The sequence below is a fragment of the Rhinoderma darwinii genome (genome assembly GCF_050947455.1).
Source record: "Rhinoderma darwinii isolate aRhiDar2 chromosome 2 unlocalized genomic scaffold, aRhiDar2.hap1 SUPER_2_unloc_55, whole genome shotgun sequence".
NCBI classification, from domain to species: Eukaryota; Metazoa; Chordata; class Amphibia; order Anura; family Rhinodermatidae; genus Rhinoderma; species Rhinoderma darwinii.
Window position 1 is genome coordinate 1,132,230 of NW_027461724.1, and position 106,782 is coordinate 1,239,011.

The 106,782-nt window shown below is 45.1% G+C and overlaps 19 non-coding genes and 9 pseudogenes across 19 annotated transcripts; all 28 read left to right on the forward strand.

Annotated features, from left to right (window-relative positions):
* The first annotated feature begins 3,625 nt into the window (after nt 1-3,625).
* On the forward strand, nt 3,626-3,849 carry LOC142679632 (U2 spliceosomal RNA; annotated as a pseudogene).
* Nucleotides 3,850-4,976: 1,127 nt separating this feature from the next.
* LOC142679529 (U2 spliceosomal RNA) lies at nt 4,977-5,167 on the forward strand. Its single transcript, XR_012852765.1, has one exon. It is a non-coding gene; the product is annotated as a U2 spliceosomal RNA (small nuclear RNA).
* A 6,594-nt stretch (nt 5,168-11,761) lies between these two features.
* LOC142679700 (U2 spliceosomal RNA) lies at nt 11,762-11,965 on the forward strand (annotated as a pseudogene).
* Nucleotides 11,966-23,346: 11,381 nt separating this feature from the next.
* LOC142679612 (U2 spliceosomal RNA) lies at nt 23,347-23,532 on the forward strand. The gene has a single exon (XR_012852832.1). It is a non-coding gene; the product is annotated as a U2 spliceosomal RNA (small nuclear RNA).
* A 1,265-nt stretch (nt 23,533-24,797) lies between these two features.
* On the forward strand, nt 24,798-24,988 carry LOC142679457 (U2 spliceosomal RNA). The gene has a single exon (XR_012852705.1). It is a non-coding gene; the product is annotated as a U2 spliceosomal RNA (small nuclear RNA).
* A 1,118-nt stretch (nt 24,989-26,106) lies between these two features.
* Nucleotides 26,107-26,297, forward strand: LOC142679584 (U2 spliceosomal RNA). Its single transcript, XR_012852811.1, has one exon. It is a non-coding gene; the product is annotated as a U2 spliceosomal RNA (small nuclear RNA).
* A 1,129-nt stretch (nt 26,298-27,426) lies between these two features.
* Nucleotides 27,427-27,617, forward strand: LOC142679531 (U2 spliceosomal RNA). The gene has a single exon (XR_012852766.1). It is a non-coding gene; the product is annotated as a U2 spliceosomal RNA (small nuclear RNA).
* A 1,148-nt stretch (nt 27,618-28,765) lies between these two features.
* Nucleotides 28,766-28,956, forward strand: LOC142679458 (U2 spliceosomal RNA). Its single transcript, XR_012852706.1, has one exon. It is a non-coding gene; the product is annotated as a U2 spliceosomal RNA (small nuclear RNA).
* A 1,115-nt stretch (nt 28,957-30,071) lies between these two features.
* LOC142679556 (U2 spliceosomal RNA) lies at nt 30,072-30,262 on the forward strand. Its single transcript, XR_012852788.1, has one exon. It is a non-coding gene; the product is annotated as a U2 spliceosomal RNA (small nuclear RNA).
* Nucleotides 30,263-31,384: 1,122 nt separating this feature from the next.
* LOC142679557 (U2 spliceosomal RNA) lies at nt 31,385-31,575 on the forward strand. Its single transcript, XR_012852789.1, has one exon. It is a non-coding gene; the product is annotated as a U2 spliceosomal RNA (small nuclear RNA).
* Nucleotides 31,576-32,700: 1,125 nt separating this feature from the next.
* Nucleotides 32,701-32,891, forward strand: LOC142679558 (U2 spliceosomal RNA). The gene has a single exon (XR_012852790.1). It is a non-coding gene; the product is annotated as a U2 spliceosomal RNA (small nuclear RNA).
* Nucleotides 32,892-34,016: 1,125 nt separating this feature from the next.
* Nucleotides 34,017-34,207, forward strand: LOC142679459 (U2 spliceosomal RNA). Its single transcript, XR_012852707.1, has one exon. It is a non-coding gene; the product is annotated as a U2 spliceosomal RNA (small nuclear RNA).
* A 1,132-nt stretch (nt 34,208-35,339) lies between these two features.
* On the forward strand, nt 35,340-35,530 carry LOC142679460 (U2 spliceosomal RNA). The gene has a single exon (XR_012852708.1). It is a non-coding gene; the product is annotated as a U2 spliceosomal RNA (small nuclear RNA).
* A 1,126-nt stretch (nt 35,531-36,656) lies between these two features.
* On the forward strand, nt 36,657-36,849 carry LOC142679578 (U2 spliceosomal RNA). The gene has a single exon (XR_012852806.1). It is a non-coding gene; the product is annotated as a U2 spliceosomal RNA (small nuclear RNA).
* A 1,121-nt stretch (nt 36,850-37,970) lies between these two features.
* LOC142679462 (U2 spliceosomal RNA) lies at nt 37,971-38,161 on the forward strand. Its single transcript, XR_012852709.1, has one exon. It is a non-coding gene; the product is annotated as a U2 spliceosomal RNA (small nuclear RNA).
* A 1,132-nt stretch (nt 38,162-39,293) lies between these two features.
* LOC142679463 (U2 spliceosomal RNA) lies at nt 39,294-39,484 on the forward strand. The gene has a single exon (XR_012852710.1). It is a non-coding gene; the product is annotated as a U2 spliceosomal RNA (small nuclear RNA).
* A 1,130-nt stretch (nt 39,485-40,614) lies between these two features.
* On the forward strand, nt 40,615-40,805 carry LOC142679465 (U2 spliceosomal RNA). Its single transcript, XR_012852711.1, has one exon. It is a non-coding gene; the product is annotated as a U2 spliceosomal RNA (small nuclear RNA).
* A 1,264-nt stretch (nt 40,806-42,069) lies between these two features.
* Nucleotides 42,070-42,139, forward strand: LOC142679730 (U2 spliceosomal RNA; annotated as a pseudogene).
* Nucleotides 42,140-42,921: 782 nt separating this feature from the next.
* Nucleotides 42,922-43,100, forward strand: LOC142679627 (U2 spliceosomal RNA; annotated as a pseudogene).
* Nucleotides 43,101-44,364: 1,264 nt separating this feature from the next.
* LOC142679727 (U2 spliceosomal RNA) lies at nt 44,365-44,475 on the forward strand (annotated as a pseudogene).
* Nucleotides 44,476-45,845: 1,370 nt separating this feature from the next.
* LOC142679698 (U2 spliceosomal RNA) lies at nt 45,846-46,058 on the forward strand (annotated as a pseudogene).
* Nucleotides 46,059-52,651: 6,593 nt separating this feature from the next.
* On the forward strand, nt 52,652-52,848 carry LOC142679676 (U2 spliceosomal RNA). The gene has a single exon (XR_012852859.1). It is a non-coding gene; the product is annotated as a U2 spliceosomal RNA (small nuclear RNA).
* A 6,570-nt stretch (nt 52,849-59,418) lies between these two features.
* On the forward strand, nt 59,419-59,639 carry LOC142679635 (U2 spliceosomal RNA; annotated as a pseudogene).
* Nucleotides 59,640-66,240: 6,601 nt separating this feature from the next.
* LOC142679645 (U2 spliceosomal RNA) lies at nt 66,241-66,428 on the forward strand. Its single transcript, XR_012852844.1, has one exon. It is a non-coding gene; the product is annotated as a U2 spliceosomal RNA (small nuclear RNA).
* A 6,554-nt stretch (nt 66,429-72,982) lies between these two features.
* On the forward strand, nt 72,983-73,211 carry LOC142679717 (U2 spliceosomal RNA; annotated as a pseudogene).
* Nucleotides 73,212-87,290: 14,079 nt separating this feature from the next.
* LOC142679605 (U2 spliceosomal RNA) lies at nt 87,291-87,478 on the forward strand. Its single transcript, XR_012852828.1, has one exon. It is a non-coding gene; the product is annotated as a U2 spliceosomal RNA (small nuclear RNA).
* Nucleotides 87,479-93,913: 6,435 nt separating this feature from the next.
* Nucleotides 93,914-94,134, forward strand: LOC142679667 (U2 spliceosomal RNA; annotated as a pseudogene).
* Nucleotides 94,135-100,296: 6,162 nt separating this feature from the next.
* On the forward strand, nt 100,297-100,479 carry LOC142679662 (U2 spliceosomal RNA). The gene has a single exon (XR_012852853.1). It is a non-coding gene; the product is annotated as a U2 spliceosomal RNA (small nuclear RNA).
* The last annotated feature ends 6,303 nt before the right edge of the window (nt 100,480-106,782 follow it).

Below are 106,782 nucleotides of genomic sequence, written 5' to 3' on the forward strand. Positions count from 1 at the left end.
CCTGCCTCGTCCCTCTTTTCAGTTGAGTCGGATGAGGGCGGGGCCATGAGTTCAAGTGAGGTTTCGGGTATTGCTGGTGGAGGAGCAATCTGATTTTAAGTACGCCTATTATTTATTATTTTAAAATCAGAATTTTGCTTTAACTCTCCACGATGTCTGAGCTCATGGGAATCTCCCTCAACGTGAGGGGCGCCAAGTCAAAAGTGAGAAGGGTTGCTCTCTTCAATTTTTTATCTTGCCTGGCAGCCTCTGTATTTTTCCTGCAGGAGTGCGGCATTCCCCATACAATGAGATATGAAAATTACAAAAAGGATTGGAAGTATGGTCCATCCGTCTGGTCTGGATCCAACGAGTCCAGATCAGCAGGGGTCGCCATTCTTTTTAAGGGAAACGTTTTAATTGATTTTATTCAAGAAATCTTACCAGGACGTATTTTAATGGTTAAAGCTTTTATTGATGGTGTAAAGTGGCAGTTTTAAAATTTTTACGGATCACCAGAAAAGAACGAAAGAGCGAGGATGCTGGAGATTTTACCGCTTTTTATCAACACATCTGAGCCTTTTATCCTCGCAGGTGATTTTAATTGTATCCTGAGAGGAGAACGCCGGCTTACCAACAGTACGAGTAGGAACTATGACAAGACCTCTGGACTGCTCAAGGATATCGTGACTGATTTTAAATTAAAAGACATATACAAAGAATGTAACAGGAGCAGTCCAGAGGAAGCCGGCGTTACCTGGAGCAACGCCACCTGTAGCTCCAGGATTGATTTTATCTTTTGTTCTGAAAATTTACTGCCTTTTAATTGTGAAGTTTTAACCAATGTGTTTTCAGATCACAGGCTTTTATCTTTTAAAGTAAAGCATGATCTTAATAATATTGTATGTAAAAAGTCCTGGAAGATGAATGTTTCCCTTTTAGACGATCCACAGGTTTTAGCAGATTTTATTGAATTTTACCAAGAAAGCAGGCGGGTAAGAGACACACGTACTCCCATCAGTGCATGGTGGGAGAAAATGAAAAAGAAAATAAAAGATTTTTTTATTAAGAAAAGCGTGGCGAAAGCCAAAGAGAAATACGCTTTTTTTAAAATTCTCAATACCCGTCTGCAGACCCTGTACAAAATGCAAGATCATGACATAGACGTTAAAGATGACATCACCAATTTGAAAAAGGAGATAGCCCAGTGCCTGGAGCAGAAAGGTAAAGAGATTATATTCCGTTCAAAAATACAACATGTGGAGGAGAACGAGACCTGCTCCAGGTACTTTTTTAAGAAAATAAATAACAAAAAGGCAATTATCAAAAATATAGAAGGGGTGTCAGATGTACAGGGTCTTTTAAGTAAAGTTCATGAGTTTTACACTGATCTTTTTAATGTTAAGACTGTGGATCATAATTTTATGCGTGACTCACTGAAGGAGATTACTACTGTTTTAGACCCTGTCTCCCAGAATTTTTTATTACAGGAGCTGACGGAGCAGGAGGTTTTAGAAACTGTTAAGAGTTTTAAAACAGGGAAAGTTCCTGGACCGGACGGTATACCCAGTGAGTTTTATGTAAAATTTTATGACATTTTAAAAGAGGATCTTTTTAACCTTTTTTCTGATGTTTTTAATTCCAAGATGCTGCCTAAGTCCTGGCGGAAGGGTGAGGTCTCCCTGCTGTATAAGACGGGTGACATCGCAGTTTTAAAGAATTGGAGACCAATAACCCTTCTAAATAGCGACTATAAAATTATGGCTAAAATATGTGCAAATAGATTAAAAGCCATAATACCCCACATTATACACTCTGACCAGGTGTGTGGGGTGCCAGGCCGCAGCATCTGGGATAATTTAAACCTAATAAAAGACGTGATTGAGGACACGAGGTCTAGAAAAGTTAAATTAGCCATTTTATCTATAGACTTTGAGAAGGCGTTCGACCGTGTCTCTCATTTTTATCTTTTTAAGGTTTTAGAACGTATGGGTATACCTGAAGGATTTTTATTATCTATTAAAGCCTTTTACAGAGAATGCACCAGCAAAATTTTAGTGAATGGTTTTAAGACACAGGACGTATTTTTAAACTCTGGGGTGAAGCAGGGGTGTCCCTTGTCCCCACTGCTTTTTATATGTGCATTGGAGCCTCTGTTATGCGCAATTCGCCGCGATAAGTGTATCCGTGGAGTCCCCCTGCCCGGGGGAGGCGGCGTAGAGGCCAAAGCAGTGGGGTACATGGATGATGTGGCGGTTTTATGTAGGGACGCCCTGTCGCTTCAGAGAACCCTTAGGCAAATCGAGTTTTATTGCTGTGCTTCCGGTTTTAAAGTAAACTTCAGCAAGAGTCATATTTTAAACATAGGAAGCATGGCTCTTAGAGATATACCGGTTCCTGTGTCTGATAATATTAAAATTTTAGGTGTCTCCTTCAGTGGGTACGACAATGGTTTTATCAGTTGGGACATGGTGGCGCAGAAGGTAAATCAAAAAATATGCATGTGGAACATGAGGAAGCTTACCATGGAGGGAAAAATTTTAATAATTAAAATGATAATTTTACCTTTGCTTTTATACTTAAGCATGGTTTTCCCTCCTCCCACGGTTTTATTAAGAAAAATTACTAAAGCTTGTTTTACCTTCTTTTGGAGTTCCAGAATGGAGAAACTTAAACGTGAGACGGTAATGAAAATCAAACCAAAGGGTGGCAAAGACTTTCCAGATTTTAATAGGTTTCTTTTAATCAAGTACTTTTGTTTCTGTCTTAATTCTCTTTTTAAACAACATCATTGGTCTTATTTTCTACGTTTTAATACTGGGTTTTTTATGCGAAGGATGGGGTGGTTTGAAATTGTTTTAACCTCACCTTATGCTTTTAATCTACCAGCAAATTACGTGATTTTAGAGAAAATAGTGGCCTTGTTTAATTTTAAAGGGAAAAATTTTAATGACATGATAAACAGTAAGAAACTTATAAAAGACATAAGAGGAAATGAAGTCGTCACTAATATTGAAAATTTTAATAATGAACGCTGTGCTTTTATCTTCAAAATGGTTAATGTGTTTTATCTTTTTAATACACAGATGGACCTGGCCTGGAGCTGCGTTCATCAATGTCTTCCATGCCGGGCATTCCAATTCAGGAGAGGATTCGCGAGGTCTGCCATCTGTCCGAGGGAAGGCTGCCAGGCTGAGGAGACCGTGCGTCATATTTTTTGGACTTGCGATTTTACTAAACATATTTGGATAAAGATATTCCCTCTAATGAAAAAGATGGCAGACCTAAAGGACTTGACTTACGAAATGATTTTATATGGACTCTTTGGATGCCCAACCGCGAACCAAAAGACTATTGCATGGAAGACGATGAACTGCGTAAAAGAAGCTCTGTGGAAGGCCAGGAACATCCTGATTTTTAAGCACGATGTTTTATCTGTTGACGATGTTTTAGGTCTTTGTTTTAGCGAGATGTACATTTATTATTTATTAGATAAAAAAAGAAATGCCACCCTTTCAAATAAATGGTTTGTAAAAGAATGGAACTCCAATATATAAGAATTTGCCACCATGTCCCCTTTTATGTGTTTTTATGTAAATTGATTTTATTACTGTAATTCATTGTAAAAAGCTGTAATTCATTGTAAATATTTTTTGAATTTTAAGTAATAAATCATTGACACCCCCGCGAGGGGGTAGCCAACTTAAAAAAAAAAAATCTGTTCTTATCAGTTTAATATCTGATACGTCCCCTATCTGGGGACCATATATTAAATGGATTTTTAGAACAGGGAGATGGAAATAGAGCTTGCTCTGTCCACTCCACGCATTGACCTGGTATTGCAGTATTTCCAGGACCGGTGCACCCTTTCCTTATGTGTTTACTAAAATCAGATTCCAAAAGTGCTTTTTGTGTTTGCCATTGTTTTTGTCTTTCGGATGGGATCTCCCCTTTTAATCCCATTATTTCAACACCTGTTGGACAATGCATTTGTACAGTCATGTGTGATAATGAGCTAATTTATTAAATGCAATTAATTAATACATTGCCACCTCTTGTTTTGTGTCGTCTGTGTTTCTGTGTTTCCGGCATTTCACATTGGAACAGCTCATTCACCTTCCTTGTCTTCTCTCCGCCCTCCATCCTAGGTAGGTTAAAGAGCTGCACCTGAGCCAGCCACTGATTGATGCAGCACCATAGTCAAATAGTGGAGTGGAGTAGGGGAACAGCAAACAGCCATTAAAGCAGCCAGCCCGCCCGCCCGCCCGTCACAATGGACCTACCTGTGTACACTAGATGGATGTGATGGAATGTACTGTGGTCCCTACATTTCAAGAAGAAGTAAGAATTTCAGTTGCAACAAACCCTTGCTTGCCTACAAAGAGAGCAGCAATTTGGATTTGTTACTATGTTACCTGGAAGAATAACAAACTGTGCAAGGATGGAGGTTGTAGGAGCAAGGAGAACAAGTTGTCTGTAAAGTTGGTGGATGCCTATTTTCCATTTTGCAGTCCCATGTCTCCCTCTTGTGGCCTCCTGGAGGCAACTAGCTGTGCAAAAAAAAGACAGCCTGGGGGCCGGCTGTTGCAGTGTTGCCCTCTCAGGCAACACTGAGTGACTGACTGAGCCGCACCGTCTTATATAAAGTTCAGACGGAACTTTGCACGTGTCATAGTGGAGACCTCAGGAGCCAGAGCCAGCTTTCTGACATCATAATGGGGCCTCAGAGATAAAAGCCTGGGCCCAGGCAGTGTTGGTCAGTGCTGCTCAGCAGGCAGCACTGGACTGGATTAAAGCTGATACAAGGTGTGAAAGGAGAAGGGGTGGCAGTGGGCATGCACTTACTGCTGCTGCTGCTGCTGCTGCTGCTGCCAGTGTTTGCACGGCAGGAGGGCATTTGGGCGTTGCCAGGAAGGCGTTTTTATGTTGATTCCTCCTCTTTCAGCACTGCATTGTGGTGCAAGCAAAAGAAGCAAAACGCGCGGCACGTTCGGGTTATCGCTTCTCGGCCTTTTGGCTAAGATCAAGTGTAGTATCTGTTCTTATCAGTTTAATATCTGATACGTCCCCTATCTGGGGACCATATATTAAATGGATTTTTAGAACAGGGAGACGGAAATAGAGCTTGCTCTGTCCACTCCACGCATTGACCTGGTATTGCAGTATTTCCAGGACCGGTGCACCCTTTCCTTATGTGTTTACTAAAATCAGATTCCAAAAGTGCTTTTTGTGTTTGCCATTGTTTTTGTCTTTCGGATGGGATCTCCCCTTTTAATCCCATTATTTCAACACCTGTTGGACAATGCATTTGTACAGTCATGTGTGATAATGAGCTAATTTATTAAATGCAATTAATTAATACATTGCCACCTCTTGTTTTGTGTCGTCTGTGTTTCTGTGTTTCCGGCATTTCACATTGGAACAGCTCATTCACCTTCCTTGTCTTCTCTCCGCCCTCCCTCCTAGGTAGGTTAAGGAGCTGCACCTGAGCCAGCCACTGATTGATGCAGCACCATAGTCAAATAGTGGAGTGAAGTAGGGGAACAGCAAACAGCCATTAAAGCAGCCAGCCCGCCTGGCCGCCCGTCACAATGGACCTACCTGTGTACACTAGATGGATGTGATGGAATGTACTGTGGTCCCTACATTTCAAGAAGAAGTAAGAATTGCAGTTGCAACAAACCCTTGCTTGCCTACAAAGAGAGCAGCAATTTGGATTTGTTACTATGTTACCTGGAAGAATAACAAACTGTGCAAGGATGGAGGTTGTAGGAGCAAGGAGAACAAGTTGTCTGTAAAGTTGGTGGATGCCTATTTTCCATTTTGCAGTCCCTTGTCTCCCTCTTGTGGCCTCCTGGAGGCAACTAGCTGTGCAAAAAAAAGACAGCCTGGGGGCCGGCTGTTGCAGTGTTGCCCTCTCAGGCAACACTGAGTGACTGACTGAGCCGCACCGTCTTATATAAAGTTCAGACGGAACTTTGCACGTGTCATAGTGGAGACCTCAGGAGCCAGAGCCAGCTTTCTGACATCATAATGGGGCCTCAGAGATAAAAGCCTGGGCCCAGGCAGTGTTGGTCAGTGCTGCTCAGCAGGCAGCACTGGACTGGATTAAAGCTGATACAAGGTGTGAAAGGAGAAGGGGTGGCAGTGGGCATGCACTTACTGCTGCTGCTGCTGCTGCCAGTGTTTGCACGGCAGGAGGGCATTTGGGCGTTGCCAGGAAGGCGTTTTTATGTCGATTCCTCCTCTTTCAGCACTGCATTGTGGTGCAAGCAAAAGAAGCAAATCCTGTCTTGCTTCCTCTCCGGCCTTTATTCACCTCCCGCTTAGTAGCTGTGAGTGTGTGTGAGCCTGCAGGGCCCCATGGAATTGCCTAGGAGTAGGCTGAATCGCTGCAAGGGGTGAACAGCAGTATTGGGCAGGCTCGGTCAACGCGCGGCCCGTTCGGGTTATCGCTTCTCGGCCTTTTGGCTAAGACCAAGTGTATTTATACAGGAGGTTTTTAGTCAGAAGGTGCTCAGGTACCCTCTCTCTCGGCCTCGGGGGATCGTCCAGGTTCGCCTGGACTTCACCCCCGTGCTGCTATTTGGGAGAGAGGCTTAGTCCTGAGCAACGAGTTGCGATCCCCCCCCCAGCCCTTTGGTGTGTCTCCGGACCCCATAGGGAGCAGCGCAAGCTGCGCGGTTCGACCCGGCTAGGCGATGGCGGGCGAACCAGATGCGGTGCCGGTATATGCCCGGCTGAAAAACTCTGCAAGATTCGTCTTGACAGAGGGTGGAGGCGGTCCACGTGGGATTAAGTTTTTGGTACTTGATATCCTTGAGAAACTACTGGCAGTCCGCAAGCATGAGATTATGGCGATCCAGGACTACCCGAAGCGTGGAGTTTTTGATGTTACATTTATGGGAGAAGGAATCCTCCGTGATGCCATGGAAAAAGCTGAGAGGGAGAAAGCTCAACTCACGTCTTCGGGCGTCAAGGTAATCGAACATGCATTTGAAGTTACCAAACTCGTAGTGATTAAAATGTACTCCCCATACGTAAAGGATCAGGAAGTGGCGGCGTTCTTAGCTGCTTACTTCAGAAACGTTAAACTGTTGGGGAGAGTAATGAACGAGTGCGGAGTGTGGACTGTCAAGTGGAAATTTATTGTGACGCTGATAAAGGACCCCTCCACCCAAAATACGAGATTACCACCGGCTCGTTTTAAAATAGGGAATGTGAATGGCGACCTCTACTTTTCAGGGATGCCAAACTTCTGCAGGACCTGCGGTACCTATGGGCACACCAGTTTTAGCTGCGATGTCACCTGTAGGAACTGTGGAAGTAAAAATCACACCATGAGAGAATGCACAGAAGAAAAGCGATGTAATTTTTGTCAAAAAACTGGTCACCTGTATTTTTCCTGCCCTCATAGGTACCGAGGAGAAGAAGAAGAAGAGCAACCCGAAGCGCCCCCACGTGCTCCGCCAGCAGACCAGGCCCGTCCCCAAGGAGAGGAACAGACCAGCACTCAGATAGAGGAGCGAGGTACCTGGGCTTCCAAGGTGCGAAGTACGGGAGCCAAAGCAGGTACCTCGAGGCCAGCAACCCCAGAGGAAAAAAGGGAGCCCAGTGCAAAGGAAAAGCGGCAGTCAAAGCGGAAGGCCGATATGGAGCAGGCCGGGAAAAAATCGGAGGCGCCCCAGAAGGCTGGTAGCCAGGGGGATGCTGGGCCTGCTCCAAAGCCTGGGTCTCTAACGTCCGACTCGGATGAGGATGATGAGGTACCGGTGGGTCCCCGTAAAAAGGGAAGACAAGGCCGAGTCGGTAGGAGGGAGTCAGGGGAGGAGCAGATGGATATATCAGTGAAGAAAGATGCGGCTCCTCCTAGGACCCCCTCCTCGCCGCGACTGGTGAGGAGGGCGGGCACTGCTCCCTCCGAGAATACTGACACCCCGCCTTGTGCACAACCTCCCCCTCCAGAAAGGCCATCACAGCCCCAGGGGGGAGTGGCGGGGCCCTGGGGGGACCCACCAGACATGGACCTCAGTAGAGCGCCATATGAGACCCAGGTAAGGCTGAATGAGTTTGGGCTCCCTGTGTACGAGGCCGGGGTTGTTGGCAATACCCTCTCTGAAGGTAGTTCCTCTCCCGCGTCATCCCTTCAGACGCTAAGCTTGGATGGGGGCGGGTATACGAGTTCAAGTGAGATATCTGGTGTTGCTGGTGGAGAGACAGTCTGATTTTAATTACCAATATTATTTATAATTTTAAAATCAAGACAATTTTTTCTCCCTATAGTTACAATGTCTGAGATAAAGGGAATCTCCCTCAACGTGAGGGGCGCAAAGACAAAAGTGAGAAGGGTTGCTCTTTTCAATTATTTATCTTGCCTGGCAGCCTCTGTTTTTTTCCTGCAGGAGTGCGGTATCCCCCACACAATGTCTTACCAAAAATACAAAGAGGATTGGAAGTGTGGTCCATCCATCTGGTCTGGATCTAACGAGTCCAGATCAGCAGGGGTCGCCATTCTTTTTAAGGGAAACGTTTTAGTTGATTTTATTCAAGAAATTTTACCAGGACGTATCTTAATGGTTAAAGCTTTTATTGATGGCACAAAATGGCAGTTTTTAAATTTTTACGGATCACCAGAAAAAAATGAAAGAGCGAGGATGTTAGAGATTTTACCACTTTTTATCAATACATCTGAGCCTTTCATCCTCGCAGGTGATTTTAACTGTGTTATGAGAGGAGAGCGCCGGCTGACCAACAGTACGAGCAGAAATTATGATAAGACCTCTGGAATGCTCAAGGATATCGTGAATGATTTTAATTTAAGTGATGTTTATAAAGAAAGTAACAGAAATAGTCCAAAGGAAGCCGGCGTCACCTGGAGCAATGCCACCTGTAGCTCCAGGATTGATTTTATTTTTTGTCCTAAAAATTTACTGCCTTTTAGTTGTGATGTTTTAACCAATGTTTTTTCTGATCATAGGCTTTTATCGTTTTTAATAAAGCATGATCTTAACAACTCGGTTGGTAAAAAGTCCTGGAAGTTTAACGTTTCCCTTTTAGACGATCCACAGGTTTTAGCAGATTTTATTGAATTTTACAGAATGAACAGGCGGGTGAGAGATGTGCGTACTCCCATCAAGGCTTGGTGGGAGAAGATGAAAACAAAAATCAAAGACTTTTTTATTAAAAAGAGCGTGGCGAAAGCCAAGGAGAAAAAAGAGTTTTTTAATACCCTCAACACCCGCCTGCAGACCCTGTACAAAATGAGAGAACATGGAATAGAGGTAAAATCCGACATCATCAGTTTAAAGAAAGAGATAGCCCAGTGCCTGGAGCAGAGAGGTAAAGAGATCATTTTCCGTTCAAAAATGCAACATGTAGAAGAGAACGAGACCTGCTCCAGGTACTTTTTTAAGAAAATCAATAATAAAAAGGCTGTCATTAGAAACATTGATGGGGTGTCGGATGTACAGGGTCTTTTAAGTAAAGTTCATGAGTTTTACACTGACCTTTTTAATGTTAAAACTGTGGATCGTGATTTTATGCGTGACTCACTGAAGGAGATTACTACTGTTTTAGATCCTGTCTCGCAGCAATTTTTATTACAGGAGCTGACGGAGAAGGAGATTTTAGAAACAGTAAAGAGCTTTAAAGCAGGTAAAGTTCCTGGTCCGGATGGGATACCCAGTGAGTTTTATGTAAAATTTTATGACATTTTAAAAGAGGACCTTTTTAGCCTTTTTTCTGATGTTTTTAATTCCAAGATGCTGCCTAAGTCCTGGCAGAAGGGTGAGGTCTCCCTAATATATAAGAAAGGTGACATTGCGGCTTTGGAAAACTGGAGACCAATAACCCTTCTTAACTGCGACTACAAAATTATGGCAAAAATATGTGCAAACCGTCTGAAAGCCATAGTACCCCACATCATACACCCTAACCAGGTGTGTGGGGTGCCAGGCCGCAGCATCTGGGATAATCTAAATCTTATTAAGGACGTAATTGAGAACACGAGGTCTAGAAGATGTAAACTTGCAATTTTATCCATAGACTTTGAAAAGGCGTTTGACCGTGTTTCTCATTTTTATCTTTTTAAGGTTTTAGAGCGGATGGGTATTCCTGAAGGATTTTTATTATCACTTAAAGCCTTTTATAAAAACTGCACTAGCAAAATTTTAGTAAATGGTTTTAAGACACAGGAGGTAATTTTAAACTCGGGGGTGAAGCAGGGGTGTCCCTTGTCCCCACTGCTTTTTATTTGCGCGTTGGAGCCTTTACTGTGTGCGATTCGCCGCGACAAATTAATTTGTGGAGCTCCCCTTCCGGGGGGAGGCGGCATAGAGGCCAAAGCAGTGGGGTACATGGACGATGTTGCGGTTTTATGCAGGGACACCGTGTCGCTTCAGAGAGCCCTCAGACAAATAGAGTTTTATTGCTGTGCTTCCGGTTTTAAGGTGAATTTCAGAAAAATTAACATTTTAAACATAGGAAGCATGGTTTTTAGAGATATACCGGTACCTGTGTCAGATTCTGTTACTATTTTAGGTATCTCCTTCAGTGAGTGCGACAATGGTTTTATAAGTTGGGACATGGTGGCGCAGAAGGTAAACAAAAAAATATGTATGTGGAATATGAGGAAACTAACCATGGAGGGAAAGGTTTTAATTATCAAAATGGTCATTTTACCCCTTCTTTTATACGTAAGCATGGTGTTTCCTCCCCCAACTGTTTTATTACGTAAAATAATAAAAACGTGTTTTACCTTCTTTTGGAGTTCCAGAATGGAGAAATTGAGACGAGAAACTGTCATGAAATCCAAACCAAAGGGTGGCAAAGATTTTCCTGATTTTAATAGGTTCCTTTTAATAAAGTTCTTTAGTTATTGTTTTAATTCCCTTTTTAAAGAACATCACTGGTCTTATTTCCTACGTTTTAACACTGGTTTTTTTATGAGGAGGCTGGGGTGGTTTGATATTAATTTAACTTCCCCCTATGCTTTTAATTTACCAGCCAACTATGAAATTTTAGAGAAAATAGTGACCTTGTTCAATTTAAGAGGGAAAAGTGTGTCAGAACTTAAAAACAGCAAAAAATTAATAAAGGACCTAAGAGACAAAGAACTAGTCTGCAGTATTGAACATTTTAGTGAAGAACGTTGTGCTTTTATTTGGAAGTTTATTAATGTGTTTTATCTTTTTAACACACAGATGGACCTGGCCTGGAGCTGCGTTCATCAATGTCTTCCATGCAGGGCATTCCAACACAGACGAGGATTTGCGAGGTCTGCCATCTGCCCGAGGGAAGGCTGCCAGGCGGAAGAGACGGTTCGACACATTTTTTGGACTTGCAACTTTGCACAGGAATTTTGGATAAAAATATTCCCTTTGTTGGTGAAGATGGCGGACCTGAAGGACTTAAGCTATGATAACATTTTATATGGACTTTTTGGATGCCCTACCCCGGATCAAAAAAGTATAGCATGGAAGACGATGAACTGCGCAAAAGAAGCTCTTTGGAAGGCCAGGAACATCCTGATTTTTAAGCATGATGTTTTAGCAATTGATGACGTTTTAGCACTTTGTTTTAGTGATATGTATATGTACTATTTATTAGATAAAAAAAGGAATGCCACCCTTTCAAGAAAATGGTTTGTGAGAGACTGGAACTCCAATATCTAATGTTTCACCACCATGTCCCTTTTATGGATTTTAATGTAAATTGAATTTTTCTTGTTGTTTTTATTCAATGTAAAAAGTGGAAATTATTGTAAATTGTACTTTTTTATAATAAATCATTGACACCCCAGCGAGGGGGTAGCCAACTGAAAAAAAAAAAAAAATCTGTTCTTATCAGTTTAATATCTGATACGTCCCCTATCTGGGGACCATATATTAAATGGATTTTTAGAACAGGGAGATGGAAATAGAGCTTGCTCTGTCCACTCCACGCATTGACCTGGTATTGCAGTATTTCCAGGACCGGTGCACCCTTTCCTTATGTGTTTACTAAAATCAGATTCCAAAAGTGCTTTTTGTGTTTGCCATTGTTTTTGTCTTTCGGATGGGATCTCCCCTTTTAATCCCATTATTTCAACACCTGTTGGACAATGCATTTGTACAGTCATGTGTGATAATGAGCTAATTTATTAAATGCAATTAATTAATACATTGCCACCTCTTGTTTTGTGTCGTCTGTGTTTCTGTGTTTCCGGCATTTCACATTGGAACAGCTCATTCACCTTCCTTGTCTTCTCTCCGCCCTCCCTCCTAGGTAGGTTAAAGAGCTGCACCTGAGCCAGCCACTGATTGATGCAGCACCATAGTCAAATAGTGGAGTGGAGTAGGGGAACAGCAAACAGCCATTAAAGCAGCCAGCCCGCCCGCCCGCCCGCCCGTCACAATGGACCTACCTGTGTACACTAGATGGATGTGATGGAATGTACTGTGGTCCCTACATTTCAAGAAGAAGTAAGAATTGCAGTTGCAACAAACCCTTGCTTGCCTACAAAGAGAGCAGCAATTTGGATTTGTTACTATGTTACCTGGAAGAATAACAAACTGTGCAAGGATGGAGGTTGTAGGAGCAAGGAGAACAAGTTGTCTGTAAAGTTGGTGGATGCCTATTTTCCATTTTGCAGTCCCTTGTCTCCCTCTTGTGGCCTCCTGGAGGCAACTAGCTGTGCAAAAAAAAGACAGCCTGGGGGCCGGCTGTTGCAGTGTTGCCCTCTCAGGCAACACTGAGTGACTGACTGAGGCGCACCGTCTTATATAAAGTTCAGACGGAACTTTGCACGTGTCATAGTGGAGACCTCAGGAGCCAGAGCCAGCTTTCTGACATCATAATGGGGCCTCAGAGATAAAAGCCTGGGCCCAGGCAGTGTTGGTCAGTGCTGCTCAGCAGGCAGCACTGGACTGGATTAAAGCTGATACAAGGTGTGAAAGGAGAAGGGGTGGCAGTGGGCATGCACTTACTGCTGCTGCTGCTGCTGCTGCTGCTGCCAGTGTTTGCACGGCAGGAGGGCATTTGGGCGTTGCCAGGAAGGCGTTTTTATGTCGATTCCTCCTCTTTCAGCACTGCATTGTGGTGCAAGCAAAAGAAGCAAATCCTGTCTTGCTTCCTCTCCGGCCTTTATTCACCTCCCGCTTAGTAGCTGTGAGTGTGTGTGAGCCTGCAGGGCCCCATGGAATTGCCTAGGAGTAGGCTGAATCGCTGCAAGGGGTGAACAGCAGTATTGGGCAGGCTCAGTCAACGCGCGGCCCGTTCGGGTTATCGCTTCTCGGCCTTTTGGCTAAGCTCAAGTGGTTTAGCTGGGAGGTCCGTCTGAGTGTTCGCCCTTGGCCTTGTGGCATCGCTGGTCCGCCAGCTTAAGCCACCTGCTGCTTTAGGGGGTGATCCAGGAGACAGGGAAGGCGATCGGAGGACGAGGAGGATTATGGCTGGACCGCCTAATGCACCAAATACAGTTCGGCTGTTTATCGCAGAGGAGAAGAGGACGTCGTATGGAATTTTGCATGTGCAACAGAAGGTGTTGGAAGGAATTCTGGGAATGGCACACGAATCGATCTTCTGTCTTCAGTCCTTTCCCCAGCAAGGATTCTTTGATGCAAGTTTTTCCACCGTGAGTGAAATGAGGACCTGCTACCTCCGGAGTCAGGAGAACCTTTCCCATCCAGAGCTGCAGGGAATTGATTTTGTCCCTTGTGAGACCAAGAAAAAGAGGATCCCGGTGGTAATCCACATGTACAATCCTTTTGTTGAGGATGAGGAGATCCAGGCATTTTTGGGTCGTTATTGTGCCTATGTCTCTGGTGTGGAGAAAAGGAAGAACATTCTTGGGACTTTTAATGGTATGAGGAGGGTTTGGGTGGAGCTGCGTCCAGACCCAAATGGGCATGATGGTCTGTGCCACCCTCCCCAGAATTTTGCTATTGGGAAGAACAGAGGTTTCCTTCACTACCCTGGCCAGCCGGATTTTTGTAGGGTGTGCTACGCCTTTGGCCACACCCGGGAGAATTGTACCACTGGACAGGTATGCAGAAACTGTTACAAGCCTGGACATGAGACTGCCAATTGCGAGGAGGCACGTAAGTGTCACTTCTGCGGATCTGTGGAACACCTGGCCAGGCGGTGCCCTAAGGTGTATGGAGAGGTACAGAGGTCCTATGCCGGGGTCGTGAGAGGTGAGATTGCTGCCTCCGGTCCAACAGCGCCGCCTGTGATGGAGCCGGAGGTTCATGAGGCGGCTGTTGTGGAGGATGTTCCTGTTGCGGTGATGACGGAAGCTGTTGCAGTTCCGGACCTGTTGGTCGCTGAAGGGGAGGAGGCTCAAGCTCCATCTGAGTCCTCTGGAGATCCGGGGGAGATGCAGGTTGATAAATCCTCTCTGAAGCGCAAGGAACCAGAGAGCGTAGTTTCAACGCCATTGAGTGAGCGCATTGAGGAATTTTCCAGTCCGGGTGGGGGAGGGGGAGATTCATCGGCTGCGGTGGACTCTGACTCTTCTACCTCTTCTTTTGGGGCTGGCTACCTTGAGAGCGGTACTGTTACCAAGTTGGCGAAAACCATTCACTTCACAAGAGGTGTAGTGGGGAATAAGAAGGAGAATGTGGCTCGTACTGCTGCGGATGGGACTCCGACGAAACATAGAGGAAGGGGTGCTTTAAAGAAGTCGTGAGGCCCTGTGTTTGAATTGTTTTGACTTTCATTTATAAATAATGCATTTTGTTATAGGTTCCTTAAATGTCCGGAGTATCAGGACTGCAACAAGAAGAGCTGCAACTTTTGATTTTCTGTCAAATTATCATTTTGATGTTTTATGTTTGCAGGAGTGTTGTTTGCTGGAGGAACCTATAAATGCTACCTGGGCCTTGGGTCCTGCAATTTGGTCAGGATCCCAGGAAAGAAACGGGGGGGTGGGAATATTATTTAAAAGTAATGATTTTGTTGTGAAGAAGGTAATTCACATAGTTCAGGGGAGGGTTTTATTAGTTAATTTTGAGTATAGAGGTGCCTCTTATAAAGTTATTAATGTCTATGCTCCGACTGGACGGAGAGAAAGAGCGGAGATGTTTGAGAAATTATATTTTTTCTTGGGGGGGAGGGAAAATTGTTTCCTTCTGGGAGACTTTAATTGTACAGTGAATGCAGGGGATAGGAGTAATGTTGGAGGGGGAGGTGATAGTGGGGTGGATAGTACTGGGAAACAATTAAATGAAATTGTGAGTTTATTTGAACTTAAGGATTGTTTTCGTGAAAAAAATGATGGTTCTTTTGGTTATACGTATTTTAGTAATACTGGAAATATATCGTCACGAATTGATTTTATTTTTTGTTCTAGGTCATTAACTGTTATGGACTTTAAAAGGAGGAGGATGCCGTTCACGGATCATGCGTGGATCGAATGTGTGGTTAAAAGTAACAGTACGTATGAATTTGGTAGGGGTGTATGGAAATTAAATGTGACATTGTTGGATGATGAATGTGTTCGGGAGCAATATAGGAGATTGTTTGGGATGTGGCAATCAAAGAAAGGGGAGTTTTTTAGTGTGATTGACTGGTGGGAATGGGTTAAAAGGGAAACAAAAAGGTTTTTTGTAAAAAAAGGGTGTGAAAGAGGAAGGAAGGAAATGGAGGAGTATGAGAGATGGCAAAAAAGATTGGAGTATTTGTATGAACTTAGACGGGTGGGTATGAATGTTGAAGGTGAGATTGAAGAAGCGCGTGATTATGTTAAAAGATGTTTGGAGGAAAAAGGTAAGAAAATTATTGCACAAGCTAGAGTGGAAGTAAGGGAAAAAGATGAGAAATGCACAAAGTTTTTCTTTAAAAAAGCTTTTAATAAAAAAACTGGAATGGTGAGTGTGTTGAGAGAGGATGGTGTAGAAGTGTTTGGTAAAAATGAGATTCTGGATGAAGTATGGAAGTTTTATACGGATTTGTTTACTGAGAAGAAGCGTGATTGTTCATTAGAGAGTGAATGTTTGGGGTATGTGGATAAACAGTTGGATGAGATTGATCAGAGTTTTTTGAGTGAGGACATAAGGAAGAGTGAAGTAGAGGATGCAATGAATGGTATGAAGAAGGGGAAAGTAGCAGGGAGTGATGGTTTGCCTGTAGAATTTTATTGTGTATTTTGGGATATGATTGGTGATTATATATGGGAAGTTTGTAAGGAAGTTTTGGAGAGAGGTAGGTTGTCAAAAAGTATGAGTGAAAGTGTGACTGTTCTTTTGTTTAAGAAGGGGGAGAAAAAGAGTTTAAAAAATTGGAGGCCGATAGCGCTCTTAAATTGCGATTACAAGATTATATCTAAGATTATTGCTAATAGGTTGAGAAGTGTGATTGACTGTATGGTTGGTGAAGAACAAATGTGTGCAGTGCCTGACAGGAGGATTTCTGAATGTTTGCTAGGTTTGAGAGATGTGTTGTGGGACTGTAAGGATAGGAAACAAGGTGTGGCTGTGATTACGGTTGATTTTGAGAAGGCGTATGATAGAGTTGTGCATGATTTTATGTTCAAGATTTTGAGGAAAATGGGTGTACCGGAGAGAATGGTTGGATGGATTCAGTGTTTATACAGAGATATAGGGAGTAGAATCCAGGTGAATGGTTTTCTGAGCGAGAAGGTGAGGATTATGTCAGGAGTTCGTCAAGGGTGTCCATTGTCACCAATTTTATTTGTTTGTGTGATTGAACCGTTGTTGGGTATGTTTAGGCGGGACAAGGTAATGCGGGGTGTAGAAATCCCTGGCAGTAAGGGGAGAGATGTGCGTGTGATTGGTTATATGGATGATGTCACGGTTGTGTGTAAATGTATGGCTGCTGTTAAGCGGGCTAAGTTGCTGATTGAATGTTTTTGTATGATGAGTGGGTTTAAGTTGAATGTGGATAAAAGTGGTTGTAAGTTTTTTGATGAATGGAAGGAAAATGACTTGTGTGGATGGCCAGTGAGACAAGGTGGGGTGGAAGTTCTGGGGGTGATTTTTGACAATGATTTGTATGGGAAAGAGAGTTGGGGGAGAGTTTTAGAACGGGTGAAAAATAAAACAAATTTTTGGTCTTTAACCCCTTAAGGACGCAGCCTAGTTTTGGCCTTAAGGCTCAGAGCCCATTTTTCAAATCTGACATATTTCACTTTATGTGGTAATAACGTCGGAATGCTTAAACCTACCCAAGCGATTCTGAGATTGTTTTCTCGTGACACATTGGGCTTCATGTTCGTGGTAAAATTTGGTCGATATATTCAGTGTTTATTGGTGAAAAATTGCAAAATGTAGAGAAAATTTTGAAAAAATTGCATTTTTCTGAATTTAAATGCATCTGCTTGTAAAACAGACGGTTATACCACCCAAAATAGTTACTAGTTCACATTTCCCATATGTCTACTTTAGATTGGCATCGTTTTTTGAACATTTTTTTATTTTTCTTGGACGTTACAAGGCTTAGAACATAAACAGCAATTTCTCATATTTTTAAGAAAATTTCAAAAGCCTTTTTTTTAAGGTACCTCTTGAGTTCTGAAGTGGCTTTGTGGGGCCTATGTATTAGAAACCCTGATAAAACACCCCATTTTAAAAACTAGACCCCTCAAAGTATTCAAAACAGCAGTTAGAAAGTTTTTTAACCCTTCAGGCATTTCACAGGAATTAAAGCAAAGTGGAGGTGAAATTTGCAAATTTCATTTTTCTTGCTGAATTTCAATTTTATTCATTTTTTTTTCTGTAACACAGAAGGTTTTACCAGAGAAACACTACTAAATATGTATTCTCCAGATTCTGCAGTTTTTAGAAATGTCCCACATGTGGCCCTACTGCGCTCGTGGACTAAAACACAAGCCCTAGAAGCAAAGAAGCACCTAGTGCATTTTGAGGCCCCTTTTTTATTAGAATATATTTTAGGCAGCATGCCAGGTTTGAAGAGGTGTTGAGGTGTCAAAACAGTAGGAATCCCCCAATAGTGACCCCATTTTGGAAACTACACCCCTCAAGGAATTCATTTAGGGTTGTTGTTACCATTTTGACCGCACAGTTTTTTCACAGCACGTATTTGAATTGGGCTCTGAAATGAAAAAAATGTCATTTTTTCAAATAAAATGTCATTTGTGATCAAAATTTCTTATTTTCACAAGGAACAAAATACCCCATTTTGTTGCCCAATTTGTCCTTAGTGTGGCAATACCCCATTTGTGGTGATAAACTGCCGTTTGGGCCCATGGGAGGGCTCAGAAGGAAAGGAGCGCTATATGTTTGTTGGAGTCCAGATTTTGTTGGATTGGTTTTCGGGTGCCATGTCGCATTTGCAGAGCCTCAGAGGTATCAAAGCAATGGAAACCCACCAAAAGTGACCCCATTTTGGAAACTACACCCCTCAAGGAATTCATTTATGGTTGTTGTTAGCATTTTGACCACACAGTTTTTTCACAGCACCTATTTCAATTGGGCTGTGACATTAAAAAAATGACATTTTTTCCAATAAGATGTAATTTTTTACCAAAATTTCTTATTTTCACAGGGAACAAAATACTCAATTTTGTTGCCCAATTTCTCCTGAGTGCATCAATACCCCATTTGTGGCAATAAACTGCCGTTTGGGCCCATGGGAGGCCTCAGAAGGGAAGGAGCGCTGTGTGTTCTTTGGAGTACAGATTTTGCTGGTTTGGTTTTCGGGTGCCATGTCGCATTTGCAGAGCCCCAGAGGTATCAAAGCAATGGAAACCCACCAGAAGTGACCCCATTTTGGAAACTACACCCCTCAAGGAATTCATTTATGGGTAATGTGACCATTTAGACTCCATAGTTTCTTCACAGAACTAATTTGAATTGGGCTGGGAATTAAAAAAATATATATTTTTTCCAATAATATGTCATTTTAGCTCAAAAATTCTTATTTTCACAAGAAATAAAATACTCCATTCTGTTGCCCAATTTGTCCTGAGTGCGGCAATACCCCATTTGTGGTGATAAACTGCCGTTTGGGCCCATGGGAGGGCTCAGAAGGAAAGGAGCGCTGTGTGTTCTTTGGAGTCCAGATTTTGCTGGATTGGTTTTCGGGTGCCATGTCGCATTTGCAGAGCCCCAGAGGTATCAAAGCAATAGAAACCAACCACAAATGACCCCATTTTGGAAACTACACCCCTCAAGGAATTCATTTATGGGTGTTGTGACCATTTTGACCCCATAGTTTTTTCACAGAACTTATTTGAATTGGGCTGGGAATGAAAACAAAATTATTTTTTTCAAATAATATGTAGTTTTGGCTGAAAATTTCTTATTTTCACAAGAAACAAAATACCCCATTCTGTTGCGCAATTTGTTCTGAGGGCCGCAATACCCCATTTGTTGTGATAAACTGCCATTTGGGCCCATGGGAGGGCTCAGAAGGAAAGGACCACCATTTGGCCTACTGGGGATTTTCTAGTGCGAAGTCATGTATGCAGAAGCCCCTGAGGTACCAGAACAGTTGAAACCCCCAAGAAGTGACCCCGTTTTAAAAACTACACCCTTAAGGCATTCATCTAGAGGTGTAGTGGCCATTTTGACCGGAGACCTACACCCCATAAACTGTAATGTGGGTTCTCCCGGGTATGGCAATACCCTACATGTGGCTGTTATCAGCTGCCTGGACACACAGCAGGGATCAGAGGGGAAAGACGAGGGGGGATAAGCTGTGTGGAGTGCATCAGGGTAAGTAAAATTGGGGTAAATTATAAACCAAGGGATGTATGATAAATTTTAAAACACTTTCATACAGAGCTCTGGTTATTCGGGACACGTGTCACATTGATATATTGTGTCCTCCCTTACCCCCTCTTATAGCAGACTTTGCACCTCTTTTGACTTTTTCCCTTCTTGCCAGTTTGGGGAACTTCTCCTGGAAAGTGTTGCCCTGGTACGATGCGTGTGGGCTCGCTTCCAGAAGTACTGGGTGCCCCCCCCTTCTTGGTCCCTAAAGATTAGGTTCTTGATAATCACCTCTTGAAATTCCAGGAAAGTTCCCGTCTGGCCTGCACATCGACGTAGCATGTACGCATTGTACAATGCCATCTGTATGATGTGCCCGGCCAGCTTCTTATACCACACCGCATGGCGCTGTAGGGCTTCAGGGCTTGATCTTACAAGTCCATCCCTCTCATGTACCTATTGTAGTCCAGGATGCAGTCTGGTTTGGGGGTGGCCTTTCCTTCATATATCCTAAACCTGTAGGTATACTCTGATGCACTCTCACAGCTTATACATCTTCACGCCATACCTTGCCCTCTTACCCGGCAGGTACTCGCGGAATTGAACCCTCCCTTTAAAATGTACCAGGGACTCATCAATAGAAATACACTTCTCAGGGGTGTATGCTTGGGAAAACCGGGCACTGGAACGGTCTAATAGGGGTCTCCGTTTATACAAACGGTCAAAACTGGGGTCATCTCGGGGTGGGCACGGCTCATTATCAGTATAATGTAAGAAGCGAAGTATTGCCTCATTTATTTATTTTTTTAGGTTCCAGTTCAGTTCTGAAGTTGCTTTGAGGGGCCCATATATTAGAAACCCCTATCAAACACCCCATTTTAGAAACTAGACCCCTCAAAGTATCCACAACAGCATTTAGAAAGTTTATGAACCCTTTAGGTGTTTCACGGGAATTTAGAGCAAAGTAGAGGTGAAATTTACATTTTTTTTTTTGTCAGAAAATCCTCTTTATACCATTTTTTTTATAACACAAAAGGATTTATCAGAGAAACGCAACTTAATACTTATTGCCCAGATTCTGCAGTTTTGAGAAATATCCCACATGTGGCCCTCGGGCGGTAATGGACTGAAGCATCGGCCTCCGAAGCAAAGGAGCACCTAGCGGATTTTGTGCCCTCTTTTTTATTAGGCACCATGTCCGGTTTGAAGAGGTCTTGTGGTGCCAAAACATTGGGAACCCCCCAAAAGTGACCCCAATTTGGAAACTAGACCCCTTGAGGAATCCATTGTAGTTTTCTTGGGGTGCATGCGGCTTTTTGATCAGTTTTTATTCTATTTTTAGGTGGCGTGGTGACTAAAAAACAGCAATTGTACGATTGTTTTTTTTTTCGTTTTTTTTTACAGCGTTCACCGTGCGCTATAAATGACATATTCACTTTATTCTGCGGGGCGATACGATTACGGCGATACCAGATGTTTATAGTTTTTTTTTATGTCTTATGGCGTTTGCACAATAAAATAAGTTTTGTAAACAATCATTCACTTTTGGTGTTACCTTATTCTAAGAGGCATAAAGTTTTTATTTTTCAATCAATAAAGCCGTGCGAGGACTTATTTTTTGCGTAACGAACTGTAGTTTCGATCAGTACCATTTTTAGGTACATGCGACTTTTTGATCTCTTTTTATTCCATTTTTTGGGAGGTGAAGTGACCAAAGAATTGTGATTGTGGTTCGGTTTATTATTTATTTTTTTTACGGCGTTCACCGTGCGGGATAAATAATGAAATAATTTTGTAGTTCAGGCCGTTACGGACGCGGCGATACCAATTATGTATAGTTTATTTGTTTTTTTATATATTTTTATTAATAATAAAGGACTGATAAGGGAAAAAGGGGGATTTTTACTTTTAATACTTTTAAATCTTTTATTTTCTTATTTTTACACAACTTTTTTTAACTTTTTTTTTACTTTATTACTTTGTCCCACTAGGGGACATGAGGGCAGGAGGCCCTGATCGCTATTCTAATACACTGCACTACATGCGTAGTGCAGTGTATTAGAACTGTCAGCTACTCACTGACAGCAAGCATAGTGGGTCCTGATGTTGTCAGGACCCACTAGGCTTCCGTCTATGGCATCGCCGGACGCCATTGTTTGGTGTCCGGTTGCCATAGTCACCATCGCCGGCCGCTATCGCGTAGCAGGCCGGCGATGGCAGCTTAACCCCTAAAAAGCCGCGATCTCTATAGAACGCGGCTTTTAAGGGGTTAATCAGCGGGGACACAGCGATCGGTCCCCGCTGTAGGAGCTGTGACAGCTGCTGAACAAGACAGCAGCGTCACAGCTCCTGTATGTGTCGGGAGGACGGCCGAAACGGCCGTTACTCCCGAGACGTACTATTACGGCATGGAGCGCGAACGATACAGCTGCCATGACGTAATAGTACGTCAAGGAGCGGGAAGGGGTTAAGGACTTTATCGATTGATGGGAGAGTTTTGGTGATTAAATCTGTGATTATTCCAATTTTGTTGTATATTAATTATGTTTTTCCTCCGCCTGACAGATGTCTGGCGAGAATCATCCGAGTAATTTTTTTGTTCCTTTGGAACTCAAAGATGGAGAAATTGAAGCGAGAGAAAGTGGTGAAGAGAAGAGTGAATGGTGGAAAAGGTCTGATGAATATTGAATGTTTTCTGGCGGTGAAGTATGTAAGTTTTTGTATGTCGATCAGTAAGAAGGAAAGTGTGTATGGTTGTATGGTGAAGTATTTGGCTGGAAGGGTGTTACTGAGATATAAATTAATGGTAAGGGATTTGAGGGAGCCAACAAGTTTTGGTACTCCATGGTTTTATATGAGGATTGATAGGTGCATTAGGAGGAACCACTTAGAGAATGTGACAGTGAATGATTGGTGTGAGAGCAAGAAAGTGATGAAAGTTTTGGAGTCAAGAGAGATGGTTGAATGTGTGGCTGGTTTGACTGAGAATGAGAGTAAAGCAGTGTGGAAGAATGTGCAAAGTAAAGAGTTAGTAAACAGGCAAAAGGATCTTGCTTGGATGACTGTGCATAGGTGTTTACCTACGCGCGAGTTTCAACGGAGAAGAAGGTTGGTAAACAGTGAGAACTGCCCCAGGGCAGGATGTGGTAGGTGTGAGAATTATGTTCATTTACTGTGGGAGTGTGAGTATGCTAAGAATGTATGGAAAGGGATGGGTAAATTGATTAAAGGTATAACTGGGGTTGAATTATTGACGTTTAATATGATGATGTTTGGGTTGTGTGGTGTGAATAGAGAGAAAGCTAGGTTGTTGTGGTTGATTGTAAATTGCGTAAAAGAAGTGTTGTGGGATGTCAGGAATATCTTAGTTTTTAAGCAAAAGGACGTTGAAGTGTATGAGTGTTTGGGCATGATCCGTGGACGTTTATTTCTGTATATGTTATGTGACCGAAAAAGACTTGGCAGTGATGCCGAAGGAGTCTGGAAATACAAAAAATGGCGGTCATGGCTTATTAATTGAATTTAATGTGTTTTTTTTCTTTTCTTATAAGAATGGGTTTTTTTTGTTTTTTTGGGGAGGATACAATGTATTTGTGTTTTGTATTTTTGAATATTTCTCTTTTAAAATGATGGATGTATCTTTGAATATTTTGTTTTTGTACTTTTCATGACAAATGTATGAAATGTAATCTGACTTTATTTTCAATAAAAATTAAAAAAAAAAAAATCTGTTCTTATCAGTTTAATATCTGATACGTCCCCTATCTGGGGACCATATATTAAATGGATTTTTAGAACAGGGAGATGGAAATAGAGCTTGCTCTGTCCACTCCACGCATTGACCTGGTATTGCAGTATTTCCAGGACCGGTGCACCCTTTCCTTATGTGTTTACTAAAATCAGATTCCAAAAGTGCTTTTTGTGTTTGCCATTGTTTTTGTCTTTCGGATGGGATCTCCCCTTTTAATCCCATTATTTCAACACCTGTTGGACAATGCATTTGTACAGTCATGTGTGATAATGAGCTAATTTATTAAATGCAATTAATTAATACATTGCCACCTCTTGTTTTGTGTCATCTGTGTTTCTGTGTTTCCGGCATTTCACATTGGAACAGCTCATTCACCTTCCTTGTCTTCTCTCCGCCCTCCCTCCTAGGTAGGTTAAAGAGCTGCACCTGAGCCAGCCACTGATTGATGCAGCACCATAGTCAAATAGTGGAGTGGAGTAGGGGAACAGCAAACAGCCATTAAAGCAGCCAGCCCGCCCGCCCGCCCGTCACAATGGACCTACCTGTGTACACTAGATGGATGTGATGGAATGTACTGTGGTCCCTACATTTCAAGAAGAAGTAAGAATTGCAGTTGCAACAAACCCTTGCTTGCCTACAAAGAGAGCAGCAATTTGGATTTGTTACTATGTTACCTGGAAGAATAACAAACTGTGCAAGGATGGAGGTTGTAGGAGCAAGGAGAACAAGTTGTCTGTAAAGTTTGTGGATGCCTATTTTCCATTTTGCAGTCCCTTGTCTCCCTCTTGTGGCCTCCTGGAGGCAACTAGCTGTGCAAAAAAAAGACAGCCTGGGGGCCGGCTGTTGCAGTGTTGCCCTCTCAGGCAACACTGAGTGACTGACTGAGCCGCACCGTCTTATATAAAGTTCAGACGGAACTTTGCACGTGTCATAGTGGAGACCTCAGGAGCCAGAGCCAGCTTTCTGACATCATAATGGGGCCTCAGAGATAAAAGCCTGGGCCCAGGCAGTGTTGGTCAGTGCTGCTCAGCAGGCAGCACTGGACTGGATTAAAGCTGATACAAGGTGTGAAAGGAGAAGGGGTGGCAGTGGGCATGCACTTACTGCTGCTGCTGCTGCTGCTGCCAGTGTTTGCACGGCAGGAGGGCATTTGGGCGTTGCCAGGAAGGCGTTTTTATGTCGATTCCTCCTCTTTCAGCACTGCATTGTGGTGCAAGCAAAAGAAGCAAATCCTGTCTTGCTTCCTCTCCGGCCTTTATTCACCTCCCGCTTAGTAGCTGTGAGTGTGTGTGAGCCTGCAGGGCCCCATGGAATTGCCTAGGAGTAGGCTGAATCGCTGCAAGGGTGAACAGCAGTATTGGGCAGGCTTGGTCAACGCGCGGCCCGTTCGGGTTATCGCTTCTCGGCCTTTTGGCTAAGATCAAGTGTAGTATCTGTTCTTATCAGTTTAATATCTGATACGTCCCCTATCTGGGGACCATATATTAAATGGATTTTTAGAACAGGGAGATGGAAATAGAGCTTGCTCTGTCCACTCCACGCATTGACCTGGTATTGCAGTATTTCCAGGACCGGTGCACCCTTTCCTTATGTGTTTACTAAAATCAGATTCCAAAAGTGCTTTTTGTGTTTGCCATTGTTTTTGTCTTTCGGATGGGATCTCCCCTTTTAATCCCATTATTTCAACACCTGTTGGACAATGCATTTGTACAGTCATGTGTGATAATGAGCTAATTTATTAAATGCAATTAATTAATACATTGCCACCTCTTGTTTTGTGTCGTCTGTGTTTCTGTGTTTCCGGCATTTCACATTGGAACAGCTCATTCACCTTCCTTGTCTTCTCTCCGCCCTCCCTCCTAGGTAGGTTAAAGAGCTGCACCTGAGCCAGCCACTGATTGATGCAGCACCATAGTCAAATAGTGGAGTGGAGTAGGGGAACAGCAAACAGCCATTAAAGCAGCCAGCCCGCCCGCCCGCCCGTCACAATGGACCTACCTGTGTACACTAGATGGATGTGATGGAATGTACTGTGGTCCCTACATTTCAAGAAGAAGTAAGAATTGCAGTTGCAACAAACCCTTGCTTGCCTACAAAGAGAGCAGCAATTTGGATTTGTTACTATGTTACCTGGAAGAATAACAAACTGTGCAAGGATGGAGGTTGTAGGAGCAAGGAGAACAAGTTGTCTGTAAAGTTTGTGGATGCCTATTTTCCATTTTGCAGTCCCTTGTCTCCCTCTTGTGGCCTCCTGGAGGCAACTAGCTGTGCAAAAAAAAGACAGCCTGGGGGCCGGCTGTTGCAGTGTTGCCCTCTCAGGCAACACTGAGTGACTGACTGAGCCGCACCGTCTTATATAAAGTTCAGACGGAACTTTGCACGTGTCATAGTGGAGACCTCAGGAGCCAGAGCCAGCTTTCTGACATCATAATGGGGCCTCAGAGATAAAAGCCTGGGCCCAGGCAGTGTTGGTCAGTGCTGCTCAGCAGGCAGCACTGGACTGGATTAAAGCTGATACAAGGTGTGAAAGGAGAAGGGGTGGCAGTGGGCATGCACTTACTGCTGCTGCTGCTGCTGCCAGTGTTTGCACGGCAGGAGGGCATTTGGGCGTTGCCAGGAAGGCGTTTTTATGTCGATTCCTCCTCTTTTAGCACTGCATTGTGGTGCAAGCAAAAGAAGCAAAACGCGCGGCACGTTCGGGTTATCGCTTCTCGGCCTTTTGGCTAAGATCAAGTGTAGTATCTGTTCTTAGCAGTTTAATATCTGATACGTCCCCTATCTGGGGACCATATATTAAATGGATTTTTAGAACAGGGAGATGGAAATAGAGCTTGCTCTGTCCACTCCACGCATTGACCTGGTATTGCAGTATTTACAGGACCGATGCACCCTTTCCTTATGTGTTTACTAAAATCAGATTCCAAAAGTGCTTTTTGTGTTTGCCATTGTTTTTGTCTTTCGGATGGGATCTCCCCTTTTAATCCCATTATTTCAACACCTGTTGGACAATGCATTTGTACAGTCATGTGTGATAATGAGCTAATTTATTAAATGCAATTAATTAATACATTGCCACCTCTTGTTTTGTGTCGTCTGTGTTTCTGTGTTTCCGGCATTTCACATTGGAACAGCTCATTCACCTTCCTTGTCTTCTCTCCGCCCTCCCTCCTAGGTAGGTTAAAGAGCTGCACCTGAGCCAGCCACTGATTGATGCAGCACCATAGTCAAATAGTGGAGTGGAGTAGGGGAACAGCAAACAGCCATTAAAGCAGCCAGCCCGCCAGCCCGCCCGCCCGCCCGTCACAATGGACCTACCTGTGTACACTAGATGGATTTGATGGAATGTACTGTGGTCCCTACATTTCAAGAAGAAGTAAGAATTGCAGTTGCAACAAACCCTTGCTTGCCTACAAAGAGAGCAGCAATTTGGATTTGTTACTATGTTACCTGGAAGAATAACAAACTGTGCAAGGATGGAGGTTGTAGGAGCAAGGAGAACAAGTTGTCTGTAAAGTTGGTGGATGCCTATTTTCCATTTTGCAGTCCCTTGTCTCCCTCTTGTGGCCTCCTGGAGGCAACTAGCTGTGCAAAAAAAAGACAGCCTGGGGGCCGGCTGTTGCAGTGTTGCCCTCTCAGGCAACACTGAGTGACTGACTGAGCCGCACCGTCTTATATAAAGTTCAGACGGAACTTTGCACGTGTCATAGTGGAGACCTCAGGAGCCAGAGCCAGCTTTCTGACATCATAATGGGGCCTCAGAGATAAAAGCCTGGGCCCAGGCAGTGTTGGTCAGTGCTGCTCAGCAGGCAGCACTGGACTGGATTAAAGCTGATACAAGGTGTGAAAGGAGAAGGGGTGGCAGTGGGCATGCACTTACTGCTGCTGCTGCTGCTGCTGCCAGTGTTTGCACGGCAGGAGGGCATTTGGGCGTTGCCAGGAAGGCGTTTTTATGTTGATTCCTCCTCTTTCAGCACTGCATTGTGGTGCAAGCAAAAGAAGCAAAACGCGCGGCACGTTCGGGTTATCGCTTCTCGGCCTTTTGGCTAAGATCAAGTGTAGTATCTGTTCTTATCAGTTTAATATCTGATACGTCCCCTATCTGGGGACCATATATTAAATGGATTTTTAGAACAGGGAGATGGAAATAGAGCTTGCTCTGTCCATTCCACGCATTGACCTGGTATTGCAGTATTTCCAGGACCGGTGCACCCTTTCCTTATGTGTTTACTAAAATCAGATTCCAAAAGTGCTTTTTGTGTTTGCCATTGTTTTTGTCTTTCGGATGGGATCTCCCCTTTTAATCCCATTATTTCAACACCTGTTGGACAATGCATTTGTACAGTCATGTGTGATAATGAGCTAATTTATTAAATGCAATTAATTAATACATTGCCACCTCTTGTTTTGTGTCGTCTGTGTTTCTGTGTTTCCGGCATTTCACATTGGAACAGCTCATTCACCTTCCTTGTCTTCTCTCCGCCCTCCCTCCTAGGTAGGTTAAAGAGCTGCACCTGAGCCAGCCACTGATTGATGCAGCACCATAGTCAAATAGTGGAGTGGAGTAGGGGAACAGCAAACAGCCATTAAAGCAGCCAGCCCGCCCACCCGCCCGCCCGTCACAATGGACCTACCTGTGTACACTAGATGGATGTGATGGAATGTACTGTGGTCCCTACATTTCAAGAAGAAGTAAGAATTGCAGTTGCAACAAACCCTTGCTTGCCTACAAAGAGAGCAGCAATTTGGATTTGTTACTATGTTACCTGGAAGAATAACAAACTGTGCAAGGATGGAGGTTGTAGGAGCAAGGAGAACAAGTTGTCTGTAAAGTTGGTGGATGCCTATTTTCCATTTTGCTGTCCCTTGTCTCCCTCTTGTGGCCTCCTGGAGGCAACTAGCTGTGCAAAAAAAAGACAGCCTGGGGGCCGGCTGTTGCAGTGTTGCCCTCTCAGGCAACACTGAGTGACTGAGTGACTGACTGAGCCACACCGTCTTATATAAAGTTCAGACGGAACTTTGCACGTGTCATAGTGGAGACCTCAGGAGCCAGAGCCAGCTTTCTGACATCATAATGGGGCCTCAGAGATAAAAGCCTGGGCCCAGGCAGTGTTGGTCAGTGCTGCTCAGCAGGCAGCACTGGACTGGATTAAAGCTGATACAAGGTGTGAAAGGAGAAGGGGTGGCAGTGGGCATGCACTTACTGCTGCTGCTGCTGCTGCTGCTGCTGCTGCTGCTGCCAGTGTTTGCACGGCAGGAGGGCATTTGGGCGTTGCCAGGAAGGCGTTTTTATGTCGATTCCTCCTCTTTCAGCACTGCATTGTGGTGCAAGCAAAAGAAGCAAAACGCGCGGCACGTTCGGGTTATCGCTTCTCGGCCTTTTGGCTAAGATCAAGTGTAGTATCTGTTCTTATCAGTTTAATATCTGATACGTCCCCTATCTGGGGACCATATATTAAATGGATTTTTAGAACAGGGAGATGGAAATAGAGCTTGCTCTGTCCACTCCACGCATTGACCTGGTATTGCAGTATTTCCAGGACCGGTGCACCCTTTCCTTATGTGTTTACTAAAATCAGATTCCAAAAGTGCTTTTTGTGTTTGCCATTGTTTTTGTCTTTCGGATGGGATCTCCCCTTTTAATCCCATTATTTCAACACCTGTTGGACAATGCATTTGTACAGTCATGTGTGATAATGAGCTAATTTATTAAATGCAATTAATTAATACATTGCCACCTCTTGTTTTGTGTCGTCTGTGTTTCTGTGTTTCCGGCATTTCACATTGGAACAGCTCATTCACCTTCCTTGTCTTCTCTCCGCCCTCCCTCCTAGGTAGGTTAAAGAGCTGCACCTGAGCCAGCCACTGATTGATGCAGCACCATAGTCAAATAGTGGAGTGGAGTAGGGGAACAGCAAACAGCCATTAAAGCAGCCAGCCCGCCCGCCCGCCCGTCACAATGGACCTACCTGTGTACACTAGATGGATGTGATGGAATGTACTGTGGTCCCTACATTTCAAGAAGAAGTAAGAATTGCAGTTGCAACAAACCCTTGCTTGCCTACAAAGAGAGCAGCAATTTGGATTTGTTACTATGTTACCTGGAAGAATAACAAACTGTGCAAGGATGGAGGTTGTAGGAGCAAGGAGAACAAGTTGTCTGTAAAGTTGGTGGATGCCTATTTTCCATTTTGCAGTCCCTTGTCTCCCTCTTGTGGCCTCCTGGAGGCAACTAGCTGTGCAAAAAAAAGACAGCCTGGGGGCCGGCTGTTGCAGTGTTGCCCTCTCAGGCAACACTGAGTGACTGACTGAGCCGCACCGTCTTATATAAAGTTCAGACGGAACTTTGCACGTGTCATAGTGGAGACCTCAGGAGCCAGAGCCAGCTTTCTGACATCATAATGGGGCCTCAGAGATAAAAGCCTGGGCCCAGGCAGTGTTGGTCAGTGCTGCTCAGCAGGCAGCACTGGACTGGATTAAAGCTGATACAAGGTGTGAAAGGAGAAGGGGTGGCAGTGGGCATGCACTTACTGCTGCTGCTGCTGCCAGTGTTTGCACGGCAGGAGGGCATTTGGGCGTTGCCAGGAAGGCGTTTTTATGTCGATTCCTCCTCTTTCAGCACTGCATTGTGGTGCAAGCAAAAGAAGCAAAACGCGTGGCACGTTCGGGTTATCGCTTCTCGGCCTTTTGGCTAAGATCAAGTGTAGTATCTGTTCTTATCAGTTTAATATCTGATACGTCCCCTATCTGGGGACCATATATTAAATGGATTTTTAGAACAGGAAGATGGAAATAGAGCTTGCTCTGTCCACTCCACGCATTGACCTGGTATTGCAGTATTTCCAGGACCGGTGCACCCTTTCCTTATGTGTTTACTAAAATCAGATTCCAAAAGTGCTTTTTGTGTTTGCCATTGTTTTTGTCTTTCGGATGGGATCTCCCCTTTTAATCCCATTATTTCAACACCTGTTGGACAATGCATTTGTACAGTCATGTGTGATAATGAGCTAATTTATTAAATGCAATTAATTAATACATTGCCACCTCTTGTTTTGTGTCGTCTGTGTTTCTGTGTTTCCGGCATTTCACATTGGAACAGCTCATTCACCTTCCTTGTCTTCTCTCCGCCCTCCCTCCTAGGTAGGTTAAAGAGCTGCACCTGAGCCAGCCACTGATTGATGCAGCACCATAGTCAAATAGTGGAGTGGAGTAGGGGAACAGCAAACAGCCATTAAAGCAGCCAGCCCGCCCGCCCGCCCGCCCGTCACAATGGACCTACCTGTGTACACTAGATGGATGTGATGGAATGTACTGTGGTCCCTACATTTCAAGAAGAAGTAAGAATTGCAGTTGCAACAAACCCTTGCTTGCCTACAAAGAGAGCAGCAATTTGGATTTGTTACTATGTTACCTGGAAGAATAACAAACTGTGCAAGGATGGAGGTTGTAGGAGCAAGGAGAACAAGTTGTCTGTAAAGTTGGTGGATGCCTATTTTCCATTTTGCAGTCCCTTGTCTCCCTCTTGTGGCCTCCTGGAGGCAACTAGCTGTGCAAAAAAAAGACAGCCTGGGGGCCGGCTGTTGCAGTGTTGCCCTCTCAGGCAACACTGAGTGACTGACTGAGCCGCACCGTCTTATATAAAGTTCAGACGGAACTTTGCACGTGTCATAGTGGAGACCTCAGGAGCCAGAGCCAGCTTTCTGACATCATAATGGGGCCTCAGAGATAAAAGCCTGGGCCCAGGCAGTGTTGGTCAGTGCTGCTCAGCAGGCAGCACTGGACTGGATTAAAGCTGATACAAGGTGTGAAAGGAGAAGGGGTGGCAGTGGGCATGCACTTACTGCTGCTGCTGCTGCTGCCAGTGTTTGCACGGCAGGAGGGCATTTGGGCGTTGCCAGGAAGGCGTTTTTATGTCGATTCCTCCTCTTTCAGCACTGCATTGTGGTGCAAGCAAAAGAAGCAAAACGCGTGGCACGTTCGGGTTATCGCTTCTCGGCCTTTTGGCTAAGATCAAGTGTAGTATCTGTTCTTATCAGTTTAATATCTGATACGTCCCCTATCTGGGGACCATATATTAAATGGATTTTTAGAACAGGAAGATGGAAATAGAGCTTGCTCTGTCCACTCCACGCATTGACCTGGTATTGCAGTATTTCCAGGACCGGTGCACCCTTTCCTTATGTGTTTACTAAAATCAGATTCCAAAAGTGCTTTTTGTGTTTGCCATTGTTTTTGTCTTTCGGATGGGATCTCCCCTTTTAATCCCATTATTTCAACACCTGTTGGACAATGCATTTGTACAGTCATGTGTGATAATGAGCTAATTTATTAAATGCAATTAATTAATACATTGCCACCTCTTGTTTTGTGTCGTCTGTGTTTCTGTGTTTCCGGCATTTCACATTGGAACAGCTCATTCACCTTCCTTGTCTTCTCTCCGCCCTCCCTCCTAGGTAGGTTAAAGAGCTGCACCTGAGCCAGCCACTGATTGATGCAGCACCATAGTCAAATAGTGGAGTGGAGTAGGGGAACAACAAACAGCCATTAAAGCAGCCAGCCCGCCCGCCCGCCCGCCCGTCACAATGGACCTACCTGTGTACACTAGATGGATGTGATGGAATGTACTGTGGTCCCTACATTTCAAGAAGAAGTAAGAATTGCAGTTGCAACAAACCCTTGCTTGCCTACAAAGAGAGCAGCAATTTGGATTTGTTACTATGTTACCTGGAAGAATAACAAACTGTGCAAGGATGGAGGTTGTAGGAGCAAGGAGAACAAGTTGTCTGTAAAGTTGGTGGATGCCTATTTTCCATTTTGCAGTCCCTTGTCTCCCTCTTGTGGCCTCCTGGAGGCAACTAGCTGTGCAAAAAAAAGACAGCCTGGGGGCCGGCTGTTGCAGTGTTGCCCTCTCAAGCAACACTGAGTGACTGACTGAGCCGCACCGTCTTATATAAAGTTCAGACGGAACATTGCACGAGTCATAGTGGAGACCTCAGGAACCAGAGCCAGCTTTCTGACATCATAATGGGGCCTCAGAGATAAAAGCCTGGGCCCAGGCAGTGTTGGTCAGTGCTGCTCAGCAGGCAGCACTGGACTGGATTAAAGCTGATACAAGGTGTGAAAGGAGAAGGGGTGGCAGTGGGCATGCACTTACTGCTGCTGCTGCTGCTGCTGCCAGTGTTTGCATGGCAGGAGGGCATTTGGGCGTTGCCAGGAAGGCGTTTTTATGTCGATTCCTCCTCTTTCAGCACTGCATTGTGGTGCAAGCAAAAGAAGCAAAACGCGTGGCACGTTCGGGTTATCGCTTCTCGGCCTTTTGGCTAAGATCAAGTGTAGTATCTGTTCTTATCAGTTTAATATCTGATACGTCCCCTATCTGGGGACCATATATTAAATGGATTTTTAGAACAGGAAGATGGAAATAGAGCTTGCTCTGTCCACTCCACGCATTGACCTGGTATTGCAGTATTTCCAGGACCGGTGCACCCTTTCCTTATGTGTTTACTAAAATCAGATTCCAAAAGTGCTTTTTGTGTTTGCCATTGTTTTTGTCTTTCGGATGGGATCTCCCCTTTTAATCCCATTATTTCAACACCTGTTGGACAATGCATTTGTACAGTCATGTGTGATAATGAGCTAATTTATTAAATGCAATTAATTAATACATTGCCACCTCTTGTTTTGTGTCGTCTGTGTTTCTGTGTTTCCGGCATTTCACATTGGAACAGCTCATTCACCTTCCTTGTCTTCTCTCCGCCCTCCCTCCTAGGTAGGTTAAAGAGCTGCACCTGAGCCAGCCACTGATTGATGCAGCACCATAGTCAAATAGTGGAGTGGAGTAGGGGAACAGCAAACAGCCATTAAAGCAGCCAGCCCGCCCGCCCGCCCGCCCGTCACAATGGACCTACCTGTGTACACTAGATGGATGTGATGGAATGTACTGTGGTCCCTACATTTCAAGAAGAAGTAAGAATTGCAGTTGCAACAAACCCTTGCTTGCCTACAAAGAGAGCAGCAATTTGGATTTGTTACTATGTTACCTGGAAGAATAACAAACTGTGCAAGGATGGAGGTTGTAGGAGCAAGGAGAACAAGTTGTCTGTAAAGTTGGTGGATGCCTATTTTCCATTTTGCAGTCCCTTGTCTCCCTCTTGTGGCCTCCTGGAGGCAACTAGCTGTGCAAAAAAAAGACAGCCTGGGGGCCGGCTGTTGCAGTGTTGCCCTCTCAGGCAACACTGAGTGACTGACTGAGCCGCACCGTCTTATATAAAGTTCAGACGGAACTTTGCACGTGTCATAGTGGAGACCTCAGGAGCCAGAGCCAGCTTTCTGACATCATAATGGGGCCTCAGAGATAAAAGCCTGGGCCCAGGCAGTGTTGGTCAGTGCTGCTCAGCAGGCAGCACTGGACTGGATTAAAGCTGATACAAGGTGTGAAAGGAGAAGGGGTGGCAGTGGGCATGCACTTACTGCTGCTGCTGCTGGTGCTGCCAGTGTTTGCACGGCAGGAGGGCATTTGGGCGTTGCCAGGAAGGCGTTTTTATGTCGATTCCTCCTCTTTCAGCACTGCATTGTGGTGCAAGCAAAAGAAGCAAAACGTGCGGCACGTTCGGGTTATCGCTTCTCGGCCTTTTGGCTAAGATCAAGTGTAGTATCTGTTCTTATCAGTTTAATATCTGATACGTCCCCTATCTGGGGACCATATATTAAATGGATTTTTAGAACAGGGAGATGGAAATAGAGCTTGCTCTGTCCACTCCACGCATTGACCTGGTATTGCAGTATTTCCAGGACCGGTGCACCCTTTCCTTATGTGTTTACTAAAATCAGATTCCAAAAGTGCTTTTTGTGTTTGCCATTGTTTTTGTCTTTCGGATGGGATCTCCCCTTTTAATCCCATTATTTCAACACCTGTTGGACAATGCATTTGTACAGTCATGTGTGATAATGAGCTAATTTATTAAATGCAATTAATTAATACATTGCCACCTCTTGTTTTGTGTCGTCTGTGTTTCTGTGTTTCCGGCATTTCACATTGGAACAGCTCATTCACCTTCCTTGTCTTCTCTCCGCCCTCCCTCCTAGGTAGGTTAAAGAGCTGCACCTGAGCCAGCCACTGATTGATGCAGCACCATAGTCAAATAGTGGAGTGGAGTAGGGGAACAGCAAACAGCCATTAAAGCAGCCAGCCCGCCCGCCCGCCCGCCCGCCCGTCACAATGGACCTACCTGTGTACACTAGATGGATGTGATGGAATGTACTGTGGTCCCTACATTTCAAGAAGAAGTAAGAATTGCAGTTGCAACAAACCCTTGCTTGCCTACAAAGAGAGCAGCAATTTGGATTTGTTACTATGTTACCTGGAAGAATAACAAACTGTGCAAGGATGGAGGTTGTAGGAGCAAGGAGAACAAGTTGTCTGTAAAGTTGGTGGATGCCTATTTTCCATTTTGCAGTCCCTTGTCTCCCTCTTGTGGCCTCCTGGAGGCAACTAGCTGTGCAAAAAAAAGACAGCCTGGGGGCCGGCTGTTGCAGTGTTGCCCTCTCAGGCAACACTGAGTGACTGACTGAGCCGCACCGTCTTATATAAAGTTCAAACGGAACTTTGCACGTGTCATAGTGGAGACCTCAGGAGCCAGAGCCAGCTTTCTGACATCATAATGGGGCCTCAGAGATAAAAGCCTGGGCCCAGGCAGTGTTGGTCAGTGCTGCTCAGCAGGCAGCACTGGACTGGATTAAAGCTGATACAAGGTGTGAAAGGAGAAGGGGTGGCAGTGGGCATGCACTTACTGCTGCTGCTGCTGCTGCTGCTGCCAGTGTTTGCACGGCAGGAGGGCATTTGGGCGTTGCCAGGAAGGCGTTTTTATGTCGATTCCTCCTCTTTCAGCACTGCATTGTGGTGCAAGCAAAAGAAGCAAAACGCGCGGCACGTTCGGGTTATCGCTTCTCGGCCTTTTGGCTAAGATCAAGTGTAGTATCTGTTCTTATCAGTTTAATATCTGATACGTCCCCTATCTGGGGACCATATATTAAATGGATTTTTAGAACAGGGAGATGGAAATAGAGCTTGCTCTGTCCACTCCACGCATTGACCTGGTATTGCAGTATTTCCAGGACCGGTGCACCCTTTCCTTATGTGTTTACTAAAATCAGATTCCAAAAGTGCTTTTTGTGTTTGCCATTGTTTTTGTCTTTCGGATGGGATCTCCCCTTTTAATCCCATTATTTCAACACCTGTTGGACAATGCATTTGTACAGTCATGTGTGATAATGAGCTAATTTATTAAATGCAATTAATTAATACATTGCCACCTCTTGTTTTGTGTCGTCTGTGTTTCTGTGTTTCCGGCATTTCACATTGGAACAGCTCATTCACCTTCCTTGTCTTCTCTCCGCCCTCCCTCCTAGGTAGGTTAAAGAGCTGCACCTGAGCCAGCCACTGATTGATGCAGCACCATAGTCAAATAGTGGAGTGGAGTAGGGGAACAGCAAACAGCCATTAAAGCAGCCAGCCCGCCCGCCCGCCCGCCCGCCCGTCACAATGGACCTACCTTTGTACACTAGATGGATGTGATGGAATGTACTGTGGTCCCTACATTTCAAGAAGAAGTAAGAATTGCAGTTGCAACAAACCCTTGCTTGCCTACAAAGAGAGCAGCAATTTGGATTTGTTACTATGTTACCTGGAAGAATAACAAACTGTGCAAGGATGGAGGTTGTAGGAGCAAGGAGAACAAGTTGTCTGTAAAGTTGGTGGATGCCTATTTTCCATTTTGCAGTCCCTTGTCTCCCTCTTGTGGCCTCCTGGAGGCAACTAGCAGTGCAAAAAAAAGACAGCCTGGGGGCCGGCTGTTGCAGTGTTGCCCTCTCAGGCAACACTGAGTGACTGACTGAGCCGCACCGTCTTATATAAAGTTCAGATGGAACTTTGCACGTGTCATAGTGGAGACCTCAGGAGCCAGAGCCAGCTTTCTGACATCATAATGGGGCCTCAGAGATAAAAGCCTGGGCCCAGGCAGTGTTGTTCAGTGCTGCTCAGCAGGCAGCACTGGACTGGATTAAAGCTGATACAAGGTGTGAAAGGAGAAGGGGTGGCAGTGGGCATGCACTTACTGCTGCTGCTGCTGCTGCCAGTGTTTGCACGGCAGGAGGGCATTTGGGCGTTGCCAGGAAGGCGTTTTTATGTTGATTCCTCCTCTTTCAGCACTGCATTGTGGTGCAAGCAAAAGAAGCAAAACGCGCGGCACGTTCGGGTTATCGCTTCTCGGCCTTTTGGCTAAGATCAAGTGTAGTATCTGTTCTTATCAGTTTAATATCTGATATGTCCCCCCTATCTGGGGACCATATATTAAATGGATTTTTAGAACAGGGAGATGGAAATAGAGCTTGCTCTGTCCACTCCACGCATTGACCTGGTATTGCAGTATTTCCAGGACCGGTGCACCCTTTCCTTATGTGTTTACTAAAATCAGATTCCAAAAGTGCTTTTTGTGTTTGCCATTGTTTTTGTCTTTCGGATGGGATCTCCCCTTTTAATCCCATTATTTCAACACCTGTTGGACAATGCATTTGTACAGTCATGTGTGATAATGAGCTAATTTATTAAATGCAATTAATTAATACATTGCCACCTCTTGTTTTGTGTCGTCTGTGTTTCTGTGTTTCCGGCATTTCACATTGGAACAGCTCATTCACCTTCCTTGTCTTCTCTCCGCCCTCCCTCCTAGGTAGGTTAAAGAGCTGCACCTGAGCCAGCCACTGATTGATGCAGCACCATAGTCAAATAGTGGAGTGGAGTAGGGGAACAGCAAACAGCCATTAAAGCAGCCAGCCCGCCCGCCCGCCCGTCACAATGGACCTACCTGTGTACACTAGATGGATGTGATGGAATGTACTGTGGTCCCTACATTTCAAGAAGAAGTAAGAATTGCAGTTGCAACAAACCCTTGCTTGCCTACAAAGAGAGCAGCAATTTGGATTTGTTACTATGTTACCTGGAAGAATAACAAACTGTGCAAGGATGGAGGTTGTAGGAGCAAGGAGAACAAGTTGTCTGTAAAGTTGGTGGATGCCTATTTTCCATTTTGCAGTCCCTTGTCTCCCTCTTGTGGCCTCCTGGAGGCAACTAGCTGTGCAAAAAAAAGACAGCCTGGGGGCCGGCTGTTGCAGTGTTGCCCTCTCAGGCAACACTGAGTGACTGACTGAGCCGCACCGTCTTATATAAAGTTCAGACGGAACTTTGCACGTGTCATAGTGGAGACCTCAGGAGCCAGAGCCAGCTTTCTGACATCATAATGGGGCCTCAGAGATAAAAGCCTGGGCCCAGGCAGTGTTGGTCAGTGCTGCTCAGCAGGCAGCACTGGACTGGATTAAAGCTGATACAAGGTGTGAAAGGAGAAGGGGTGGCAGTGGGCATGCACTTACTGCTGCTGCTGCTGGTGCTGCCAGTGTTTGCACGGCAGGAGGGCATTTGGGCGTTGCCAGGAAGGCGTTTTTATGTCGATTCCTCCTCTTTCAGCACTGCATTGTGGTGCAAGCAAAAGAAGCAAAACGTGCGGCACGTTCGGGTTATCGCTTCTCGGCCTTTTGGCTAAGATCAAGTGTAGTATCTGTTCTTATCAGTTTAATATCTGATACGTCCCCTATCTGGGGACCATATATTAAATGGATTTTTAGAACAGGGAGATGGAAATAGAGCTTGCTCTGTCCACTCCACGCATTGACCTGGTATTGCAGTATTTCCAGGACCGGTGCACCCTTTCCTTATGTGTTTACTAAAATCAGATTCCAAAAGTGCTTTTTGTGTTTGCCATTGTTTTTGTCTTTCGGATGGGATCTCCCCTTTTAATCCCATTATTTCAACACCTGTTGGACAATGCATTTGTACAGTCATGTGTGATAATGAGCTAATTTATTAAATGCAATTAATTAATACATTGCCACCTCTTGTTTTGTGTCGTCTGTGTTTCTGTGTTTCCGGCATTTCACATTGGAACAGCTCATTCACCTTCCTTGTCTTCTCTCCGCCCTCCCTCCTAGGTAGGTTAAAGAGCTGCACCTGAGCCAGCCACTGATTGATGCAGCACCATAGTCAAATAGTGGAGTGGAGTAGGGGAACAGCAAACAGCCATTAAAGCAGCCAGCCCGCCCGCCCGCCCGCCCGCCCGTCACAATGGACCTACCTGTGTACACTAGATGGATGTGATGGAATGTACTGTGGTCCCTACATTTCAAGAAGAAGTAAGAATTGCAGTTGCAACAAACCCTTGCTTGCCTACAAAGAGAGCAGCAATTTGGATTTGTTACTATGTTACCTGGAAGAATAACAAACTGTGCAAGGATGGAGGTTGTAGGAGCAAGGAGAACAAGTTGTCTGTAAAGTTGGTGGATGCCTATTTTCCATTTTGCAGTCCCTTGTCTCCCTCTTGTGGCCTCCTGGAGGCAACTAGCTGTGCAAAAAAAAGACAGCCTGGGGGCCGGCTGTTGCAGTGTTGCCCTCTCAGGCAACACTGAGTGACTGACTGAGCCGCACCGTCTTATATAAAGTTCAAACGGAACTTTGCACGTGTCATAGTGGAGACCTCAGGAGCCAGAGCCAGCTTTCTGACATCATAATGGGGCCTCAGAGATAAAAGCCTGGGCCCAGGCAGTGTTGGTCAGTGCTGCTCAGCAGGCAGCACTGGACTGGATTAAAGCTGATACAAGGTGTGAAAGGAGAAGGGGTGGCAGTGGGCATGCACTTACTGCTGCTGCTGCTGCTGCTGCTGCCAGTGTTTGCACGGCAGGAGGGCATTTGGGCGTTGCCAGGAAGGCGTTTTTATGTCGATTCCTCCTCTTTCAGCACTGCATTGTGGTGCAAGCAAAAGAAGCAAAACTCGCGGCACGTTCGGGTTATCGCTTCTCGGCCTTTTGGCTAAGATCAAGTGTAGTATCTGTTCTTATCAGTTTAATATCTGATACGTCCCCTATCTGGGGACCATATATTAAATGGATTTTTAGAACAGGGAGATGGAAATAGAGCTTGCTCTGTCCACTCCACGCATTGACCTGGTATTGCAGTATTTCCAGGACCGGTGCACCCTTTCCTTATGTGTTTACTAAAATCAGATTCCAAAAGTGCTTTTTGTGTTTGCCATTGTTTTTGTCTTTCGGATGGGATCTCCCCTTTTAATCCCATTATTTCAACACCTGTTGGACAATGCATTTGTACAGTCATGTGTGATAATGAGCTAATTTATTAAATGCAATTAATTAATACATTGCCACCTCTTGTTTTGTGTCGTCTGTGTTTCTGTGTTTCCGGCATTTCACATTGGAACAGCTCATTCACCTTCCTTGTCTTCTCTCCGCCCTCCCTCCTAGGTAGGTTAAAGAGCTGCACCTGAGCCAGCCACTGATTGATGCAGCACCATAGTCAAATAGTGGAGTGGAGTAGGGGAACAGCAAACAGCCATTAAAGCAGCCAGCCCGCCCGCCCGCCCGCCCGCCCGCCCGTCACAATGGACCTACCTTTGTACACTAGATGGATGTGATGGAATGTACTGTGGTCCCTACATTTCAAGAAGAAGTAAGAATTGCAGTTGCAACAAACCCTTGCTTGCCTACAAAGAGAGCAGCAATTTGGATTTGTTACTATGTTACCTGGAAGAATAACAAACTGTGCAAGGATGGAGGTTGTAGGAGCAAGGAGAACAAGTTGTCTGTAAAGTTGGTGGATGCCTATTTTCCATTTTGCAGTCCCTTGTCTCCCTCTTGTGGCCTCCTGGAGGCAACTAGCAGTGCAAAAAAAAGACAGCCTGGGGGCCGGCTGTTGCAGTGTTGCCCTCTCAGGCAACACTGAGTGACTGACTGAGCCGCACCGTCTTATATAAAGTTCAGATGGAACTTTGCACGTGTCATAGTGGAGACCTCAGGAGCCAGAGCCAGCTTTCTGACATCATAATGGGGCCTCAGAGATAAAAGCCTGGGCCCAGGCAGTGTTGTTCAGTGCTGCTCAGCAGGCAGCACTGGACTGGATTAAAGCTGATACAAGGTGTGAAAGGAGAAGGGGTGGCAGTGGGCATGCACTTACTGCTGCTGCTGCTGCTGCCAGTGTTTGCACGGCAGGAGGGCATTTGGGCGTTGCCAGGAAGGCGTTTTTATGTTGATTCCTCCTCTTTCAGCACTGCATTGTGGTGCAAGCAAAAGAAGCAAAACGCGCGGCACGTTCGGGTTATCGCTTCTCGGCCTTTTGGCTAAGATCAAGTGTAGTATCTGTTCTTATCAGTTTAATATCTGATACGTCCCCTATCTGGGGACCATATATTAAATGGATTTTTAGAACAGGGAGATGGAAATAGAGCTTGCTCTGTCCACTCCACGCATTGACCTGGTATTGCAGTATTTCCAGGACCGGTGCACCCTTTCCTTATGTGTTTACTAAAATCAGATTCCAAAAGTGCTTTTTGTGTTTGCCATTGTTTTTGTCTTTCGGATGGGATCTCCCCTTTTAATCCCATTATTTCAACACCTGTTGGACAATGCATTTGTACAGTCATGTGTGACAATGAGCTAATTTATTAAATGCAATTAATTAATACATTGCCACCTCTTGTTTTGTGTCGTCTGTGTTTCTGTGTTTCCGGCATTTCACATTGGAACAGCTCATTCACCTTCCTTGTCTTCTCTCCGCCCTCCCTCCTAGGTAGGTTAAAGAGCTGCACCTGAGCCAGCCACTGATTGATGCAGCACCATAGTCAAATAGTGGAGTGGAGTAGGGGAACAGCAAACAGCCATTAAAGCAGCCAGCCCGCCCGCCCGCCCGCCCGTCACAATGGACCTACCTGTGTACACTAGATGGATGTGATGGAATGTACTGTGGTCCCTACATTTCAAGAAGAAGTAAGAATTGCAGTTGCAACAAACCCTTGCTTGCCTACAAAGAGAGCAGCAATTTGGATTTGTTACTATGTTACCTGGAAGAATAACAAACTGTGCAAGGATGGAGGTTGTAGGAGCAAGGAGAACAAGTTGTCTGTAAAGTTGGTGGATGCCTATTTTCCATTTTGCAGTCCCTTGTCTCCCTCTTGTGGCCTCCTGGAGGCAACTAGCTGTGCAAAAAAAAGACAGCCTGGGGGCCGGCTGTTGCAGTGTTGCCCTCTCAGGCAACACTGAGTGACTGACTGAGCCGCACCGTCTTATATAAAGTTCAGACGGAACTTTGCACGTGTCATAGTGGAGACCTCAGGAGCCAGAGCCAGCTTTCTGACATCATAATGGGGCCTCAGAGATAAAAGCCTGGGCCCAGGCAGTGTTGGTCAGTGCTGCTCAGCAGGCAGCACTGGACTGGATTAAAGCTGATACAAGGTGTGAAAGGAGAAGGGGTGGCAGTGGGCATGCACTTACTGCTGCTGCTGCTGCCAGTGTTTGCACGGCAGGAGGGCATTTGGGCGTTGCCAGGAAGGCGTTTTTATGTCGATTCCTCCTCTTTCAGCACTGCATTGTGGTGCAAGCAAAAGAAGCAAATCCTGTCTTGCTTCCTCTCCGGCCTTTATTCACCTCCCGCTTAGTAGCTGTGAGTGTGTGTGAGCCTGCAGGGTCCCATGGAATTGCCTAGGAGTAGGCTGAATCGCTGCAAGGGGTGAACAGCAGTATTGGGCAGGCTCGGTCAACGCGCGGCCCGTTCGGGTTATCGCTTCTCGGCCTTTTGGCTAAGATCAAGTGTAGTACCTGCTCAAGCTGAGGTTAGTAATCATCCCTGCCGGTGGTTGATGGGCCATCGTAGGGGGATGACAGAACGCCGAGGTGAGGGCAGGGAACCACAACGGTCATCGCTCTGGTGTACGCATTTGGTTTAAAGGTACCATTTGTAGGTGACCAGGCGACCGCCGGATCGAGGTCAGGAGGTCGGGTAGTATGAAAGCCCGAGTTGCTATGTGCCCCAGGGCTGGTGACCCTGGGGTGCCCTAACTCACTGGGGGTGGGATCCCACTGAGTGAAGGCACACTTGCACGCACTCTTCTTTCACACTTCTAAGCACACACCTTTTTTCTCCCGGCCTTCTGGCTGGGAGATGAGGAATTTTTATACCTGGCGGATGTCCAGGCTGTATCACAGCGCACATCCACTTATTTAATTTTGTTTTTCACTGTGTGTTTGTCACGTTTGTCACAAGGATTTTGGGATGCGGTGCCCTTTTGGGACCCTCCTGAGGTCTAGGGGGAAAATGTGTGGCCTTCTGGTTCCTTTTTCCCCTGCAACCCGGCCTCCCTTCTTCGGAGGGGAGGTGCAACTAGGATGCAGGCTCCTAGGTGGACACTGGGGTGGCAGCCCAGGTAGAAGCCTAGGAGTGTGTTTGGGTCTCCCTAAGCTTCAGCGAGGGGGGACCATCGATCCTTGATCCTCTAGGCCTATGGTTTGGAGGGTCAGGGAATGGTTATGCGGGGCCTCTCTCTTTTAAGAGAAGGGCTGCGATAGACCGCATCCTTGTGCACTTTTTGTGTGGCACCTCTGCACTTTTTATGCACTTGGGTGATAGAAAGCACGACTCGGGCTTTCAAAAAGAAAAATCTGTTCTTATCAGTTTAATATCTGATACGTCCCCTATCTGGGGACCATATATTAAATGGATTTTTAGAATAGGGAGATGGAAATAGAGCTTGCTCTGTCCACTCCACGCATTGACCTGGTATTGCAGTATTTCCAGGACCGGTGCACCCTTTCCTTATGTGTTTACTAAAATCAGATTCCAAAAGTGCTTTTTGTGTTTGCCATTGTTTTTGTCTTTCGGATGGGATCTCCCCTTTTAATCCCATTATTTCAACACCTGTTGGACAATGCATTTGTACAGTCATGTGTGATAATGAGCTAATTTATTAAATGCAATTAATTAATACATTGCCACCTCTTGTTTTGTGTCGTCTGTGTTTCTGTGTTTCCGGCATTTCACATTGGAACAGCTCATTCACCTTCCTTGTCTTCTCTCCGCCCTCCCTCCTAGGTAGGTTAAAGAGCTGCACCTGAGCCAGCCACTGATTGATGCAGCACCATAGTCAAATAGTGGAGTGGAGTAGGGGAACAGCAAACAGCCATTAAAGCAGCCAGCCCGCCCGCCCGCCCGCCCGTCACAATGGACCTACCTGTGTACACTAGATGGATGTGATGGAATGTACTGTGGTCCCTACATTTCAAGAAGAAGTAAGAATTGCAGTTGCAACAAACCCTTGCTTGCCTACAAAGAGAGCAGCAATTTGGATTTGTTACTATGTTACCTGGAAGAATAACAAACTGTGCAAGGATGGAGGTTGTAGGAGCAAGGAGAACAAGTTGTCTGTAAAGTTGGTGGATGCCTATTTTCCATTTTGCAGTCCCTTGTCTCCCTCTTGTGGCCTCCTGGAGGCAACTAGCTGTGCAAAAAAAAGACAGCCTGGGGGCCGGCTGTTGCAGTGTTGCCCTCTCAGGCAACACTGAGTGACTGACTGAGCCGCACCGTCTTATATAAAGTTCAGACGGAACTTTGCACGTGTCATAGTGGAGACCTCAGGAGCCAGAGCCAGCTTTCTGACATCATAATGGGGCCTCAGAGATAAAAGCCTGGGCCCAGGCAGTGTTGGTCAGTGCTGCTCAGCAGGCAGCACTGGACTGGATTAAAGCTGATACAAGGTGTGAAAGGAGAAGGGGTGGCAGTGGACATGCACTTACTGCTGCTGCTGCTGCCAGTGTTTGCACGGCAGGAGGGCATTTGGGCGTTGCCAGGAAGGCGTTTTTATGTCGATTCCTCCTCTTTCAGCACTGCATTGTGGTGCAAGCAAAAGAAGCAAATCCTGTCTTGCTTCCTCTCCGGCCTTTATTCACCTCCCGCTTAGTAGCTGTGAGTGTGTGTGAGCCTGCAGGGCCCCATGGAATTGCCTAGGAGTAGGCTGAATCGCTGCAAGGGGTGAACAGCAGTATTGGGCAGGCTCGGTCAACGCGCGGCCCGTTCGGGTTATCGCTTCTCGGCCTTTTGGCTAAGATCAAGTGTAGTACTTTAGGGTATTGCCTTGTTTCTTGGTCAGGAGGTGCCCTGGTACCCTTTTCCTTGGCCTGGGGGGATCGTTTCTCTTAGGAGAGACTTCACCCCTCTGCTGCTATTGGGGAGGAGGATTAGTCCAGGGCAACGGGGAGCGATCACTTGCCTGGCATCTAGGTGCTGAAGGTACTATCTTTGGATTTCTTTGGATATCGTTGGCTTTTGTTGCGGCAGGATGGAGGAAGTCCCTGACTACATGCGTACTCGGAATGCTGTTCGTTTTACGATGGAGGAATCTGGAGGACAAAGCAGAGACTTGGAATTCCTAACGAAGGTACTCTTGCTTGATCTTTTCCAGTTGGAGAGACAATGGATATTGTCTGTAATGGACTATCCAAGAAGAGGATGTTTCGATGTCACTTTTTGTACAGAGGACATTTATCTGGATTTTCTGGACACTTTAAAGAAGAAGAAGCAGGATCCAAGACTGGTTGGTGTGATTGTAACACCGCACTTTGCTCCTAGCAAAAAGTTGGTCATTGTTAAAATGTTTTCCCCCTATGTGTGTAAAGACGATATTATATGCTTTCTCACTAAGTTCTGTGAGGAGGTGGTGGAGAAGGGTAAGGTCTTTAATCCCTTTGGATTCTGGACAGGTAAATGGAAATTCCTGTGTAAATTTAAGGCAGTTGGAGAGGCTGGAAACTTATTGCTTCCTCCAGCACGCTTTAAAATTGGCAGTGCAAGTGGGAATCTCTACTTTTTTGGAATGGGGATTTTTTGCCACAATTGTAAAGAGTATGGGCATGAGAAGGAGAATTGTGGAAAAATAATTTGTACCAAATGTTTTAAGGAAGGTCATAAGTATAATGATTGTGAGAAGGGCAAAGTGTGTAACATGTGTAGAGAAGAAGGGCATGTGTTTAAAAATTGTCCAAAAAAAAGTAAAAGTGAAGCAAAGGAGGAGAGTAAGAAGACCGTTAAAAGAAAGGAAGAGAAAGTTACCCCACAAAAAGAGGATAAACCACAGAAAAAGGGAGGAGCGGGGAAAAGTGTTGAGGTTAAAAAAAGTGATGAAACAAAAAGGAGGAAAATTGTGGAACAAAATGTAGTTTCAGATGAAGATAGAGCAGAAAGAGATAAACTAGTGAAAGACGTGGAGGGATTAAGAGATAAAATTAATTTTGAGAAGGTTCGGAGGCGGGTACGAACTTGTTTAAGAGGGAATATACCAGATTTTCTGGAGAGATATAAAGTACCAACCTGGTTGGCATGTATTGTAAATTTGGAATGGGACGGTCAAGATCTTCGAGAACATCTTGTGGATATGCTTGGTGTAATCGCTGTAAGAAACGGTTTGTTTTATTAATTTTACTTTAAAAAAAAAAAAAAAAAGAGAGAGAAATAAAAATTATATTTGGTTTTTTCATAATGATGATCAAGTCTTTAAATTTGAAGTTTAAAATTTAACTCGAGACGGATCTGAGTGGAAAAAAAAAAAAAAAAAAAAAAAAAAAAATCTGTTCTTATCAGTTTAATATCTGATACGTCCCCTATCTGGGGACCATATATTAAATGGATTTTTAGAACAGGGAGATGGAAATAGAGCTTGCTCTGTCCACTCCACGCATTGACCTGGTATTGCAGTATTTCCAGGACCGGTGCACCCTTTCCTTATGTGTTTACTAAAATCAGATTCCAAAAGTGCTTTTTGTGTTTGCCATTGTTTTTGTCTTTCGGATGGGATCTCCCCTTTTAATCCCATTATTTCAACACCTGTTGGACAATGCATTTGTACAGTCATGTGTGATAATGAGCTAATTTATTAAATGCAATTAATTAATACATTGCCACCTCTTGTTTTGTGTCGTCTGTGTTTCTGTGTTTCCGGCATTTCACATTGGAACAGCTCATTCACCTTCCTTGTCTTCTCTCCGCCCTCCCTCCTAGGTAGGTTAAAGAGCTGCACCTGAGCCAGCCACTGATTGATGCAGCACCATAGTCAAATAGTGGAGTGGAGTAGGGGAACAGCAAACAGCCATTAAAGCAGCCAGCCCGCCCGCCCGCCCGTCACAATGGACCTACCTGTGTACACTAGATGGATGTGATGGAATGTACTGTGGTCCCTACATTTCAAGAAGAAGTAAGAATTGCAGTTGCAACAAACCCTTGCTTGCCTACAAAGAGAGCAGCAATTTGGATTTGTTACTATGTTACCTGGAAGAATAACAAACTGTGCAAGGATGGAGGTTGTAGGAGCAAGGAGAACAAGTTGTCTGTAAAGTTGGTGGATGCCTATTTTCCATTTTGCAGTCCCTTGTCTCCCTCTTGTGACCTCCTGGAGGCAACTAGCTGTGCAAAAAAAAGACAGCCTGGGGGCCGGCTGTTGCAGTGTTGCCCTCTCAGGCAACACTGAGTGACTGACTGAGCCGCACCGTCTTATATAAAGTTCAGACGGAACTTTGCACGTGTCATAGTGGAGACCTCAGGAGCCAGAGCCAGCTTTCTGACAGCATAATGGGGCCTCAGAGATAAAAGCCTGGGCCCAGGCAGTGTTGGTCAGTGCTGCTCAGCAGGCAGCACTGGACTGGATTAAAGCTGATACAAGGTGTGAAAGGAGAAGGGGTGGCAGTGGGCATGCACTTACTGCTGCTGCTGCTGCTGCTGCTGCTGCCAGTGTTTGCACGGCAGGAGGGCATTTGGGCGTTGCCAGGAAGGCGTTTTTATGTCGATTCCTCCTCTTTCAGCACTGCATTGTGGTGCAAGCAAAAGAAGCAAATCCTGTCTTGCTTCCTCTCCGGCCTTTATTCACCTCCCGCTTAGTAGCTGTGAGTGTGTGTGAGCCTGCAGGGCCCCATGGAATTGCCTAGGAGTAGGCTGAATCGCTGCAAGGGGTGAACAGCAGTATTGGGCAGGCTCGGTCAACGCGCGGCCCGTTCGGGTTATCGCTTCTCGGCCTTTTGGCTAAGACCAAGTGTATTTATACAGGAGGTTTTTAGTCAGAAGGTGCTCAGGTACCCTCTCTCTCGGCCTCGGGGGATCGTCCAGGTTCGCCTGGACTTCACCCCCGTGCTGCTATTTGGGAGAGAGGCTTAGTCCTGAGCAACGAGTTGCGATCCCCCCAGCCCCTTGGTCTCTGTACATCAAGGGGCGCAGCGAAAGCTGCGCGGTTCGACCTGGCCACGCTAATGGCAGGCGAACCCGATGCGGTGCCGGTATACGCCCGGCTGCGAAACTCTGCTAGAGTCATCTTGGCAGAGGGTGGAGGCGGTCCACGAGGTGTCAAGTTCCTCGTATACGAAATCCTCGAGAAGTTGCTGGCGGTCCGCAAGCATGAAATTTTGGCGATCCAGGATTACCCAAGGCGTGGAGTTTTTGACATAACTTTTGTTGGAGAAGGTATCCTCCGTGATGCTATGGACAAAGCTGAGAGGGAAAAAGTTCAACTCACGTCTTTGGGAGTCCAGGTAATAGAGCATGCTTTTGAGGTAACCAAACTCGTGGTGATTAAGATGTATTCCCCATATGTGAAGGACCAGGAAGTGGCAGCATTCTTAGCTGCCTACTTCAAGAACATCAAGCTTATGGGGAGAGTTATGAACGAGTGCGGTGTGTGGACCGTCAAGTGGAAGTACTTAGTGACTTTGATAAAGGACCCCTCCACCCAAAATACGAGACTCCCACCGGCTCGTTTTAAAATTGGAACAGTGAATGGCGACCTCTACTTCTCGGGGATGCCAAACTTCTGCAGGGCCTGCGGTACCTATGGGCATACCAGTTACAACTGCGATGTCACCTGCAGGAACTGCGGAAGCAAAGAGCACACAATTAGAGAATGCACAGGAGAAAAAAAATGTAACTTTTGTCAGAAAACTGGTCATCTGTATTTTTCTTGCCCCTATAGGTACCGAGGCGAAGAAGATGAGCAACCCGGAGCGCCCCCACGTGCTCCACCAGCGGACCAAACCCGTCCCCAGGGAGAGGAACAGACCAGCCACACGAAAGAGGAGAGAGGTACCTGGGCTTCAAAGGTGCGAGGGACTGGAGCCAAAACAGGTACCTCGCAGCCAGCAACCTTGGAGGATAAAGGGGAGCCCAGTGCGAAGGAAAAGCGGCAGACTAAGCGGAAGGCGGAAAAGGAGCAGGCCGGAAAAACTGAGGCATCCCAGAAGGCTGGTTGCTCAGGGGGTGCCGGGCCTGCTCCAAGCCCTGGGTCTCTGGCATCCTCGTCGGAGGAAGAGGACGAGGTGCCGGTGGGTCCCCGTAAAAAAGGGAGGCAAGCCAGAGTCAGTAGGGGGGAGACAGGGGAGGAGCAGATGGACACAACGGTGAAAAACGATGCGGCTCCTCCTAGAACCCCCTCCTCGCCGCGACTGGTGAGGAGGGCGGGCACTGTTCCCCCCGTGGAAACTGACACCCCACCTTGTGCGCAACCTCCCCCTCCAGAAGGGCCTGCACGGTCCCAGGGGGGAGGTGCGAGCCCCCTAGGGGACCCACCCGACCTAGACGGTCAACCGTTTGAGACCCAGGGAGATCCGAATGAGTTTGGGCTCCCCGTACGCAGAAGTTTGGTTGCTGGCGTTACCCTCAGCGAAGGTAGTTCCTCTCCTTCGTTCTCCCTCCTGACAAATGATTCGGACGGGGGCGGGTATCTGAGCCCAAGTGAGATATTTGGTATTGCTGGTGGAGAAAATGTGTGATTTTAAAATACCGCTACTATTTATTATTTTAAAATCAAATACGCATTCAAAACTCCACAATGTCTGAACTAAAGGGAATATCCCTCAACGTGAGGGGCGCCAAGTCTAAAGTAAGAAGGGTTGCTCTCTTCAATTTTTTATCTTGCCTGGCAGCCTCTGTTTTTTTCCTGCAGGAGTGCGGTATTCCCCATACGATGAAGTACACCAAATATAAAGAAGATTGGAAATATGGTCCATCCGTCTGGTCTGGATCAAACGAGTCCAGATCAGCAGGGGTCGCCATTCTATTTAAGGGAAACGTTTTAATTGATTTTATTCAAGAAATCTTACCAGGACGTATTTTATTGGTTAAGGCTTTTATTGACGGTGTGAAATGGCAGTTTTTAAATTTTTATGGCTCACCTGATAAAAATGAGAGGGCAGAAATGCTAGAAGTTTTACCTCTTTTTATTAACACAACTGAGCCTTTTATCCTCGCAGGTGATTTTAACTGTATCCTGAGAGGGGAACGCCGGCTTACAAGTGCTACAAGCAGAAATTACGATAAGACCTCTGGACTGCTCAAAAATATGGTGAGCGATTTTAATTTAAAAGATGTTTACAAAGAATGTAACAGGAGCAGTCCAGAGGAAGCCGGCGTTACCTGGAGCAACGCCACCTGTAGCTCCAGGATAGATTTTATATTTTGTAATGAGAACTTACTGCCTTTTAAATGTGAAGTTTTAACCAACGTGTTTTCAGATCATAGGCTTTTATCTTTTTATGTGAAGCGTGATCTTAATAATCTTATTTGTAAGAAGTCCTGGAAGATGAATGTTTCCCTTTTAGATGATCCACAGGTTTTAACCGATTTTATTGAATTTTACAAGAAAAGCAGGCGGGTGAGAGATACCAGAGCTCCCATCAGTGCATGGTGGGAGAAGATGAAAAGTAAAATAAAAGATTTTTTTATTAAAAAGAGTGTGGTAAAAGCCAAAATAAAATATGCTGTTTTTAATACACTAAACACCCGTCTGCAGACCCTGTACAAAATGCGAGACAATGAAATAGAAGTGGAAGCCGACATCACCGACCTTAAAAAGGAGATAGCCCAGTGCCTGGAGCAGAAAGGTAAAGAAATAATTTTTCGTTCAAAAATTCAAAACATAGAGGAGAACGAGACCTGCTCCAGGTACTTTTTTAAAAAAATCAACAATAAAAGGGCTGTCATCAAAAATATTGAAGGTGTGTCGGATGTACAGGGTCTTTTAAGTAAAGTTCATGAGTTTTATACTGACCTTTTTAATGTTAAGACTGTGGATCGTGATTTTATGCGTGACTCACTGAAGGAGATTACCACTGTTTTAGACCCTGTCTCCCAGAATTTTTTATTGCAGGACCTGACGGAGCAGGAGATTTTAGAAACAGTTAAAAGTTTTAAAGCAGGTAAAGTTCCTGGTCCGGACGGTATACCCAGTGAGTTTTATGTAACATTTTATGATCTTTTAAAAGAAGATTTGTTTTTACTATACGCAGAAGTTTTTAAATCCAAGATGCTGCCTAAGTCCTGGCAGAAGGGTGAGGTCTCCCTATTATACAAGACGGGTGACATCGCAGTTTTAAAGAACTGGAGACCAATAACCCTTCTAAACAGCGACTACAAGATCATTGCTAAATTATGTGCGAACCGGATGAAAGCCATAATACCCCACATAATACATTCCAACCAAGTATGTGGGGTGCCAGGCCGCAGCATCTGGGACAATCTTAACCTTATTAAAGATGTGATTGAGGACACGAGGTCTAAGAAGAATAATTTAGCAATTTTATCAATAGACTTTGAAAAAGCTTTTGACCGTGTCTCTCACTTTTATTTGTTTAAGGTTTTAGAGCGTATGGGTATACCTGAAGGATTTTTATTATCCATCAAAGCCTTTTATAAAAATTGTACAAGTAAGATTTTAGTAAATGGTTTTAAGACACAGGACATATTTTTAAACTCTGGGGTGAAGCAGGGGTGTCCCTTGTCCCCACTGCTTTTTATATGTGCGTTAGAGCCTCTATTATGCGCAATTCGCCGAGACAAGTTGATACGTGGAGTCCCCCTACCAGGGGGAGGCGGCATAGAGGCTAAAGCAGTGGGGTACATGGATGATGTAGCGGTATTATGCAGGGACACCCGGTCGCTTCAGAGAGCCCTCAAGCAGATAGAGTTTTATTGCTGTGCTTCCAGTTTTAAGATAAACTTTAGCAAGAGTAGTATTTTAAGCATAGGAAGCATGGTTTTTAGTGACATACCAGTTCCTGTGTCGGATAATATTAAAATTTTAGGGGTCTCCTTCAGTGAGTACGACAATGGTTTTATCAGTTGGGACATGGTGGCGCAGAAAGTAAACAAGAAGATATGTATGTGGAATATGAGGAAGCTTACTATGGAGGGAAAAATTTTAATTATTAAAATGGTCATTTTACCCCTGCTTTTATATCTGAGTATGGTTTTCCCTCCTCCCACGGTTTTACTGAGAAAAATAACTAAAGCTTGTTTTACTTTCTTTTGGAGTTCCAGAATGGAGAAATTAAAGAGAGGAATCGTGATGAAGTCCAAACCAAAGGGTGGCAAAGACTTTCCAGATTTTAATAGGTTTCTTTTACTAAAATTTTTTAGCTTCTGTTTTAATTCCCTTTTTAAAGAGCACTATTGGTCGTTTTATTTACGTTATAATACAGGGTTTTTTATGCGAAGGTGTGGGTGGTTCCAGATTATTTTAACCTCACCTTATGCTTTTAATTTACCCCCACAATATGTAATTTTAGAAAAAATAGTTGCTTTATTTAAATTAAAAGGGAAGAGTATTAATGATCTTAAAAATAGCAAGAAGCTTTTAATCGACCTAAAAAGAGAGGATGCGGTCAGCAGAATAGACAATTTTAACGAAAAACGCAGTGGTTTTATCTGGAAAATGTCTAACATATTTTATCTCTTTAACACACAGAAGGACCTGGCCTGGAGCTGCATTCATCAATGTCTTCCATGCCGGGCATTCCAATACAGAAGAAGATTCGCGAGGTCTGCCGTCTGCCCGAGGGAAGGCTGCCAGGCTGAGGAGACAGTGCGTCATTTACTTTGGACATGTTACTTTGCACAACATTTTTGGAAAAAGATATTCCCTCTTATGGAAAAGATGGCAGACCTGAAGGACTTATGTTACGATGATATTTTATATGGACAATTTGGATGCCCGACCGCGAATCAGAAGACAATAGCATGGAAGACGATGAATTGCGCTAAAGAAGCTCTTTGGAAGGCCAGGAACATCCTTCTTTTTAAACACGACGTTTTAACAACGGATGATGTTTTAGGTCTTTGTTTTAGTGAGATGTATTTATATTACTTAATTGACAGGAAAGCAAATGCCACCCTTCTAAATAAATGGTTTGTGACTGACTGGAACTCCAATAAATAAAGATTTACCACCATGTCCCCCTATAAATATTAATGTAATTTGATTTTTACTATTGTAACAATATGAAAATGTTTGATGTAATTGTAGTGTTATCTATTGTAAAATTGAATTTTTATTAATAAATCATTGACACCCCCGCGAGGGGGTAGCCAACTAAAAAAAAAAATCTGTTCTTATCAGTTTAATATCTGATACGTCCCCTATCTGGGGACCATATATTAAATGGATTTTTAGAACAGGGAGATGGAAATAGAGCTTGCTCTGTCCACTCCACGCATTGACCTGGTATTGCAGTATTTCCAGGACCGGTGCACCCTTTCCTTATGTGTTTACTAAAATCAGATTCCAAAAGTGCTTTTTGTGTTTGCCATTGTTTTTGTCTTTCGGATGGGATCTCCCCTTTTAATCCCATTATTTCAACACCTGTTGGACAATGCATTTGTACAGTCATGTGTGATAATGAGCTAATTTATTAAATGCAATTAATTAATACATTGCCACCTCTTGTTTTGTGTCGTCTGTGTTTCTGTGTTTCCGGCATTTCACATTGGAACAGCTCATTCACCTTCCTTGTCTTCTCTCCGCCCTCCCTCCTAGGTAGGTTAAAGAGCTGCACCTGAGCCAGCCACTGATTGATGCAGCACCATAGTCAAATAGTGGAGTGGAGTAGGGGAACAGCAAACAGCCATTAAAGCAGCCAGCCCGCCCGCCCGCCCGTCACAATGGACCTACCTGTGTACACTAGATGGATGTGATGGAATGTACTGTGGTCCCTACATTTCAAGAAGAAGTAAGAATTGCAGTTGCAACAAACCCTTGCTTGCCTACAAAGAGAGCAGCAATTTGGATTTGTTACTATGTTACCTGGAAGAATAACAAACTGTGCAAGGATGGAGGTTGTAGGAGCAAGGAGAACAAGTTGTCTGTAAAGTTGGTGGATGCCTATTTTCCATTTTGCAGTCCCTTGTCTCCCTCTTGTGGCCTCCTGGAGGCAACTAGCTGTGCAAAAAAAAGACAGCCTGGGGGCCGGCTGTTGCAGTGTTGCCCTCTCAGGCAACACTGAGTGACTGACTGAGCCGCACCGTCTCATATAAAGTTCAGACGGACCTTTGCACGTGTCATAGTGGAGACCTCAGGAGCCAGAGCAAGCTTTCTGACATCATAATGGGACCTCAGAGATAAAAGCCTGGGCCCAGGCAGTTTTGGTCAGTGCTGCTCAGCAGGCAGCACTGGACTGGATTAAAGCTGATACAAGGTGTGAAAGGAGAAGGGGTGGCAGTGGGCATGCACTTACTGCTGCTGCTGCTGCTGCTGCCAGTGTTTGCACGGCAGGAGGGCATTTGGGCGTTGCCAGGAAGGCGTTTTTATGTCGATTCCTCCTCTTTCAGCACTGCATTGTGGTGCAAGCAAAAGAAGCAAATCCTGTCTTGCTTCCTCTCCGGCCTTTATTCACCTCCCGCTTAGTAGCTGTGAGTGTGTGTGAGCCTGCAGGGCCCCATGGAATTGCCTAGGAGTAGGCTGAATCGCTGCAAGGGGTGAACAGCAGTATTGGGCAGCCTCGGTCAACGCGCGGCCCGTTCGGGTTATCGCTTCTCGGCCTTTTGGCTAAGACCAAGTGTATTTATACAGGAGGTTTTTAGTCAGAAGGTGCTCAGGTACCCTCTCTCTCGGCCTCGGGGGATCGTCCAGGTTCGCCTGGACTTCACCCCCGTGCTGCTATTTGGGAGAGAGGCTTAGTCCTGAGCAACGAGTTGCGATCCCCCCCCAGCCCTTTGGTGTGTCTCCTTGAACCCAAAGGGCGCAGCGCAAGCTGTGCGGTACCGACCTGGCCACGCAAATGGCAGGCGGACCTGATGCGGTGCCGGTATACGCCCGGTTGCGGAATACTGCAAGATTTATCTTGGCAGAGGGTGGAGGCGGTCCTCGTGGTCTCAAGTTCCTTGTCCACGATATTTTGGAAAAGCGGTTGGCGGTCCACAAGAACGAGATTTTGGCGATCCAGGACTACCCAAGGCGTGGAGTGTACGACGTGACTTTTATGGGAGAAGGAATCCTCCGTGATGCCATGGGAAAAGCTGAGAGGCAACAAGGTGAACTCATGGCCTTGGGAGTCCAGGTAATTGAACACGCTTTTGAAGTAACCAAACTCGTAGTGATTAAAATGTATTCCCCATACGTGAAAGATCAGGAAGTGGCGGCGTTTCTTGCTGCATACTTTAAGAACGTTAAGCTGCTGGGGAGAGTTATGAACGAGTGCGGTGTGTGGACCGTCAAATGGAAATTTATTGTTACGCTAATAAAGGACCCCTCCACCCAAGAAACGAAGCTACCACCTGCTCGTTTTAAACTTGGGAATGTGAATGGCGACCTCTATTTCTCAGGAATGCCAAACTTCTGCAGGGCCTGCGGTACCTATGGACATACCAGTTTTAACTGCGATGTCACCTGCAGGAACTGTGGAAGTAAACAACACACAATGAGAGAATGTACAGAAGAGAAAAAATGCAATTTTTGTCAAAAAACTGGTCATCTTTATTATGCTTGTCCACATAGGTACCGAGGCGAAGAAGATGAGCAACCCGAGGTGCCCCCACGTGCTCCACCAGCAGAGCAGTCCCGTCCTCAAGGAGGAGAACAAGCTGTTGCGGCGAAAGAGCAGAGAGGTACCTGGGCTTCAAGAGTACGGCTAGCCGAAGCCAAAACAGGTGCCTCTCAGCCAGCGACCTCAGGGGATAAAAATGAGCCCAGCGCCAAGGAAAAACGGCAGGCCAAGAGGAAGGCAGAAAAGGAGCAGGCCATCGATGAACCTGTGGCATCCCAGACGGCTGGTTGCTCAGGCGGTGCCGGGCCTGCTCCTAATCCTGGGTCTCTAGAGACCGACTCGGAAGGAGAAGACTGGGTACAGGTGGGTCCCCGTAAAAAGGGGAAGCAAGAACGTGCCAGTAGGAGGGAGACAGGGGAGGAGCAGATGGATACGTCCGTGCGGAAAGATGTGGCTCCTCCTGGGACCCCCTCCTCGCCTGCACTGGTGAGGAGGACGGGCACTGCTCCCTCCGTATTATCGGACACCCCGCCATGCGCACAACCTCCCCCTCTAGACCGGCCTTCACGGGCCCAGGGGGGAGAGGCGGGGCCCTTGGGGGACCCACCAGACATGGACCCAGTCGGTCAACCGAGAGAGACCCAGGTGAGGCTGTGCGAGTCTGGGCTCCCCGTGTACGAGGTGAGTGTTGCTGGCTCAGCTCTCAGCGACAGTAGTTCTTCTCCTGCCTCGTCCCTCTTTTCAGTTGAGTCGGATGAGGGCGGGGCCATGAGTTCAAGTGAGGTTTCGGGTATTGCTGGTGGAGGAGCAATCTGATTTTAAGTACGCCTATTATTTATTATTTTAAAATCAGAATTTTGCTTTAACTCTCCACGATGTCTGAGCTCATGGGAATCTCCCTCAACGTGAGGGGCGCCAAGTCAAAAGTGAGAAGGGTTGCTCTCTTCAATTTTTTATCTTGCCTGGCAGCCTCTGTATTTTTCCTGCAGGAGTGCGGCATTCCCCATACAATGAGATATGAAAATTACAAAAAGGATTGGAAGTATGGTCCATCCGTCTGGTCTGGATCCAACGAGTCCAGATCAGCAGGGGTCGCCATTCTTTTTAAGGGAAACGTTTTAATTGATTTTATTCAAGAAATCTTACCAGGACGTATTTTAATGGTTAAAGCTTTTATTGATGGTGTAAAGTGGCAGTTTTTAAATTTTTACGGATCACCAGAAAAGAACGAAAGAGCGAGGATGCTGGAGATTTTACCGCTTTTTATCAACACATCTGAGCCTTTTATCCTCGCAGGTGATTTTAATTGTATCCTGAGAGGAGAACGCCGGCTTACCAACAGTACGAGTAGGAACTATGACAAGACCTCTGGACTGCTCAAGGATATCGTGACTGATTTTAAATTAAAAGACATATACAAAGAATGTAACAGGAGCAGTCCAGAGGAAGCCGGTGTTACCTGGAGCAACGCCACCTGTAGCTCCAGGATTGATTTTATCTTTTGTTCTGAAAATTTACTGCCTTTTAATTGTGAAGTTTTAACCAATGTGTTTTCAGATCACAGGCTTTTATCTTTTAAAGTAAAGCATGATCTTAATAATATTGTATGTAAAAAGTCCTGGAAGATGAATGTTTCCCTTTTAGACGATCCACAGGTTTTAGCAGATTTTATTGAATTTTACCAAGAAAGCAGGCGGGTAAGAGACACACGTACTCCCATCAGTGCATGGTGGGAGAAAATGAAAAAGAAAATAAAAGATTTTTTTATTAAGAAAAGCGTGGCGAAAACCAAAGAGAAATACGCTTTTTTTAAAATTCTCAATACCCGTCTGCAGACCCTGTACAAAATGCAAGATCATGACATAGACGTTAAAGATGACATCACCAATTTGAAAAAGGAGATAGCCCAGTGCCTGGAGCAGAAAGGTAAAGAGATTATATTCCGTTCAAAAATACAACATGTGGAGGAGAACGAGACCTGCTCCAGGTACTTTTTTAAGAAAATAAATAACAAAAAGGCAATTATCAAAAATATAGAAGGGGTGTCAGATGTACAGGGTCTTTTAAGTAAAGTTCATGAGTTTTACACTGACCTTTTTAATGTTAAGACTGTGGATCATAATTTTATGCGTGACTCACTGAAGGAGATTACTACTGTTTTAGACCCTGTCTCCCAGAATTTTTTATTACAGGAGCTGACGGAGCAGGAGGTTTTAGAAACTGTTAAGAGTTTTAAAACAGGGAAAGTTCCCGGACCGGACGGTATACCCAGTGAGTTTTATGTAAAATTTTATGACATTTTAAAAGAGGATCTTTTTAACCTTTTTTCTGATGTTTTTAATTCCAAGATGCTGCCTAAGTCCTGGCGGAGGGGTGAGGTCTCCCTGCTGTATAAGACGGGTGACATCGCAGTTTTAAAGAATTGGAGACCAATAACCCTTCTAAATAGCGACTATAAAATTATGGCTAAAATATGTGCAAATAGATTAAAAGCCATAATACCCCACATTATACACTCTGACCAGGTGTGTGGGGTGCCAGGCCGCAGCATCTGGGATAATTTAAACCTAATAAAAGACGTGATTGAGGACACGAGGTCTAGAAAAGTTAAATTAGCCATTTTATCTATAGACTTTGAGAAGGCGTTCGACCGTGTCTCTCATTTTTATCTTTTTAAGGTTTTAGAACGTATGGGTATACCTGAAGGATTTTTATTATCTATTAAAGCCTTTTACAGAGAATGCACCAGCAAAATTTTAGTGAATGGTTTTAAGACACAGGACGTATTTTTAAACTCTGGGGTGAAGCAGGGGTGTCCCTTGTCCCCACTGCTTTTTATATGTGCATTGGAGCCTCTGTTATGCGCAATTCGCCGCGATAAGTGTATCCGTGGAGTCCCCCTGCCCGGGGAGGCGGCGTAGAGGCCAAAGCAGTGGGGTACATGGATGATGTGGCGGTTTTATGTAGGGACGCCCTGTCGCTTCAGAGAACCCTTAGGCAAATCGAGTTTTATTGCTGTGCTTCCGGTTTTAAAGTAAACTTCAGCAAGAGTCATATTTTAAACATAGGAAGCATGGCTCTTAGAGATATACCGGTTCCTGTGTCTGATAATATTAAAATTTTAGGTGTCTCCTTCAGTGGGTACGACAATGGTTTTATCAGTTGGGACATGGTGGCGCAGAAGGTAAATCAAAAAATATGCATGTGGAACATGAGGAAGCTTACCATGGAGGGAAAAATTTTAATAATTAAAATGATAATTTTACCTTTGCTTTTATACTTAAGCATGGTTTTCCCTCCTCCCACGGTTTTATTAAGAAAAATTACTAAAGCTTGTTTTACCTTCTTTTGGAGTTCCAGAATGGAGAAACTTAAACGTGAGACGGTAATGAAAATCAAACCAAAGGGTGGCAAAGACTTTCCAGATTTTAATAGGTTTCTTTTAATCAAGTACTTTTGTTTCTGTCTTAATTCTCTTTTTAAACAACATCATTGGTCTTATTTTCTACGTTTTAATACTGGGTTTTTTATGCGAAGGATGGGGTGGTTTGAAATTGTTTTAACCTCACCTTATGCTTTTAATCTACCAGCAAATTACGTGATTTTAGAGAAAATAGTGGCCTTGTTTAATTTTAAAGGGAAAAATTTTAATGACATGATAAACAGTAAGAAACTTATAAAAGACATAAGAGGAAATGAAGTCGTCACTAATATTGAAAATTTTAATAATGAACGCTGTGCTTTTATCTTCAAAATGGTTAATGTGTTTTATCTTTTTAATACACAGATGGACCTGGCCTGGAGCTGCGTTCATCAATGTCTTCCATGCCGGGCATTCCAATTCAGGAGAGGATTCGCGAGGTCTGCCATCTGTCCGAGGGAAGGCTGCCAGGCTGAGGAGACCGTGCGTCATATTTTTTGGACTTGCGATTTTACTAAACATATTTGGATAAAGATATTCCCTCTAATGAAGAAGATGGCAGACCTAAAGGACTTGACTTACGAAATGATTTTATATGGACTCTTTGGATGCCCAACCGCGAACCAAAAGACTATTGCATGGAAGACGATGAACTGCGTAAAAGAAGCTCTGTGGAAGGCCAGGAACATCCTGATTTTTAAGCACGATGTTTTATCTGTTGACGATGTTTTAGGTCTTTGTTTTAGCGAGATGTACATTTATTATTTATTAGATAAAAAAAGAAATGCCACCCTTTCAAATAAATGGTTTGTAAAAGAATGGAACTCCAATATATAAGAATTTGCCACCATGTCCCCTTTTATGTGTTTTTATGTAAATTGATTTTATTACTGTAATTCATTGTAAAAAGCTGTAATTCATTGTAAATATTTTTTGAATTTTAAGTAATAAATCATTGACACCCCCGCGAGGGGGTAGCCAACTTAAAAAAAAATCTGTTCTTATCAGTTTAATATCTGATACGTCCCCTATCTGGGGACCATATATTAAATGGATTTTTAGAACAGGGAGATGGAAATAGAGCTTGCTCTGTCCACTCCACGCATTGACCTGGTATTGCAGTATTTCCAGGACCGGTGCACCCTTTCCTTATGTGTTTACTAAAATCAGATTCCAAAAGTGCTTTTTGTGTTTGCCATTGTTTTTGTCTTTCGGATGGGATCTCCCCTTTTAATCCCATTATTTCAACACCTGTTGGACAATGCATTTGTACAGTCATGTGTGATAATGAGCTAATTTATTAAATGCAATTAATTAATACATTGCCACCTCTTGTTTTGTGTCGTCTGTGTTTCTGTGTTTCCGGCATTTCACATTGGAACAGCTCATTCACCTTCCTTGTCTTCTCTCCGCCCTCCCTCCTAGGTAGGTTAAAGAGCTGCACCTGAGCCAGCCACTGATTGATGCAGCACCATAGTCAAATAGTGGAGTGGAGTAGGGGAACAGCAAACAGCCATTAAAGCAGCCAGCCCGCCCGCCCGCCCGTCACAATGGACCTACCTGTGTACACTAGATGGATGTGATGGAATGTACTGTGGTCCCTACATTTCAAGAAGAAGTAAGAATTGCAGTTGCAACAAACCCTTGCTTGCCTACAAAGAGAGCAGCAATTTGGATTTGTTACTATGTTACCTGGAAGAATAACAAACTGTGCAAGGATGGAGGTTGTAGGAGCAAGGAGAACAAGTTGTCTGTAAAGTTGGTGGATGCCTATTTTCCATTTTGCAGTCCCTTGTCTCCCTCTTGTGGCCTCCTGGAGGCAACTAGCTGTGCAAAAAAAAGACAGCCTGGGGGCCGGCTGTTGCAGTGTTGCCCTCTCAGGCAACACTGAGTGACTGACTGAGCCGCACCGTCTTATATAAAGTTCAGACGGAACTTTGCACGTGTCATAGTGGAGACCTCAGGAGCCAGAGCCAGCTTTCTGACATCATAATGGGGCCTCAGAGATAAAAGCCTGGGCCCAGGCAGTGTTGGTCAGTGCTGCTCAGCAGGCAGCACTGGACTGGATTAAAGCTGATACAAGGTGTGAAAGGAGAAGGGGTGGCAGTGGGCATGCACTTACTGCTGCTGCTGCCAGTGTTTGCACGGCAGGAGGGCATTTGGGCGTTGCCAGGAAGGCGTTTTTATGTCGATTCCTCCTCTTTCAGCACTGCATTGTGGTGCAAGCAAAAGAAGCAAATCCTGTCTTGCTTCCTCTCCGGCCTTTATTCACCTCCCGCTTAGTAGCTGTGAGTGTGTGTGAGCCTGCAGGGCCCCATGGAATTGCCTAGGAGTAGGCTGAATCGCTGCAAGGGGTGAACAGCAGTATTGGGCAGGCTCGGTCAACGCGCGGCCAGTTCGGGTTATCGCTTCTCGGCCTTTTGGCTAAGACCAAGTGTATTTATACAGGAGGTTTTTGGTCAGAAGGTGCTCAGGTACCCTCTCTCTCGGCCTCGGGGGATCGTCCAGGTTCGCCTAGACTTCACCCCCGTGCTGCTATTTGGGAGAGAGGCTTAGTCCTGAGCAACGAGTTGCGATCCCCCCCAGCCCCTTGGTCTCCGTAAGACAAGGGGCGCAGCGAAAGCTGTGCGGTTCGACCTGGCCACGCTAATGGCAGGCGAACCCGATGCGGTGCCGGTGTACGCCCGGCTTAAGAATTCTGCACGATTTATCGTGGCAGAGGGTGGAGGCGGTCCCCGTGGTATTAAATTTTTAGTCCACGCCATTTTGGAAGATCTGCTGGCGGTCCACAAGAACGAGCTCTTGGCTATCCAGGACTACCCGAAGCGAGGAATCTACGATGTCACCTTCATGGGAGAAGGAATACTCCGTGATGCTATGGACCGAGCTGAGAGGAAACAAGGTGAACTCGTAGCAGCGGGAGTCAAGGTAGTAGAGCATGAATTTGAAGTAACAAAACTCGTGGTGATTAAAATGTATTCCCCATATGTGAGAGATATGGAAGTGGCAGCATTTCTAGCTGCCTACTTCAAAAATGTCAAACTCCTGGGGAAAGTGATGAACGAGTGTGGAGTGTGGACCGCCAAATGGAAGTTTTTAGTTACGCTGATTAAGGACCCCTCCACCCAAGAAACGAGATTACCACCGGCTCGTTTTAAAATTGGAAATGTGAATGGCGACCTCTACTTCTCAGGGATGCCAAACTTCTGCAGGGCTTGCGGTACCTATGGACATACCAGTTTTAACTGCGATGTCACCTGCAGAAACTGTGGAAGCAAAGAGCACAATATAAGGGAGTGCACAGAAGAAAAAAAATGCAACTTTTGTCAAAAAACTGGTCACTTGTATTTTTCTTGTCCTCATAGGTACCGAAGCGGAGAAGAAGAGCAACCCGGGGCGCCCCCACGTGCTCCACCAGTGGACCAGCCCCGCCCTCAGGGAGAGGAACAAGCCAGTGCTGCAAAGGAGCAGCGGGGTACCTGGGCTTCAAGGGTACGGTCTGTTGGAGCCAAAGCAGGTACCTCACAGCCAACAGCCTCAGAGGAGAGAAGGGAGTCCAGTGCGAAAGAAAAACGCCAAGCCAAACGTAAGGCTGAGAAGGGGCAGGCCAGTGAGATAACTGAGGCATCCCAGAGTGCTGGTTGCTCAGTGGATGCCGGGCCTGCTCCCAATCCTGGGTCTCTAGATACGGAGTCTGAAGAGGAAGGTTGGCTGAAAGTGGGTCCCCGTAAAAAGGGTAAACAGGAGCGTGCCGGTAGGGGGGTGACAGGGGAGGAGCAAATGGATACGTCTGTAAAGCAAAGTGAGGCTCCTCCTAGGACCACCCCCTCGTCGTCACTGGTGAGGAGGGTGGGCACTGTTCCCCCCGAGCCAACCGACACCCCGCCATGTGCGCAACCTCCCCCTCTAGAACGGCCTGCACGGCCTGCACGGCCTCAGGGGGGAGCGGCGGGGCCCTTGGGGGACCCACCCGATACAGACCTATATGGTCAGCCGTTAGAGACCCAGGTAAGGCTGTGTGAATCTGGGCTCCCTGTATACGAGATGAGGGCTGTTGGCTCGACGCTCACGGAAGGTAGTTCCTCTCCTGAATCATCCCCTTTCTCGCTAGAATCAGACGAGGGCGGGGAGATGAGTTCAAGCGAGATTTCTGGTATTGCTGGTGGAGGCCAAGTCTGATTTTAAGTAACACGATTATTTATTTTTTTAAAATCAAGACTAACACAATTAAAACTCCACGATGTCTGAAATAAAGGGGATCTCCCTCAACGTGAGGGGCGCCAAGTCCAAAGTCAGAAGGGTTGCTCTCTTCAGTTTTTTATCTGGCCTGGCAGCCTCTGTTTTTTTCCTGCAGGAGTGCGGCATTCCCCATGCAATGAAGTACCATAAATACAAAGAGGATTGGAAGTATGGTCCATCAGTCTGGTCTGGATCTAACGAGTCCAGATCAGCAGGGGTCGCCATTCTTTTTAAGGGAAACGTTTTTATTGATTTTATTCAAGAGATTCTTCCAGGACGTATTTTATTGGTTAAAGCTTTTATTGACGGCATAAAATGGCAGTTTTTAAATTTTTACGGCTCACCTGACAAAAACGAGAGAGCAGAGATGCTAGAAATGTTACCTCTTTTTATTAATACAACTGAGCCTTTTATCCTCGCAGGTGATTTTAACTGTATCCTGAGGGGGGAACGCCGGCTTACCAGTACTACAAGTAGGAATTACGATAAGACCTCTGGACTGCTCAAAGATATTGTAAATGATTTTAAATTAACTGATGTGTACAAAGAATGTAATAGGAGCAGCCCAGAGGAAGCCGGCGTTACCTGGAGCAACGCCACCTGTAGCTCCAGGATAGATTTTATTTTTTGTAATGAGAATGTACTGCCTTTTAATTGTGAAGTTCTAACTAATGTTTTTTCAGATCACAAGCTTTTATCATTTTATGTAAAGCGTGATTTTAATAAACCGGTGTGTAAGAAGTCCTGGAAGTTAAATGTTTCCCTTTTAGATGATCCACAGGTTTTTACTGATTTTATTGAATTTTACCAAAAATGCAGGCGGGGGAGAGACATGCGTACTCCCATCAGTGCATGGTGGGAGAAAATGAAAAAAAGAATAAAGGAATTTTTTATTAAAAAGAGCGTGGCGAAAGCCAGGGAAAAACATGCTTTTTTTAAAATTCTCAGCACCCGTCTGCAGACCCTGTACAAGATGAGAGATAATGAAATTGACGTTAAAACTGACATCACTAACTTAAAAAAAGAAATAGCCCAGTGCCTGGAGCAGAAAGGCAAAGAGATCATTTTCCGTTCCAAAATTCAGCATGTGGAGGAGAATGAGACCTGCTCCAGGTACTTTTTTAAAAAAATTAACAATAAAAAGGCTATTATTAAAAATATTGAAGGTGTGTCAGATGTACAGGGTATTTTAAGTAAAGTTCATGAGTTTTATGCTGACCTTTTTAGTGTTAAAACTGTGGATCATAATTTTATGCGTGACTCACTGAAGGAGATTACTACTGTTTTAGACCCTGTCTCCCAGAATTTTTTATTACAGGAGCTGACGGAGCAGGAGGTTTTAGAAACGGTAAAGAGTTTTAAAGCCGGAAAAGTTCCCGGACCGGACGGTATACCCAGTGAGTTTTATGTCAAATTTTATGACATTTTAAAAGAGGATCTTTTTAGCCTTTTTTATGAAGTTTTTAATTCCAAGATGCTGCCTAAGTCCTGGCGGAAGGGTGAGGTCTCCCTGCTACATAAGAAAGGTGACATCGCAGTTTTGAAGAACTGGAGACCAATAACCCTTCTGAATAGCGACTATAAAATAATGGCAAAAGTGTGCGCAAATAGATTAAAAGCCATAATACCCCACATTGTACACTCTAACCAGGTGTGTGGGGTGCCAGGCCGCAGCATCTGGGATAATCTTAACCTGATAAAAGACGTAATTGAGGACACGAGGTCTAGAAGAGGTAAATTAGCCATTTTATCTATAGACTTCGAGAAGGCGTTCGACCGTGTCTCTCATTTTTATCTTTTTAAGGTTTTAGAGCGTATGGGTATACCTGAAGGATTTTTATTATCACTTAAAGCCTTTTATAAAGATTGCACAAGCAAAATTTTAGTGAATGGTTTTAAGACACAGGACGTGATTTTAAACTCAGGGGTGAAGCAGGGGTGTCCCTTGTCCCCACTGCTTTTTATTTGCGCATTAGAGCCTCTACTGTGTACAATTCGCCGCGATAAGTTAATACGTGGAGTCCCCCTGCCCGGGGGTGGCGGCGTAGAGGCTAAAGCAGTGGGGTACATGGACGATGTAGCGGTTTTTTGCAGGGACACCCTGTCGCTTCAGAGAACCCTCAGACAAATTGAGTTTTATTGCTGTGCTTCCGGTTTTAAAGTGACTTCGACAAAAGTAATATTTTAAATATAGGAAGCATGGCTTTTAGAGACATACCCGTCCCTGTGTCAGATAATATTACAATTTTAGGTGTCTCCTTCAGTGAGTGCGACAATGGTTTTATCAGTTGGGACATGGTGGCGCAGAAGGTAAATCAAAAAATATGTATGTGGAACATGAGAAAACTTACCATGGAGGGAAAAGTTTTAATTATTAAAATGGTCATTTTACCCCTGCTTTTATATCTGAGTATGGTTTTCCCTCCCCCCACGGTTTTATTGCAAAAAATTACTAAAGCATGTTTTACCTTCTTTTGGAGTTCCAGAATGGAGAAACTTAAAAGAGAGATTGTGATGAAATCCAAACCGAAGGGTGGCAAAGATTTTCCGAATTTTAACAGGTTTCTTTTAATCAAGTTCTTCAGTTTCTGTTTTAATTCCCTTTTTAAAGAACATTATTGGTCCTATTTTTTACGTTTTAATACAGGGTTTTTAATGCGAAGGTTTGGGTGGTTCAACATTGTTTTATCCTCACCTTACGCTTTTAAACTCTCAATAAACTATGTGATTTTAGAAAAGATAGTGACCTTATTCAACCTGAAGGGAAAAAATGTAAATGAGCTGAAAAACAGTAAAAAATTAATTAAAGACCTAAGAGAAAGTGAGACGGTCAGCAGGATTGAGAATTTTAATGAGGAACGAAGTGCTTTTATCTTCAAAATTATTAATGTGTTTTATCTTTTTAATACACAGATGGACCTGGCCTGGAGCTGCATTCATCAATGTCTTCCATGCCGGGCATTCCAGTACAGAAGGAGGTTCGCGAGGTCTGCCGTCTGCCCGAGGGAAGGCTGCCAGGCCGAGGAAACAGTTCGACACATTTTTTGGACGTGTGATTTTGCGAAGGAATTTTGGAAAAAAATATTCCCTCTTTTGGAAAAGATGGCAGACCTGAAAGACTTGAATTATGAAGAGATTTTATATGGACTATTTGGATGCCCAACCGCGAGCCAAAAGATAATAGCGTGGAAGACGATGAATTGCGCCAAAGAAGCTCTATGGAAGGCCAGGAACATCCTGATTTTTAAGCACGATGTTTTATCTACTGATGATGTTTTAGGTCTTTGTTTTAGCGAAATGTACATTTATTATTTATTAGACAAAAAAAGAAATGCCACCCTTCTTAATAAATGGTTTGTGAAAGAATGGAACTCCAATATATAAAGATTTGCCACCATGTCCCTTTTATGTAATGTAATGCAATGAAATATTGATTTTATTGTTATTCATTTGTACAAAAGTTGGTTTTATTGTAAACTGTATTTTTTATCATGAAATAAATTATTGACACCCCTGAAAAGGGGTAGCCAACTTAAAAAAAAAATCTGTTCTTATCAGTTTAATATCTGATACGTCCCCTATCTGGGGACCATATATTAAATGGATTTTTAGAACAGGGAGATGGAAATAGAGCTTGCTCTGTCCACTCCACGCATTGACCTGGTATTGCAGTATTTCCAGGACCGGTGCACCCTTTCCTTATGTGTTTACTAAAATCAGATTCCAAAAGTGCTTTTTGTGTTTGCCATTGTTTTTGTCTTTCGGATGGGATCTCCCCTTTTAATCCCATTATTTCAACACCTGTTGGACAATGCATTTGTACAGTCATGTGTGATAATGAGCTAATTTATTAAATGCAATTAATTAATACATTGCCACCTCTTGTTTTGTGTCGTCTGTGTTTCTGTGTTTCCGGCATTTCACATTGGAACAGCTCATTCACCTTCCTTGTCTTCTCTCCGCCCTCCCTCCTAGGTAGGTTAAAGAGCTGCACCTGAGCCAGCCACTGATTGATGCAGCACCATAGTCAAATATTGGAGTGGAGTAGGGGAACAGCAAACAGCCATTAAAGCAGCCAGCCCGCCCGCCCGCCCGTCACAATGGACCTACCTGTGTACACTAGATGGATGTGATGGAATGTACTGTGGTCCCTACATTTCTAGAAGAAGTAAGAATTTCAGTTGCAACAAACCCTTGCTTGCCTACAAAGAGAGCAGCAATTTGGATTTGTTACTATGTTACCTGGAAGAATAACAAACTGTGCAAGGATGGAGGTTGTAGGAGCAAGGAGAACAAGTTGTCTGTAAAGTTGGTGGATGCCTATTTTCCATTTTGCAGTCCCATGTCTCCCTCTTGTGGCCTCCTGGAGGCAACTAGCTGTGCAAAAAAAAGACAGCCTGGGGGCCGGCTGTTGCAGTGTTGCCCTCTCAGGCAACACTGAGTGACTGACTGAGCCGCACCGTCTTATATAAAGTTCAGACGGAACTTTGCACGTGTCATAGTGGAGACCTCAGGAGCCAGAGCCAGCTTTCTGACATCATAATGGGGCCTCAGAGATAAAAGCCTGGGCCCAGGCAGTGTTGGTCAGTGCTGCTCAGCAGGCAGCACTGGACTGGATTAAAGCTGATACAAGGTGTGAAAGGAGAAGGGGTGGCAGTGGGCATGCACTTACTGCTGCTGCTGCTGCTGCTGCTGCCAGTGTTTGCACGGCAGGAGGGCATTTGCCCGTTGCCAGGAAGGCGTTTTTATGTCGATTCCTCCTCTTTCAGCACTGCATTGTGGTGCAAGCAAAAGAAGCAAATCCTGTCTTGCTTCCTCTCCGGCCTTTATTCACCTCCCGCTTAGTAGCTGTGAGTGTGTGTGAGCCTGCAGGGCCCCATGGAATTGCCTAGGAGTAGGCTGAATCGCTGCAAGGGGTGAAAAGCAGTATTGGGCAGGCTCGGTCAACGCGCGGCCCGTTCGGGTTATCGCTTCTCGGCCTTTTGGCTAAGACCAAGTGTATTTATACAGGAGGTTTTTAGTCAGAAGGTGCTCAGGTACCCTCTCTCTCGGCCTCGGGGGATCGTCCAGGTTCGCCTGGACTTCACCCCCGTGCTGCTATTTGGGAGAGAGGCTTAGTCCTGAGCAACGAGTTGCGATCCCCCCCCAGCCCTTTGGTGTGTCTCCTTGAACCCAAAGGGCGCAGCGCAAGCTGTGCGGTACCGACCTGGCCACGCAAATGGCAGGCGGACCTGATGCGGTGCCGGTATACGCCCGGTTGCGGAATACTGCAAGATTTATCTTGGCAGAGGGTGGAGGCGGTCCTCGTGGTCTCAAGTTCCTTGTCCACGATATTTTGGAAAAGCGGTTGGCGGTCCACAAGAACGAGATTTTGGCGATCCAGGACTACCTAAGGCGTGGAGTGTACGACGTGACTTTTATGGGAGAAGGAATCCTCCGTGATGCCATGGGAAAAGCTGAGAGGCAACAAGGTGAACTCATGGCCTTGGGAGTCCAGGTAATTGAACACGCTTTCGAAGTAACCAAACTCGTAGTGATTAAAATGTATTCCCCATACGTGAAAGATCAGGAAGTGGCGGCGTTTCTTGCTGCATACTTTAAGAACGTTAAGCTGCTGGGGAGAGTTATGAACGAGTGCGGTGTGTGGACCGTCAAATGGAAATTTATTGTTACGCTAATAAAGGACCCCTCCACCCAAGAAACGAAGCTACCACCTGCTCGTTTTAAACTTGGGAATGTGAATGGCGACCTCTATTTCTCAGGAATGCCAAACTTCTGCAGAGCCTGCGGTACCTATGGACATACCAGTTTTAACTGCGATGTCACCTGCAGGAACTGTGGAAGTAAACAACACACAATGAGAGAATGTACAGAAGAGAAAAAATGCAATTTTTGTCAAAAAACTGGTCATCTTTATTATGCTTGTCCACATAGGTACCGAGGCGAAGAAGATGAGCAACCCGAGGTGCCCCCACGTGCTCCACCAGCAGAGCAGTCCCGTCCTCAAGGAGGAGAACAAGCTGTTGCGGCGAAAGAGCAGAGAGGTACCTGGGCTTCAAGAGTACGGCTAGCCGAAGCCAAAACAGGTGCCTCTCAGCCAGCGACCTCAGGGGATAAAAATGAGCCCAGCGCCAAGGAAAAACGGCAGGCCAAGAGGAAGGCAGAAAAGGAGCAGGCCATCGATGAACCTGTGGCATCCCAGACGGCTGGTTGCTCAGGCGGTGCCGGGCCTGCTCCTGATCCTGGGTCTCTAGAGACCGACTCGGAAGGAGAAAACTGGGTACAGGTGGGTCCCCGTAAAAAGGGGAAGCAAGAACGTGCCAGTAGGAGGGAGACAGGGGAGGAGCAGATGGATACGTCCGTGCGGAAAGATGTGGCTCCTCCTGGGACCCCCTCCTCGCCTGCACTGGTGAGGAGGACGGGCACTGCTCCCTCCGTATTATCGGACACCCCGCCATGCGCACAACCTCCCCCTCTAGACCGGCCTTCACGGGCCCAGGGGGGAGAGGCGGGGCCCTTGGGGGACCCACCAGACATGGACCCAGTCGGTCAACCGAGAGAGACCCAGGTGAGGCTGTGCGAGGTGAGTGTTGCTGGCTCAGCTCTCAGCGACAGTAGTTCTTCTCCTGCCTCGTCCCTCTTTTCAGTTGAGTCGGATGAGGGCGGGGCCATGAGTTCAAGTGAGGTTTCGGGTATTGCTGGTGGAGGAGCAATCTGATTTTAAGTACGCCTATTATTTATTATTTTAAAATCAGAATTTTGCTTTAACTCTCCACGATGTCTGAGCTCATGGGAATCTCCCTCAACGTGAGGGGCGCCAAGTCAAAAGTGAGAAGGGTTGCTCTCTTCAATTTTTTATCTTGCCTGGCAGCCTCTGTATTTTTCCTGCAGGAGTGCGGCATTCCCCATACAATGAGATATGAAAATTACAAAAAGGATTGGAAGTATGGTCCATCCGTCTGGTCTGGATCCAACGAGTCCAGATCAGCAGGGGTCGCCATTCTTTTTAAGGGAAACGTTTTAATTGATTTTATTCAAGAAATCTTACCAGGACGTATTTTAATGGTTAAAGCTTTTATTGATGGTGTAAAGTGGCAGTTTTTAAATTTTTACGGATCACCAGAAAAGAACGAAAGAGCGAGGATGCTGGAGATTTTACCGCTTTTTATCAACACATCTGAGCCTTTTATCCTCGCAGGTGATTTTAATTGTATCCTGAGAGGAGAACGCCGGCTTACCAACAGTACGAGTAGGAACTATGACAAGACCTCTAGACTGCTCAAGGATATCGTGACTGATTTTAAATTAAAAGACATATACAAAGAATGTAACAGGAGCAGTCCAGAGGAAGCCGGCGTTACCTGGAGCAACGCCACCTGTAGCTCCAGGATTGATTTTATCTTTTGTTCTGAAAATTTACTGCCTTTTAATTGTGAAGTTTTAACCAATGTGTTTTCAGATCACAGGCTTTTATCTTTTAAAGTAAAGCATGATCTTAATAATATTGTATGTAAAAAGTCCTGGAAGATGAATGTTTCCCTTTTAGACGATCCACAGGTTTTAGCAGATTTTATTGAATTTTACCAAGAAAGCAGGCGGGTAAGAGACACACGTACTCCCATCAGTGCATGGTGGGAGAAAATGAAAAAGAAAATAAAAGATTTTTTTATTAAGAAAAGCGTGGCGAAAGCCAAAGAGAAATACGCTTTTTTTAAAATTCTCAATACCCGTCTGCAGACCCTGTACAAAATGCAAGATCATGACATAGACGTTAAAGATGACATCACCAATTTGAAAAAGGAGATAGCCCAGTGCCTGGAGCAGAAAGGTAAAGAGATTATATTCCGTTCAAAAATACAACATGTGGAGGAGAACGAGACCTGCTCCAGGTACTTTTTTAAGAAAATAAATAACAAAAAGGCAATTATCAAAAATATAGAAGGGGTGTCAGATGTACAGGGTCTTTTAAGTAAAGTTCATGAGTTTTACACTGACCTTTTTAATGTTAAGACTGTGGATCATAATTTTATGCGTGACTCACTGAAGGAGATTACTACTGTTTTAGACCCTGTCTCCCAGAATTTTTTATTACAGGAGCTGACGGAGCAGGAGGTTTTAGAAACTGTTAAGAGTTTTAAAACAGGGAAAGTTCCCGGACCGGACGGTATACCCAGTGAGTTTTATGTAAAATTTTATGACATTTTAAAAGAGGATCTTTTTAACCTTTTTTCTGATGTTTTTAATTCCAAGATGCTGCCTAAGTCCTGGCGGAAGGGTGAGGTCTCCCTGCTGTATAAGACGGGTGACATCGCAGTTTTAAAGAATTGGAGACCAATAACCCTTCTAAATAGCGACTATAAAATTATGGCTAAAATATGTGCAAATAGATTAAAAGCCATAATACCCCACATTATACACTCTGACCAGGTGTGTGGGGTGCCAGGCCGCAGCATCTGGGATAATTTAAACCTAATAAAAGACGTGATTGAGGACACGAGGTCTAGAAAAGTTAAATTAGCCATTTTATCTATAGACTTTGAGAAGGCGTTCGACCGTGTCTCTCATTTTTATCTTTTTAAGGTTTTAGAACGTATGGGTATACCTGAAGGATTTTTATTATCTATTAAAGCCTTTTACAGAGAATGCACCAGCAAAATTTTAGTGAATGGTTTTAAGACACAGGACGTATTTTTAAACTCTGGGGTGAAGCAGGGGTGTCCCTTGTCCCCACTGCTTTTTATATGTGCATTGGAGCCTCTGTTATGCGCAATTCGCCGCGATAAGTGTATCCGTGGAGTCCCCCTGCCCGGGGGAGGCGGCGTAGAGGCCAAAGCAGTGGGGTACATGGATGATGTGGCGGTTTTATGTAGGGACGCCCTGTCGCTTCAGAGAACCCTTAGGCAAATCGAGTTTTATTGCTGTGCTTCCGGTTTTAAAGTAAACTTCAGCAAGAGTCATATTTTAAACATAGGAAGCATGGCTCTTAGAGATATACCGGTTCCTGTGTCTGATAATATTAAAATTTTAGGTGTCTCCTTCAGTGGGTACGACAATGGTTTTATCAGTTGGGACATGGTGGCGCAGAAGGTAAATCAAAAAATATGCATGTGGAACATGAGGAAGCTTACCATGGAGGGAAAAATTTTAATAATTAAAATGATAATTTTACCTTTGCTTTTATACTTAAGCATGGTTTTCCCTCCTCCCACGGTTTTATTAAGAAAAATTACTAAAGCTTGTTTTACCTTCTTTTGGAGTTCCAGAATGGAGAAACTTAAACGTGAGACGGTAATGAAAATCAAACCAAAGGGTGGCAAAGACTTTCCAGATTTTAATAGGTTTCTTTTAATCAAGTACTTTTGTTTCTGTCTTAATTCTCTTTTTAAACAACATCATTGGTCTTATTTTCTACGTTTTAATACTGGGTTTTTTATGCGAAGGATGGGGTGGTTTGAAATTGTTTTAACCTCACCTTATGCTTTTAATCTACCAGCAAATTACGTGATTTTAGAGAAAATAGTGGCCTTGTTTAATTTTAAAGGGAAAAATTTTAATGACATGATAAACAGTAAGAAACTTATAAAAGACATAAGAGGAAATGAAGTCGTCACTAATATTGAAAATTTTAATAATGAACGCTGTGCTTTTATCTTCAAAATGGTTAATGTGTTTTATCTTTTTAATACACAGATGGACCTGGCCTGGAGCTGCGTTCATCAATGTCTTCCATGCCGGGCATTCCAATTCAGGAGAGGATTCGCGAGGTCTGCCATCTGTCCGAGGGAAGGCTGCCAGGCTGAGGAGACCGTGCGTCATATTTTTTGGACTTGCGATTTTACTAAACATATTTGGATAAAGATATTCCCTCTAATGAAGAAGATGGCAGACCTAAAGGACTTGACTTACGAAATGATTTTATATGGACTCTTTGGATGCCCAACCGCGAACCAAAAGACTATTGCATGGAAGACGATGAACTGCGTAAAAGAAGCTCTGTGGAAGGCCAGGAACATCCTGATTTTTAAGCACGATGTTTTATCTGTTGACGATGTTTTAGGTCTTTGTTTTAGCGAGATGTACATTTATTATTTATTAGATAAAAAAAGAAATGCCACCCTTTCAAATAAATGGTTTGTAAAAGAATGGAACTCCAATATATAAGAATTTGCCACCATGTCCCCTTTTTATGTGTTTTTATGTAAATTGATTTTATTACTGTAATTCATTGTAAAAAGCTGTAATTCATTGTAAATATTTTTTGAATTTTAAGTAATAAATCATTGACACCCCCGCGAGGGGGTAGCCAACTTAAAAAAAAAAAATCTGTTCTTATCAGTTTAATATCTGATACGTCCCCTATCTGGGGACCATATATTAAATGGATTTTTAGAACAGGGAGATGGAAATAGAGCTTGCTCTGTCCACTCCACGCATTGACCTGGTATTGCAGTATTTCCAGAAGAGGCTGGACGCAGCCTGCAGGGCTTAAGGGGAAGCCTCCATGACCTCCCTGGTAGGGAAAGGGTTAATAGGTAAGGGAGAGTTGGAGGGAGAGTGAGGAGGAGGGATAAGGAGGAGTCAGGGGGCCGTTGCTGGGCTTCCCGCTGTTTTTCGGCATTGAGCCGGAAGCAGCGGGAGAAGTAACACAGGGAGAGACAAGCTCCCCGTTGCCGCGCTCACTCAGTATGGCAGAGGCAGGGTTGTTAGAGCAGCTGCGTGCTGCTGCTGTGCACCACGGTCCCGGATGGCTGGAGGAGACCGTGGCTGCATTAGCAAGGATCCCGGACGCCGTGTTGCCACGTCAGGCACGGCGTTCGGGGTCTGTTGCAGGAGACGGGCTCCCCTCCCCCGGCCCCCTTCCTAGCATGGCGGCGGGGGGGGAGTCGACAACAACTGCTCCTGTCCGGAGCAGGCAGAGAGCGTTGCCGGGGGTGACGGCGATGCAGGCCGGGTCGACTCGTCCCTCCCGGCGGTCTCGACCTCCAGAGCGCCTCAGTCCTGAGGCGGTCCCGCGGACACGGCGTCGCAGAGGGAGCCCGATCACGGACGCTGCAGGCCAGGCAGCTGGGAGGACCGCCTCTTCCCAGGCCCTGCGTCCTGGCAGGAATCCCAAGCCGCGACGGGGTTCGGCGGTATGCAGGGAGTCGCAGGCCGGGCTCCCTGTCACCCCTCCCCCATCGGATGGAAGATTCGGAGGACAAGGTACGGCCGCCCCGCCTGGTGATGTTCCGGCCAGGGGGCAGGCTTCTTCAGGATCATCGAGACGGACGCCTAGATCTACAGCGACGTCGAGGCAGCAGGTCCGGTCGGAAGTCTGGGTTCCAGCGGTCGGGCGGCAGGTTGCCGGCCCATCGGTCAGCGCTTCATCATCTCCGTTCCGAAGATGTCGGTGGGATGGCCAGTCATCTGCGAGAGAGGAGCTGGAGGAAGGTGAACTGGACGCGTATCGTCGAGGTCAGGATGGTCCGGCTGACGGGAACACAGCGCCTGTGCAGCCCGGTGAGTGTATAACTCCATCATTGTCATATCCAGCGATTTTTATGTCGGGTGTCGGCGGGGGGGTTGCTAGCGTCGCATCGGTGGCCGGTAGTGGCGCGGGCGGGCGTGATGGCGCGGGTCTGGGAGATTTAGTGGGTTGCTTGAGAAAGCTGGTCGGGCGCCTAGATAGGGCGGTGGCGCCGGTAGTCACGGAAGTATCCCCGGCGGTAGTTTGGGAGGGTCCCAGGGACGTGGGATTGTTACAAGCGCGGCCCGTGACGGCGGTTAGAGAGGCGGTCGCAGTGTCGGTACAGACCGAGGCGCAAAAAGATGGCGATCGGGTGCGTATTGATGATCGTGCTCGTGGGGAGGTGTATGTTTGTTTCGAAGGTCCGTTGGGGGCGCATTTAAAGCAGGAGGTGCGGGAGCGGATCTTGAAGGTTGAATATGTTGAGATTTTTTCTCTCTTGCCGCTCGCTAAATTTAATTTAGATAAGAGCAAGCGGGACGAGAGTAAAAAGGACGAGGAGGAACGGCGGCGGTATAGGCTTATCCCGCAGACGTTCGTCAATTGGTCGCAGGCGTTCGCCATATTAGCCAGTGTGATAGGGGAAAAGGCGCCGGAAAATTGTTCGGCGTTGTTTTGTTATTTTGATGCCATTGGGGAGGCTCATAGGGCGTATGGGGGTCAGGCGTGGCTGCGATATGATGAGCAATTCCGTCAGCGGAAAGCGGTTCGGCCGGCGATTCGGTGGGACCAGAAGGATATTGCTCTCTGGTTACGGGTTACGGCTCCGGTTAGGCAGTCCTTTCCCGTGAGCGCCGGCCAAGGAGGCCAGTCTAGTCAGGTTGGACAAGGCGGCGGGGGAAAGGCGGGGTTTTGCTGGCAATTTAATGAAGGCCAGTGTAAGTTCGGGGCCACGTGCAAGTTCAAGCACGTGTGTTCCGAGTGTAATGGTGCATCACACGGGGCGGCAAAATGTATGCGTAAAAAGAGGTCAGGGAACCAGTCCTCCGCGGCTGGTCAAGGGGGTGTCACCGGTGAGGGTGGAAAAGATGGCCCCTTATCTAAATGAGTATCCGGATAGGGCGGCGGCTAAATTGCTTTACGAGGGGTTTTTGTGTGGGTTTTGTTATTCCTCCGCCTCCTTATGAGGTGCCGGTTACGCGGAGGAATTTAAAATCGGCTTACTTGCATGCCAAGGTCGTGTCGGACAAATTGTTAAAAGAAGTTTCGTTGGGTCGCATGTCGGGGCCTTTTGTTGATTCGCCAGTAAAAGATTTAGTTGTGTCCCCGTTGGGTATTGTTCCTAAGCGCGAGCCCGGAAAATTTCGTTTAATTCAACACTTATCGTATCCCAAGGGTTCGTCGGTAAAGGACGGGATAGATCACGAGTTGTGCTCCGTAGTTTATACCTCTTTCGATAAGGCGGTGGGTTTAGTGCGGGCTGCGGGCCCGGGCGCGCTGCTAGCAAAAACCGACATCGAGGCGGCGTTCAGGTTGTTGCCAGTTCATTCAGAAAGCCAACGGCTGTTGGGCTGTTTTTGGGAATGGGGCTTTTTATGTGGATCGGTGCCTTCCGATGGGGTGTTCCCTTTCTTGTGCATACTTCGAGGCGTTTAGTAGCTTCGTGGAGTGGGTAACGAGGGGAGTATCCGGGGTCGACTCGTTGATCCATTACTTAGATGATTTCTTGTGCGTGGGGCCGGGGGGTTCGCCGGTTTGCGGTAATTTGCTTTATGCACTACAGAAGGTGGCAAGGGATTTTGGGATCCCTTTGGCGCCAGAAAAAACGGAGGGCCCAGTAGCGACGATTTGTTTTTTGGGAATTGAAATAGATTCGGTGGCAATGGAGTGTCGTCTCCCTGCGGAGAAGCTGGGTGCTTTGAGGCTGGAGGTACGGCGGGCTTGTAGACCGAAGAAATTGACGCTGCGGGAACTTCAGTCGCTGCTGGGGAAGTTGAATTTCGCCTGCCGGATTATGCCAATGGGGAGGGTGTTTGGTAGACGGTTGGCGGCGGCAACGGCGGGAGTGCGTGCGCCGCATCATTTTGTGCGGCTCAAGGAGGAGCACCAAGCTGATCTTCAGGTTTGGGATGACTTCTTGGGCCAGTACAATGGTCGCTCGCTGTGGATGGCCCCAGCGCAGGATACGAGTGATTTGTATATTTTTACGGATGCGGCTGGGGCGGGCGGTTTTGGGGGCTTACGGCGGAGGTCCGTGGTGCGCAGGTCAATGGCCGGCTAGTTGGGTGTCCAGTGGACTCACGCAGAATCTGGCCCTGCTCGAGCTGTTCCCCATCGTGGTGGCGGCGACCATTTGGGGGGACAGGCTCAGGGATAAGAAAGTTCGTTTTTACTGCGACAACATGGGGGTGGTGCTGGCCATTAATAACATCACGGCGTCCTCTCCTCCGGTAGTTCAATTGTTGCGACATTTAGTGTTGGTGTGTTTGTCGTTGAACGCGTGGGTGGTGGCGGTGCATGTGCCGGGAGTACGGAATTGTATCGCTGATGCTCTTTCTCGCTCGCGGTGGAACCGGTTTCGGCAATTGCCACCGGGAGCGGAACGGCTCGGTTTGGCTTGTCCGGAACATCTTTGGGATCTGGTCTCGGTCCCGTAGAACAACTGGTAAAAAGGTCTTTGGCGCGCACGACGTGGAGTGCTTATTCTGCTTGTTGGAGGCAGTGGGAGGAGTGGGTAAGAGAGTTGGGTGACGTCAATACGGATAGAGACAGGTTGGTGGCACTTTTGTACTGGTTAGGGGACGCCTGGGAGGCGGGGTTTTTTCTCAAAAACTGACCAATTGGGGAAGGGTAAGCTGATAGTTTTGTTCGCCCTTCCGGGGTCGGTTATGTGCCCAGTAGAGTGCATGCAGGGTTTTAAGCCGCGAGCGGGGCCTCCAGATTTGCCTTTGTTACGTCATGTGGACGGGTCGTTTTTGTCCAGGTTTCAGTTTGGAGCTGTATTTAAAAAATGTTTGACGGCGGTTGGTGTCGCGGCGGGCTCATATTCATCTCATTCCTTCAGGATTGGCGCAGCAACTGAAGCGGGGCGCTGGGGGTTGGATGATGAAGGGGTTCGGCGCATTGGTCGTTGGGAGTCCAACAGATTTAAGTCCTATGTCCGCCCCCATTTGTTATGAGGTTTGTTGTTAACGCTTAAAGAAATGTTTTATATGGTGGTGTCTAATTGTTTTCTGTTTCAGATTCGCCTCCGTGTTTGGTGTGGTTGCTGGGTCATTCTTACGTGCACTGGGGGGCTTTGAGGGCGGACGTCCGCCCGGACGGTCGCCAATTGCGCATTCCGCGACAGGATGCGGTTGTGCATTGGCTGGGATTTAGAGGTATGTCATGGAGCAGGGTGTTGGCGGAATTCCAGATATATGCCCGGCTTGATAGGGTTCCGGAGGTCTTAGTGTTGCACGTGGGTGGGAATGACTTAGGAGTCCGCCCCTTTCGTGAGTTGGTGCGGGACATCAAACACGATATGTTGTGTTTGTGGGTTTCTTATCCCAAGTTGGTGATAGTGTGGTCGGACATAGTCCCGAGGAAACATTGGCGGTTGGCTAGGTCAGTGGAGAGAGTCAATAAGGCTCGCATTAAAGTTAATCGGGCGGTGTCCCGTTTTGTAGCAAAAAACGGGGGCATTTGCGTGCGGCACAGGGATTTGGAGTCAGGAGTGGGGAACTTCTGGAGGAGTGATGGGGTTCATCTGACCGAGGTTGGCATTGATCTTTGGAGCTTGGCGATAGCAGAAGGAATAGAAAGGGCGGTGGTGGTGTGGCGGAACTCACAGGCTTAAGGTGGTCAAGGCCTGTTTCGCTGTGGCGGGGGGAGTCCTTGAGGCCAGTCAGTACAAAATGGTGGGGGGGTCGCATCGGGGGTATGCGTCCCCCAAAAAAGGTACATGGTTGAAGACTTCATCGGGTGTTATCCCTTTGAAGTGGTCTTCTGGTGGAAGGTATATCACTTGAAGGCTTCATCGGGTGTTATCCCTTTGAAGTGGACTTCTAGTGGTCGGTATATCACTTGAGGGCTTCATCGGGTGTTATCCCTTTGAAGTGGACTTCTAGTGGTTGGAGCCATCTGCAGAGGTGAACGGTGCTTCCGAGCTGGTTTACGGCTGGAGGTAATTACTGGTTTGCAGATGGCTAACTCGGTGTGTTCTTAAAAAAGGAATATCTGAAAGGGCTTCAAGGACTTCCTCTGCTCGGGTTAATGTTAACGTTAAAATTGTTATTTACGATTCTGACCCATGTTGGGTCATGTGAATTATTAGGAGGAATTCTCTGGTGGATTCCTAACTAGTTATCCGAATGTTTCGGATTTAAATTGTTTTTATAAAACTGTGAAATCAATAAACGGCTGCTGTGGCCATTTCACATCCAACCTCGGTGTCACATGTCTTTCCTAAAGGTGGGGGTGGAGGGATAGGATGGGTAAGGGAAGGTTCATTAACACACGACTCTACTTAGGCAGGTCAAGAAGAGGCTGGACGCAGCCTGCAGGGCTTAAGGGGAAGCCTCCATGACCTCCCTGGTAGGGAAAGGGTTAATAGGTAAGGGAGAGTTGGAGGGAGAGTGAGGAGGAGGGATAAGGAGGAGTCAGGGGGCCGTTGCTGGGCTTCCCGCTGTTTTTCGGCATTGAGCCGGAAGCAGCGGGAGAAGTAACACAGGGAGAGACAAGCTCCCACCCTCCCGCCCTTGATTTGTTACCCCTGTGGGTCTTTATGTACGTCTGTCTATGAGTGTTGTGTTTGATTTGTGTGCTTATTTAACATGTTTTTTCCTTTTTCCGGAGTAGGTTCTGTTGTCATGGCAGCTGGCGGGGGGAGTCCTTGAGGCCAGTCAGTACAAAATGGTGGGGGGGTCGCATCGGGGGTATGCGTCCCCCAAAAAAGGTACATGGTTGAAGACTTCATCGGGTGTTATCCCTTTGAAGTGGTCTTCTGGTGGAAGGTATATCACTTGAAGGCTTCATCGGGTGTTATCCCTTTGAAGTGGACTTCTAGTGGTCGGTATATCACTTGAGGGCTTCATCGGGTGTTATCCCTTTGAAGTGGACTTCTAGTGGTTGGAGCCATCTGCAGAGGTGAACGGTGCTTCCGAGCTGGTTTACGGCTGGAGGTAATTACTGGTTTGCAGATGGCTAACTCGGTGTGTTCTTAAAAAAGGAATATCTGAAAGGGCTTCAAGGACTTCCTCTGCTCGGGTTAATGTTAACGTTAAAATTGTTATTTACGATTCTGACCCATGTTGGGTCATGTGAATTATTAGGAGGAATTCTCTGGTGGATTCCTAACTAGTTATCCGAATGTTTCGGATTTAAATTGTTTTTATAAAACTGTGAAATTAATAAACGGCTGCTGTGGCCATTTCACATCCAACCTCGGTGTCACGTGTCTTTCCTAAAGGTGGGGGTGGAGGGATAGGATGGGTAAGGGAAGGTTCATTAACACACGACTCTACTTAGGCAGGTCAAGAAGAGGCTGGACGCAGCCTGCAGGGCTTAAGGGGAAGCCTCCATGACCTCCCTGGTAGGGAAAGGGTTAATAGGTAAGGGAGAGTTGGAGGGAGAGTGAGGAGGAGGGATAAGGAGGAGTCAGGGGGCCGTTGCTGGGCTTCCCGCTGTTTTTCGGCATTGAGCCGGAAGCAGCGGGAGAAGTAACACAGGGAGAGACAAGCTCCCACCCTCCCGCCCTTGATTTGTTACCCCTGTGGGTCTTTATGTACGTCTGTCTATGAGTGTTGTGTTTGATTTGTGTGCTTATTTAACATGTTTTTTCCTTTTTCCGGAGTAGGTTCTGTTGTCATGGCAGCTGGCGGGGGGAGTCCTTGAGGCCAGTCAGTACAAAATGGTGGGGGGGTCGCATCGGGGGTATGCGTCCCCCAAAAAAGGTACATGGTTGAAGACTTCATCGGGTGTTATCCCTTTGAAGTGGTCTTCTGGTGGAAGGTATATCACTTGAAGGCTTCATCGGGTGTTATCCCTTTGAAGTGGACTTCTAGTGGTCGGTATATCACTTGAGGGCTTCATCGGGTGTTATCCCTTTGAAGTGGACTTCTAGTGGTTGGAGCCATCTGCAGAGGTGAACGGTGCTTCCGAGCTGGTTTACGGCTGGAGGTAATTACTGGTTTGCAGATGGCTAACTCGGTGTGTTCTTAAAAAAGGAATATCTGAAAGGGCTTCAAGGACTTCCTCTGCTCGGGTTAATGTTAACGTTAAAATTGTTATTTACGATTCTGACCCATGTTGGGTCATGTGAATTATTAGGAGGAATTCTCTGGTGGATTCCTAACTAGTTATCCGAATGTTTCGGATTTAAATTGTTTTTATAAAACTGTGAAATTAATAAACGGCTGCTGTGGCCATTTCACATCCAACCTCGGTGTCACGTGTCTTTCCTAAAGGTGGGGGTGGAGGGATAGGATGGGTAAGGGAAGGTTCATTAACACACGACTCTACTTAGGCAGGTCAAGGACCGGTGCACCCTTTCCTTATGTGTTTACTAAAATCAGATTCCAAAAGTGCTTTTTGTGTTTGCCATTGTTTTTGTCTTTCGGATGGGATCTCCCCTTTTAATCCCATTATTTCAACACCTGTTGGACAATGCATTTGTACAGTCATGTGTGATAATGAGCTAATTTATTAAATGCAATTAATTAATACATTGCCACCTCTTGTTTTGTGTCGTCTGTGTTTCTGTGTTTCCGGCATTTCACATTGGAACAGCTCATTCACCTTCCTTGTCTTCTCTCCGCCCTCCCTCCTAGGTAGGTTAAAGAGCTGCACCTGAGCCAGCCACTGATTGATGCAGCACCATAGTCAAATAGTGGAGTGGAGTAGGGGAACAGCAAACAGCCATTAAAGCAGCCAGCCCGCCCGCCCGCCCGCCCGTCACAATGGACCTACCTGTGTACACTAGATGGATGTGATGGAATGTACTGTGGTCCCTACATTTCAAGAAGAAGTAAGAATTGCAGTTGCAACAAACCCTTGCTTGCCTACAAAGAGAGCAGCAATTTGGATTTGTTACTATGTTACCTGGAAGAATAACAAACTGTGCAAGGATGGAGGTTGTAGGAGCAAGGAGAACAAGTTGTCTGTAAAGTTGGTGGATGCCTATTTTCCATTTTGCAGTCCCTTGTCTCCCTCTTGTGGCCTCCTGGAGGCAACTAGCTGTGCAAAAAAAAGACAGCCTGGGGGCCGGCTGTTGCAGTGTTGCCCTCTCAGGCAACACTGAGTGACTGACTGAGCCGCACCGTCTTATATAAAGTTCAGACGGAACTTTGCACGTGTCATAGTGGAGACCTCAGGAGCCAGAGCCAGCTTTCTGACATCATAATGGGGCCTCAGAGATAAAAGCCTGGGCCCAGGCAGTGTTGGTCAGTGCTGCTCAGCAGGCAGCACTGGACTGGATTAAAGCTGATACAAGGTGTGAAAGGAGAAGGGGTGGCAGTGGGCATGCACTTACTGCTGCTGCTGCTGCTGCTGCTGCCAGTGTTTGCACGGCAGGAGGGCATTTGGGCGTTGCCAGGAAGGCGTTTTTATGTCGATTCCTCCTCTTTCAGCACTGCATTGTGGTGCAAGCAAAAGAAGCAAATCCTGTCTTGCTTCCTCTCCGGCCTTTATTCACCTCCCGCTTAGTAGCTGTGAGTGTGTGTGAGCCTGCAGGGCCCCATGGAATTGCCTAGGAGTAGGCTGAATCGCTGCAAGGGGTGAACAGCAGTATTGGGCAGGCTCGGTCAACGCGCGGCCCGTTCGGGTTATCGCTTCTCGGCCTTCTGGCTGAGATCAAGTGTAGTTCTGATTACTTGTAGTCAGTGCTGCCTGGTCTTGGTTAGGAGGTGCTCAGGTACCCTCTCTCTCGGCCTCGGGGGATCGTCCAGGTTCGCCTGGACTTCACCCCCGTGCTGCTATTTGGGAGAGAGGCTTAGTCCTGAGCAACGGGTTGCGATCCACATACCCCCGTGTAGGCTTCGGCCGAAAAGGGGAGTTGCGCCCAAAGTTGCGCCTACTAAGGAGTAGCGTAACGATTTCAAAAAAACCTTACTCACCATGGACGAGGATCCATGTGAGATACCGGCTTATGCCCGGATTAAAAACACAATTCGTGTAGTGCTATCGGAGGAGAAGGCGACGACCTGCGGCTCAAAATTCGTGGTGGAGACCGTACTTGTTGGTATCTTCAACATCCAGAAGAGAGAAATTTTGGCGGTGCAGGATTACCCAAGAAGGAGGACATACGACGTTACTTTCATACAGAATGGAGTATTCCGAGATCTGCTGGCGGCTTATACGGTAAAAAATGACCCGAGACTGGACGGTGTTGATTTTTATGAGCACGTTATGGACATCACTAAAATGATAGTTATAAAGATGTACTGCCCTTTTGCCGACTTAAAAGAAGTGATGTCCTTTTTATTCCCTTATTTTAAAACTGTGAAATGTATTGGCAAAGTAATGAACGAGGTTGGTGTATGGACCTCAAAGTGGAGATTCAATGTAACGTGTTATAAAGATGCCAATTTTACAGGAGGGATAATGTTGCCGCCTGCACGTTTTAAAATAGGTGATATGGCCGGAGACTTTTATTTTTCAGGGATGCCTCCATTCTGTAGGAAGTGCCAAAAGTACGGTCACACCAAGGAGTCTTGTGACAGCACCTGTAGGAACTGCGGCAGCTCTGAGCACGAGACCAAAACTTGCCCTCTGGGGAAAAGGTGCCGTTTTTGCAGCCGAGTTGGTCACCTGTATGCTACTTGTCCCCACAGATCTAAAGAGTCGGAACAACCCGAGGACCGGCCAAGGCGTCCCGAGCGGCCCGCAGGCCAGATCACCCCTGTACAAGGAGAGGAACCCCAAGGAGGCGAGCAAGATGATATGGATACCTCCAGCAGACCCCCCCAAACAGGTGACCCTAAAGAGCAGAGGCGACAAAAACGCAGAGCCAGTGATCAGCGGACGAAAGAGCCCCCCCAGGAGACTGGGGCACAGGGTAGTTCGGATGAAGCTGATCCTACTGGCCTGCAAGAGATGCTGGGTCAGCCTGTACCTGAGGCAGAGGTCCCGGGCGGAGCGGCAGCTCTCACTAAGAGACGTAGGGCGTACTCGGAGGTGGCAGCGGGGGTGCCGATGGGAGTACCTGCCAGGTTGAAGGCAGGGAAACCAGCTGACGTGCCCCCGGAAGCGACAGCTAAAGGTCCCCCCCCTTCCAGACAGTTGGGGGATATAGGGACAGCTGCCTCCGAGGTAAGCGTGGTCCCTGAGACGTCAAGAAGCGCGATTCCTGCCCCTATAGAAGGGGAGGACGCTGCCAGAGATTGCCGAATTTTACCCGTTGAGTCCGTCTGGGACCCATTTTCAAGAAGTGCCTTAGGTGAGGGGGGTCAGCTGAGTGACGGGACTTCCTCTCAAACCTCATCGATGCGCACATTTGACTCGAGGAAAGATGATGATGAGAGCTCGAGTGGGGTGTCTGGCGACGCGGAGGACTGCTGAGGCCTCCTCGGGTAAGATAAAAATAGACTGTCTCTCTCCCTTTTACTCATGGCTGAGTTATGTGGTCTTTCCTTTAATGTAAGAAGCGTGCACTCATAGACAAGAAGAGCTGCCCTTTTTAACTACCTTTCTGTTTTTACCGCCTCAGTGTTTTTCCTACAGGAATGCTGCATACCTCACCGCATGAATTATAAAAAATATGAGGAAGACTGGAGACTCGGACCTTCAGTGTGGTCCGGGTCTAATGAATCAAAAACCGCAGGTGTCGCCATTTTATTCAAAGGGAACGTTTTAATTGATAGTTTTTATGAAATTTTACCAGGCAGAATTTTAATGGTCAAAGCTTTTATAAACGGTGTTAGATGGCAGTTTTTAAACTTTTATGGTTCTACAGACAAGAAGGAAAGAGCAAAAATGCTAGAAATTTTACCCCTTTTTATCAATGATTCAGAACCACTTATTTTAGCTGGTGATTTTAATTGTATTTTAAAGGGGGAACGCCGGTTCTCTAATTCAGTAAGTCGAAATTATGATAAAACCCCGTCTATTTTAAAAGATATCACAGTGGATTTTAAACTTACTGATGTTTTTAAAAAATGCAATAGGGATCTACCTGAAGAGGACGGCGTCACCTGGAGCAATGTAAACTGCAGCTCCAGGATTGATTTTATTTTTTGCTCTTATCAAATACTGCCTTTTAAATGTGATCTTAATTCTAACGTGTTTTCTGACCATAAACTTTTATATTTTAAAGTTAATTTGAACGATCAAAGGAGAACTCCGAAGAAAGCCTGGAAATTAAACGTATCCCTTTTAGAGGATCCGCAAATTTTATCCGATTTTATCACCTTTTATAAGGGCTGCAGACGGGTAAGACATCCCAATATGCTAATTGTTTCCTGGTGGGAAAAAATGAAAATAAAGATAAGAGATTTTTTTATTAAAGCTGGGATGAAGAAAGCAAAAGAAAAATTTGAATTTTATGCTAATTTAAATACCCGTCTGCAGACCCAATACAAGTTCAGAGAACAGGGTATGCATGTGGAGAAAGAGATCACCGAAATTAAAAAAGAAATCTCCCAGTGCCTGGAGCAGAGGGGAAAGGAGATAATCTTTCGCTCTAAGGTAAAACATCTTGAAGAAAATGAGACCTGCTCCAGGTACTTCTTCAAGAAAATAAATGATAAGCATACCCTGTTAAATGAGATAGATGGGGAAACAAATACCCAAAACATTTTAAAAAAGGTGCACGGTTTTTATGCGGATCTTTTTAATACAAAACATGTTGATGTTGATTTTATGAACGACTCATTGAAGGAGGTGGATGCTGTTTTAGATCCTGCTTCCCAAGTGTTTTTATTACAGGATATTACGGAACAGGAGATTTTAGAAACTACAAAGAGTTTTAAAACAGGTAAAGTCCCTGGCCCTGACGGTATACCTATAGAATTCTATGTTATATTTTATGGTATTTTAAAAGAGGATCTCCACCCCCTTTTTACCCAAGTTTTTAGAATAAAAGCCCTCCCGGGGTCCTGGAAGAAAGGCGAGGTGTCCCTGCTTTACAAAAAGGGGGACAAAACAGACATTAAAAATTGGAGGCCTATCACTTTGCTAAACTCTGACTACAAAGTAATGGCGAAGATATGTGCGAACAGATTAAAAGCAGTGATAGGCCAGATCATACACTCCAATCAGGTCTGTGGGATACCCAGGAGGAGTATATGGGATAATTTAAACCTTTTAAAAGATGTGATCAGTGACACGAAAGAGAGAGGAGGTAAAATGGCAATTTTATCTATAGATTTCGAGAAAGCCTTCGATAGAGTGTCACATTTTTATCTTTTTAAGGTTTTAGAAAAAATGGGTATACCGGAAGGTTTTTTACAGTCTCTGAAGGCCTTTTATGAAAATTGTACTAGCAAAATTTTAGTAAAGGGTTTTAAGACACAGGATGTCCTTTTAAATTCCGGAGTGAAGCAGGGGTGTCCCTTGTCCCCACTACTTTTTATTTGTGCGATCGAGCCTCTACTCTGCAGGTTAAGAAAGGATAAGCAGATAAGCGGAGTCCCCCTGCCGGGCGGGGGGGGACTAGAGGCTAAAGTGGTGGGGTACATGGACGATGTCGCGGTCCTTTGCAGGGACACCCTGTCATTACAGAAATCTTTTAAACAGATTTACCAATTCTGTTGCTCCTCCGGTTTTTTAGTCAATTTTAATAAAAGTAACATCTTAAATATCGGCAAAATGGTTTTAATGGACATTCCAGTCCCTGTGTCAGAGTCTGTACAAATTTTAGGAGTCTCCTTCAATGAGTCAAATAATGGTTTTACCAGTTGGGACTTGGTGGCACAAAAAGTCAATCAGAAAATTTGCATGTGGAACATGAGAAAGTTAACAATGGAGGGAAAGGTTTTAATTACAAAAATGGTGATTTTACCTATTTTATTATATTTAAGTATGGTATTCCCTCCCCCTGAGATTTTATTGAAAAAAATAATTAAAGCATGTTTCACATTTTTATGGAACTCCAGGATGGAAAAGCTCAGGAGAGAGAAGGTAATATTACCCAAACCAATGGGGGGGAAAGATTTCCCCGATATAAAAGCATTCCTTTTAATAAAATTTTTTACTTTATGTCTTAATGCAGTTTTTAAGGAACATTACTGGTCATATTTTATACGTTTTAACACAGGTTATTTTATGAGGAGGAACGGTTGGTTCTCCACGGTTTTAAGCTCCCCATATGCTTTTAACCTTTCTGGCCAGTATAAAATTTTAGAAAAAATTGTAAACCTTTTTAACTTAAAAGACAAAAATATTAACGAAGTAAAAAATAGTAAAGGAATTTTAAAAAAGATAAAAGAAAATGTTTTAGTAGCTCCCATCAGTAATTTTAATGAACAAAAATGTAAAGAAATATGGAAGATGGTGAGCGCTAAATATCTTTTTAACCCACAGAAAGATCTGGCCTGGAGCTGTGCCCACGAGTGTCTTCCATGCCGGGCATTCCAGCATCGAAGGGGACTGACCAACTCGGCTGCGTGTCCAAGGGGAGGATGTAGAGATGACGAGACAGTCTACCACCTATTCTGGGAATGTTTTTACGCGAAATTGATATGGACAAGAATCCTCCCCTTGGTACAGAAGATTACAGGACTTCGGAGATACACAAGTGATGGCGTTTTATATGGATGCCTGGAATGCCCAACACAGACTCGAAAAATGATGGCATGGAAGATCACCAACTGCGTAAAAGCAGCTCTGTGGGCGGCCAGAAACATTTTATTATTTAAGTGCGAAGTTTTAGCTGTGGAAGATGTTTTAGCCATTTGTCTTAATGAAATGTACAAATATTTTCTTTTAGATAAAAAACTCTCTCCTGTTTTATGTAGAAAATGGTTTTTAAGTGAATGGAGTTCCATAATATGATGCCACCAAGTGCCCTTTTATAAATTGTTTTTATTTGACAATTTGTATTTATCTGTATTAAAAAACCATGATTGTAAATTTATGTAAATTGTTGTTGAAATGTATTGATTTATTGTAAATTTGTTCAAAATTTTAAATAAACGGTTACCTCCTTTGTTGGGGTAGTCAACTCAAAAAAATCTGTTCTTATCAGTTTAATATCTGATACGTCCCCTATCTGGGGACCATATATTAAATGGATTTTTAGAACAGGGAGATGGAAATAGAGCTTGCTCTGTCCACTCCACGCATTGACCTGGTATTGCAGTATTTCCAGGACCGGTGCACCCTTTCCTTATGTGTTTACTAAAATCAGATTCCAAAAGTGCTTTTTGTGTTTGCCATTGTTTTTGTCTTTCGGATGGGATCTCCCCTTTTAATCCCATTATTTCAACACCTGTTGGACAATGCATTTGTACAGTCATGTGTGATAATGAGCTAATTTATTAAATGCAATTAATTAATACATTGCCACCTCTTGTTTTGTGTCGTCTGTGTTTCTGTGTTTCCGGCATTTCACATTGGAACAGCTCATTCACCTTCCTTGTCTTCTCTCCGCCCTCCCTCCTAGGTAGGTTAAAGAGCTGCACCTGAGCCAGCCACTGATTGATGCAGCACCATAGTCAAATAGTGGAGTGGAGTAGGGGAACAGCAAACAGCCATTAAAGCAGCCAGCCCGCCCGCCCGCCCGTCACAATGGACCTACCTGTGTACACTAGATGGATGTGATGGAATGTACTGTGGTCCCTACATTTCAAGAAGAAGTAAGAATTTCAGTTGCAACAAACCCTTGCTTGCCTACAAAGAGAGCAGCAATTTGGATTTGTTACTATGTTACCTGGAAGAATAACAAACTGTGCAAGGATGGAGGTTGTAGGAGCAAGGAGAACAAGTTGTCTGTAAAGTTGGTGGATGCCTATTTTCCATTTTGCAGTCCCATGTCTCCCTCTTGTGGCCTCCTTTAGGCAACTAGCTGTGCAAAAAAAAGACAGCCTGGGGGCCGGCTGTTGCAGTGTTGCCCTCTCAGGCAACACTGAGTGACTGACTGAGCCGCACCGTCTTATATAAAGTTCAGACGGAACTTTGCACGTGTCATAGTGGAGACCTCAGGAGCCAGAGCCAGCTTTCTGACATCATAATGGGGCCTCAGAGATAAAAGCCTGGGCCCAGGCAGTGTTGGTCAGTGCTGCTCAGCAGGCAGCACTGGACTGGATTAAAGCTGATACAAGGTGTGAAAGGAGAAGGGGTGGCAGTGGGCATGCACTTACTGCTGCTGCTGCTGCTGCTGCTGCTGCTGCCAGTGTTTGCACGGCAGGAGGGCATTTGGGCGTTGCCAGGAAGGCGTTTTTATGTTGATTCCTCCTCTTTCAGCACTGCATTGTGGTGCAAGCAAAAGAAGCAAAACGCGCGGCACGTTCGGGTTATCGCTTCTCGGCCTTTTGGCTAAGACCAAGTGTATTTATACAGGAGGTTTTTGGTCAGAAGGTGCTCAGGTACCCTCTCTCTCGGCCTCGGGGGATCGTCCAGGTTCGCCTGGACTTCACCCCCGTGCTGCTATTTGGGAGAGAGGCTTAGTCCTGAGCAACGAGTTGCGATCCCCCCCCCAGCCCTTTGGTGTGTCTCCTTAAAGCCAAAGGGCGCAGCGCAAGCTGTGCGGTACCGACCTGGCCACGCAAATGGCAGGCGGACCTGATGCGGTGCCGGTATACGCCCGGTTGAAGAATACTGCAAGATTTATCTTGGCAGAGGGTGGAGGCGGTCCTCGTGGTCTCAAGTTCCTTGTCCACGATATTTTGGAAAAGCGGTTGGCGGTCCACAAGAACGAGATTTTGGCGATCCAGGACTACCCAAGGCGTGGAGTGTACGATGTGACCTTTATGGGAGAAGGAATCCTCCGTGATGCCATGGGAAAAGCTGAGAGGCAACAAGGTGAACTCATGGCCTTGGGAGTCCAGGTAATTGAACACGCTTTTGAAGTAACCAAACTCGTAGTGATTAAAATGTATTCCCCATACGTGAAAGATCAGGAAGTGGCTGCGTTTCTTGCTGCATACTTTAAGAACGTTAAGCTGCTGGGGAGAGTTATGAACGAGTGCGGTGTGTGGACCGTCAAATGGAAATTTATTGTTACGCTAATAAAGGACCCCTCCACCCAAGAAACGAAGCTACCACCTGCTCGTTTTAAACTTGGGAATGTGAATGGCGACCTCTATTTCTCAGGAATGCCAAACTTCTGCAGGGCCTGCGGTACCTATGGACATACCAGTTTTAACTGCGATGTCACCTGCAGGAACTGTGGAAGTAAACAACACACAATGAGAGAATGTACAGAAGAGAAAAAATGCAATTTTTGTCAAAAAACTGGTCATCTTTATTATGCTTGTCCACATAGGTACCGAGGCGAAGAAGATGAGCAACCCGAGGTGCCCCCACGTGCTCCACCAGCAGAGCAGTCCCGTCCTCAAGGAGGAGAACAAGCTGTTGCGGCGAAAGAGCAGAGAGGTACCTGGGCTTCAAGAGTACGGCTAGCCGAAGCCAAAACAGGTGCCTCTCAGCCAGCGACCTCAGGGGATAAAAATGAGCCCAGCGCCAAGGAAAAACGGCAGGCCAAGAGGAAGGCAGAAAAGGAGCAGGCCATCGATGAACCTGTGGCATCCCAGACGGCTGGTTGCTCAGGCGGTGCCGGGCCTGCTCCTAATCCTGGGTCTCTAGAGACCGACTCGGAAGGAGAAAACTGGGTACAGGTGGGTCCCCGTAAAAAGGGGAAGCAAGAGCGTGCCAGTAGGAGGGAGACAGGGGAGGAGCAGATGGATACGTCCGTGCGGAAAGATGTGGCTCCTCCTGGGACCCCCTCCTCGCCTGGACTGGTGAGGAGGACGGGCACTGCTCCCTCCGTATTATCGGACACCCCGCCATGCGCACAACCTCCCCCTCTAGACCGGCCTTCACGGGCCCAGGGGGGAGAGGCGGGGCCCTTGGGGGACCCACCAGACGTGGACCCAGTCGGTCAACCGAGAGAGACCCAGGTGAGGCTGTGCGAGTCTGGGCTCCCCGTGTACGAGGTGAGTGTTGCTGGCTCAGCTCTCAGCGACAGTAGTTCTTCTCCTGCCTCGTCCCTCTTTTCAGTTGAGTCGGATGAGGGCGGGGCCATGAGTTCAAGTGAGGTTTCGGGTATTGCTGGTGGAGGAGAAATCTGATTTTAAGTACGCCTATTATTTATTATTTTAAAATCAGAATTTTGCTTTTACTCTCCACGATGTCTGAGCTCATGGGAATCTCCCTCAACGTGAGGGGTGCCAAGTCAAAAGTGAGAAGGGTTGCTCTCTTCAATTTTTTATCTTGCCTGGCAGCCTCTGTATTTTTCCTGCAGGAGTGCGGCATTCCCCATACAATGAGATATGAAAATTACAAAAAGGATTGGAAGTATGGTCCATCCGTCTGGTCTGGATCCAACGAGTCCAGATCAGCAGGGGTCGCCATTCTTTTTAAGGGAAACGTTTTAATTGATTTTATTCAAGAAATCTTACCAGGACGTATTTTAATGGTTAAAGCTTTTATTGATGGTGTAAAGTGGCAGTTTTTAAATTTTTACGGATCACCAGAAAAGAACGAAAGAGCGAGGATGCTGGAGATTTTACCGCTTTTTATCAACACATCTGAGCCTTTTATCCTCGCAGGTGATTTTAATTGTATCCTGAGAGGAGAACGCCGGCTTACCAACAGTACGAGTAGGAACTATGACAAGACCTCTGGACTGCTCAAGGATATCGTGACTGATTTTAAATTAAAAGACATATACAAAGAATGTAACAGGAGCAGTCCAGAGGAAGCCGGCGTTACCTGGAGCAACGTCACCTGTAGCTCCAGGATTGATTTTATCTTTTGTTCTGAAAATTTACTGCCTTTTAATTGTGAAGTTTTAACCAATGTGTTTTCAGATCACAGGCTTTTATCTTTTAAAGTAAAGCATGATCTTAATAATATTGTATGTAAAAAGTCCTGGAAGATGAATGTTTCCCTTTTAGACGATCCACAGGTTTTAGCAGATTTTATTGAATTTTACCAAGGAAGCAGGCGGGTAAGAGACACACGTACTCCCATCAGTGCATGGTGGGAGAAAATGAAAAAGAAAATTAAAGATTTTTTATTAAGAAAAGCGTGGCGAAAGCCAAGGAGAAATACGCTTTTTTTAAAATTCTCAATACCCGTCTGCAGACCCTGTACAAAATGCAAGATCATGACATAGACGTTAAAGATGACATCACCAATTTGAAAAAGGAGATAGCCCAGTGCCTGGAGCAGAAAGGTAAAGAGATTATATTCCGTTCAAAAATACAACATGTGGAGGAGAACGAGACCTGCTCCAGGTACTTTTTTAAGAAAATAAATAGCAAAAAGGCAATTATCAAAAATATAGAAGGGGTGTCAGATGTACAGGGTCTTTTAAGTAAAGTTCATGAGTTTTATGCTGACCTTTTTAATGTTAAGACTGTGGATCATAATTTTATGCGTGACTCACTGAAGGAGATTACCACTGTTTTAGACCCTGTCTCCCAGAATTTTTTATTACAGGAGCTGACGGAGCAGGAGGTTTTAGAAACTGTTAAGAGTTTTAAAACAGGGAAAGTTCCCGGACCGGACGGTATACCCAGTGAGTTTTATGTAAAATTTTATGACATTTTAAAAGAGGATCTTTTTAACCTTTTTTCTGATGTTTTTAATTCCAAGATGCTGCCTAAGTCCTGGCGGAAGGGTGAGGTCTCCCTGCTGTATAAGACGGGTGACATCGCAGTTTTAAAGAATTGGAGACCAATAACCCTTCTAAATAGCGACTATAAAATTATGGCTAAAATATGTGCAAATAGATTAAAAGCCATAATACCCCACATTATACACTCTGACCAGGTGTGTGGGGTGCCAGGCCGCAGCATCTGGGATAATCTTAACCTGATAAAAGACGTGATTGAGGACACGAGGTCTAGAAAAGGTAAATTAGCCATTTTATCTATAGACTTTGAGAAGGCGTTCGACCGTGTCTCTCATTTTTATCTTTTTAAGGTTTTAGAACGTATGGGTATACCTGAAGGATTTTTATTATCTATTAAAGCCTTTTACAGAGAATGCACCAGCAAAATTTTAGTGAATGGTTTTAAGACACAGGACATATTTTTAAACTCTGGGGTGAAGCAGGGGTGTCCCTTGTCCCCACTGCTTTTTATATGTGCATTGGAGCCTCTGTTATGCGCAATTCGCCGCGATAAGTGTATCCGTGGAGTCCCCCTGCCCGGGGGAGGCGGCGTAGAGGCCAAAGCAGTGGGGTACATGGATGATGTGGCGGTTTTATGTAGGGACGCCCTGTCGCTTCAGAGAACCCTTAGGCAAATCGAGTTTTATTGCTGTGCTTCCGGTTTTAAGGTAAACTTCAGCAAGAGTCATATTTTAAACATAGGAAGCATGGCTCTTAGAGATATACCGGTTCCTGTGTCTGATAATATTAAAATTTTAGGTGTCTCCTTCAGTGAGTACGACAATGGTTTTATCAGTTGGGACATGGTGGCGCAGAAGGTAAACCAAAAAATCTGCATGTGGAACATGAGGAAGCTTACCATGGAGGGAAAAATGTTAATAATTAAAATGATAATTTTACCTTTGCTTTTATACTTAAGCATGGTTTTCCCTCCTCCCACGGTTTTATTAAGAAAAATTACTAAAGCTTGTTTTACCTTCTTTTGGAGTTCCAGAATGGAGAAACTTAAACGTGAGACGGTAATGAAAATCAAACCAAAGGGTGGCAAAGACTTTCCAGATTTTAATAGGTTTCTTTTAATCAAGTACTTTTGTTTCTGTCTTAATTCTCTTTTTAAACAACATCATTGGTCTTATTTTCTACGTTTTAATACTGGGTTTTTTATGCGAAGGATGGGGTGGTTTGAAATTGTTTTAACCTCACCTTATGCTTTTAATCTACCAGCAAATTACGTGATTTTAGAGAAAATAGTGGCCTTGTTTAATTTTAAAGGGAAAAATTTTAATGACATGAAAAACAGTAAGAAACTTATAAAAGACATAAGAGGAAATGAAGTCGTCACTAATATTGAAAATTTTAATAATGAACGCTGTGCTTTTATCTTCAAAATGGTTAATGTGTTTTATCTTTTTAATACACAGATGGACCTGGCCTGGAGCTGCGTTCATCAATGTCTTCCATGCCGGGCATTCCAATTCAGGAGAGGATTCGCGAGGTCTGCCATCTGTCCGAGGGAAGGCTGCCAGGCTGAGGAGACCGTGCGTCATATTTTTTGGACTTGCGATTTTACAAAACAAATTTGGATAAAGATATTCCCTCTAATGAAGAAGATGGCAGACCTAAAGGACTTGAGTTATGAAATGATTTTATATGGACTCTTTGGATGCCCAACCGCGAACCAAAAGACTATTGCATGGAAGACGATGAACTGCGTAAAAGAAGCTCTGTGGAAGGCCAGGAACATCCTGATTTTTAAGCACGATGTTTTATCTGTTGACGATGTTTTAGGTCTTTGTTTTAGCGAGATGTACATTTATTATTTATTAGATAAAAAAAGAAATGCCACCCTTTCAAATAAATGGTTTGTAAAAGAATGGAACTCCAATATATAAGAATTTGCCACCATGTCCCCTTTTATGTGTTTTTATGTAAATTGATTTTATTACTGTAATTCATTGTAAAAAGCTGTAATTTATTGTAAATGTTTTTTGAATTTTAAGTAATAAATCATTGACACCCCCGCGAGGGGGTAGCCAACTGAAAAAAAAATCTGTTCTTATCAGTTTAATATCTGATACGTCCCCTATCTGGGGACCATATATTAAATGGATTTTTAGAACAGGGAGATGGAAATAGAGCTTGCTCTGTCCACTCCACGCATTGACCTGGTATTGCAGTATTTCCAGGACCGGTGCACCCTTTCCTTATGTGTTTACTAAAATCAGATTCCAAAAGTGCTTTTTGTGTTTGCCATTGTTTTTGTCTTTCGGATGGGATCTCCCCTTTTAATCCCATTATTTCAACACCTGTTGGACAATGCATTTGTACAGTCATGTGTGATAATGAGCTAATTTATTAAATGCAATTAATTAATACATTGCCACCTCTTGTTTTGTGTCGTCTGTGTTTCTGTGTTTCCGGCATTTCACATTGGAACAGCTCATTCACCTTCCTTGTCTTCTCTCCGCCCTCCCTCCTAGGTAGGTTAAAGAGCTGCACCTGAGCCAGCCACTGATTGATGCAGCACCATAGTCAAATAGTGGAGTGGAGTAGGGGAACAGCAAACAGCCATTAAAGCAGCCAGCCCGCCCGCCCGCCCGTCACAATGGACCTACCTGTGTACACTAGATGGATGTGATGGAATGTACTGTGGTCCCTACATTTCAAGAAGAAGTAAGAATTGCAGTTGCAACAAACCCTTGCTTGCCTACAAAGAGAGCAGCAATTTGGATTTGTTACTATGTTACCTGGAAGAATAACAAACTGTGCAAGGATGGAGGTTGTAGGAGCAAGGAGAACAAGTTGTCTGTAAAGTTGGTGGATGCCTATTTTCCATTTTGCAGTCCCTTGTCTCCCTCTTGTGGCCTCCTGGAGGCAACTAGCTGTGCAAAAAAAAGACAGCCTGGGGGCCGGCTGTTGCAGTGTTGCCCTCTCAGGCAACACTGAGTGACTGACTGAGCCGCACCGTCTCATATAAAGTTCAGACGGAACTTTGCACGTGTCATAGTGGAGACCTCAGGAGCCAGAGCCAGCTTTCTGACATCATAATGGGGCCTCAGAGATAAAAGCCTGGGCCCAGGCAGTGTTGGTCAGTGCTGCTCAGCAGGCAGCACTGGACTGGATTAAAGCTGGTACAAGGTGTGAAAGGAGAAGGGGTGGCAGTGGGCATGCACTTACTGCTGCTGCTGCTGCCAGTGTTTGCACGGCAGGAGGGCATTTGGGCGTTGCCAGGAAGGCGTTTTTATGTCGATTCCTCCTCTTTCAGCACTGCATTGTGGTGCAAGCAAAAGAAGCAAATCCTGTCTTGCTTCCTCTCCGGCCTTTATTCACCTCCCGCTTAGTAGCTGTGAGTGTGTGTGAGCCTGCAGGGCCCCATGGAATTGCCTAGGAGTAGGCTGAATCGCTGCAAGGGGTGAACAGCAGTATTGGGTAGGCTCGGTCAACGCGCGGCCCGTTCGGGTTATCGCTTCTCGGCCTTTTGGCTCAGATCAGGGTTTATTGCTCTGGTCTGGGTCGGGGGTGCGAGTGTTCCTGTGGTAGCAGGAGACCTTTTGAGTGGCGATCCTCCTATGGTCCTGGACCGATAGGCTGAAAGATGGCAGGTATGGAATTTTCCTCAGGTATCCAGAAGACAGTCCGGCTGAAGGTGGAGATCTCAGACAGCATGAAGAACAGCATCTCATATGTTGGACACGAAATTGTGGAAAAGATGGCGGGTATTTCCCTTGAAGATGATGTGTTTTGTATTCAGGAATCAAAGAAGCAAGGTATCTATGACATTTCCTTTTATGTGGATGGGACCTGCCTGCTTTTCTATGAATGCCTGAAGACTAATGCAGCAAATCAGGTTCTGAGGAATGTCACATTTGTTCCGCTGTTTGAACTAGAGGAAAAAACTGTCTTTATCCATGTGTTTAACCCTTTCACGGATGTTAATATCCTAAAGAACTTTCTTGGACAGTACTGTTTAAGTGTGAAAGGAGGGGTAAGGCAGAAAAGTATCCTTAACATATTTAATGGAACATACAAATTCTGGGTAAAGCTAAGACCTGATGAAGGCTGTATTGGGGGAGTGAGACACCCACCTGCCAATTTTTCTGTGGCTGGAAACAGAGGCTACCTGTATTACCAAGGACAGCCATCCTTTTGCAGGAACTGTTTTAAATTTGGCCATTTAAAGGAGGATTGCCCAGGGGTTAAACTGTGCAGGAACTGTAAAAATCCTGGACATGAGGCTGGGGCGTGTCCACAGCCTAGAGCCTGTGACTTATGTGGATTGACTGGACATATGTACAGAGACTGTCCTGAAGTGGTAAAGAGGAGGGAAGAAAGGAAGAAGCAGGAGGAGGCTAGGAAGCAAAGGAATCAAATGGATCTTGATAGGAAGAGGGAGGAAGGAGCAAGAATCTTGAGGATGTCTGAGGAGGCTGAAAAAAGACAAAATGAAGCTGTGCAAGACCAGCAGCAGGTGGAGATGGGGGAGGGGTTGATTAGCCCAGCTGTAGAATCTCCCATGAGCATTCTGATGGATGAGTCAGCAAGAATAGACTGGTCTCTCTCCGAGGAAGATGAACCTCCTGGGGGGGAAGTGACTGTCACAGGTGCAGAATGTTTTTGTCCCCCCAGGAAAACGGCAAAAAAGCCACGTTTTGAGAAGGTGGAAGAAGAGGCGATTTCGTTGGAGAACCCATTCGAATCTTTATTTGAGGCCCATATGGATACAGGCTCTGGCGGAGAAGGTTCTTCCAGGGTACTCCAGAGGAAGATCTTAAAATAATGGCGTTGCTAAATTTTCTTCCTTTGGGTTGTTTTGGATTATGTCTTTGAAGTTTTTGTCATCCAATGTGCGTATGTTTAGGAGTAGAGCCAGAAGAGCTCTTATACTAGACTTATTAGCAAATCAAAATGTTGATGTCATTTGTGTTCAAGAGTGTGGATTGGATTTTGTGGTGGGGCAGGAGGAGTGGGTGCACGGGCCTGCAATATGGTCAGTGTCAAACAAAAATAGAAATGATGGTGTGGGGATTTTATTCAAAAACAAAAAAATAGAAATTTTCAGTCATACTGTTATTGAGGAGGGAAGGTGTGTGATGGTGGTGGTGAGATTTAATAGAGTGAATGTTCGTATAATTAATATATATGCTCCAGTTAATAAGAATGAAAGAGTGGAATTGTTTGAAAAAGTGAAAATGTTTTTGCCTGGGAAGGATCCGGTTGTGTGGATAGGGGACTTTAATTGTGAGATTGATGGAAAAAATGTGGATGTGTCTGGTAATGTGGTTAAAAATATTTTGTTTGATTTTCAGTTGAAGGATGTGATAAAACTATGTGGGGTAGACCCCCAAGATACGTATTTTTCAGACAGGGGTATTTATAGTTCAAGACTAGATATGTGTTTTGTGTCGAAAGGTGTGATGGGTAAAAATTATATGCAAATGAGGGTAATATATTCAGATCATGAGTGTGTGATGTGTGAACTGGTTTTTGATGTGGAATGTATAAGTGGGAGGGGTTTATGGAAATTAAATGTTAATTTGTTAGAAGATGAGGAGGTGTATGGGAAATATGTTCATTTGTATGGGAGTTGGTGTAGAAGGAAGAAAGAGTTTGTAGATGTGTTAGAGTGGTGGGATTGGGTGAAGGAAAAGACAAAAGTATATTTTAAGAAAGCTGGTTATAGAAGAGCGGCTGGTAGAAGGAGAAAGTATGAGTGCTTGTATAAAAGATTGGGGTTTTTGAGAAGTTTGAAGAAGAATGGTTGGGAGGTGGATGAGAAGATTGAGGAAGTTAAGAAGAATATGAAAGAATGGATGGTGAAAAAGGGTAAGGAAATTATGTATCAAGCAAGATTGGATAAGTTAGAAAAGAATGAGAAATGTTCGAGATATTTTTTTAAAAAAGTGATTGGGAAGAAAGAGGATTTGGTATGTGTGTATGATAAGGATGGGAATCTGGTAAAAGGGAAAGTGGTGTTAGGAGTGGTTGAAGAGTTTTACAGAGAATTGTATGCAGTAAAGGAGTGTGATAGAGATTTGGAGTCTGAGGTGGTGGCTGTGATTGAGAAGCAGGTGGAGAGAATGGAGTGTGATAGGCTGATGAGAGGAGTTGGGGAGGAAGAGGTTAAATCAGCTATTGAAAGCATGTCAGTGAATAGAACACCGGGAGAGGATGGGTTGCCAGTGGAGTTTTATAAGAGAATGTGGGATGTGATTAAGCTAGATATGATTGAGATATATGTTTTTATGCGGGAAAAGTGTAGATTGGCGGAGAGTATGAAGAGTGGAGTGGTTGTGCTGATTTATAAGAAAGGGGATGAGAAGGATGTAAGGAATTGGAGACCTATAACTTTGTTGAATGTGGATTATAAGATTTTTGCTAAAATGATTGCCAATAGAATGAGAGATGTGATAGATCAGGTGATTGGGGAGGATCAAGTGTGTGGAATTCCTGGGAGAAGGATTGGGGAGAATCTTTGTTTGTTGAGAGATGTGTTGTGGGATGCAAGGGAGAGAAAGCAAGAGGTTAGTGTGTTGTCTATTGATTTTGAAAAAGCATTTGATAGGTTGTCGCATGATTTTCTGTTTAAAGTGTTGGTGAGGATGGGGTTTCCTGGAGAGTTTGTGAATATGGTGAGGATGTTGTATAAGGGTGTGGGCAGTAAGGTTTTGATAAACGGATGGGTGAGCGAAGAAGTGAAGGTGTGTTCGGGGGTAAGACAGGGATGCCCTTTGTCCCCTATAGTCTTTGTGTGTGCTTTAGAACCATTATTAGAGATGATTAGGAAGGATAAGTGTATGAGAGGGGTGCAGATTCCAGGGAGTGGTGGAAAAGAGCTGAAAGTGTTGGCGTATATGGACGATGTGTGTGTGCTGTGTGATTCTTTTGCAGTTTTGAGGAGGGCGAAATTATTGGTGTCTTTGTTTTGTGGTGCGTCAGCTTTTAGGGTAAATTGGAAGAAAAGTGAGTATAAGAGGTTTGGAAGTTCAGGTATGAATGAGGACTTGGGTGTGAAAAGAGTGGACGGAGCGATTCAAATTTTGGGGGTTAAAATGGATGAAAAATTGGATGGAAGTGAGAGTTTGGTAGATGTGGAGAAAAGAGTGAGTAGGAAGTTGAGATTTTGGAGTTTGAGAGAGTTGACGTTTGAAGGAAAGATAATGGTGATAAAAAGTGTGATTTTGCCGATTTTTCTGTATCTTGCTGTGGTGTTTCCTCCGGGGTATATGGTTGTAAGGAAATTGAATAGAATTGTGTTTGTGTTTTTTTGGGGAACGACAATGGAGAGAGTGAAAAGAGAGACTGTGTTGAAGGACTGGGTGAATGGGGGTATGAATTTTCCTAATATTGAAGTGTATTTAGGGGTGAATGTGATGTTTGCAGTGAAGAGGATGCTGGGAGGTGATTGGAAATTTGCATGCATGGTGAGATTTTTGGGTGGGAAGGTGTTGGGAAAAATAGGATGGATGAAAAGAGATTTAAGGAAGCCGTATGCGTTTGTGAGTCCTAAATGGTATGAGTTTATTGAGAATTTTATGAGGAAGTTTGGATTGACAGCGGTGAAGAAAGAATGTTTGAAAGATAAGAAGAGTGTGTTTAAGTGTATAAAAGATATGGAAGTCCAATGTAATATAAATATGGTGAGAGGTCAGTGTGTTGGTAAGGTGTGGAAGGGGTTGAGGACAGATGGTATTACAAATAGACAGAGAGAGATTGTATGGCAGAGTTTGCATGGTGGGTTGTCAGTTAGAGAGTTTCAGAAAAATCGTGGAGTTGTGAGGAGTGATTTGTGTCCGAGAGAGAATTGTGGTGGGAGTGAAAGTATAGTTCATCTGTTTTGGAATTGTGGGGTGGCGCAGGGAGTTTGGAGGGGTATGGGTCCGTTACTTAAGGAGTTGGTTGGGATTAATAGGTTATGTATGGAAATAGTTTTGTTTGGGCTTGCGAGTGTAAGTCAGAAAAATCAAAGGGTATTATTTGTCATGTTAGCAATTATAAAAGAGGTTTTGTGGGATGTTAGGAACCTGTATGTGTTTAGAAAGAAAGATGTAACTGTGGAAGGATGTTTGAGAATGGTATTGGATAGGATGTATACAGCGTATTTGGTAGATAAGGAAAGGTTGGGGGAGGTGGATGCAGAAGGGATTTGGAAGGTTTTGAAGTGGAGGTATATGGTGAGAGTGTAGTGGAGGGGTGGAATTTTTGATATTGTTTCTGTATTTTGCTTTGTGTTATATGAAAATTTAAAAAACTAAAATGAAAAAGCCTGATGATGATTGGATGGAATCGTTCAGAATGTCTTGGATACTGATAGTAAGTATCGACAGGATATGAACGAGTGTTTTTAAAAATAATCAATCCAAACCTGAAGGTTTTAAAAAAAAAAAAAAAAAAAAATCTGTTCTTATCAGTTTAATATCTGATACGTCCCCTATCTGGGGACCATATATTAAATGGATTTTTAGAACAGGGAGATGGAAATAGAGCTTGCTCTGTCCACTCCACGCATTGACCTGGTATTGCAGTATTTCCAGGACCGGTGCACCCTTTCCTTATGTGTTTACTAAAATCAGATTCCAAAAGTGCTTTTTGTGTTTGCCATTGTTTTTGTCTTTCGGATGGGATCTCCCCTTTTAATCCCATTATTTCAACACCTGTTGGACAATGCATTTGTACAGTCATGTGTGATAATGAGCTAATTTATTAAATGCAATTAATTAATACATTGCCACCTCTTGTTTTGTGTCGTCTGTGTTTCTGTGTTTCCGGCATTTCACATTGGAACAGCTCATTCACCTTCCTTGTCTTCTCTCCGCCCTCCCTCCTAGGTAGGTTAAAGAGCTGCACCTGAGCCAGCCACTGATTGATGCAGCACCATAGTCAAATAGTGGAGTGGAGTAGGGGAACAGCAAACAGCCATTAAAGCAGCCAGCCCGCCCGCCCGTCACAATGGACCTACCTGTGTACACTAGATGGATGTGATGGAATGTACTGTGTTCCCTACATTTCAGGAAGAAGTAAGAATTGCAGTTGCAACAAACCCTTGCTTGCCTACAAAGAGAGCAGCAATTTGGATTTGTTACTATGTTACCTGGAAGAATAACAAACTGTGCAAGGATGGAGGTTGTAGGAGCAAGGAGAACAAGTTGTCTGTAAAGTTGGTGGATGCCTATTTTCCATTTTGCAGTCCCTTGTCTCCCTCTTGTGGCCTCCTGGAGGCAACTAGCTGTGCAAAAAAAAGACAGCCTGGGGGCCGGCTGTTGCAGTGTTGCCCTCTCAGGCAACACTGAGTGACTGACTGAGCCGCACCGTCTTATATAAAGTTCAGACGGAACTTTGCACGTGTCATAGTGGAGACCTCAGGAGCCAGAGCCAGCTTTCTGACATCATAATGGGGCCTCAGAGATAAAAGCCTGGGCCCAGGCAGTGTTGGTCAGTGCTGCTCAGCAGGCAGCACTGGACTGGATTAAAGCTGATACAAGGTGTGAAAGGAGAAGGGGTGGCAGTGGGCATGCACTTACTGCTGCTGCTGCTGCTGCTGCTGCTGCTGCCAGTGTTTGCACGGCAGGAGGGCATTTGGGCGTTGCCAGGAAGGCGTTTTTATGTCGATTCCTCCTCTTTCAGCACTGCATTGTGGTGCAAGCAAAAGAAGCAAATCCTGTCTTGCTTCCTCTCCGGCCTTTATTCACCTCCCGCGTAGCTGTGAGTGTGTGTGAGCCTGCAGGGCCCCATGGAATTGCCTAGGAGTAGGCTGAATCGCTGCAAGGGGTGAACAGCAGTATTGGGCAGGCTCGGTCAACGCGCGGCCCGTTCGGGTTATCGCTTCTCGGCCTTTTGGCTAAGACCAAGTGTATTTATACAGGAGGTTTTTAGTCAGAAGGTGCTCAGGTACCCTCTCTCTCGGCCTCGGGGGATCGTCCAGGTTCGCCTGGACTTCACCCCCGTGCTGCTATTTGGGAGAGAGGCTTAGTCCTGAGCAACGAGTTGCGATCCCCCCCCCAGCCCTTTGGTGTGTCTCCGGACCCCATAGGGAGCAGCGCAAGCTGCGCGGTTCGACCCGGCTAGGCGATGGCGGGCGAACCAGATGCGGTGCCGGTATATGCCCGGCTGAAAAACTCTGCAAGATTCGTCTTGACAGAGGGTGGAGGCGGTCCACGTGGGATTAAGTTTTTGGTACTTGATATCCTTGAGAAACTACTGGCAGTCCGCAAGCATGAGATTATGGCGATCCAGGACTACCCGAAGCGTGGAGTTTTTGATGTTACATTTATGGGAGAAGGAATCCTCCGTGATGCCATGGAAAAAGCTGAGAGGGAGAAAGCTCAACTCACGTCTTCGGGCGTCAAGGTAATCGAACATGCATTTGAAGTTACCAAACTCGTAGTGATTAAAATGTACTCCCCATACGTAAAGGATCAGGAAGTGGCGGCGTTCTTAGCTGCTTACTTCAGAAACGTTAAACTGTTGGGGAGAGTAATGAACGAGTGCGGAGTGTGGACTGTCAAGTGGAAATTTATTGTGACGCTGATAAAGGACCCCTCCACCCAAAATACGAGATTACCACCGGCTCGTTTTAAAATAGGGAATGTGAATGGCGACCTCTACTTTTCAGGGATGCCAAACTTCTGCAGGACCTGCGGTACCTATGGGCACACCAGTTTTAGCTGCGATGTTACCTGTAGGAACTGTGGAAGTAAAAATCACACCATGAGAGAATGCACAGAAGAAAAGCGATGTAATTTTTGTCAAAAAACTGGTCACCTGTATTTTTCCTGCCCTCATAGGTACCGAGGAGAAGAAGAAGAAGAGCAACCCGAAGCGCCCCCACGTGCTCCGCCAGCAGACCAGGCCCGTCCCCAAGGAGAGGAACAGACCAGCACTCAGATAGAGGAGCGAGGTACCTGGGCTTCCAAGGTGCGAAGTACGGGAGCCAAAGCAGGTACCTCGAGGCCAGCAACCCCAGAGGAAAAAAGGGAGCCCAGTGCAAAGGAAAAGCGGCAGTCAAAGCGGAAGGCCGATATGGAGCAGGCCGGGAAAAAATCGGAGGCGCCCCAGAAGGCTGGTAGCCAGGGGGATGCTGGGCCTGCTCCAAAGCCTGGGTCTCTAACGTCCGACTCGGATGAGGATGATGAGGTACCGGTGGGTCCCCGTAAAAAGGGAAGACAAGGCCGAGTCGGTAGGAGGGAGTCAGGGGAGGAGCAGATGGATATATCAGTGAAGAAAGATGCGGCTCCTCCTAGGACCCCCTCCTCGCCGCGACTGGTGAGGAGGGCGGGCACTGCTCCCTCCGAGAATACTGACACCCCGCCTTGTGCACAACCTCCCCCTCCAGAAAGGCCATCACAGCCCCAGGGGGGAGTGGCGGGGCCCTGGGGGGACCCACCAGACATGGACCTCAGTAGAGCGCCATATGAGACCCAGGTAAGGCTGAATGAGTTTGGGCTCCCTGTGTACGAGGCCGGGGTTGTTGGCAATACCCTCTCTGAAGGTAGTTCCTCTCCCGCGTCATCCCTTCAGACGCTAAGCTTGGATGGGGGCGGGTATACGAGTTCAAGTGAGATATCTGGTGTTGCTGGTGGAGAGACAGTCTGATTTTAATTACCAATATTATTTATAATTTTAAAATCAAGACAATTTTTTCTCCCTATAGTTACAATGTCTGAGATAAAGGGAATCTCCCTCAACGTGAGGGGCGCAAAGACAAAAGTGAGAAGGGTTGCTCTTTTCAATTATTTATCTTGCCTGGCAGCCTCTGTTTTTTTCCTGCAGGAGTGCGGTATCCCCCACACAATGTCTTACCAAAAATACAAAGAGGATTGGAAGTGTGGTCCATCCATCTGGTCTGGATCTAACGAGTCCAGATCAGCAGGGGTCGCCATTCTTTTTAAGGGAAACGTTTTAGTTGATTTTATTCAAGAAATTTTACCAGGACGTATCTTAATGGTTAAAGCTTTTATTGATGGCACAAAATGGCAGTTTTTAAATTTTTACGGATCACCAGAAAAAAATGAAAGAGCGAGGATGTTAGAGATTTTACCACTTTTTATCAATACATCTGAGCCTTTCATCCTCGCAGGTGATTTTAACTGTGTTATGAGAGGAGAGCGCCGGCTGACCAACAGTACGAGCAGAAATTATGATAAGACCTCTGGAATGCTCAAGGATATCGTGAATGATTTTAATTTAAGTGATGTTTATAAAGAAAGTAACAGAAATAGTCCAGAGGAAGCCGGCGTCACCTGGAGCAATGCCACCTGTAGCTCCAGGATTGATTTTATTTTTTGTCCTAAAAATTTACTGCCTTTTAGTTGTGATGTTTTAACCAATGTTTTTTCTGATCATAGGCTTTTATCGTTTTTAATAAAGCATGATCTTAACAACTCGGTTGGTAAAAAGTCCTGGAAGTTTAACGTTTCCCTTTTAGACGATCCACAGGTTTTAGCAGATTTTATTGAATTTTACAGAATGAACAGGCGGGTGAGAGATGTGCGTACTCCCATCAAGGCTTGGTGGGAGAAGATGAAAACAAAAATCAAAGACTTTTTTATTAAAAAGAGCGTGGCGAAAGCCAAGGAGAAAAAAGAGTTTTTTAATACCCTCAACACCCGCCTGCAGACCCTGTACAAAATGAGAGAACATGGAATAGAGGTAAAATCCGACATCATCAGTTTAAAGAAAGAGATAGCCCAGTGCCTGGAGCAGAGAGGTAAAGAGATCATTTTCCGTTCAAAAATGCAACATGTAGAAGAGAACGAGACCTGCTCCAGGTACTTTTTTAAGAAAATCAATAATAAAAAGGCTGTCATTAGAAACATTGATGGGGTGTCGGATGTACAGGGTCTTTTAAGTAAAGTTCATGAGTTTTACACTGACCTTTTTAATGTTAAAACTGTGGATCGTGATTTTATGCGTGACTCACTGAAGGAGATTACTACTGTTTTAGATCCTGTCTCGCAGCAATTTTTATTACAGGAGCTAACGGAGAAGGAGATTTTAGAAACAGTAAAGAGCTTTAAAGCAGGTAAAGTTCCTGGTCCGGATGGGATACCCAGTGAGTTTTATGTAAAATTTTATGACATTTTAAAAGAGGACCTTTTTAGCCTTTTTTCTGATGTTTTTAATTCCAAGATGCTGCCTAAGTCCTGGCAGAAGGGTGAGGTCTCCCTAATATATAAGAAAGGTGACATTGCGGCTTTGGAAAACTGGAGACCAATAACCCTTCTTAACTGCGACTACAAAATTATGGCAAAAATATGTGCAAACCGTCTGAAAGCCATAATACCCCACATCATACACCCTAACCAGGTGTGTGGGGTGCCAGGCCGCAGCATCTGGGATAATCTAAATCTTATTAAGGACGTAATTGAGAACACGAGGTCTAGAAGATGTAAACTTGCAATTTTATCCATAGACTTTGAAAAGGCGTTTGACCGTGTTTCTCATTTTTATCTTTTTAAGGTTTTAGAGCGGATGGGTATTCCTGAAGGATTTTTATTATCACTTAAAGCCTTTTATAAAAACTGCACTAGCAAAATTTTAGTAAATGGTTTTAAGACACAGGAGGTAATTTTAAACTCGGGGGTGAAGCAGGGGTGTCCCTTGTCCCCACTGCTTTTTATTTGCGCGTTGGAGCCTTTACTGTGTGCGATTCGCCGCGACAAATTAATTTGTGGAGCTCCCCTTCCGGGGGGAGGCGGCATAGAGGCCAAAGCAGTGGGGTACATGGACGATGTTGCGGTTTTATGCAGGGACACCGTGTCGCTTCAGAGAGCCCTCAGACAAATAGAGTTTTATTGCTGTGCTTCCGGTTTTAAGGTGAATTTCAGAAAAAGTAACATTTTAAACATAGGAAGCATGGTTTTTAGAGATATACCGGTACCTGTGTCAGATTCTGTTACTATTTTAGGTATCTCCTTCAGTGAGTGCGACAATGGTTTTATAAGTTGGGACATGGTGGCGCAGAAGGTAAACAAAAAAATATGTATGTGGAATATGAGGAAACTAACCATGGAGGGAAAGGTTTTAATTATCAAAATGGTCATTTTACCCCTTCTTTTATACGTAAGCATGGTGTTTCCTCCCCCAACTGTTTTATTACGTAAAATAATAAAAACGTGTTTTACCTTCTTTTGGAGTTCCAGAATGGAGAAATTGAGACGAGAAACTGTCATGAAATCCAAACCAAAGGGTGGCAAAGATTTTCCTGATTTTAATAGGTTCCTTTTAATAAAGTTCTTTAGTTATTGTTTTAATTCCCTTTTTAAAGAACATCACTGGTCTTATTTCCTACGTTTTAACACTGGTTTTTTTATGAGGAGGCTGGGGTGGTTTGATATTAATTTAACTTCCCCCTATGCTTTTAATTTACCAGCCAACTATGAAATTTTAGAGAAAATAGTGACCTTGTTCAATTTAAGAGGGAAAAGTGTGTCAGAACTTAAAAACAGCAAAAAATTAATAAAGGACCTAAGAGACAAAGAACTAGTCTGCAGTATTGAACATTTTAGTGAAGAACGTTGTGCTTTTATTTGGAAGTTTATTAATGTGTTTTATCTTTTTAACACACAGATGGACCTGGCCTGGAGCTGCGTTCATCAATGTCTTCCATGCAGGGCATTCCAACACAGACGAGGATTTGCGAGGTCTGCCATCTGCCCGAGGGAAGGCTGCCAGGCGGAAGAGACGGTTCGACAAATTTTTTGGACTTGCAACTTTGCACAGGAATTTTGGATAAAAATATTCCCTTTGTTGGTGAAGATGGCGGACCTGAAGGACTTAAGCTATGATAACATTTTATATGGACTTTTTGGATGCCCTACCCCGGATCAAAAAAGTATAGCATGGAAGACGATG